The 144,179-nt window shown below is 50.2% G+C and overlaps 1 long non-coding RNA gene and 1 pseudogene across 1 annotated transcript; one reads left to right on the top strand and one right to left on the bottom strand.

Annotated features, from left to right (window-relative positions):
• Positions 1 to 53,838: 53,838 nt before the first annotated feature.
• LOC139227057 (uncharacterized) lies at positions 53,839 to 127,051 on the bottom strand. The gene is made up of 3 exons (XR_011587365.1): positions 126,902 to 127,051; positions 56,640 to 56,694; positions 53,839 to 55,376 (listed from the first exon to the last, which is right to left on the bottom strand). It is a non-coding gene; the product is annotated as an uncharacterized lncRNA (long non-coding RNA).
• On the top strand, positions 119,161 to 119,279 carry LOC139227253 (5S ribosomal RNA; annotated as a pseudogene).
• Positions 127,052 to 144,179: the final 17,128 nt, after the last annotated feature.

Raw genomic sequence — 144,179 nt, 5'->3', positions numbered from 1 at the left:
AACTAATTAGCTATAATTTTGTATAATAGTGTATAATTTTACACTCCTAATATGAAGGAGCCAATTTTCTATTGCCGGCACAGCTAGATGTGTACCAGGCCATTTTGCATCACAGGCATGGGAAGGGGACCTCCTGCGATTTTTTTCCAAGTCCATTCATTTATACAGCAACTCCTTAAAGAAATATTTTCTCTGGGGAACATTTAAATTGCTGCATTCTGAAGGTGACCAGGAGATGGTGAGGCCAAGAGAGGAGGAAAGATGGCTCCCTTTTCAGACAGAGCCGAGGAAGTCACGCTGATGGAAGTCTTGCAAACAAGCATTCTCATTTTTGGCTGCGAGAGACACTCTCCTCGAAGAGGCATCTGTCAGGACTGCATGGAAGGAGATGATGGAATAAGTTAATGAATTATCTGCTGTTAGCAGGTCTTCCTCCCAGGTGAGGAAAAAGTTCAACACCTTGCAGAAGTCTGTCAAGGTAGATGTCTACTGATGTTACTGCTTTACAGTATTCTACTATAGCATGGCAGAAGCAAACACTTTCACATCAAACAGCTTCAAACTCACATGAGATGTATCCTCAACGTTACAACGTTACCCATATTCATGCATGGACACACCATTAATTTTCCCTGAAACCTCTCACTGATAGTGTATCGTGCCATTAATGACTCCATTGTTTTGGGAAGCACAGTTCCCATTTGCATAGCAATGGCACTGCTAAATAAACAGTCAGTACATCGCCAAGCTCTTCAGGAGAGCAAAATAAAAAAGAGGCACAGAAGGAGAGGATGGCAATTGGAAGTGGCACACCTAATCTCGAGTACCTAAGCCACCTGGAGGAATTAGCTGGATATTGTGAGCCTCCGCACCATTGAACCCATGAAAGGGGATACAGACGGCTAACTTGCATCTCCAGGCTAGTACCCATTCTTGCAACTTTTTCTTTGCTCAGTGAATTCATCATACACTTATGTATTCAGTCATTAGACTACATCAAATCATGGCATGTGTTACTTACTGATTTATCTTACAAGGATTATGTATCGAAAATTGCAATATATGCTTATTCCCATTGTGTTTCCATTCGTACACCAATGAAGTAGCAGCTTGTCATGTGGCTGCAAATCTATCTGCTCATATTGCACAGGTTCACTCACTCCACATGCAACAAGCAACAACAGCAAATATAACTTGCATTTATATCGCTCCTTTAATGTAGTAAAATGTCGCAAGGCGGTCCACAGGAGTGTTATCAAACAAAATTTGACACCGAGCCATATGAGATATTAAAACAGGTGACCAAACACTTAGTCAAAGAGGTAGGTTTTAAGAAGCATCTTAAAGGGGAAGAGAGATGGCGAGGCTTAGGGTGGAAATTCTGCCGATGATGGTGCAATTAAAACTGGGGATGTGCAAGAGTTCAGCATTGGAGGAGCGCAGAGATCTCAGTGGTTGTGGGGTTGGAGGAGGTTACAGAGATAGTGAGGGATGAGGCCATGGGGGGATTTGAAAACAAATATGAAAATTTTAAAATTGAGGTCTTGCTAGAACGGGAGCCAATGTAGGTCAACAAGTACAGGGGTGATAGGTGAATAGAGCTTTGTGCGAGTTAGGTTACAGGCAGCAGAGTTTTGGATGAGCTCAGGTTTATGAAGGGTGGAAGATGGGAAGCCGGCCAGAAAGAGCATTGGAATAATCAAGTCTAGTGGTAACAAAGGCATGGTTGAGGTTTTCAGCAGCAGATGAGCTGAGACTGGGGCAGAGATGGGTGATGTTACATGGTGGAAGTAGGCGGCCTTGGAGATGGAGCGGATATGTGGTTGGAAGCTCATCTCAGGTTCAAATAGGATGACTAGCTTGCGAAGGTCTGGTTCAGCTTCAGACAGTGACCAGGGATAGGGATTAAGTTGGTAACTTGGGAATGGATTTTGTCGAGGGGACTGAAGACAATAGCTTTGGTCTTCCTAATATTTAGTTAGAGAAACATTTTGCTCATCCAAGACTGGATGTCGGACAAGCAACATGACAAATCCGAGACAGTGGAAACGTTGAAAGAGGTGGTGGTGAGATAGAGCTGGATGTCATCTGCATCCATGTGGATCCTGACATGGGGCTAGAACCTCCACTTTTTTTGCATGCTTAATGCCCACTTAACACCCATTTTACCGCGAGATGACGTATAACGCCCATATATCACCCATTTTGGCACAAAATGGAAACTGACGGGCATTTGTAGGAAACTTATTGGCAAGCGTTACTTTCCCCATGTGCTTAACAGCGGGAAAAAATATTACTGCCCGCCCACTTTTTTGGGCGGAATCATCAGAATGGGCGAAATCAACGCCCAGAATATCACCCAGCGTTACTTTCCGCACAGAATTAATGCCGAGATTCAATAATACCGCCCGCCCATTTATTTTTGTCGTAAAGAGCACATTTGGTGAAACTAACGCCCAGGAGATCGCCCACCGTCACTTTCACCACCTCGCACACATATCACCCACAATATCGCTGGCCCAAAAAAACACCCAGAAAAAGTGGAACTGTTCTGAACAAACGCCAGCGGTGTGGCTGCCATTTTTAAAATTGAAGGTTGCTTCATTCAAAAGGATGCTTTAACATCGGGGGAGTTTGCATTGCCTCTGGAGTTCTTCTCAGGTGAAGTGAACATCTCATCAGACATATTTTCAGACTCTGGACTATTGGGGGTTTACTCTAGGTGTATTTTAGTGAGGAAATCATTGCTTCTGATCAATCGCTATTATACTTTCAATGCAATGGGGTCAGCCATTTCTCAGCCTGCATCGATTAATACGAACAAATATTTTGTATCAGTCTTTACGCTAGAGGATACTAATAATATTTCAACAGTGGATAGTCAAGGGGCTATGGGGGGAGGAACTTAACACAATCACAAACTCTAAGGAGGTGTACTCAGTAAGATAATGGGACGAAAGGTGAATAAATCCCCTGGACCCGATGGCTTGCATCCTCGGGTCTTTAGAGAAGTAGTGGCAGGGATGGCGGATGCATTGGTTGTAATCTACCAAAATTCCCTGGATTCTGGGGAGGTCCCAGCAGATTGGAAAACTGCAAATGTAAAGCTCTTATTTAAAAAAGGAGGCAGACAAAAAGCAGGAAACTATTGACCAGTTAGCCTAACATCTGTGGTTGGGAAAATGTTAGAGTCCATTATTAAAGAAACAATAGCAGGACATTTGGAAAAGCAAAATTCGGTCAGGCAAAGTCAACATGGATTTATGAAGGGGAAGTCATGTTTGACAAATTTGCTAGAATTCTTTGAGGATGTAACAAACAGGATGGGTAAAGGGGAACCAGTGGATGTGGTGTATTTGGATTTCCAGAAGTCATTTGACAAGGTGCCACATAAAAGGTTACTGCACAAGATAAAAGTTCACGGGGTTGGGGGTAATATATTAGCATGGATAGAGGATTGCCTAACGAAGAGAAAACAGAGAGTCGGGATAAATGGTTCATTCTCTGGTTGGCAATCAGTAACAAGTGGAGTGCCGCAGGGATCAGTGCTGGGACCCCAACTATTTACAATCTATATTAACAACTTGGAGGAAAGGACTGAGTGTAACATAGCCAAGTTTGCCGACGATACAAAGATGGGAGGAAAAGTAATGTGTGAGGCGAACACAAAAAATCTGCAAAAGGACATAGACAGGCTAAGTGAGTGGGAAAAAATTTGGCAGATGGAGTATAATGTTGGCAAGTGTGAGGTCATGCATTTTGGCAGAATAAAATCAAAGAGCAAGTTATTATTTAAATGGAGAAAGATTGCAAAGTACGACAGTATAGTGGGACGTGGGGGTAATTGTGCAGGAAACACAAAAGGTTAGTATGCAGGTACAGCCAGTGATCAGGAAGACCAATGGAATCTTGGCCTTTATTGCAAAGGGGATGGAGTATAAAACTCTTTTTGAGTTTATCTGTGAAACAAAAAACATTAAACCGTGCCACCCGCCCTGGATGACACAGCAGACATTTACAAGGCCCTTTTTTTTTCCTTTTTTGTGGTTTTTTTTTTGTGTTTTTCTTTTTTTTTGGTTTTTTTTTTGGGCGCTAAAATCACATTTTTCCAAGTGCCCCCTCTAAAAGGGGAGGGGGACACTAAAAGCACCGGCAATTAAAACAAAGTAAACTTTAAAACGTAAAATCAAATTAAAATTTGGTTGCACTCCAGTCCCTCCGGTGCCCACCTCTCGCGGAAGGCCACGAGCATACCGGTGGACACCACATGCTCCATCTCCAAGGACACCCTGGACCAGATGTAAGAGCGGAAGAGAGGCAGGCAGTCAGGTTGAACGACCCCCTCGACCGCCCGCTGCCTGGACTGGCTGATGGCTCCCTTGGCCGTGCCCAGGAGCAGTCCTACGAGGAGGCCTTCGGACCTACCCGCTCCCCTCCACACAGGGTGCCCAAAGATCAGGAGACTGAAGTGCAGCCAGAATTTCAGGAGCAGCCCCTTCAAATAATGGAACAGGGGCTGCAACCTTGTGCACTCACTAAAAATATGGAACACGGACTCCTTAAGACCGCAGAAATTGCAGGCGGCCTGGGAGTCCGTGAACCGGCTTAAAAATTTATTGCACAGCACTGCTCCGTGCACCACCCTCCAGGCCAAGTCCCCGATGAATAGTGGGAGGACCCCTGCGTAGAGTGCCCTCCATCGGGGACCCCCGGCTCCTCCAGACGGCAGGATGGTACGCCATGGCGTGTCCGGACGGCAGGCGACGATGGCAAAGTTGAGAGTGTGCAGGAGCAGCCCGTACAGGAAACCCCTCCGCACGGAACTGAAAGGCACGGAGGGGATTTCCCCGAGGCGGCTCAAGTTGTGAGGCGCCGGCCCCCGAGGGAGGTTCCGGGGTTTGGCGCCGATGAGGAATTCCGTCCGGACGGGGGTCAGTTCGGATGGGATCTCCCCACGTGCTTGAGCCTCCTCGATGCACCTAACGGAGTCAGGGCCCAAAGCTGTTTTTAGCAACTCGATGGCTTCGGCCGCGCGGCGGACGTCGGCTGAATTTAGGCGCCGCGCCAGCGTGCCTGGCGCCATCCAGCCCGCTCCTCCGCCATCGAGCAGGTCCCTGACCCTGGTCACCTCACCAGCCACAGCCCTCTCTTCCGACCGCCACATAAAACCTCGGTCGTGGAGGTACGGATTCCCGAGCAGCGGCTCCTGCAGGACAGCCGCCACTCCAGCCGGCGGAGAGCTGCGCTTAGTGGAGACTTTGTTCCAGACCCTGATGAGTTCCTGGTAAAAGACAGGCAGCTCCCGGAGGGCGGTCCTGACACCCCCCAAGTTCACAAACAGGAGCTGCGTGTCGTAATTGAGGTCGCGCTGCTGGCGGAAGAAATACGTCGCCAGAGCACACCACCTAGGAGGGGGCTCGACGTAAAGGTATCTCTGCAGGGTCTGAAGATGGAAAGTCGCGAGCTGGGCGCTGACGCACACCAACGACTGACCGCCCTCCTCAAGCGGGAGACTCAAGACCGCGGCAGAGACCCAGTGCTTCCTGTTGTTCCAGAAGAAGTCCACCAGCTTCTTCTGTATCTTGGCGACAAACGCAGGGGGAGGGGTCAAAGTGACCGGTACCACAACATTGCGGCCACCAGCTGGTTTATGACTAGCGCTCGACCCCTGTAGGACAGCACTCGGAGCAGTCCTGTCCAGCGCCCTAGGCGAGCGGCGACCTTGGCCTCCAGCTCCTGCCAGTTCGCCGGCCAGGCTCCCTCGTCGGGGCTAAAGTAGACTCCCAGATAGAGGAGATGGGTCGTGCTCCAGGCAAAAGGCCTGAGCTCCTCCGGCAGGGAGTCCACCCGCCACTGACCCACCAGGAGTCCGGAACATTTCTCCCAGTTGATTCTGGCGGAGGATGCGGCCGAGTAAATCTCTTGGCACTCACGCATCCTCCGCAGGTCAGCGAGGAGCACGTCATCGGCGTAAGCCGAGAGGACGACCTCCACGCCAAGGGGGGATGGAGTATAAAAGCAGGGAACTCTTGCTACAACTGGTATTGTTGAGGCCACACTTGGAATACTGTGTGCAGTTTTGGTGTGCATATTTACGAAAGGATATACTTGCTTTGAAAGCAGTTCAGAGAAGGTACACAAGTTTAATTCCAGAGATGAGGGGATTGACTTATGAGGAAAGATTGAGTAGATTGGGCCTCTACTCATTGGAATTCGGAAGAATGAGAGGTGATGTTATCAAAACTATAAGATTATGAGGGGGCTTGACAAGGTGGATGCAAAGAGGATGTTTCCACTGATAGGGGAGACTAGAGCTAGAGGGAATACTCTTAGAATAAGAGGCCACCCATTTAAAACTGAGATGAGGAGAAATTTCTTCTCTCAGAGGATTGTAAATCTGTAGAATTCGCTGCCTCAGAGAGCTGTGGAAGCTGGGACACTGAATAAATTTAAGACAGTTTCTTAAATGATAAGGGAATAAGGGGTTATGGAGAGCAGGCAGGGAAATGGACCTGAGTCCATGATCGGATCAGCCATGATCATATTAAATGGCGGAGCAGACTCGAAGGGCCGTATGGCCTACTCCTGCTCCTATTTCTTATGTTCTTATGTTCTTATGAGTGCAGACGGCTCAATGTGTGATGCACATCATTATGTCCCCAATATAAGACGTGCAAGAATGAGGAGAAGGGCCAGACCATACACACCCCGCATGTACAAGGAAAACAGGTCTTACTTCGACGTCCCTGACCACACCTGCCTTCAGAGACTGCGCTTCCACAATGTGGTGATCAATGAAATATGTGAACTCATCAGGCCACATATGCAGCCTGCCATCAGGACAAGGTCACTGCGGCACTGTCTTTCTACGCGTCCGGTTCCTTTCAGGCCTCCGCGGTCGAGATTTACCATCAGTCACACCATGCAACCCATCACTGCATTAGACAGGGCACGGAGGCCCTGTATGCAAGAAGGATGGACTTTATCAGCTTCCCCATGACCACAGAGGCTCAGACTGACAGCGCTGGAGCACTTTACCACATTGCTAAGTTCCCCAGGGTGCAGGGAGCTATACAATGCACTCACATCGCCATCCGGCCACTTTCTCAGGACCGAGACAGTTTTCGTAACACAAAAGGATTTCACTCCCTGAAGGTCCAACTAGTTGTCGACCACAAACAGATCATACTGGCAGTGAATGCCAAATGTCCGGGCACGTACGATGAGCCTCACATCCTGCGTGAGAGCACTGTCTCTGACATGTTTAAGAGTCAGCCACCAGGACAATGCTGGATGCTTGGTGATAACCGATATGGCCTAGCCACCTGGCTGATGACCACCCTGCGTGACATCCACACCGAGGCCGAGAAGCGATACAATCGGAGCCACAGAGACACATGCAATGTGGTCCAGAAAACAATAACCGTGCTTAAGCAGCGCTTCAGATGTCTTGACCACTCAGGAGGGGAGCTACAATACAACCCTGAGCAAGTAGGTAAATTCGTGGCGTATGCTCGATGCTGCACAACCTGGCTATCAGGAGTGGCCAAGAATTGCCAGAAGGCACTGATGCTCCACCTCAGGAGAGAGAGGAAGAAGATGACGAGGGGCTGGATGCTGACCTAGGACTAGACAATCAGGCTGGCCATGCAACCATGCCCACGACCCCCTCCAGACCGCCGGAAAGGGCCCATGGTGGCTACATAGCTGCAAGACTCTTACGTGAGGAACTGATATCTGAACTATATGCCTGAAAGAACGTTGATGTGAGTGACAACACTGACACACTGCTGTGTGTGTGCAGCTGAGACTTCAATGGTGCCCATCACCTTGGTGCTAGTTAAATTTTATGTTAATTGAAGTTAAGTTGTATTCAACCCTTTCATGTTAAGGAATCACCAGTGTGTAATGGTACAACTATCTGAAACAATGCGCTGCAAGGTTATATTCAATAAAAACATTTTTATACCAACATTGGTCTGAAATCATAAATATCATAGGCAATAACACCCAACTCCTGTCCACACCCCACTTTTTCCACCATTGACATCAATCAAATGTTCAACATGTCCAGCAACACAGAATACAAAGGAAAAGCAGGAGGGTGGTCCCCTCCCCCCATACATTACAACAAATTGCATACACCCAGATGGAGATATAACACAGCCATCACCTGCGGACATGCAACTCACTTTCCTTCCCCCCTCCCCTTTTTCTCCCCACCTCTATCCCTTCCCCTCCTCGCTCCAGGGCGCCTGGCCGAGGAGCTCCTCAGGCGGTGCCTCACTGGGGAGGATGAAGGCAGATGCATTATTTGCATGGGTACGGGAGTGGGGAGTGCCAAGGGGGCAACATTCTCTGATGCAAAAGCAGGATCTTGGTCCTTGCTCTCATCTGTCATTCGCAGTGGTGGTGCGGAATCTAGGGGTGGAGTGCCGTGCTCTGGGACCACTGGGAGGCCTGTGCCAGCAGTGTCCCTGGCTATCGCCTCCAGGGCCTCTGCCATCCGCGGAATGTGCTCACTCATGGTGGCTAGCTGTCGGGATATGCCCCCCAATGCTTCAATGAGCTGGTCACCAATGTCTACAGTCCTCCTGGAAAACTGTACCATCCCGCCGTTCTCATGTAGTGCTCGTGGAACAGATCTGCCGCATCCATGAGGCCTCCGCGAGGTCGGCGCCGTCCTGGGGACAAATGGGGTGCCCAGTGACAAGGTGCTTGAGGCCGGTACCTCCAGAGTGGAGGCGGGAATGACCAGAGGACCACTAGATGGCCTTGGGGTGGAATGACTTCTGGAGCGTGGCGATGCAGGTTCCTCGAAGCCCGCGCTCTCATCCGTGGAGAACAGACCCAGCGGGTTGACGGGCGAAAATCGGAGCTCCTCAGCACCAGATGTAGGACAGTCCGCAGAGTCAGGCCCCACACTCCCACCTTCTGGCCTCTATGGTCTTGCCTTGGGTCGCGCTGCTGGCTGAACTGCAAAACACAAATGAAGTTATTAGAGGAGAAGAGGATACTAGGGTCACAAGGTGAGTGCAGCGCTACACACAGCATATGCATGACAAAAGCACCACCGTTCTCAAAATCATCACAATTATCACATTTCATGACCATCAACACATTTGCATTGCAATGATTTTCATTAGGCCAGCATTATTTCTGATTGTTCGGATATGAGTGGGTGTGGCATCTATTGACTTTACATTATGCTATGGTGTAAGCTTTACTCATGTGGCATCACTTCAGGGTCTGTAGATGCGTCCATGGCTGTCCGAGTGTGTGAGCACCCGCTCCTCCATCTCTGTGATGTTACTGGGGCTGGTGGCCCCCACCGGTTCGTCTCTGCATAGACCTCATCGTCGATAGCTTCTTCTATAAAAGGTGACAGGACGACATGGCATGAGATCATTGCATGAAATTATTGCAAGGTACTGTCACAGAGACTGATACAGCGCATAACCAACAGATATAATCATGATTATTATGAAAATAATCATTCTTTACCTAAAGACGTGCACTGTGACCACAGGCTTTGCATAAAACATTCCTGGTAAAAGTGAAAGACCTCACATCTGCTGATAGTCACTCTTGACTGTTACAGATCAAATTATGTAAATACATAAGTGGTCGTTCCATCGTTTGCCGCATCGGTTGCCCTCACGAACCTCGTTAGTCACTGACGAGACCACCTCTGCTATCTCAGTCCATATCCTCTGGTAGGCTTTTGGTGTGGGCTTCCCACGCCCTCCCTGTGTCAAATCACCCCAGCATAACTCAACCACCTGCAGGAGGGAGGCATTTGCCTCATCTGAGAACCTTCTGGCTCTTTTGCACCCTCCAATGTGCTCCTATCCCACCGCACTGCTCTCTCCAGCGTCTGTCTCCACACCGTGCTGTGATGCCTCCTCCTCTCCCTCTATTATAGGCCAAATTCGGGTGAATATGTGGCTGGTAACAGCTAATTTTTCTTTCCTTACTTGCTGTGAAGCTCTAAAGTCTCCCTCCTTCCTCCCAAAGCAGCCACACCACACCCAGACACGCCTTCAGTCCCTCTGAGCTCCATCTCTCTGTGTCTCCTCTTCTGCACATGTCATGATGACCCTCGACAACCTGAATCGCGGGAATTGAGCGTTGCCATGCCGTTGCTAAGGACGGCGACACTTTATGGCAGAAGGTCAGCGATATTTAACGCTACCGCCCATTTCATATCGCACGTCGTAACGCCCATTTTCAAAAATAGAGACTAGGTGCTTTGAGAATGGTCGAGAAGCCGACGATCTGAAAACGCCGGAAATAACGCCCATTTTTGTGCAATATGCACAAAGTGGAAAATCTAGCCCATTGTTTTTTTGGATGATTTCCTTGAGGAGCAGAATGTAGAGCAGAAATAGGAAGGTGCCAAGGATAGAACCTTGGGGGACTGTAGAGTTAACGGAGTGGGAACAGGTAGAGAAGCCATTGCAGGTGTTTCTCTGGCTATGACTGGATATATAAGACTAGAACCGGGCGAGGGCAGTCCCACCCGACTGAACGACAGAGGAGAGGTATTGGAGGAAGATAGTGTGGTCAACTGTATTTAGGGTTAGGGTTATGCAGAAATGTCTAGAAGGATGAAATGGGATAGTTCACCATGGTCACATAGGATGTCATTTGTGACTTTGATAAGTGCAGTTTCAGTGCTGTGGCGGGGCAGTGCCTGATTGGTGGGATTCAAACGTGAAGTTGCTGGTAAGATGGACATGGATTTGGGAGGCGACAATGCATTCAAGGACTTTGGAGAGGAAAAGAAGGTTAGAGATAAGGCAGCAGTTTGCAAGGACAGAGGGATCAATGATGGGATTTTTGAGAAGGGGTGGTGCTGATGGCAGATTTGAAGGGGAAGGATGCAGAACTTAAGGAGAGGGAACCATTACCAATATCAGCTAATATGTGGGTCAGGGAGGGAAGTTGGATGATTAGCAGATTATTGGAAATAGATTTGAAAGACAAGGAGGTGGGTCTTATGGACAAGTTGAGCTTGAAGAGGGCATCAGTGGAGATAGGAGCGAAACGAGAGAAAGATGTGAGTTGAGGGCTAGGGCAAGGGGGAGCTTTAGGCAAAGTTTGGCTTGGTTGGCTCGGGGAAGGGAGTGAAGTAGCAGAAGAAGCTGAGCGGATGGTCTCAATCATAGTGACTAAGAAGTCCATGAACTCCTCGCACTTCTTGATGGAGGTGAGGGTGGATGAGGCAGGCGAGAGGTGTTTCAGAAGACGGTTTTAGTGAAGAAGAAAAGCCGGGGTTATCTTTGCGTTCCAGGATGATCCTGGAATAGTGAGCAGTTTTGGCCGTGGAGAGCAGGACCTGTCAGTGCTTTATGTGGTCCAGCCAGATCTAGCGTTGAATGACTAAACCAGTTGTCCACCATAAATGTTCAAGTCTGCGTATTAAGGACTTAAGGAAGCGGAGATGAGGGGAATGAGCAGTGTTCGAGAGAGTAATGGTTTTAGTGAGGATAACAGCATCAAAAGTGGAGGTGAGAATGTCATAAGGACATTCGGGAGAAAGGACCTAGGCTCAGAAGATCAGGTAGTATAATCAGTATGGGCGGAGATAAGAAACAACAAGGGGCAGAAAACACCAGTAGGAGTACTTTATAGGCCCCCTAACATAGAAACATAGAAAATAGGTGCAGGAGTAGGCCATTCGGCCCTTCTAGCCTGCACCGCCATTCAATGAGTTCATGGCTGAACATGCAACTTCAGTACCCCATTCCTGCTTTCTCACCATACCCCTTGATTCCCCTAGTAGTAAGGACTTCATCTAACTCCTTTTTGAATATATTTAGTGAATTGGCCTCAACAACTTTCTGTGGTAGAGAATTCCACAGGTTCACCACTCTCTGGGTGAAGAAATTCCTCCTCATCTCAGTCCTAAATGGCTTCCCCCTTATCCTTAGACTGTGACCCCTGGTTCTGGACTTCCCCAACATTGGGAACATTCTTCCTGCATCTAACCTGTCTAACCCTGTCAGAATTTTAAACGTTTCTATGAGGTCCCCTCTCATTCTTCTGAACTCCAGTGAATACAAGCCCAGTTGATCCAATCTTTCTTGATAGGTCAGTCCCGCCATCCCGGGAATCAGTCTGGTGAACCTTCGCTGCACTCCCTCAATAGCAAGAATGTCCTTCCTCAGGTTAGGAGACCAAAACTGTACACAATACTCCAGGTGTGGCCTCACCAAGGCCCTGTACAATTGTAGCAACACCTCCCTGCCCCTGTACTCAAATCCCCTCGCTATGAAGGCCAACATGCCATTTGCTTTCTTAACCGCCTGCTGTACCTGCATGCCAACCTTCAATGACTGATGTACCATGATACCCAGGTCTCTTTGCACCTCCCCTTTTCCTAATCTGTCACCATTCAGATAATAGTCTGTCTCTCTGTTTTTACCACCAAAGTGGATAACCTCACATTTATCCACATTATACTTCATCTGCCATGCATTTGCCCACTCACCTAACCTATCCAAGTCGGCTCTGCAGCCTCATAGCGTCCTCCTCGCAGCTCACATTGCCACCCAACTTAGTGTCATCCGCAAATTTGGAGATACTACATTTAATCCCCTCGTCTAAATCATTAATGTACAGTGTAAACAGCTGGGGCCCCAGCACAGAACCTTGCGGTACCCCACTAGTCACTGCCTGCCATTCTGAAAAGTCCCCATTTACTCCTACTCTTTGCTTCCTGTCTGACAACCAGTTCTCAATCCATGTCAGCACACTACCCCCAATCCCATGTGCTTTAACTTTGCACATTAATCTCTTGTGTGGGACCTTGTCGAAAGCCTTCTGAAAGTCCAAATATACCACATCAACTGGTTCTCCCTTGTCCACTCTACTGGAAACATCCTCAAAAAATTCCAGAAGATTTGTCAAGCATGATTTCCCTTTCACAAATCCATGCTGACTTGGACCTATCATATTACCTCTTTCCAAATGCACTGCTATGACATCCTTAATAATTGATTCCATCATTTTACCCACTACCGATGTCAGGCTGACCAGTCTATAATTCCGTTTTCTCTCTCCCTCCTTTTTTAAAAAGTGGGGTTACATTGGCTACCCTCCACTCGATAGGAACTGATCCAGAGTCAATGGAATGTTGGAAAATGACTGTCAATGCATCCGCTATTTCCAAGGCCACCTCCTTAAGTACTCTGGGATGCAGTCCATCAGGCCCTGGGGATTTATCGGCCTTCAATCCCATCAATTTCCCCAACACAATTTCCCGACTAATAAGGATTTCCCTCAGTTCCTCCTCCTTACTAGACCCTCCGACCCCTTTTATATACGGAAGGTTGTTTGTGTCCTCCTCAGTGAATACTGAACCAAAGTACTTGTTCAATTGGTCTGCCATTTCTTTGTTCCCCGTTATGACTTCCCCTGATTCTGACTGCAGGGGACCTACGTTTGTCTTTACTAACCTTTTCCTCTTTACATACCTATCGAAACTTTTGCAATCCGCCTTAATGTTCCCTGCAAGCTTCTTCTCGTACCCCATTTTCCCTGCCCTAATCAAACCCTTTGTCCTCCTCTGCTGAGTTCTAAATTTCTCCCAGTCCCCGGGTTCGCTGCTATTTCTGGCCAATTTGTATGCCATTTCCTTGGCTTCAATGCTATCTCTGATTTCCCTTGATAGCCACGGTTGAGCCACCTTCCCTTTTTTATTTTTACGCCAGACAGGAATGTACAATTGTTGTAGTTCATCCATGCGGTCTCTAAATGTCTGCCACTGCCCATCCACAGTCAACCCCTTCAGTATCATTCGCCAATCTATCCTGGCCAATTCACGCCTCATACCTTCAAAGTTACCCTTCTTTAAGTTCTGGACCATGGTCTCTGAATTAACTGTTTCATTCTCCATCCTAATGCAGAATTCCACCATATTATGGTCACTCTTCCCCAAGAGGCCTCGCACAACGAGATTGCTAATTAATCCTTTCTCATTACACAACACCCAATCTAAGATGGCCTCCCCCCTAGTTGGTTCCTCGACATATTGGTCTAAAAAACCATCCCTTATGCACTCCAGGAAATCCTCCTCCACCGTATTGCTTCCAGTTTGGTTAACCCAATCTATGTGCATATTAAAGTCACCCATTATAACTGCTGCACCTTTATTGCACGCACCCCTAATTTCATGTTTGATGCCCTCCCCAACATCACTACTACTGTTTGGAGGTCTGTACACAACTCCCACTAACGTTTTTTGCCCTTTGGTATTCTGCAGCTCTACCCATATAGATTCCACATCATCCAAGCTAATGTCCTTCCGAACTATTGCCTTAATTTGCTCCTTAACCAGCAATGCTACCCCACCTCCTTTTCCTTTTATTCTATCTTTCCTGAATGTTGAATACCCCTGGATGTTGAGTTCCCAGCCCTGATCATCCTGGAGCCACGTCTCCGTAATCCCAATCACATCATATTTGTTAACATCTATTTGCACAGTTAATTCATCCACCTTATTGCGGATACTCCTTGCATTAAGACACAAAGCCTTCAGGCTTGTTTTTTTAACACCCTTTGTCCTTTTAGAATTTTGCTGTACAGTGGCCCTTTTTGTTCTTTGCCTTGGGTTTCTCTGCCCTCCACTTTTCCTCATCTCCTTTCTGTCTTTTGCTTTTGCCTCCTTTTTGTTTCCCTCTGTCTCCCTGCATTGGTTCCCATCCCCCTGCCATATTAGTTTAAATCCTCCCCAACAGCACTAGCAAACACTCCCCCTAGGACATTGGTTCCGGTCCTGCCCAGGTGCAGACCATCCAGTTTGTACTGGTCCCACCTCCCCCAGAACCGGTTCCAATGCCCCAGGAATTTGAATCGCTCCCTGCTGCACCACTGCTCAAGCAACGTATTCATCTGCGCTATCCTGTGATTCCTACTCTGACTATCACGTGGCACTGGTAGCAATCCCGAGATTACTACTTTTGAAGTCCTACTTTTTAATTTAGCTCCTAGCTCCTTAAATTCGTTTCGTAGGACCTCATCCCTTTTTTTACCTATGTCGTTGGTACCAATGTGCACCATGACAACTGGCTGTTCTCCCTCCCTTTTTAGAATGTCCTGCACCCGCTCCGAGACATCCTTGACCCTTGCACCAGGGAGGCAACATACCATCCTGGAGTCTCGGTTGCGGCCGCAGAAACGCCTATCTATTCCCCTCACCATTGAATCCCCAATCACTATTGCTTTCCCACTCTTTTTCCTGCCCTCCTGTGCAGCAGAGCCAGCCATGGTGCCATATATACTATTAGACAGAGTATTAATCAAGAAATAATAGGAGCTTGTAACAATGGTAACGCAATAATCATAGGGGACTTTAATCTTCATATAGACTGGGCAAATCAAATTGAAAAAGGTAGACTTGAGAACGAGTTAATGGAATGCATTCGAGCTAGTTTCCTAGAACAGTACATCGTGGAACCAACCAGTGAACAGGCTATTTTAGATCTTGTATTGTGTAATGAGACAGGGTTAATTAGTAATCCTATAGCAAAGGATCCTCAGGGGAAGAGTGATAGTATTTCATATTGAGTTTCAGAGTGAAATACCTAAATATGATACTAGAGTCCTAAATTTAAACAAAACAAATTCCATACTATGATGGGCGAGTTGGCTAAGGTAGATTGGGAAATTAGCTTAAAAGGTACGATGATAGATAAGTGGTGGCAAACGTTTAAACAAATATTCCAAAATTCTTACCGAATATACATTCCATTAAGAAGTAAAAACTTCAGGGAAAACTGATCCATCTGTGGCTAACTAAAGAAGTTAAAGATAGTATATTAAAGGAAGAGGCTTATAATGTTGCTTATAATGACCTGATGGCCTACATCCTAGAGTTCTAAAAGAGGTGGCTGCAGAGATAGAGGTTGCATTGGTTGTGAACTTCCAAAATTCCATAGATTCTAGAGTGGTCCGAGCGGCTTGGAAGATAGAAAATAATCCTGCTATTCAAGAAAGGAGGGAGAGAGAAAACAGAGAACTACAGGCCAGTTAACCTAACATCAGTCGTTGGGAAAATGCTGGTATCCATTATTAAAGAAGTGGTAACAGGGCACTTAGAAAATCATAAGATGATTGGCAGAGTCAACATGGTTTATGAAAGGGAAATTGTGTTTGACAAATTTATTAGAGTTTTTTGAGGATGTAACTAGCAGGTTAGATAAAGGGGAACCAGTGGATGTAGTATATTTGGATTTCCAAAAGGCATTCAATAAGGTGCTATATAAAAAGTTGAAAATCAAGATAAGGGCTAATGGGGTTGGGGGTAATATATTAGCAAGGATAGAACATTGGTTAATGGACAGAAAACAGAGAGTAGAGATAAACTGGTCAGTTTCAGGTTGGCGGGTAGAACTAGTGGGGTGCCGCAAGGATCAGTGCTTGGGCCTCAGCTATTTACAATCTATATTAATGAGTTAGATGAAGGGACCGAGTATAAGTTATCCAAGTTTGCTAACGATACAAAGCTAGTTGGGAAAGTAAGCTGTGAAGAGGACACAAAGAGCCTGCAAAGGGATATAAACAGGTTAAGTGAGTGCACAATAAGGTGGCAGATGGAGTATAATGTGGGGGAAAGTGAGGTTATTCACTTTGGTAGCAAGAATAGGAAAACAGAACATTTTTTTAATGGTGAGAAACTATTAAATGTTGGTGTTCAGAGAGATTTAGGTGTCCTCATACAGGAAACACAGAGAGTTGGCATACAGGTACTGCAACCAATTAGGAAGGCAAATGGCATGTTGGCCTTTATTGCAAGGGGGATGGAGTACAAGAGTAAGGAAGTCTTGCTACAATTGTACAGGGCTTTTGTGAGACCACACCTGGAGTACTGTGCACATTTTTAGTCTCCTTATCTGAGGAAGGATAGACTTGCCTTAAAGATGGTGCAATGAAGGTTCACTAGACTGATTCCTGGGATGAGAGGTTGTCCTGTGAGTAGAGATTGACTATATTGGGTCTATACTCTCTGGAATTTAGAAGAATGAAAGATGGTCTCATATTGAAATATATAAGATTTTCAGGGCTTGACAGAGTAGAAGCTGAGAGGTTGGTTCCTCCGGCCGCTGCTCCCGAACTGCCGGATTATTATCTCCATAAGACTTTCCCCACCACCAACGTTAGACTGACGGCTTGTAGTTGCCAGGTTTATTCCTCTCCCCTTCCTTAAACAGGGGTGTGACATTTGCAATCCTCCAGTCCCCTGGCAACACCCCCATATCCAAGGAGGATTGAAAGATAGGGCAGGGGAATGTAAAATGAGGTCAGAAGCTAAAGGTATAAAGGAGAAAAGTAGAAGTGGAGGGCAGAAAAATCAAAGGCAAAAATCAAAAAGGGCCACATTACAACTTAATTCTAAAAGGACAAAGAGTGTTAAAAAACAAGCCTGAAAGCTCTGTGTCTCAATGCGAGGAGCATTCGTAATAAGGTGGATGAATTAACTGCGCAGATAGCTGTCAACGGACATGGCTCCAGGATGACCAAGGCTGGGAACTTAACATCCAAGGGTATTCAATATTCAGGAAAGATAGACTGAAAGGAAAAGGAGGTGGGATAGTGTTGCTGGTTAAAGAGGAGATTACGCAATAGTAAGGAAGGATATTAGTGCGGCTGAGATGGAATCTGTATGGGGAGAGCTGCAGAATGCCAAAGGACAGAAAACGCTAGTGGGAGTTGTGTACAGACCACCAAACAGTCATCGTGAGGTTGGGGATGGCATCAAACAGGAAATTAGGGATGCGTGCAATAAAGGTACAGCAGTTATCATGGGTGACTTTAATCTGCATATAGATTGGGCTAACCAAACTGGCAACAATATGGCCCTTCGTCAGCAGCCCGAAAGGTTACATACAAACCCATGAACAATGACATAAAGGCAAAGAGCACCCAGCCCACCCAATGCGGCAGTTGGTGAGAGGGGAGCGACCTATCAAAAGCCCAGCGGGAGATCGAGAGCCAGCGGCAGTTGGTGAGAGGGGAGCGACCTATCAAAAGCCCAGCGGGAGATCGAGAGCCAGCGGCAGTTGGTGAGAGGGGAGCGACCTGTCAAAAGCCCAGCGGGAGATCGAGAGCCAGCGGCAGTTGGTGAGAGGGGAGCGACCTATCAAAAGCCCAGCGGGAGAGCGAGAGCCAGCGGCAGTTGGTGAGAGGGGAGCGACCTGTCAAAAGCCCAGCGGGAGATCGAGAGCCAGCGTGCCGGTGCAGCTACAGCGGGAGAGAAAGCAAAATAGAAGTAGAAAGTAATCAAAAAGTGACGTCACAGCCAATGGGGTAAGTGATTGGCTGGTGATTGGTGAGTAGCTTTTCTTTTATTTTTTATATCAGTAAGTGAACTGCAACATTGTTATCACCAATTTAAGGGTATCTAAGGTTAAGACATGACAGGAGAGCTCGGTCACGTGATATGCTCCTCCTGTACCATGTGGGAACTCGGGGACACTTCCGGTGTCCCTGGGCGCTACGTGTGTGGGAAGTGTATCCGCCTCGAGCTCTTGACGGTCCGCGTTGCGGAATTGGAGCTGAGAGTGGATTCACTCTGGAGCATCCACGATGCTGAGAATGACGTGAGTATCACGTGTAGTGAGTTGGTCTTACCGCAGGAGAAGGGTCCACAGCCAGATAGGGAATGGAAGACCAGCAGGAAGAGCAGTGCAAGAAAGATAGTGCAGGGGTCCCCTGTGGTCATCCCCCTGCAAAACAGATACACTGCTTTGAGTACTGTTGGGGAGGATGACTCATCAGGGGAGGGCAGCAGCAGCCAAGTTCATGGCACCGTAGGTGGCTCTGCTGCAAAGGAGGGCAGGAAAAAGATTGGGAGCGCGATAGTGATAGGGGATTCGATGGTGAGGGGAATAGATAGGCGTTTCTGCGGACGCAACCGAGACTCCAGGATGGTATGTTGCCTCCTTGGTGCAAGGGTCAAGGATGTCTCGGAGCGGGTGCAGGACATTCTGAAATGGGAGGGAGAACAGCCAGTTGTCGTGGTGCACATTGGTACCAACGACATAGGTAAAAAAAGGGATGAGGTCCTACGAAAAGAATTTAAGGAGCTAGGAGCTAAATTAAAAAGTAGGACCTCAAAAGTAGTAATCTCGGGATTGCTACCAGTGCCACGTGCTAGTCAGAGTAGGAATCGCAGGATAGCGCAGATGAATACATGGCTTGAGCAGTGGTGCAGCAGGGAAGGATTCAAATTCTCGGGGCATTGGAACCGGTTCTGGGGGAGGTGGGACCAGTACAAACCGGACGGTCTGCACCTGGGCAGGACCGGAACCAATGTCCTAGGGGGAGTGTTTGCTAGTGCTGCTGGGGAGGAGTTAAACTAATATTGCAGGGGGATGGGAACCTATACAGGGAGACAGAGGGAGACAAAAATGAGGCAAAAGCAAAAGACAGAAAGGAGATGAGGAAAAGTGGAGAGCAGAGAAACCCAAGGCAAAGAACAAAAAGGGCCACTGTACAGCAAAATTCTAGAAGGACAAAGGGTGTTAAAAAAGCAAGCCTGAAGGCTTTGTGTCTTAATGCAAGGAGTATCCGCAATAAGGTGGATGAATTAATTGTGCAAATAGATGTTAACAAATATGATGTGATTGGGATTACGGAGACGTGGCTCCAGGATGATCAGGGCTGGGAACTCAACATCCAGGGGTATTCAACATTCAGGAAGGATAGAATAAAAGGAAAAGGAGGTGGGGTAGCATTGCTGGTTAAAGAGGAGATTAATGCAATAGTTAGGAAAGACATTAGCTTGGATGATGTGGAATCTATATGGGTAGAGCTGCAGAACACTAAAGGGCAAAAATCGTTAGTGGGAGTTGTGTACAGACCTCCAAACAGTAGTAGTGATGTTGGGGAGGGCATCAAACAGGAAATTAGGAGTGCATGCAATAAAGGTGCAGCAGTTATAATGGGTGACATTAATATGCACATAGATTGGGCTAGCCAAACTGGAAGCAATACGGTGGAGGAGGATTTCCTGGAGTGCATAAGGGTTGGTTTTCTAGACCAATATGTCAAGGAACCAACTAGGGGGGAGGCCATCTTAGACTGGGTGTTGTGTAATGAGAGAGGATTAATTAGCAATCTCATTGTGCGAGGCCTCTTGGGGAAGAGTGACCATAATATGGTGGAATTCTGCATTCGGATGGAGAATGAAACAGTTAATTCAGAGACCATGGTCCAGAACTTAAAGAAGGGTAACTTTGAAGGTATGAGGCATGAATTGGCTAAGATAGATTGGCTAATGATACTTAAGGGGTTGACTGTGGATGGGCAATGGCAGACATTTAGAGACCGCATGGATGAATTACAACAATTGTACATTCCTGTCTGGCGTAAAAATAAAAAAGGGAAGGTGGCTCAACCGTGGCTATCTAGGGAAATCAGGGATAGTATTAAAGGCAAGGAAATGGCATACAAATTTGCCAGAAATAGCAGCGAACCTGGGGACTGGGAGAAATTTAGAACTCAGCAGAGGAGGACAAAGGGTTTGATTAGGGCAGGGAAAATGGAGTACGAGAAGAAGCTTGCAGGGAACATTAAGGCGGATTGCAAAAGTTTCGATAGGTATGTAAAGAGGAAAAGGTTAGTAAAGACAAACGTAGGTCCCCTGCAGTCAGAATCAGGGGAAGTCATAACGGGGAACAAAGAAATGGCAGACCAATTGAACAAGTACTTTGGTTCGGTATTCACTAAGGAGGACACAAACAACCTTCCGGATATAAAAGTGGTCAGAGGGTCTAGTAAGGAGGAGGAACTGAGGGAAATCTTTATTAGTCGGGAAATTGTGTTGGGGAAATTGATGGGATTGAAGGCCGATAAATCCCCAGGGCCTGATGGACTGCATCCCAGAGTACTTAAGGAGGTGGCCTTGGAAATAGCGGATGCATTGACAGTCATTTTCCAACATTCCATTGACTCTGGATCAGTTCCTATCGAGTGGAGGGTAGCCAATGTAACCCCACTTTTTAAAAAAGGAGGGAGAGAGAAAGCAGGGAATTATAGACCGGTCAGCCTGACCTCAGTAGTGGGTAAAATGATGGAATCAATTATTAAGGATGTCATAGCAGCGCATTTGGAAAATGGTGACATGATAGGTCCAAGTCAGCATGGATTTGTGAAAGGGAAATCATGCTTGACAAATCTTCTGGAATTTTTTGAGGATGTTTCCAATAAAGTGGACAAAGGAGTACCAGTTGATGTGGTATATTTGGACTTTCAGAAGGCTTTCGACAAGGTCCCACACAGGAGATTAATATGCAAAGTTAAAGCACATGGGATTGGGGGTAGTGTGCTGACGTGGATTGAGAACTGGTTGTCAGACAGGAAGCAAAGAGTAGGAGTAAATGGGTACTTTTCGGAATGGCAGGCATTGACTAGTGGGGTACCGCAGGGTTCTGTGCTGGGGCCCCAGCTGTTTACATTGTACATTAATGATTTAGACGAGGGGATTAAATGTAGTATCTTCAAATTTGCGGATGACACTAAGTTGGGTGGCAGTGTGAGCTGCGAGGAGGATGCTATGAGGCTGCAGAGTGACTTGGATAGGTTAGGTGAGTGGGCAAATGCGTGGGAGATGAAGTATAATGTGGATAAATGTGAGGTTATCCACTTTGGTGGTAAAAACAGAGAGACAGACTATTATCTGAATGGTGACAGATTAGGAAAAGGGAAGGTGCAACGAGACCTGGGTGTCATGGTACATCAGTCATTGAAGGTTGGCTGATTCCTGGGATGGTGGGACTGACCTATCAAGAAAGACTGGATCAACTGGGCTTGTATTCACTGGAGTTCAGAAGAATGAGAGGGGACCTCATAGAAACGTTTAAAATTCTGATGGGTTTGGACAGGTTGGATGCAGGAAGAATGTTCCCAATGTTGGGGAAGTCCAGAACCAGGGGTCACAGTCTAAGGATAAGGGGTAAGCCATTTAGGACCGAGATAAGGAGAAACTTCTTCACCCAGAGAGTGGTGAACCTGTGGAATTCTCTACCACAGAAAGTAGTTGAGGCCAATTCACTAAATATATTCAAAAGGGAGTTAGATGAAGTCCTTACTACTCGGGGGATCAAGGGGTATGGCGTGAAAGCAGGAAGGAGGTACTGAAGTTTCATGTTCAGCCATGAACTCATTGAATGGCGGTGCAGGCTAGAAGGGCTGAATGGCCTGCTCCTGCACCTATTTTCTATGTTTCTATGTTTCTATCCACCTCACACCACTGCAACACCCCTTATACTAAACACATCTATTCTCCACCACAACTGGAGCCATGTGATCTCCTGGGAGAGGCAAAAAACAGATAAAAATTCAGGCCAATTTAGGGACAATAAATCTGGGAAAATTCCTCTCCGATCCATCCAGGCAATCAAAACTAGTCCAGGAGATCACCCTGACCATATTCTGTTCCCTGCAGTACTGACCATTATATCTGCACCGACCAACAAAAGATTGTCTAGTCTAATCACAATTACCAGCTCTAGGTCCATAACCCTGCAGGTTACGGCACTTTAAGTGCCCATCCAACCATCTCCCAAAAGTGGTGAGGGTTTCTGCATCCACCACTCTTCCAGGCAGCGAGCTCCAGATCCCCACAACCCTCTGCATAAAGAAGCCCCCCCTCAAATCCCTTCTAAACCTTCCACCAACCCACCTTAAAACTATGCCCCCTTGTAATAGCCCCCTCCACCAACGGAAATAGACCCTTACTATCAACTATGTCCAGGCCCCTCAATATTTTGTACACCTCAATGAGGTCTCCTCTGTTCCAATGAGAACAAACCCAGCCTATCCAATCTGTCCTCATAACTAAGATTCTCCATTCCAGGCAGCATCCTAGTAAATCTCCCCTGCACCCTCTCGAGTGCAATCATGTCCTTCCTATAATATGGCGATCAGAACTGCATGCAGTACTCCAGCTGTGGCCTAACCAAAGTATTATACAATTTAAGCATAACCTCCCTGCTCTTATATTCTATGCCTTGGCCAATAAAGGCAAGCATTCCATATGCCTTCTTAACCACCTTATCCACCTGGCCTGCTACTTTCAGGGATCTATGGACAAGCACTCCAAGATCCCTTTGTTCATCTACACTATTAATTAGCCTACCGCTTAATGTGTAGACCCTTTCCTTATTAGCCCTCCCAAAGTGCATCACCGCACACTTCTCTGAATTAAATTCCATTTGCCACTGCTCTGCCCACCTGATCAGTAGATTGACATCCTCCTGCAGCCCATGACTTTCCTCTTCATTATCAACCACACAGCCAATCTTAGTGTTGTCTGCAAACTTCTTAATCATACTTCCTATATTCAAATCTAAATTGTTGATATATACCACAAAAAGCAAGGGACCCAGTCCTAAGCCCTGCGGAACCCCACTGGAAACATTCTTCCAGTCACAAAAACATCCATCAATCATTACCCTTTGCTTCCTACCTCCAAGCCAATTTTGGATCCAACTTGCCATTTTGCCCTGGATCCCATGGGCTTTAATCTTCATTACCAGTCTATCATGCGGGATCTTATCAAAAGCCTTGCTAAAGTCCATACATACGACATTGTACGCACTACCCTCATCGACCCTCTTGGTTACCTCCTCAAAAAATTCAATCAGGCTAGTCAAACACGATCTTCCCTTAGCAAATCTATGCTGACTGTCCCTAATTAATCCATGCCTATCCAAATGCAGATTTATCCTGTCTTTCAGGATTTTTTCCAATAATTTTCCCACCACTGACGTTAGGCTGACAGGCCTGTAATTACTCGGCCTATCCCTTTTTCCCTTCTTAAACAAGGGTACTACATTAGCAGTCCTCCAATCGTCCAGCATCATACCCAGATCCAAAGCGGACTGGAAAATAATGGTCAAGGCCTCTGCTATTTCCTCTTTTACTTCGCTCAACAATCTGGGATGCATTTCATCCGGGCCTGGGGACTTATCTACTTTCAAAGCTGCTAAACCCCTTAATACTTCCTCTCTCACTATATTTATTTCATCCAGAATATCATACTCCTCTTCGAAAGCAATATCTGCATTACCACTTTCCTTTGTGAGGAGTACAATTTTGAAGTTTGCAGATGACACAAAATGTAGTAAATAATGAGGAGGGCAGTAACAGACTTCAAGAGGACATAGTCAGACTGGTGAACTGGGTAGACACATGACAGATGCAATTTAATACGGATAAGTGTAAAGTGATGCACTTTGGGAGGAACAACATGGAGAGACAGTTCCTAAATGGTACTATTTTGTGGTGGATACAAATGCAGATGATTGAAGGTGGCAGAGCAAGTTGATAAGATCGTTCAGAAAGCATGTGGAATACTTGGCTTTGTAAATAGGGGCATTTAATACAAAAACAAGGAAGTCGTGCTAAACTTTTAAACATCACTGGTTAGGCCTCAGCTGGAGTATTGTAGACAATTTTGGTACCACATTTTAGGAAGGATACCAAGGCCTGGAGGCTGTGCAGAGGAGGTTTACCACAATGATACCAGGTTTGAAGGACCTCAGTTATATGGAGATATTGTAGAAGCTGGGATTGTTCTCCTTAGAGCAGAGAAGGTTAAGTGGAGCCCTAATAAAGGTATTCAACTTTATGAGGGGTTTTGATAGGGTATTTAGGGAGAACCTGTTGCCTTTGGTAAGTGGGCTAGTAACCAGAGGTCATAGATTTAAAATAAAAAGAAAAAAGAAAAATTTGCATTTATATTGCGACTTCCACAACCACCAGATGTCTCAAAGCGCTTTACAGCAAATTAAATACTTTTGAAGTGCAGTCACTGTTGTACTGTGGGAAACAAATTGACAAAATAACTAAAATGGAAATGAGGAGAACTTTTCTCACACAGAGGGTTGTTAAGATCTGGAATGCACTGTCTGAAAGGGTGGTGGAAGCAGATTCCATAGGAATTTTCAAAAGGCAATTTGACATTGAAGGGGACTAATTTGCAGGGTTATGGGGGAAAAGCTGGGGTATAGAACTAAACTGGATAGCTCTTTCAAGGAACCAGCACAGGTATGATGGGCTGAATGGCCTCCTTCTGTGCTGTAAAATTCTATGATTCTATGAAAGTTTGGAGGTAGAGTCCAGAAATTCAGGGAGAGGGAGAGCAAAGAAGCTTTAACTCCTTGTCCTGCTGTTTTGAGCTTATTGCAAAGGTACAACTTAACTTTGGGGGCAACATTGACAAAGCCATACCTTGTGCAAGCCTTCTGCATGATGGTGCTGCGATGACGATTGATTCAACGTCATCGCATGAGGAAGCTCAGAGCATGTAGGATGATGGGCAGGAGGCCTTACACACATCAGTTATATTGAGACATGCATTCGTACCTGCACCTGAATGATGCAGACTGTGTGAGAAGCTGCATTTCTGCAAAGAAGTTGTAACTGAGATCTGTGTGTTAATAAAAGCAGACCTGCACCCTAGAAGCATCAGGAGGACTGCTTTGTCAGTTAAAGTGAAGGTTACAGCTGCACTTTCATTCTATGCATCTGGATCATTCCAGGCCACAACTGGGGATGTGTGCACCATTTCTCAACATGCAACACATATCTACATTTGGCAGGAGACTGCTGCACTATATGCCCGGAGGAATGACTACATAAAGTTCCCCATGACCGCCCAGGCAATGCGTGAAAGGGCAGTGGGCTTCTCCAGGATTGCTGGCTTCCCAAATGTACAGGGCTGCATTGATTGTACCCACATCGCCTTGTGAGCATCTTTGGAGGATTCTGAGATGTACAGGAACAGAAAAGGCTTCCACTCCATTAATGTGCAGCTCATGTGTGACGATTTGCATCACATCATTTCAATTAATGCGAGATACCCTGGGAGCACCCATGAGTCGTTCATCCTACGTGAGAGCGCAATATTTGCCATGTTTCAGCAGCAGGCAGAAGGGCAGAGTTGGCTACTGGGAGACAAAGGGTATGGCCTCGCCACCTCATGACGCCCCTTCTCATAATCTGGACGGAAGCTGACCGGGAATACAACATGTCGCACATCGCGACGTGTAGCATAATAGAGAGGATCATTGGCATCTTGAAACAGCGTTTCCGATGCCTGGACCATTCCAGAGGCTACTTGCAATATTCCCCTGAGATTGTCGGTCAGTTCACTGTTGGGTGCTGCATGCTGCATAACTTAGCCATCATGAGGCAACAGCAACTGATAGTAAAAGATCCACCTGAGGTAAGAGTGGCTGATGATTAGGAGGAAAATGCAGATGACGAGATGACGAGGAGGAGGAGGAGGAAGCCATGCAACCACCTGAACTCAGAGCACGACGGCAGAGGAGGGCAGGCCAATTGCTCGAACCTTGCGCCAGTAGCTCATCACTGAACACTCTGCTGCCTGAAGGCTCAGCGGCAACTATTCCAAATTAACCATGCTTACGGTTTGGACCTGTTCCGTAATGTTGTGTTGTGTTAATGGAACAAATAATGGAAATTATTCTTCTTTAATTAAAAAAGTTATGTTAATAATGGAACAAATAATGGAAATGATTCAGTTATAATTCAAAATATAATTTTATTCAAAAGTTTAACATTTGTTTGTTTTTAACTTAACTTTAATTAAAAAAATTATACCAACTTTAAGATCACTTACAAACTCTAACATCACTTAAAAACTTTAAGATCACTTACAAACTTTTAAACTTGTAAATTTACAAAAAACTTTTAATTTGAGAACAGTTACAACAGTAGCAACAATAATAATAACAACAACAATGGCAACAATAACAGGAGCAAAGAAAGCTGCACCCATATCTCCTCCACCTTATAGTAAGACTTGCTGCGCTTGGTCTTGTTGACTCCATCCATGCCCGCATGCGGTGCCGCAGCGTTTCTCGTGTTGGTACCAAGCTTATTCTTTCGAACATCTAGGGTAATGCACATTTCTTGATGGGGGGGGGAGGGGTAGGGTGGGGTTGGGGGGGGCGGGGTGGTGCAGGCGGTAATGTGGAAGGCCCGGCTTGGACCTCTTTAGAGGCTGGTCTGGGGATTGGAGTGGGAGTGGCAGTGACAGTTGATTCTGTCAATGGAAGTGAGGTCTGGGTGTGTTCCTTTATTGCAGCAGCTAACTCCGACATTCCCTCCCTCATATGCCCTGACAGTGTCTCAACTACCTCCAACGTTCCCTCCCTCATGTTCGCTGATGGTGTCTCACCTACCTGCAACATTCCCTCCCTCATGTGCATTGCCATTGTATCAGCTGCCTGCGACACTCACTCCGTCATGTGCTCAGACAGTGTTCCCATTTCTTGTCTGAGTGTTGTTACTTCTCCCAACAGTCCCGATACCTCATCACCCACCCCACTGATGGTGTCCAGGAGTGATCGGATAAGGTCAATGCTCACCGCACTCATTGCCATCATCTGAACAACATCTGTTAGATCCTGCAACTCAGGAGAGTGCTGTTGAGCTCTCCTTCACCTCTGCACCCTGGGTTTGGCTCGCTGCATCCCACTGGGACCCGCAGCCTCGGAAGGTGGGGCCCTGGGTGTGCCTCGCTGCACCCCACTGGGACCCGCAGCCTCAGGCAGTGGGGCCCTGGCTGTGCCTCGCTGCATCCCACTGGAATCCCCAGCCTCGGACTGTGGGAAGCCATGGAATGTCCCAACACTAGAACCACTCAGGATATGGCCTGGCACCTCACCTCCTCCAGAGTGAGTACATCAATGAGGACTTAAGCCATCACCTCCCCCTGCCACTGCCCCTCACCCCCAAGCTCTTGGTCTGGAAGGTGGGATTGGAAGATGTTCTCCTCTTCAGGCTCGTCCGCGTCTCAATCTTCTTCTGCATCGGCTTCTGCCTCGTCAGGGTTGGCTTCACGTTCTGCAAAATCTAACAGACCAGACAAACGGTTAACAGCAGAGGAGGGGGCAGGGTGGCATGAGTAGGCTCACACAGCGCAGGCAGCAGGCTCATTTAAAGGACCACGATGAATGATAGCACGTTGCAGCAACCGAAGCGTAGCTGACAGAGACATCCCCACGAACCGAAGCATGGCTAGCCCACGCAGTACTTAACATTTAGGAAAGTCAGACTGTGGAATTTGCAGGACTTACCCTCATGGAGGGCCCAGCTTGTGCAATGGTGGTTACTTTGCTCCAGGCAGGATCCATCAAAGCAGCGACCCTCTCTTCCAAGTGTGTCAATGGCTGCAGATTTGCCGGGCCTCCTCCTGTTCGAGGTCTTTCCCTTTTGTTGTGTGCCACCTTCCTCTGCAAAGATGAAAATATAATTTTTTAGAGAGGGTGTCGATCTGCTGTGTGGGACACATACAGATGGTCACATTTACAATTGCAATTCCATTGAATAAATGAAAATATTACTTACACTAATTACTTGACCAAGGTCCTGCCATTTCTTTTTGCACTGGCCTCCAGACCTCGGGGTGGTCACCATTGCACAGTAATCTTCTGCAAGTTGGTTCCAGCATTTCTTCATTTCTTTTGGTGAAACTTTTAGTTGACCTCTGCTGGTATCCTGCTCATGCCATCTTGCTTAAATTACAGTAACTAGTGCCTTCACTTCTTCCAGTGAGAAATTCTTGATCCTTGAGCCAAGTTGCGCATTGTATTGCAGCTCCGATTTTTGCAATGAGAATTAAAGTTCTCACACACAACTGATTCTTTAAAAATGGCTGAATGCAGAATGGGAGCTGTACGGGCATGGCCGCCCATAACAGTCACGTCAAAAACTTCCTTTTTTTCCGCGCATGCGCAGAAAGCGGGGCAACACTTTTTCAGTGCAGACATTAGGCTCCGCCCCCCCAAAGCTACAGGGCAGGCTGCGTGGCACCAATTTTAAAAATAGATCAGGGAAATTTGCTCATTTTTTTTTGAGTAGTCGAGGCCAAAAAACATGGGCGGAACTCTTGCAATATGCCAAAAAACAGCATTGGTGAAAATTGAGCCCCATAAATCCGCCCCAAAAGAGCTCTTCAGGAAATTCTAGCTGTGTTTTAAACTTGGTTTTCACTAATTTAAATTGGTGTCCTCTGGTCCCACTTTCCTATCGTACTTTCAAGTAATATTCAGAGTTTTCTTTTTCTATATCATTTAATATTTTATATTGTTTGGTCAGGTCCCTCCTAAACTGTCATCTTTATAAACTGTACAGTTTAAATTTCTCTAATCTTCTCTCAGAAATCATCCTTGGGATCCATCTTGGTTGCTGTTCTCTATCCTATCAATGCATGCACTAGTTTTTTAAGGCATAGTGATCAAAATTCAACACAGGACTGAATGCAATGTGGCCAACTTTGCTGACGATATAAAGATGAGAGGAAAAGCAATGTGTGAGGAGGACACAAAAAATCTGCATAGACAGGCTAAATGAGTGGACAAAAATTTGGAAGATGGAGTATAATGTTGGAAAGTGTGAGGTCATGCACTTTGGCAGAAAAAAATCAAAGAGCAAGTTATTATTTAAATGGATAAAGATTGCAAAGTGCCGCAGTATAGCGGGACTTGCGGGGCGGGGGGGGGGGCGGTACTTGTGCATGAAACACAAAAGGTTAGTATGCAGGTACAGCAAGTGATCAGGAAGGCCAATGGTATCTTGGCCTTTATTGCAAAGGGAATAGAGTGTAAAAGCAGGGAAGTCTTACTGCAACTATATAAGCGATTGGTAAGGCCACATCTGGAATACTGTGTGCAACTTTGGTTTCCATATTTACGAAAGGATATACTTGCTTTGGAGACAGTTGAGAGAAGGTTCACTAGGTTGCTTCTGGGGATGAGGGAGTTGATTTATGAGGAAAGGTTGAGTAGGTTGGGCCTCTACTCATGGGAAATCAGAAAAATGAGAGGTGATCTTATCGAAACGTATAAGATTATGAGGGGGCTTGACAAGCTGGCTGTAGAGAGGATGTTTCCACTGATAAGAGAGACTAGAACTAGAGGGCACGATCTTAGAATGGGGCCGTCCATTTAAAACAGAGATGAGGAGAAATTTCTTCTCTCAGAGGGTTGTAAATCTGTGGAATTCGCTGCCTCAGAGACTGTGGAAGCTGGGACATTGAATAAATTTAAGACAGAAATAGACAGTTTCTTAAATGATAGGGGATAAGGGGTTATGGGGAGCAGGCGGGGAAGTGGAGCTGAGTCCATGATCAGATCAGCCATGATCTTATTGAATGGCGGAGCAGGCTCGATGGGCCTTATGGCCTACTCCTGCTCCTTTTTCTTATATTCTTATGTTAAGCTACTCCAAATGTGTCTGACTAGTGCATTATAAAGCATTAGTATAATCTCTGAAGACTTGTACTCAACAGGTCTGTATAAAAATTCTAGCATTTATTAGTTTTCTTAATTGCTTCACTCCATTATCTGAAAATTGAAATGATGAATCTATTATTATTCCCTGCTCCCCTTCTAAATTTCCATTTGATATTCAGTTCCATTTATTGTGTACTTATGGTGCATATTTGTACAATTAATGGACAATACCTTACATTGCTTAGTGTTAAATTTAACTTGTCATTTATCTGCACAATTGCATAACTGATAAGAATTTTTCTGCAAATTTTTGTTTAATTGTTCTGAAGAATTACTTAAACATTGTGACAATTATGCAAATGTAAGTAACCTGTCAAAAAACAATGCAAATGCTGGAACTGTTTTACATGTTTTATAGTGGTAGGAAAATGAGTCATTTGGAAGAAACCAGCTTCATAGATTATGCACCACAGTTTAAAGAAAACTTTTTAAAGGAACATATAAAACAACTATATGGCCACTATTTAACAAAATGGAATCATTATATTGTCAAATGTCTGAATGGTGTAGTGAAATATATATTCTGTACAGTAAGATTAGTTATTGCAACATATATACGCATGAGGAAACTTAAAAGGACAAAGAAGCTATTTTTAAAAATTTGTTCATGGGATGAGGGCATCACTGGCAAGGCCAGCATTTATTGCTACTCCCACTTGCTCTTGAGAAGGTGGTGGTGAGCCGCCTTCTTGAACCACTGCAGTCCGTGTGGTGAAGGTACTCCCACAGTGCTGCAAGGGAGGGAGTTTCAGAAATTTGACCCAGCGACAATGAAGGAATGTTGATATACTTCCAACTCAGGATGGTGTGTGACTTGGAGGGAACCGTGCAGGTAATGGCGGTCGCGGGTTAGGGAGGTGCTGCCGATGAAGCCTTGGCGAGTTTCTGCAGTGCATCTTGTAGATGGTACACTCTGCAGCCACGGTACACCGGTGGTGGAGGGAGTGAATGTTTAAGGTGGTGGATGGGATGTCAATCAAGCGGGCTGCTTTGTCCTGGATGGCATCAAGTTTCTTGAGAGTTGTTGTAGCTGCACTCATCCAGGCACGTGTAGAGTATTCCATCAAACTCCTGACTTGTGCCTTGTAGATGGTGGGAAGGCTTTGGGGAGTCAGGAGGTGAGACACTCGGCACAGAATACCCAGCCTCTGACTTGCTGTTGTTGCCACAATATTTATGTGGCTGGTCCAGTTAAGTTTCGGGTCAATGGTGACCCCCAGGATGTTGATGGTGGGGGATTTGACGATGGTAATGCCATTGAATGTCAAATAGCATGGTTAGACTCTCGTTTGTTGGAGATAGTCATTTCATGGCACTTGTATAGTGTGAATGTTACTTGCCACTTATCAGCCCAAGCCTGAATGTCATCCAGAACTTGCTGTCTGCGGGCATGGTCTGTTTCATTGTCTGAGGAGCTATGAATCACACTGAACACTGTGCAATCATCAGCAAACATCCCCACTTCGGACCTTATGATAGAAGGAAGGTCATTTTTGAAGCAGCTGAAGATGGTTAGGCCTAGGACACTGCCCTGAGGAACTTCTGCAGTGCTGTCCTGGGGCTGTGATGATTGACCTCCAACCACCACAACCATCTTCATATGTGCAAGTTTTGATTCCAGCCAGTGGAGAATTTTCCCCGATTCCCATTTACTTCAATTTTACTAGGGCTCCTTGATGCCACACTCAGTCAAATTCTGCCTTGATGTCAAAAGCAGTCACCTCGAGAATTCAGCTTTTTTGTTCATGTTTGGACCAAGGCTGTAATGAGGTCTGGAGCCGAGTGGTCCTGGCAGAACCCAAACTGAGCATCGGTGAGCAGGTGACAAAGGATCATCGACCTAAAACGGTAACACTGTTTCTCTCTCCACAGATTCTACCTGACCTGCTATTTTCAAGATTTTCGGTTTTTATATCAGTGATTAGTTTATTGGTGAGCAAGTGCCGCTTGATAGCACTGTCGATGACACCTTCCATCACTTGCTGATGATTGACAGTAGACTGATGGGGCGGTAATTGTCCAAATTGGATTTGTCCTGCTTTTTGTGGCAGGACATACCTGGGCAGTCTTCCACATTGGTGGATAGATGCCACTTTTGTAGCTACACCGGAACAGTTTGGCTAGAGGCACGGCTGATTCGGGAACACAAGCCTTCAGCACGACAGCCAGGATGTTGTCGGGGCCGATTGCCTTTGCTATATCCAGTGCGCTCAGCTGTTTCTTGATGTCACGCAGTGTGAATCAAATTGGCTGAAGATTGGCTTCTGTGAAGGTGGGGACATCAGGAGGCCAATATGGATCATCCACTCAGCACTTCTGGCTGAAAATGTTCATGGAGCCTCTTCCTCCCGTTAGTTGTTTAATGGTTCACCACCATTCACGACTGTCTGTGGCTTGACTACTGAGCTTTGATCTGATCCTTTGATTGTAGGATCACTGAGCCCTGTTTATAGCATGCTGCTTCCGCTTTTTAGCATGCATGTATTCCTGTGTTACAGCTTTCCCAGGTTGGCACCTCATTTTTATGTACACCTGTTTCTGCTTTTGGCATGTTGTTCGACTCTCCTCATTGAACCAGGGTTGGTCCCCTGGCTTGATAGTAAGGGTAGTGAGGGATATGCTGGTCCATGAGGTTACAAATTGTGGTGGAATACAATTCCGCTGCTGCGGATGGCCCACAGCACCTCATGGATGCCCAGTTTTGAACTGCTAGATCTGTTCTGAATCTATCCCATTTAGCACAGTGGTATTGCCACGCAACATGATGGAGATAGGACTTCATCTCCACAATGGCTGTGCGGTGGTCACGGATACCAATGCTGTCATGGACTGATGCATCTGCGACAGGTAGATTCATGAGGATGAGGTTAAGTAGGTTTTTCCCTCGTGTTGGCTCTCTCATCACCTGTTGCAGGCCCAGTTTGGCAGCTATGTCCATCAGGACTCAGCCAGCTCGGTCAGCAGTGTAGCTACACAGCCATTCTTGATGATGGACATTGAAGTCCCCCACCCAGAGTACATTCTGTGCTCTTGCTACTCTCAGGGCTTCTTCCAAGTGATGTTCAACATGGAAGAGTTCTGATTCACCAGCTGAGGAGGGTGGTAGCTGGTAATCAGCAGGAGGTTTCCTTGGCCAAGTTTGATCTGAAGCCATGAGACTTCATGCAGTCCGGAGTCAATGTTGAGGATTCCCAGGGCCACTCCCGCCCAACTGTATACCACTGTGTCGCCACCTCTGGTTGCTCTCGCCTGTCGGTGGGACAGGACATACCCAGGGATGGTGAAGGAGGAGTCTGGGACATTGGTGAAAGGTATGACTCTGTGAGTATGACTATGTAAGTCTGTTGCTTGTCTAGTCCATGGGACAGCTCTCCCAATTGTGTCACAATCCCCAGATGTTGGTGAGGAGGACTTTGCAGGGTCAACAGGGCTGGGTGCGCCATTGTTGTGCCCATGGCCCATGCCGGAGTCGATACCGTGTGGTCCGTCCAGTTTTATTCTTTTTATATGATCCATTCACTGATCCTGTACTCCCAGCAGAAAGCTCTGCCTAAAGGAAGTTGGAAAGATGGCTACAACAGTGCTGTATCAATTCTCCACTGCATGCTTGCTTTGAGCACGGCTCCTCACTGAGAGGGCTGGATTTTACCAACCTTGGCTCGTCCGGGGTGGGTGACATCCTTGGCAGGTCTTGACCCTGCAGCTGTGTTGATATGGGCCTCTGACATGATTTTACCTTGATAGGGCTTGTTAAGCCCACCCTGCAAGTTTCCTGGCCAATTAAAAGTAAGTGGGTCCAATGATGTCATCTGATGATATGTCATCAAACGGTTTCCTTAAGGGGACCATGCCCACATACATATTGACAGTTGTGCTGTCAGTGTTCTACAGCATTGAGGTGCTACAATGCACTGCATAAAGGTGCCTGGCTGCACCCAGGCTCTTCCATGATTCCCTCCAATGGGTGCAAACCACCCCAGGACACCAACGCAGCCTGGGTGCAGATTGTACACAGAGTACAAGCAGGGATGTCATCAAGAGGACTTGGCTGCAGTGGTGCAAACCTTTCAATCATCTTAGTGAATCACGAAACATTACTGCAAAGCCACACTCAACCTCATCCTGCTGTGCCACTCATCACATCCCCATCACTCTGCTTCCCTACCCTACTCCTGCATGTACTTACTCACACCAACTTACCTTGCAACTCCACCTATCCCTCTCTCTCTATCTACATTATTACATCCCCATCTCACTAGCCATCCCTTACACTCACCCTCATCCTTGTCCAATCATACCAACTAACTCGTGAGTTGCAGTGAATGGTGAGACATAACGGTAACCCCCCACCTCCCGCCCCCCAATTCTGATGAATGTGAAAGTAATGGCTTGGGCATTGTAGGGATGCTTTATGGTCTTGTTGTGGGCTGGTGCCAACCTGGTGCATCATGTGGCAGCCAGGGTGTATACCGTCAAGTGAAGTACATGTGACCATGGTGAGGCCATCCCTGGTGACCCGGGCAGCAATGTGGCCAGGTGCTGATGTCCTGTGTCCTGTACAGGTGATTGCGAAGAAGGCTGGTTTTATTGTTGGTGGTGCTGGTGTGTCTGTTGATGCTGGTGTGTCTGCTGATGTTGGTGTTGGGGCTGATCGTGGTGGGAATCTGAGAACCAAGGTGAGATTTGTTCAAGGGCACCGATGCTGCTGGAATAGATGACAGCTGAAGTTAAGATGACAGACGCGATCTTTCAATGGTGAGAGACGTTGCTCCAAGGAGGTGGCACTGGAAAGAGAGTTCACTGCAAACACTTCAAAGCTCCATAAAGCTGAAAAGTGTATTCCAAATCCTGATGGCTCCAGATTCTTTGATTGGAAATTGAACAACTGTGAAATGGTAGCTTTTATGCCACTTCTGCAGCTGTCAACTAGTCAAACCAATCCAGAGTTGTTGCGAACCCAACACACTTACCTGACGTGATACCCAAGGGACGTGAACCTCGTAAAAAATTTGGAAAAATACTTTGGACCTGGTAAAATGCTACTGAACTAGCTTTAAACAGCTTCTTAACAATTACCTGACACGTCGCTTAGTGCAGGGTCTGCAATCCACATAAGGAGCGGACTTCTGCCCCGCTGTCAATCACAGCTATTTTGACAGTGGGCCGGCCTCCAAACTCGTACTCACAGGGGTGGTAAGATTCCATCCAAGAGTCTTGTAGTTTCCTTATCTGATGAAACTGAAATACTCACAGAATAAACTTTCAACTTTTTTGCAGAGATGTGGAGGAGAGTTGCATATAAAAAAATATTAAAAATCTGAATGTATTTATTGCCATCAGGATGACTACCTGTTAAATTGTATCTATCTGAGGTGAATAGGAGCAATGTGGGACCTTTATCCTCCCTCCGATGTGTCACATCACTGACAAACCGCATGGAATATTTGTAAAAGAGTCTGTTATTACAGACTTGCCTGACGTTGAAGGGAAAGCTCTTGAATGTTGCTCAGACTACATGATCCAACTGATCTGCCGAGATGTTTATTTAGAGTAATCTTGTGGTTCCCAGCCCGCAGCACATGATCCTCTGCAACTGTTATGATCAATAGTTAGCTTGCTGTCTCTGTTTCACTCACTACCTACACTGAGGACTTGCTTTTACAAATAGGGTAAGGACCCATATCTCGGAGGTCCCGAAAGGTTTTGAGGGACAAAAATTACATTCTAAAACCTGCACCAATGGCACAGGGAGTGCAGGAGAGAAGACAAGCAGAAGAATTTGAAATTTGGGAATAGAGCAGAAGACGAAGCCTAATTAAAAAGATAATGGCCCAGAATTCTAGTTGTAATGATGCCAAAACTCTCAGTGTTCACTGTCATTACAACTGTGAGTCTGACAGCCACTTCTGGAATACACACATCACAGTTAAAGGCGGAAATCCTGAAGTTGCTGTCACTCATTCCCTGCTCCTCCACAGTTGAACTTTCAGAGCCAGTAATCAATTGAAATCATTGAAGGTGGAATATCACTCTTGAAAATGGCCAAAAGGGTAAGCCTTGTTTAGTGAGGTTTTACTGGGGTTTTAATGATGCCAAAACTCTGAACAATCGTCTGGCATGAAAAACTAATTTTATATTTGTGGAATGTCAAATGTCAATTTTGACAAAAAATTCCATGGTTTATAATTTTGTTTAAAGTTTGTTTATGACATTTCATCTTCTACCTTAATCCCATGTGTATCTCCCAATCTTTATTTCGCTCTCTGTAAAATTAAAAAGTGAAGGAAAATCAGTGTTCTTTACTTCCTGGTTTGCTGTCTGTGAGAATTCTTCAATGTCATTGGCTGCTTAGCCAGCTTGATGACATCACTGTTACTTAACGTTGGCAATCCCCTAGACTGGTGTCCGATTGAAATTAATGCCAGGAGAAGTGAAAGCGACGCCACAGAGATCGCTGGATCTTTGTGGGCAGCTTTTTTTCGAGGACAGCGGCAGGCGGCATTACTTCACCACTGACTGCAAAATTCAGGCCAGATGTTTGTCTTTTGCAGGACGAGCTGTTGTCTTTGCACCCATTGTCAGTGATTACAATCTCCCAGAAACTTCGGAATCAGTGTACAATGGGAAATCTCAAATTACATTCTCTATTTAAGCAGCTGTTTCATATTAAAACTAACTGATACTGTAGGGTCAGTCTCAGTTCAAAAGTTCAGTGGTTACTGTTTTAGAATTGAATCGTACTTCATTATTTAACAATGAAGCTAAAAGCTAATATTACTATATTAAGAAAAATCAATAGCATTATTACATTACGACACCAAGTCAGTCTGATGAATCCTTTCCTTATCACTATACTAATGTGATTGGCAGGACTTATACCTTTGGGGAATTACCTTAGAGACCTGTTAGAGAGATACATTTTTGTTATTATTGTGCTTCATCTCTAATATTCATTAAAACATGTATTTATTATAGCACTTACGTTCCAATATTAATTTTATTTTAACCTTTTAGAATATTTCTATTCACTAACTTTCATCACACAGGTGCACAATTTAATTTATTTCATTACACTGAAAGACCCATAATTCATTCGCAAAATAGTAAATTATTAAACTCTTTCTCCCAAATAAGCCTGGCTAGTTATCACTGTTATTATCATAATCCATGACCTTTAATCTCTTTGTTAAAACAGATACATTTTAAATTGACTTGAATATTACTAAGTAGTGTGTAGAAGGAAAGCAGGATTGGCAGTTTTCATTAGAAACATAGAATCATAGAACTGTTACAGCACAGAAGGAGGCCATTCGGCCCGTTGAGCCCGTGCCAGCTCTCTTCATGAGCACCTCAGCTAGTACCACTCCTCCGCCCTTTCCCCGGAGCCCTGATAATTTTTTTCTTTCAGGTACTTATCCAATTCTCTTTTGAAAGCTGTGATTGAGTGTCTTCACCACCCTTTCAGGCAGTGTATTCCAGATCCTAACCACTTGCTGTGTAAAAATGTTTTTTCTTATCTCATCTTTGGTTCTTTTACCAGTCACTTTAAATCTGTGTCCTCTGGTTCTCAACCCTTCTGCTAATGGGAACAGTTTCTCTCTATCTACTCTGTCTAGACTCCTCATGATTTTGATCACATCTATCAAATCTCTCAATCTTCCCTGCTCTAAGGAGAACAACCCCAGCTTCTCCAGTCTATCCATGTAACTGAAATCCTTCACCACTGGAATCAGTTGATAATTATTTTCTGCATCCTCTCTAAGGTCTTCACATCTTTCCTAAAGTGTAGTGCCCAGAATTGGACACAATACTCCAGTTGAGGCCGAATCCATGATTTATACAGATTCATCATAACTTATATGCTTTTGTACTCTATACCTCAATTTATTAAGCCCAGGATCCCATAAGCTTTTTTAACTGCTTTCTCAATCTGCCCTGCCACCTTTAACGATTTATGCACATATACCTCTAGGTCTCTCTGTTCATGCACCTCATTTAAGATTGTACCCTTTAGTTCATATTTCCTCTCCTCATTCTTTCTACCATAATGTATCATTTGACACTTTCCTGCGTTAAATTTAATCTGCCACCTGTCCGCCCATTCCACCAACCTGTATATGTCCTCTTGAAGTCTATCACTATCCTCCTCATTTCTCACCATGGGTCCGGGGCTGCTACCACGGGAGATAGTGGAGCCACTAACCGGTAGCTTCCCGGTCTTGCCGGTAGCTTCTCGTGCTACTGCCCTGGCGATGACAACGGCATCACCGTATGCAGTGACCCATTTTGTTCCTGGAGCGAAAATTCAGTAGCGCCCCGTGAGTCTGCTGCAGGTGATATCCATACTAGCTTCGCGTGTTGCGAACCAGGCTTCAGTCCACTCGGGGGACAAAAATTAAATGGCAAACTTACCGGTCGCAGCCTTGCATGTTCCATTTCACGGGGTTCATGTCCCGATGTTGGAGCCCAGTACAGGAACGGAGTGGCAATGGCACCCCGCTCCTCAGTGGCATAGTGATGGTCCCTTCTCCCCATTGCAGAGTTCGCAGCATGCCTTCCCTATTAACGGAAGGGGAGAGCCCTGTGCTCCCGCCAGTGCTACGCGGCTCTCCGCGTAACGCTGGAAAATTCCTGCGGTTAGCGCCCCGGTCCCGCACCCCGAGAGGAAGTGGGGCGCACAACATTGCACTCCACTTTCTCTCGGGGGCAGTAAGCCCAATTTAGCTGCCGGGGCAGGACTTCCGCACCTGGTGCAAGAAGTCCCGCTTCGCAGCTGGTACCACGGGATGGGACCGAATTTCAACCCACAATGTTTTAAAAAGTAAAGATAATTAATTTATTAGCATCCCTATTTCTAAGTTTCTTTGCTATAGTACAATTTATATTCAAGCTGGACTAATTTATTGCCAGAGATAGTGGTGAATTATATTTTTAAGAACTCATGTGAGGTGAGGTTAGGGCTTGAGCGATTGATGGCATTATTCATAGAATACTTTTCAGCACTAAAAACTTTCTAATCATTCTATTGTATATAATCAATAGTTTCAGTAATTTTAAAAAATGCAAGGAAATATCTTCTGTTAAATATAGTTAATTTTAATTTTCTTAAGATTACCACTCACTATATAATCATTCATAAGTTTTTGATAGCAATATCATTTTTCTACCCGAGGAATAATTTTTTTAAAATGTGGAAGATTGTTTTTTCTATTTCTGTTACTAAAGCTAAAAGCTGCTCCATACTGTATGGTAGTTGTCCTGCGTTGTTTCATGACTTGTGAAAGTTCTAAAGCTTAAATCTATAAAAATCATCCTTTTGGAAAATTTTTAAGGTTATAATATCCTGCCAATTAAAAATTGAAGAAGCCATAAAAATTTGGGCCCTAAAATTCAATGGTGCTACAGCTGCTTTTTAGGTACAAAATGGGTGTCTAAGCATCCAATATGGCAGGCAGGAAGCATATACATTCATTACTTGCCGGAAGTGTGTTGCCTGCCATATTGGTAAAGACAGAAAAAGAGATGTCCAGAGGCTTTGAAACAGACTGTAGGCACTTTCATATGCAAATAGGGGGCTTACCACCTGTTTGAGGACCCTTTACATAATTAGGCTGCCCTGAATGCTGGGCTGACTGCATCCAAGAAAATGCTGTCTACATGCAGCCGAACTAGTGGCCCTTAAAGGGACCACTAGAGGCACCCACCAAAAAGGTACGTTTAAAAAAAACGTAATTGAATGTGGAGCCATGAGGAACAGTAGTGTCCTTCCCTCTGCAGTGCTGAAAACCGTTGCACACACTTGCTCCATCCTCTCCCGATCACTTTCCTCCATCGTCTGACCATTTCCCTTTCTTGATCATCCTCCTCCCTTCCAATTGCTGAGCCCCTTTCCCAGGACCTACCTGACGATCGCTACTGGTGATTGCTGCCGGAGCTGGGAACAGCTAGCAGGTGGCTGCAGGGGCCCAAGATCCAATATTGGGTGGGTCTCAGGCCTAAGAAATGTATCTCAGCTTCTGCAATATTTTTTCATGCTTTAAAAATATCATTCATATTTCAAAATATATGTGCACAGGCACTGAATCTGAGTACTGATAATATGCAAAGCAATTAAATGAGACTGAAGGTTGAGTTCTTCAGTCAATCAAGTTACCTGAAATTCCTCATTATAATATCAATTCAAGTAGGTTATTACTATTCAATCATACCATCAAAATATTGAAGTTAATGTCTCAATTGATGAAGAATTTGAACACTTTGTGGACTCACCTTATTCTGTTCCAGAAGATATCCTCAATCACAGTAGGATATCCTTAAGTTAATTTGAAGGAATATTCACGAATTGAACCAGTATGAAAGTTATAACGAAACAACATAGGAAAAACTTAATTTTCCTTATGGTCAAATATTTGTAACAGACTAACTCTGTTGTAGTAACTGAGCAACCTCAAAATGCTGAATGATCTTTCTTCATTTCTCTATTCTCATTAGAGCTTTTATATTGCTAAATTAAAGTACTTATCAAACAGCTTCCTCAAATGACTGTAATGAATTTGTGTTTGTCCTGATACCTCTCAGGTTCAGTGGCATCAGTCATTCCCTTCAGTGGTCTGGGCATCTTATTTTGATGGGAATTGACACATTGGCCTAAAAATTTGACTCGGGCAGTATCGGATTGGCCGCCTGTTATATGCAGCACCTGATGTTCAGTACTATTGCAGTCAACAAAACTGAATATCAGGCGCTGTGTGTAATGGGCAGTCAAGCCAATACTGCCACCGCCCGAGACAGATTTCTAGGCCACATTTCCTTGTGGCTACTTGTAAAACAGCATAATTCAGGGTTCTAACAATAGCTTGTGTTCTGGACCAAATACTTGTGTCTTTTTCATATGTATTTCTTTGATCTCTCTGAAGTAAGAACAACAATTGTCATGAATCATTAAACTGCTGTTTTCCATCAAGTAAACGTACAATTGGGAAGGGATTCACTTTTTCCATCAATACAACTTGTTTTCACATAGTAATATAAAAGTAATGAACATGATATGGTACTCACTTCAGTGGGTCATAATGCTTGACTTAAAACTAATTTTCTCCAGCTTCACTTCTTTCTCAAAGCCTTTTGCAGTCTGACTGCTTGTGCATCAGCCTGCTTCCAACCAGACAGCCTATGTCGAGTGTCAGTGTCAGTGATTCTGGCCAGAATTTTAACAACAAAGAGTGAATGGGTTTGGGAGTGGGTCGGAGGTTAAAACCACTGAAATTGACAGTGCATTGGGAAGCCAGCTTCCGCATTTAACTGGAGTGTGTTCGGCTGTGAGCGAGAAAACTCCTCGGGAGAGGCAGGTTAGCTATTTAAAGCAATTAACAGTTAGTTAAGAGGCTATTAAAAGCCTTTTTTACCTGGGGTTTCAAATGTTACTGCATGTGCATGGAATTCCCGGGCTTCCTGATTCTCGTCACTGAAAGCAAGGTGAGAGCAGAGTGACAATTGAGCGGGCTGAACAAATGACAGTCAAAAAATCCCATAAATACTAATTGCTTGCCTAACGGAAAGGCTTTGCTGAGAGTTTGCTTTAAGGAGTTTTCAGGTTGATTTCCACAACTTTGGAGGTCATTCTCAGTACATTGGAAGTCACTTTCAGTACACAGGAGGTTCGGGGTATGGAAATATAATGGTTGTGTTATTGGATCAGTAACCAGAGGCCTGGACTAATGATCCAGAGACATGAATTCAAATCCTACCATGGCAGCTGGGGAATTTAAATTCAGTTATTTAAATAAATCTGGAATAAAACGCTTCTTTCAGTAATGGTGATCATAAAGCTCCGGATTATCACAAAAACCCATCTGGTTCACTTTTGTCCTTTAGGGAAGGAAATCTGCCAACCTTACCCAGTCTGGCCTATATGTGACTCCAGACCCACAGCAATGTGGTTGACCCTTAACTGCTCTCCACGCTTAAAGATGGCTCACCACCAACTTCTGAGGGGCAAATCAGGATGTCCTTGCCAGCAAAGCCCACATCCTATGATCGACTAAAAAAACCTCTCACTACATTAGAGGTCACTCTCACTAAATTAGAAGTCACTCTCACTACATTAGAGGTCACTCTCACTATATTAGAGGTCACTCTCACTACATTAGAGGTCACTCTCACTACATTAGAGGTCACTCTCACTAAATTAGAGGTCACTCTCACTATATTAGAATCACTCTCACTACATTAGAGGTCACTCTCACTACATTAGAGATCACTCTCACTAAATTAGAAGTCACTCTCACTATATTAGAATCACTCTCACTACATTAGAGGTCACTCTCACTACATTAGAGGTCACTCTCACTGCATTAGAGGTCACTCTCACTAAATTAGAGGTCACTCTCACTATATTAGAATCGCTCTCACTACATTAGAGGTCACTCTCACTACATTAGAGATCACTCTCACTAAATTAGAGGTCACTCTCACTAAATTAGAAGTCACTCTCACTACATTAGAGGTCACTCTCACTACATTAGAGGCCACTCTCACTAAATTAGAGGTCACTCTCACTACATTAGAGGTCACTCTCACTACATTAGAAGTCACTCTCACTACATTAGAGGTCACGCTCACTATATTGGAGGATCATGCATCTGATCTCCACTTTACATTTGTCATATATCAGAACAACTTATGTGCCGCTTATGCTGTTTCACCTTGCACCACAGATGAAGACCAAGATGTGCACCAGCAGCAACAACACAAGCAGCAGCAGCCTTCTCCTCAGCAATCTGCTGCTCCACAGGAGAGAAGGAATGAGCACAGGTGTGTAGCTCGCAGGAGGCGACACCCCCAACACAGGTATATATGCAGAGGATCAGCTTCCTGGACATAACTGAAAACCAGTGCCTCAGGAGGCTCAGGCTATCGCGTCGAGTTTTGGCAGACATTTGTAGCTTGCTGGAAGAAGATCTGCTGCCAAGTGGACCTTGTGGACACGTGTTACCAATGGCTGTCAAAGTGACCACAGCCCTCAGCTTCTTCCCCTTAGGCTCCTTCCAGGGATCTGCAGGAGAAATTTTCAGGATTAGGCAGTCAACCGCCCACAAATGCATCACCCAGGTGACCAATGCCATGTTTGCCAGAGCAAATAAGTTCAGGTCCAAATTGTTAGGAGATCTTCATGACCAGCACCTGGGAATGTGCTTGACCAAGAGTTTTGCATGCAGTTACTTATGGTGGCCTGTTTTAGATAAAGATATAGGGGCCGAATTTGGTCCAGGTTGCTCCTGCAGCTGCTGAGGATCTGCTGGTAATGTATGTTTTTAGGCGGATTCCTCCAGAACTGCCCATTTGCCGTCCAGGTTCCGCCCAGCGCGAGATTAGTCACGGACAGATCTACCGGCATGACGTCATGCTGCCCGCCCATGCCGGATGCTGCAAATCGGCCATTTTGGTCAGGGATGCTGGCATTCGATCGACCTGCCGCCTGCCACAAGGATCACTTGCAAAAAGCAAGTGTGAGCTGGCCGTGAGTCGGGCGGCAGGGTGAAGGGCTGTGAGTCCTGCAGCGCTGCACATCGCGGTTATGGTGCAGGTGCTGGACCATCAGGAGTGGGACTGCTGGGAAAAGGTCAGGTGGATGTTGCTTTGCTTTATTGGTGATGGTAATGTTTAACTTGGATGTGATAAAAGTGATTGAAATGTGTTTAGGCTGATGGAAACTTTTTTCTTTGACCTTCCTGAAAAACCTTCATTGAGAAGCCCAATGGCGAAGGCAAAATAATTATGAATAAGTGAAAAGTCACATTTTGTCCATCAAGCTGATTAATTAATTCTGTGACACAGTTCTTCAAGAAGTTCTCAGGGAAGCACTACTGTAAGGGGTTCTCGGGGAGTGTTGTTGTGCCTTGGGTGTCTCTCTCTGGGTTTCTGCCCTCACAGCGTATGTGTGGCCTGTGAGGCACCTGTGAGTGTCAAACACTCCTAACCCCTTCTTCCCCAGACTGTGACACACAGTTGAGCGTTTTCGAGGTGCTCCTAGCTTCCCTTACACTGTTCTGACATAAGACTCACGATCAGGAGATGTAATACAATAGAACTGAGACAAGGTGATTCCAAGAGGAACTTTAGGCTTCCAATTTATTTGACAAGGTGTATCTCAACAAACAGCAATACACCAACAAAACAATCCCCCTAAATCCCATTAAACGGACACAATGAAAATTTTTACACAAGTTTAGCAGTACAATGCCCAACCTCCCACCTTTCCTGGCCTAACTGAGTTGGGAGTTCTGGGGACCAGAGGTTATACTCACTACTGTGCCTTCTGCAGTCTGGTTGGTTTGTTTCTTCTATCTTCGGTGTCTTCGGACACTGGATTTCCTTCAGTGTCGAGAGGCTTGCTGGTTGTTGGATCACGAGAGCAGAACACACACACTGGGTCAGAAACCCCTTTTTATAGCCAGATTATCCAGTCCGCCACTCGTGCTGAAATCGATCCTTCTCATTGGCGGGCTTTGTGATTTTGAAAAATGCAGCAGTTTTATATTATTGCGGGTTTTTTTCCACTGATGTTAACTTACTCAAGGTTTGAGTAGGTGTTGCTTGCGTTGGCCTCCTGTAGCCATTGTGGAGGCCCTTGGGTTGTTTTGGGTTCCCTAGTTTTCTGAAGGTCTGCATAATTTCCCTCCATAGTGTAAACATGGGCAAGACAATCGCCCGATAATGGTGATGAGTCAGTCCCACAGTTTTCGAGCAAGTGCTCTCCCATTGGCTTGAAAGCCCCATGCTTCGGGCTGACTCTGTCCCACCATTGGCCCTCCGGTGTCCTCCCCCGTCCAATCATTGCCCTGCCAAGGTCAAACCATCTCGGTTTCAATTCACATTGCAGCACAGACAGATCCCACAGCTCTTTTCCTTCTGGGTAAAATGAGGGGGTTTTTGTCCTCCCCTACATAATCCCCCATCTGACACAGTCAGACACCACTCGAGTGTGTCAAAGTTCAGGGTGGTGAGAAAACCCTAGGTCTCCCAAATTGTCCAACTTTCCCCAGTTTAACTCTAAACTGATCCCGTCGATATATATCGTAATTCCTTTTAACGCGGTACAAAACACAGAATCCAACAGGTTACAATATACGACAGCAATATAGATTTATGTACTTAAGATTACAGCAGTAATTGTACATTGCGTCTCATTTCAGTCTTAACCGTAAAACAAAGAAACCTGTCCTGCAAACTCCCCAGGGGCCATGTATGAAAACGCAGTCATCCCTGGGAATAACAAAACCGCCGAAGTGTCGCGGTCAAGCTTTCCTTACACACCTTGCGTGTTTAGCAACGGCTCTCCTGTCTGTGGAGTAGCCTGAGGAACTGCTTTCTTTTTCTTTTTCTCCTGAGCTTACAACTTGTAACTAGCAGATATGCTACAATCAGGAGTTGGCCGATAACTAAGGCATGCGATCCCACCCGGATCCACGCAGGTATGTCTGCCCGTATCCCCAAATCCCACCATGCTGGGGGTTTAATCTGGGCAATCTCCCCTGCTAGAATTTCAATTTTTTGCTCCATGGTGTAAAAATGTTTTTGAGACAAATCCACTGCCTGGAGGGCTGTAAGTTTCTCAGGTAGTGGGGCAATGGGATAGCCAAAATGGGCGACATATTGTTGTAGGTGGCTGAGGTTGTTTTGTACCGTGAGGTGAATCGTGGAAGGTTCAGGGATGGGTGTGATTCTGGTGTGTGCCACTTGAACCTCTGCCCTGGGTTTAAAGCAAAAGCTGCTGTACGGTATTGGACACCACCTTCCCGGTCCGTGTTCATACCGTTGGGCATTTGTGGTGACACAATATGTCCCACCGCCTACATATGCTACCTGTGGAGTCATGTGGTTAGGGGCCATTACCTCCATTGTGCAATTGATGGGCTCTGCCCCAGCAGTGCTGAACCCGCATTGTGGCCTTGTAAAAGCATTCAAGTGCTGGGGGCACAGGATTACCTGTGCTCCCCTGCTCCGACAACCCGAGAGGTCTGTACCTGTCACTGTGTGCTCCCACATTGTGACATAATGGAATCGAACATGCACCCCTCCACGAATGACTCCCACATTCTCCACTCCATCATGGGCATCCTGACCACCACACCCATGATGGTATGGTTTGACTTTCCACAGTCCACCGGTACCGGGTAGGCTTCCGACGCTACACAAAGTTGGCAAGGACTCAAAACATTATCATAAGGGTGCAGTGCTGCTAAGTGCTGGTTGCTGATCCAGGAAGGGACCTATCCCTGTCTCAGATCCTCAAGGTTACTCCATCCCTCTCCCAGCAACCAGGCCCCATAGAGCACGCACACCTCATTTTGGGCGGCTTGATCGGAGGTGTTTCTATCCTCCCGAATCAAGGCGTTTACAGCCCTGGCCTGGGCCTCCAATTGAGAGATAATCTCCTTGAAGTGAATTGTCATTGCCACCTCTTCGTGGAGCGCGGATCCCACTACGGTATTCTCGTCCCCCAGGATTTTGCGCAGCTGATTCTTTAACCCATTTATCTGGAGGGCCAGCTGCATGTTATCCAAACTGTTTATGGCGGACGCCCAGGTGTTAAACCCCGTGAAAATGTCATTTAAAGTGCCACGCCTCTGCCTGCCCGGTTCGGCCCTATCCCACTGTTTATACAAGTCTGTCACTTTGACATCCCCGAAGTCCAGTTCATAGAACTTCCGGAACATCTCCTGCAGCAGAGCCTGGTTCAACAGCTCGGTTTCCCGGGGACACCACGTAGGTAGGCGGACTTCTGTCAGATTTAGCACCACTGATGCGACCGCATAGTGTATCCCCTGATAAAGTAGTTTCTCGGTAGGGACCAACACTAAACCATTCCCCGGCCCCCTGGTTGTTGTTGGGTACCCGTGTGGGACGGTGGGCTTGGCCGTGGGTGGGGGTTTTCTTTCCCGAACTACAAGTTCGGTGGCGTTTACTGGTACCCGGGCATTGGGGGTCACACACGCCTCCCAGCTGCGATCCCATACCACCCCATCCCCGACGTCCTGCCACCATCTATAGAAAGCAATGGAGACCCCCTCTGAACACACGCAAGTGGATCCCCACATACACAAATAAATTCCTTGGTCGTACGGCCACCATTTCTCCCAGCACACCGTGACCCCGCCAGATGACCCCATGATGGTTCGGTAGGTATCATTATCCAGACGTTCGCAGTCCGAGTGTCGGTCTCCCACGTCCCTCTTGAGCTTTCTGAGCCACCACCACCGTCCCAGAGGTATGTCCCCTTGGCAAGTTAGGCATACCTTCCTGCCTTCTGTCACTCTCACTCTGGAAGTGGCCACAGTGATCTCCGGGCAGGGGATGGAGGCCCCTCCGTAGGTAAAGTCCTTGTGGTTGGAGTACTTGGTGGAGTTCGATCCCAACCACCCAGGCCATCTCCCCTCGTGGGAGTAGGTGACCCGGCCATCCGCCGCCGGAGTCCCTTCTCCTGTGGTCACTGTCGGCGCTCTGCCCCCGGAGCATCCGAAAACCTGGGAATCCTCGGTGTCCCCTCGGTGCCCGGTGCAGATCCTTAGCGATACCAGCATCACTAACGTTCAGTAGGGAGGTGTTGACATCTGAAAGGCAAGAAGAACATGGCCTTGCCTTGAGAGACCTCTCCAGGCTCGGCCCGCGTAACATGTTCCAAACACAAAAATGCTGTACACAACCGTCACTGCCTTACCTAAACACATATGCTCACAACACAAAGTAACAAAACAGGAAGGGAAAATATATACACCGCCACCCGTCCCCGGATGGCCAGGCTACATCCTGTCACTGTACAGGCGTCGTCGACCACTCGGCTGACCGTACCCTGGGGACCAGGATGCCCTCCGCTGAGGGGCTCGTATAGTCCCCCTTAATGAGTTTTGTGCTGCCCTCCAAAGCCCTGGATAATCGGTGGGAGACCCTTGGTAGCGCAACAGAGCACCCTCCCTGTTGTCTTTCGCCTTCTCGGTCTGGAGCGGGGAGCTAAGTAAACAGGGTACAACGGCGCCCGAGGCTGTGGCACTCTGTTACTCCTCCTTACTGTCGGTGCAGAGTCCCACGTTATGGGCTGCAATGCTATCTCCTCCACCTCTTGGGCTAGCCCCAGCTGATCCACCATGGGAGGTTCAGCTTCCCCTCAGACCTTGCTAATGGTAGAGCCTTTCTCCCTACTTCTGTTAGTGGGCTGGGAACCTCTACCCAGTGGTGGGATAGCCTTACAGGAGCAGTGAACCAGCCCTGGCTGTAGAGCTTCGGGGCCCGCTGCCTCCTCCGGAGCCTCCAACTCCACCAGGGCCTGTTCTTCCCCCAGTGCCTGATTCCCTTTCCTTGCTCGTCCCCTCTGTTTTTTTACCTCTTTTGGGGTCAAACAATTTACACTGATTAATGTGATACCACTTCACCCGGCGAGGCAATCGAACCGCATAGACCATAGGGCTAGCCTTGTCGACGATGCTGTATGGTCCCATATACAGTGGTTCAAATACCCCGACCCGGGCGAAGCTTCTCACCATCACCTGGTCGCCCACCTCCCAATCATGGTGACTGCAGGGTTCCAGCAGCAGCCGATTGGCACGGTGCTGTTTACCCATGTTGTTGGCCGCCTGCCAGTAAATCTGTTGAAGCTGTTCAAACAGATTCCTGACGAAGCGGTCCTGGTTCACCTCTCAAAGCTGCCCTTCGGTGAGAACCGGCGCCAACACATGCACTGGGGTTCTCATGATCTGGCCAGTCATCAGCTCATGGGGTGAGTACCCTGTGCTCTTTGACTGACTGGCCCGGATTCCCATGAGGACCAACGGTAAGACCTCCACCCACTTGTTCGGTGAGTCTCCCGTCTCCTTGCGCAGCCTTTCCTTTAGGGTCCGGTTCAGACGTTCTACGGAACCTGAGGTTGTAGGCGACATGCCATTTGGCTCTTATCCCCAGCACCTTTAGGGTGGCCTGCATCACCTGGCCGGTGAAGTGGCTTCCCCGGTCAGACTCCACGATTTGAGGTAGACCCCACTGAGAGAACACCTCCCTCACCAGGATTTTTGCAGTCCCCACCGCGGTAGCTGTTCGGCAAGGGAAGGCTTCCACCCACTTGGAAAACACATTCACCAGGACGAGGCAGTATTTATAATCTCCCTGGGAGGCCGGTAAGGGTCCGATGTAGTCGCTCTGGATCGACTGCCATGGTCCCTCTACCCGCCTGACGTGTCCCATAGACACCTTCCTTTTCTGAGGGTCTGGGTTGTTTGCAGCACAAACCAGACAGCCTGCACAGAAGTTGCGGACGTCTTCCCGGAGGTCTGGCCACCACCCTGCCTTTTCTACCCGTTGCCAGGTAGATTCCGGCCCAGGGTGTCCCGCACCTGGACCCTCATGGGCCAGCTGAAGGAATTCCCTCCGGTGTTGTGGCGGCACTACCCATGTGTCCCCTTTAAACAACATGCCTTCCCGCACAGCAATATCTGCAGCACTGTATGGGCCCTCCGCCTTTTCCCCCTTTTTGATAGCAGCCAAGGCAGCCTTCAGGACCGGATCCTGCATCTGGACTATTTTAAGATCCGGGGCCGCAGCCGCCCCTACGCTTCCTTGTATCCCTGGCTTGCTTCTTGCTGCTGCTATCCTGCCTGCCTCGTATGGGTCCCATGGGCGACCTGTACGAGTACCTTCCCTTGCCAGCAGGTCTGCCTGCTGGTTACCTTCCCCTGTGGCTCAGTTTTGGAGTGGGCCTTTACCTTATGGATATATACATCCCCGGTTTCTCCCACTGCAGCCACGATCTTTTCTAGCAGGGGTTTGGTCACAAGGGGCTTCCCATCCGCAGAGGTGTACCCCCGGCGTGACCAAATCACCAGATACTCTGTACACGAATTGCAAGTGAACATGCTGTCCGAGCAAATCGTGTATGGGGTAGGGAATTCCTCGGGGTGTGTGACCACATACATCACCGCCGAGAGTTCCGCCTGCTGGGCGCTCAGGGTGCATGGGAGTTTAAGAGCCAAGGCAATCCCTGCCTTGGGATCCCAAACTCCGCAGCCCGTGAGTCTTGTATCCGCGGACACTGAACTGGAGCCATCAACATAGATCTCGCGGCCTGTGGGGTGTATCCCTGCCCAAAATCCAAAGTTAATGTCCCATACCCACTCCACAGAGCATCTATGTGGCTGCCCTGGATAGATTAAATTTGCTGCGAGCCTGGGCTCGCAGAGGCCCTTGACCTTTAAAGTCATTTGGGAGAGGAGGAGGGTCCAGCGAGTGATTCTAGCACTGCTCAATGTCCCGTCCTTAATCCTCCCGTCCAACAGCATCTGCGTCGGGGTATGATGGGCGAGGAGTGTAATGGGGGATATTCCGGTAAAGATCTGAGCTCTCTTTACTGCCCAGTGGGTGGCAAGCAAGTGCCTCTCACAATTGGAGTATCCCTTTTCTACCTCCGTGAGGACCCTGGAGGAGTACACCACTGGTCTCAGCTGACCGTTTCGCCCCTGGAGCAACACTGCACTTAAGCTGTCGCCACTGGCTGCCACCTCCAGGAAGAATTCCTCCCCCCGATCAATTGCCCCTAGAGCTGGTGCTACCTGCAGGTCTCTCTTAAGATGGACAAATGCTGCCTCACAGCCCTCGTCCCATTCCCACTCGACCCCCTTGTGTAGGAGTCTGAGCAGAGGGGCGGCAGTGGCTGCATAGTCCTCGATGAAGTCCCTACAGTAGCCAGTGATTCCCAGGAAAGACCTTAGCCCCGACACATCCCTAAGGACAGGGAGTTCCTCCACTGCCTTTCTTCTAGCCTCATCAATGGCCCTTTCTCCTGCCCTTATCGTCAGGCCCAGGAATTTTACTTCTCCTAGACCTATCTGGGCTTTCTTGGGGTTAACTTTAAAACCCCCTTCCTTCAGTAAGACCAGCAGTTCGGCCAGCAGTGGACCGTGTTCTTCACTGCTGTCTGTGAACAACAACAGGTCGTCCACATACTGGACCAGCTGGTGTGGCTGGCTGAAGCCTTTTAAGCAGTTCGCCATGCATTGGTGAAAGATGCTGGGACTATTATGAAAGCCCTGTGGGAGGCAGCTCCATGTATACTGCTGTTCCCGGAAGGTGAAGGCAAACTTGTACTGGTCTTCCCTCCGTACAGGGATAGACCAGAACCCGTTGGATATGTCCAACACTGTGAACGTAGTTGCGGATGCAGGGATTTCCCCTATCAGATCCGCAACCGCTGCTACTGTGGGGGCACAAGCTGGGATGTTTTTATTGAGCACCCTATAATCCACCGTAGCCCTCCATGAATTGTCCGCTTTCCTAACCGGCCAAAGCGGGGAGTTGACATGGGTGGCTATGGGTCTCAAAACATCCTGCTCGATAAGCGAGCTTAAAGCTGTCTCCAAGTCTGCTTCTGCCTCTCGGGAAAAGCCATACTGCTTTTGCGGGCGGGACATGGGATCCCCATCTATTCTAACCTCCACTCCTGTGACTCTCCCACAATCGTGTTTATGAGTGGCAAATGCTGCAAGATTTGCTTGCACATAGGCCCGGTACTCGGCTGGGGTGTTACCAACCAGAACCTCTAGGTCGTAACCCCCTTTTGGCTTCATTGTACACAGAGTCCCTTTTCCCTGTTTCTTATCAATAACCATGACTTCTCCCTCTGCTCCCGTGCCCACTGTGCCCCATAGACAGTGATTCCTCAAGTCTACTAGGATCTGGCGAGTGATGATGAAATCAGCCCCCAAGATCCCTTTTCCCACCTGCTCCCAGTTCATCAGGACGCACTTCCATTGGATTTGGAGTGCTCCTAAACGAACTGCGAGCGGGACTGAGAAAAACCCAGCCTTCTCATTTCCTGTGAACCCAACTAGTTGATACGGCACCCCATTTGATAAAGGTGAGGTTGTGGGGTCCTCCGAATGGACTATCGTGCTAGAAGCACCAGTGTCTAAAAGGTAAGTACCCAATACACCCTCAACCTCCATCTTGACCCAGGTATTCTAGTGGGCACAGGTATGCAGGCTGGGTCTGGGCTAGTCACGGCCTCTGTACTGGCAGGGTTGCTGGTGCTTCCCTGCCTGTTGCCGTGGCTACCTTCCCAGTCCCCTCCAGCGCTGTTCTCACTGCATCTACTATCTCATCAAGGGATGGTGTGGAGCTCCCTCCACTTCCCCCACTCTGGGCGGCTCCTAAAGAACTTCTCCCCCCATATCTCTTTACTGGGCTCCTGCAATCCCTTTTGAAATACCCAGCTTTCCCGCACCCGTAGCACACTCCCTCCTTATCAATCGAGCGGCCACCCTCCTGGTGCCATTCCCTTTTGGGAATCGAGTTGGGTTTTACTTCATTTACCCGACCTTTGGAGGTTTTCTCCTCCTCCCCTCCTCCATTCCGTTGGACCAGTGCCAGTTGCCTGACCATTGCTTCCTCGGTGAGGTTGGGGTCCCGGGAATCGAACCACAGTTCTGCCCTGGCCTTGAGCCGGGGCAAGCAGTTTGCCACCAGCATCCTCAGCCAGCGGCCAGTCTGTACCGCGGAAAGCTTGGCTGTCTCTTCCTCGTCACACCCATTAATTTCCCCTGCCTGCATCACCTCCATGAAGTGGATAGACGGGTCCCCGCTGCGAGTGAGTTTGGCCAAATGGGCCACCATGGCCCTGAGTGAGTGAACTCCATGGGAAATAATAAAGTCGCTCTCCAGCGCTCCCTGACCTTGGCCACCTCCCTGTGGAGGACCGTACTTGCGCTGCCTGACCGGGGACATCTGCCCTTGTTCAGGATCTTTCTGTGCTGGTCCCTCTACCTCCGGCTGTCCCACCATACCCGGTGCAGCAGACAGTGCCTGGTCGCCTGATCCAGCCCTTAACTGACCCTCGGCGGGAGCCTCACATCCCTGCTGCCGAGCGGGACACATTGGTCCTGCCCCCAGCCCTGGGTATGTTACGACCTGCACGTTCCGCTCCTCCTGGTACCCCGTCGGACAAACCACCGGTGCCTCAGGAGGTGGTCGGGCGTCTCTTGCCTTTGGATTCTCCTCTACCCCGCAATACTCTCCTTTGTCCCCTGTGGACCCTCCAGGTCCTATCAGGGTGACCATCCCCTTTACCTGGGATAGAGCGTGGGTGAGAGTTTTAATCCTCTCCTGGCAGGGACCGTGATCTGCAAATTCACTGCTACTGGTCACTTTATAGGCTGCCTGTAAGTCTTTTAATTTATTCTCTAGTTCCCAAATTTTCTGGGTGTACCGAGAGTTCTGTTCCCGGAGGGACCGCTCACTACCCTTGGCCTCAGTGACCTGACACTGAAGCTAGTCCCGGCTATTTCGGAAGGTCTCCTCTAACTGCCTCTTCCCTTGCTGCTCCTCAGCTAATTCGGCCAGCAGGTTGTCCCCAACCACAGCCTGGATAGCAGAGAGTTCCTCTGATTTCTGAAGACTCTGTTCCAAGTCCTTCACCCGCTGATTGAACTTTCGGACTTGGCGGGTGAAGCAGATAAGCCAGATGGCCTTTTCCACCCTGCAGTTGAGGTCCTTCCCTGCTGTCCACTGGGCAGCAGCATCCACTGGGCACTCTGCCCGTGTGAGGGCTTGCACCCAAGGTTTGGTGAGGTTCACCTTGCCAAAAATGTATGAGGAAATTCTCTCCTCCATTTTAGTTTCCTCTCTTATCAGCTCATCTGTTATATTAACATCTCCTGTTTGCTTATGTCCTGCCGCGGACACCATGTTCTTAAGGGGTTCTCGGGGAGTGTTGTTGTGCCTTGGGTGTCTCTCTCTGGGCTTCTGCCCTCACAGCTTATGCCTGGCTTGTGAGATGCCCTGAGTGCTGCAAGAGCACCCCTGGAGAGACTGTGTCCACAGCTTATGAAGGGGGTTTTGAGACTCGTGCGTCCTCACAGCTTATGCCTAGCCTGTGAGGCACCTGTGAGTGTCAAACACTCCTAACCCCTTCTTCCCCAGACTGTGACACACAGTTGAGCGTTTTCGAGGTGCTCCTAGCTTCCCTTACACTGTTCTGACATAAGACTCACGATCAGGAGATGTGATACAATAGAACTGAGACAAGGTGATTCCAAGAGGAACTTTAGGCTTCCAATTTATTTGACAAGGTGTATCTCAACAAACAGCAATACACCAACAAAACAATCCCCCTAAATCCCACTAAACGGACACAATGAAAATTTTTACACAAGTTTAGCAGTACAATGCCCAACCTCCCACCTTTCCTGGCCTAACTGAGTTGGGAGTTCTGGGGACCAGAGGTTATACTCACTACTGTGCCTTCTGCAGTCTGGTTGGTTTGTTTCTTCTATCTTCGGTGTCTTCGGACACTGGATTTCCTTCAGTGTCGAGAGGCTTGCTGGTTGTTGGATCACAAGAGCAGAACAACACACACACTGGGTCAGAAATCCCTTTTTATAGCCAGATTATCCAGTCCGCCACTCGTGCTGAAATCGATCCTTCCCATTGGCGGGCTTTGTGATTTTGAAAAATGCAGCATTTTTAGATTATTGCGGGTTTTTTCAACTGATGTTAACCTACTCAAGGTTTGAGTAGGTGTTGCTTGCGTTGGCCTCCTGTAGCCATTGTGTAGGTGCTTGGGTTGTTTTGGGTTCCCTAGTTTTCTGAAGGTCTGCATAATTTCCCTCCATAGTGTAAACATGGGGAAGACAATAGCCCGATAATGGCGATGAGTCAGTTCCACAGTTTTCGAGCAAGTGCTCTCCCATTGGCTTGAAAGCCCCATGCTTCTGGCTGACTCTGTCCCACCATTGGCCCTCCGGTGTCCTCCCCCGTCCAATCACTGCTCTGCCAAGGCCAACTGTCTCGGTTTCAATTCACATTGCAGCACAGACAGATCCCACAGCTCTTTTCCTTCTGGGTAAAATGAGGGGGTTTTCGTCCTCGCCAATAGCATCGAACGACGGCCTACGACCGCATTCGCAAGGGCCTCTGGGACCACCAGGTATTTTCGGAATTTTTTGGGGGTCGGAGGCGTTCGCCTGACTGCAACTTTCCCCCCATTCTGTTTGTCTATTCTTCCTACCAAAATGAATAAGATCACATTATACTCCATCTGCCCCCTTACTGTCCCCTCGCTTAACCTGTCTACATCCCCTTGCAGCCTCTTTGGCCTGAACATTATGGAGCATCCCGTTTGGACCGATAATTTTCGCGGGAGCACTAAAGTATCGACGGGCACTGCACAATTGAATCCGACGGGAATTTCCAGTTCAGCGCTCCAAGCATGAAGTGTTGCTCAATCAAACGCTGTCACTCCCCTTAGAGCGCTAATGGGAGCGAGAGGGGCAGAGCACTGTACAATGTTCCATTCGATAAGTTGCCACATGAGAGGTTACTGCACAAGATAAAAGCTCATGGGGTTGGGGTTAATACATTGCCATGGATAGAGGATTGGCTAACTAACAGAAACAGAAAGTTGGGATAAATGGTCATTTTCCAATTGGCAAACAGTAACTAGTGGGATGCCACAGGGATCGGTGCTGGGTCCTCAACTATTTACAATCTATATTAATGACTTGGATGAAGGGACCGAGTGTAATGTAGCCAAGTTTGCTGATGATACAACGATGGGTGGGAAAGCAAATTGTGAGGAGGACACAAAAAATCTGCAAAGGGATATAGACAGGCTAAGTGAGTGGGCAAAAATTTGGCAGATGGAGTATAATGTGGGAAACTGTGAGGTTATCAACTTTGGCAGAAATAATGGAAAGCAAATTATAATTTAAATGGAGAAAAATTGCAAAGTGCTGCAGTACAGAGGGACCTGGGGTTCCTTGTGCATGAACCACAAAAAGTTAGTATGCAGGTACAGCAAGTGATCAGGAAGGCAAATGGAATGTTGGCCTTTATTGCAAGGGGGATAGAGTATAAAAGCAGAGAAGTCCTGCTGCAACTGTACAGGGTATTGGTGAGGCCACACCTGGAGTACTGCATACAGTTTTGGTCTCCGTATTTAAGGAAGGATATACTTGCATTGGAGTCTGTTCCGAGATGGTTTACTCGGTTGATTCCGGTGTTGAGGGGGTTGACTTATGAAGATAGGTTGAGCCTATTCACATTGGAGTTCAGAAGTATGAGAGGTGATCTTATTGAAACATATAAGATAATGAGGGGGTTCGACAAGGTGGATGCAGAGAGGATATTTCCACTCATAGGGGAAACTAAAACTAGGGGACATAGTCTTAGACTAAGTGGCCGCCCATTTAAAACTGAGATGAGGAGGAATTTCTTCTCTCAGAGGGGCTGGAGTCGAGTGTAGGCTCAGACCGGCTCGGTACTAACCTGTGCCTGACTTCGTCATCACTTTCTGTTGCCATTCTTTGTATATCTCATCGGCCTGGAACAGAAAAATAGGGGTGGGTGAGTTAGGGAATGGCGGGACGGGGGAGGTCACACCTGGGGCTGCTGTATCCTTCTCCCCGCCCCGTCTTCCCGCCCCCACTCCCTGCCCCGTCTCCCCACTCCCTGCCCCGTCTTCCCACTCCCCGCCCCCACTCCCTGCCCCGTCTCCCCACTCCCTGCCCCGTCTCCCCACTCCCCGCTCCCACGCCCTGCCCCGTCTCCCTACTCCCTGCCCCCACTCCCTGCCCCATCTCCCCACTCCCTGCCCCATCTCCCCACTCCCTGCCCCGTCTCCCCACTCCCCGCCCCCACTCCCTGCCCCGTCTCCCCACTCCCCGCTCCCACTCCCTGCCCCGTCTCCCCACTCCCCGCCCCCACTCCCTTCCCACTCTCCCCACTCCCCGTCTCCCCACTCCCCACCCCCACTCCCTGCCCCGTCTCCCTACTCCCCGCCACCCCGCCCCCACTCCCTGCCCCCGTCTCTCCACTCCCCCCGCCTCCCCACTCCCCCCTGTCTCCCCAGTCCCCCCGCCTCCCCAGTCCCCCCGCCTCCCCAGTCCCCCCGCCCCACTCCCCCCACTCCCCGTCTCCCCACTCCGCCTCCCCACTCCCCGTCTCCCTGTCCCCCGCCCCCACTCCCCCTGTCCCCACTCCCCCCGCCCCCACTCCACAGTGGTTTAAACTAAGAGCGAGAAACTATAATGTACTTTATTAAATTAAAACTTAACTTGATCGACTAATTAATAAACCTATAAATAATTGTTGAATAAAGATTTTAACCAATTGAATAAATTAAATAAGGCCCGACTAAGACATAGCAGGGCAGGTTGTGTATTGGGACTGCAGTATGTGGAGTTTGAGGACAGTTAGACTGTCCCGAGCAAACACGTCTGCAGGAGATGTCTCCGTCTGGAATCTCTCCGGCTCAGAGTCATTGAGCTAGAGCCAGTTGGAGACACTCCGACACGTAAGGGAGGGGGAGGAATTTCTGGACAGTCTGCTCCAGACCGCGGCCACACCTCTTGGTGAGGTGTAGGATCAGAACAGGGTCGGTGTGAGCAACAGTGTGCAGAGTAAGGGGGACCCAGGTGAGATAGAGAAGGAGGATCGGCAGAAACTGATCCTATCCAACAGGCATAATGTACTCGTTGTTGTGAGGATAAGGATAAAGACTGTCGGAAGGACAGCCAGAATACGGACCATGGCACTTTGGAGAAGGAGGCTGTCCTCAGGGGGAGGAGGAGGAGGGAAGCGTTGTGTGTCAGTTGTAGGGGATTTTATAATTGGGTCTCCAGTTATCTTGGACCCCCTTGCCACTGGATCAAGACCATGCTCAGCTAAGTCCGTGTGGTAGCCAGTGTGCAACAGCCACCCCACATTAAAAGAACTCATGCACAGGCATCTTCCATTCCTCTAACATGAAGTTCGGGACCTGGAACGTCAGGGCCCTCATGGACAACTCCAACAGCGACAGGCCGGAACGCCACACCGCCATTGTTGCCCGGGAACTTAGACGCTTTGATATCGACATCGCTGCACTAAGCGAGACCCGGCGGGCAGGGGAAGGCCAACTCAAGGAACAAGTTGGAGATTACACCTTCTTCTGGAAAGGGAAACCAGAGGAAGAATGTCGCCTCCACGGAGTTGGCTTCGCCATCAAAGACGAGCTGGTCGACCGCCTCAAAAACTCCCCCTGTGGGGTTAACGAACGCCTCATGACTCTTCGACTCACCCTATCCCGGAATCAATGCGCCACAGTCATCAGTGTGAACGCCCCAACACTCGATGCAACAGATGAGGCTAAAGAGGGTTTCTACTCCAACCTCGTTAAATCCCTCTTCCGCGTCCCGGCGGACGATAAACTGATCCTCCTCAGTGACTTCAACGCCAGGGTCAGGAAGGACACAGACCTCTGGGGAGGCGTGATTGGCAGAGACAGGGTAGGGAAAGATAAACTCCAGCGGTACCCTACTCCTGACAAAATGTCTAGAGTATGAACTTGTCATCACCACCACCTTGTCCCGCCAGAGGGACAAATACAAGGCATCGAAGCAACACCCTCGCTCCAAGCACTGGCACCTGCTCGACTACGTTATCGTCCGATCCAGGGATCGCAAGGATGTGCGCATCACCCGCACCATGACAGGAGCTGGTGACTGCTGGACGGACCACCGCCAAATCCGATGCGTCATTAACATCAACATAGCCCCAAAGCGGAGGGGGCAGCAGAAGCAGTGTCGCAAAAAAAATCAATGCCGGGGCACTTAAAGACCCAGCTAAGAGAGCCCTATACAGTCAGCGCCTCACAGCTAACCTGGCGTGCCTTGCTGACCCCGAGACGCAGAATGCCCACCGCACTTGGTCTGCCCTCCATAACCAGTGCCGGCAAAGAGACGCTCGGTCACTCAACCAGGAAACATCAGGATTGGTTTGGTGAGAATGATCAGGAAATCCAAGAACTAATAGATCGCAAGCCCAGGACATTTCTGAGCCTTAAACAGCAAACCAACTCGGGAGCAGCAAAGCAGCATTACAGACGGCTTAAGGCCGAGGTCCAACAAAAAACCCGATACCCAAAGAACAGGTGGTGGATGGAGAAAGCACAGGAGATACAGCAGCTGGCTGACAGCCATGATGTGCGAGGATTCTTCATCGCAGTCAAGGCCACCTACGGTCCAAACACACAAGGCCACATCCCACTGCTGGCCAAGAACGGGGAAACACTCATCAATGACACCGAGGCTGTCAGGGCCGCTGGAAGGAGCACTTCGAAGATCTCCTCAACCGAGACTCTGCCTGACTCGAGTGTTCTCGACTCTATCCCGCAGCATGCTACCTACCACCACCTCAGTAAAACCCCAACACTGCACGAGGTAGAAAAAGCCATAAGACAGCTTAAGAACAACAAGGCTGAGGCACTGAAGTGAGGCAGAGAGGCACTACTGGCGCGAATACATGACCTCATCTCTCTCATCTGGAGGGAGGAGAGCATGCTGAGAGATCTCAGAGATGTAGTGATCATGACCATCTTTAAAAATAGGGACAAGTCTGACTGCGGCAACTACAGAGGAATCTCCCTGTTATCAGCCCCTAGGAAACTCGTCGCTCGAGTCCTCCTCAACCGTCTTCTCCCTGTGGCTGAGGAGCTCCTCCCGGAGTCACAGTGCGGATTTCGTCCCCTACGGGACACAACGGACATGATTCTTGCAGCGCGACAGCTGCAGGAAAAATGCAGGGACCAGCACCAGCCCTTATACATAGCCTTCTTCGATCTTACAAAGGCCTTTGACACTGTCAACCGCGAGGGTCTATGGAGCGTCCTCCTCCGTTTTGGATGCCCCCAAAAGTTCATCACCTTCCTCCGCCTGCTCCATGACGACATGCAGGCCGTGATCCTTACCAACGGATCCATTACAGACCCAATCCACGTCCGGACTGTGGTCAAACAGGGCTGCGTCATCGCCCCAACCCTCTTCTCAATCTTCCTTGCTGCCATGCTCCACCTCACAGTCAACAAGCTCCCTGCTGGAGTGGAACTAAACTACAGAACCAGTGGGAAGCTGTTCAACCTTCGCCGTCTCCAGGCCAGGTCCTAAACCACTCCAACCTCTGTCGTCGAGCTACAGTACGCGGACGATGCCTGCGCCTGCGCACATGCAGAGGCTGAACTCCAGGACATTGTCGACGTATTTACTAAGGTGTATGAAAGCATGGGCCTTTTGCTAAACATCCGTAAGACAAAGGTCCTCCACCAGCCTGTCCTCACCTCACAGCACTGCCCCCCAGTCATCAAGATTCACGGCGCGGCCCTGGACACCGTGGACCATTTCCCATACCTCGGGTGCCTTTTATCAACAAGAGCAGACACTGACGATGAGATTCAACACCGCCTCCAGTGCGCCAGTGCAGCTTTCGGCCACCTGAGGAAAAGAGTGTTCGAAGATCAAAACTGCCACCAAGCTCATGGTCTACAGGGCTGTAGTAATACTCGCCCTCCTGTATGGCTCAGAGACATGGACCATGTACAGTAGACACCTCAAGTCACTGGAGAAATACCACCAACGCTGCCTCCACAAGATCCTATAAATCCCCTGGGAGGACAGACGCACCAACATTAGTGTCCTCGACCAGGCCAACATCCCCAGCATCTTCCTGGATTCCGAGGGACTACCTATGATGATGATGATGATGATGTTGGGAACTCGCGATCAGATTTCAAATCATTGTCATTTGGGAATTTCTGCAATCGGGAGATACCTCGGTCTCCCCCTTCCCCCACCCTCGCTCTCCCCCTTCCCCCATCCTCACTCTCCCCCCGCTCTTCCCCCACCCTCGCTCTCCCCCTTCCCCCATTCTCGGTCTGTGGGGAGAGCGAGGGTGGGGGAAGGGGGAGACCGAGGTATCTCCCGATTGCAGAAATTCCCAAATGACAATGATTTGAAATCTGATCGCGAGTTGATGTTGTATATATGTTGGAAACATTTGATACAGTACCACACAACAGACTGGTTCAGGAAATAGGAGATCTCTTTCATACCCTAGTGCTCTCTCTCTCTCTCTCATGCTCGGGAGGGACTGGAGTGCCGGGACTGGGGGAATCTGTGAAATGGGGATGGGTTCCTCGATCTCCCCTCTCCCCCTGCCCTGTGGCTCACTTCCTCTGTCTCCCCTCACCCCCGCCCCCCCGTCTCCCCTCTCCGGCGGTTTTGAAGCTTAGACAAGGCAATGAAGGATAGGCTTGTAGTTTGTGTTTCGTGCGAGGGCTGGTGCTGAAAATGAAAGTAAAGTGGGGAGGGGACAGGAAAAAAATGCCATCCTTCAGTGCTGTCTGCTTGTGTGAATATATAAACAAGCAAAAAAGAATGAGCGACAGGACTGTGTGCGTTTAAGAGAAGCGAAAGCCTGTTAATAAATGCCTACGGCCACACTAGTCTGAAATCGCCCGATCTTGTCTGATTCTTGGAAGCTAAGCAGAGTCAGGCCTGGATGGGAGATTGCCTGGGAATACCAGGTGCCACAGGCTGATCACAGCCCCACACATTCACACTTGCTGTTAATCAATCCACATCCTTTGTGCTGCTCGCTCTCTCTTTCCTTTCACCTTTCCTGCACATTCTCGAGAGGCTGGAACTGTTCTCCTTAGGGCAGAGAAGGTTAATGGAGACCTAATAGAGGTATTCAAAGTTATGAGGGATTTTGATAGAGCAAGTGGAGAGAACCTGTTTCCTCTGGCAGTGGGATGGTAACTAGTCCGAGGCTTGGTTGGGGGAAGGCATTGGGAGGCTCAGTTGCCCACTGGCGGTCAGGGGGGTCACAGCCATGATGCTCACCACGTGCTGGAGGAGGAGAAGAGGCCAGGTCACCAGTGGGTTGGAGAGCTCCAGTCGTCGCTGAAGGAGGAGGGGAGACCAACTGCCATCGCAGGAGAGGAGCCCCGGTCGCTGTTGAGGAGGAGGTCACCTGTGGGGAAGGAAAGGTCCAACCATCGTCGAGGAGTAGAGGCCCGATCGCTGCTGGAGGGGCGATGGCCCACCGCTGGACGGGTGAAGGCCCACCGCTGGAGGGGTGATGGCCCGATTGCCGCTGGAGGAGTGATGGTCCACTGCTGGAGGGGTGATGGCCCACCGCTGGACGGGTGAAGGCCCACCGCTGGAGGGGTGAAGGCCCACTGCTGGAGGGGCGATGGCCCACCGCTGGAGGGGTGATGGCCCACCGCTGGAGGGGTAAATGGACCACCGCTGGAGGGGCGATGGCCCGATTGCCTGGTCGGAGGCTCGCCGGGTGTTATCGTGGATCAAGGACCCCGGTCATCATTGCTGATGGGTGGTGTGGTGGGAAGCCTGAGGTAGGCCCGATCTTGTGGGATTCGCAGGGTTGGGTTTAGAGTAATGGTTTAAGTGTTTAAGACCCCCCTATTAGGGTCTATTAGGTCTCGGGGAGGTTTAGACAGTGGGAGGGGGGAGGCAGGGGGTGGAAAGCTGCCAGATTGTAGAAGATGGTCGTTTTTCAGCAGGGGGCTGCCAAGGGAGCTGCCACCCTGGCGACCATCAAGGGCGCTACTCAGTGCCGAACCTGCAGCCAACATCTCGCCGTAGGCAACTAGGCCCAAACTGCAGTGCCTGGTCTCCAGTTATCTTGGACCCCCTTGCCACTGGATCAAGACCTTGCTCAGCTAAGCCCGTGTGGTTGCCGGTATGCAGCGGCCATCCCACGTTAAAAGAACTCACACACAGGCATCTTCCACTCCCCTAACATGAAGTTTGGGACCTGGAACGTCAGGGCCCTCATGGACAACTCCAACAGCGACAGACCGGAACGCCACACCACCATAGTTGCCCGGGAACTTAGACGCTTTGATATTGACATCGCTGCACTAAGCGAGACCCGGCAGGCAGGGGAAGGCCAGCTCAAGGAACAAGGTGGAGGTTACACCTCCTCCTGGAAAGGGAAGCCAGAGGAAGAACGTCGCCTCCATGGAGTCAGCTTCGCCATCAAAAACGAGCTGGTCGACCGCCTCAAAAACTCCCCCTGTGGGGTTAACGAACGCCTCATGACTCTTCAACTCACCCTATCCCGCAATCAATGCGTCACAGTCATCAGTGTGAACGCCCCAACACTCGATGCAACAGAGGAGGCTAAAGAGGGTTTCTACTCCAACCTCGAAAAATCCCTGTCCCGCGTCCAACAAAAACCCGGCTCCTAAAGAACAGGTGGTGGATGGAGAAAGCACAGGAGATACAGCAGCTGGCCAACTGCCATGATGTGCGAGGATTCTTCATCGCAATCATGGCCACCTACGGTCTAAACACACAAGGCCACACCCCACTGCTGGCCAAGAACGGGGAAACACTCATCAAGGACACCGAGGCTGTTGGGGCCCGCTGGAAGGAGCAATTCGAAGATCTCCTCAACCGAGACTCTGCCTTTGACTCGAGTGTTCTCAACTCCACCCCGCAGCATGCTACCTGCCACCACCTCAGTAAAACCCCAACACTGCACGAGGTAGAAAAAGCCATAAGACAGCTTAAGAACAACAAGGCTGAGGCACTGAAGTGAGGCGGAGAGGCACTACTGGCGCGAATACATGACCTCATCTCTCTCATCTGGAGGGAGGAGTGCATGCCGAGAAATCTCAGAGATGTAGTGATCGTGACCATCTTTAAAAATAGGGACAAGTCCGACTGCAGCAACTACAGAGGAATCTCCCTGTTATCAGCCACTAGGAAACTCGTCGCTCGAGTCCTCCTCAACCATCTTCTCCCTGTGGCTGAGGAGCTCTCCCGGAGTCACAGTGCGGATTCCGTCCCCTACGGGACACAACGGACATGATTCTTGCAGTGCGACAGCTGCAGGAAAAATGCAGGGACCAGCACCAGATACATGGCCTTCTTCGATCTTACAAAGGCCTTTGACACTGTCAACCGCGAGGGTCTATGGAGCGTCCTCCTCTGTTTTGGATGCCCCCAAAAGTTCATCACCATCCTCCGCCTGCTCCACGACGACATGCAGGTCGTGATCCTTACCAACGGATCCATTACAGACCCAATCCACGTCCGGACTGTGGTCAAACAGGGCTGCGTCATCGCCCCAACCCTCTTCTCAATCTTCCTCGCTGCCATGCTCCACCTCACAGTCAACAAGCTCCCCGCTGGAGTGGAAGTAAACTACAGAACCAGTGGGAAGCTGTTCAACCTTCGCCATCTCCAGGCCAGGTCCAAGACCACCTCAACCTCTGTCGTCGAGCTACAGTACGCGGACGATGCCTGCGCCTGCGCACATGCAGAGGCTGAACTCCAGGACATAGTCAACGTATTTACTGAGGTGTACAAAAGCATGGGCCTTTTGCTAAGCATCCATAAGACAAAGGTCCTCCACCAGCCTGTCCTCACCTCACAGCACTGCCCCCCAGTCATCAAGATCCACGGCGCGGCCCTGGACAACGTGGACCATTTCCCATACCTTCAGTGCTGTCTGCTTGTGTGAATATATAAACGAGCAAAAAAGAATGAGCAATTGGACTGTGTGCATTTAAGTGAAGCAAAAGCCAGTTAATAACTGCCTACGGCCACACTAGTCTGAAAACGCCTGATCTGAGAAGCTAAGCAGAGTTAGGTCTGGTTAGTACTTGGATGGGAGATTGCCTGGTAATAGCAGATGCAGGAGGCTTTTGCTGCTCACAGTCCCACACACTCACACTGCCGTTAATCAATCCACATCCTTTGTGCTGCTCACTCACGCTCTCTTTCATTCCTTTCCTGCACATTCTCTCGAGGCATTGGGTGGCTCAGTTGCCCATTGGGGTTCAGAGTGGGAGGTCAGGGGGGTCACAGCCATGATGCTCACCACGTGCTGGAGGAGGAGAAGAGGCCAGGTCACCAGTGGGTTGGAGAGCTCCAGTCATCGCTGAAGGAGGAGGGGAGACCAACTGCCGTCGTAGGAGAGGAGCCCCGGTCGCTGTTGAGGAGGAGGTCACCTGTGGGGAAGGAAAGGTCCAACCATCGTCGAGGAGTAGAGGCCCGATCGCTGCTGGACGGGTGAAGGCCCACCGCTGGAGAGGTGATGGACCACCGCTGGAGGGGTAATGGACCACCGCTGGAGGAGTGAATGGCCCACCGCTGGAGGAGTGAATGGCCCACCGCTGGAGGGGCGATGGCCCACCGCTGGAGAGGTGATGAACCACCGCTGGAGGGGTAATGGACCACCGCTGGAGGGGTAATGGCCCACCGCTGGAGGGGCGATGGCCCACCACTGGAGGGGTGATGGCTCGCCATTGGAGGGGTGATGGACCACCGCTGTTTGGGTGATGGCCCACCACTGGAGGGGTGATGGCTCGCCGTTGGAGGGGCGATGGCCCACCGTTGGAGGAGTGATGGCCCACCGTTGTTGGGGTGAAGGCCCGATCGCCGTTGGAGGGGTGATGGCCCACCGCTGGAGGGGTGAAGGCCCACCGCTGGAGGGGTGATGGCCCGATCGCCGCTGGAGGGGTGATGGCCCACCGCTGGAGGGATGATGGACCACCGCTGGAGAAGTGAATGGCCTGGTCGGAGGCTCACCTGCTCGCCGGGCGTCGTCGTGGCTCAAGGACCCCGGTCGTCGTCGCTGATGGGTGGTGTGGTGGGAAGCCTGAGGTAGGCCCGATCTTGTGGGATTCGCAGGGTTGAGTTTAGAGTAATGGTTTAAGTGTTTAAGATCCCCCTTTTAGGGTCTATTAGGTCTAGGGGAAGTTTAGACAGTGGGAGGTGGGACGCTGGGGATGGAAAGCTGCCAGATTGTAGAAGATGGTAGTTGTTCAGCAGGGGGCTCCCAAGGGAGCTGCCACCCTGGCGACCATCAAGGGCACTACTCAGTGCCGAACCTGCGGCCAACATCTCACCGTAGGCAACGAGACCCAAACTGCAGTGCCTGATCTCCAGTTATCTTGGATCCCCTTGCCACTGGACCAAGACCTTGCTCAGCTAAGCCCGTGTGGTAGCCGGTGTGCAACGGTTACCCCACATTAAAAGAATTCACACACAGACATCTTCCACTCCTCTAACATGAAGTTCGGGACCTGGAACGTCAGGGCCCTCATGGACAACCCCAACAGCGACAGGCCGGAACGTCGCACCGCCATAGTTGCCCAGGAACTTAGACGCTTTGATATCGACATCGCTGCACTAAATGAGACCCGGCGGGCAGGGGAAGGCCAGCTCAAGGAACAAGGAACTCAGCAGAGGAGGACAAAGGGTTTGATTAGGGCAGGGAAAATGGAGTATGAGAAGAAGCTTGCAGGGAACATTAAGACGGATTGCAAAAGTTTCTATAGATATGTAAAGAGAAAAAGGTTAGTAAAGACAAACGTAGGTCCCCTGCAGTCAGAATCAGGGGAAGTCATAACGGGGAACAAAGAAATGGCGGACCAATTGAACAAGTACTTTGGTTCGGTATTCACGAAGGAGGACACGAACAACCTTCCGGTTATAAAAGGGGTCGGGGGGTCTAGTAAGGAGGAGGAACTGAGGGAAATCCTTATTAGCCGGGAAATTGTGTTGGGGAAATTGATGGGATTGAAGGCCGATAAATCCCCAGGGCCTGATGGACTGCATCCCAGAGTACTTAAGGAGGTGGCCTTGGAAATAGTGGATGCGTTGACAGTCATTTTCCAACATTCCATTGACTCTGGATCAGTTCCTATGGAGTGGAGGGTAGCCAATGTAACCCCACTTTTTAAAAAAGGAGGGAGAGAGAAAACAGGGAATTATAGACCGGTCAGCCTGACATCGGTAGTGGGTAAAATGATGGAATCAATTATTAAGGATGTCATAGCAGTGCATTTGGAAAGAGGTGACATGATAGGTCCAAGTCAGCATGGATTTGTGAAAGGGAAATCATGCTTGACAAATCTTCTGGAATTTTTTGAGGATGTTTCCAGTAGAGTGGATAAGGGAGAACCAGTTGATGTGGTATATTTGGACTTTCAGAAGGCGTTCGACAAGGTCCCACACAAGAGATTGATGTGCAAAGTTAGAGCACATGGGATTGGGGGTAGTGTACTGACATGGATTGAGAACTGGTTGTCAGACAGGAAGCAAAGAGTAGGAGTAAATGGGTACTTTTCAGAATGGCAGGCAGTGACTAGTGGGGTACCGCAAGGTTCTGTGCTGGGGCCCCAGCTGTTTACACTGTACATTAATGATTTAGATGAGGGGATTAAATGTAGTATCTCCAAATTTGCGGATGACACTAAGTTGGGTGGCAGTGTGAGCTGCGAGGAGGATGCTGTGAGGCTGCAGAGCGACTTGGATAGGTTAGGTGAGTGGGCAAATGCATGGCAGATGAAGTATAATGTGGATAAATGTGAGGTTATCCACTTTGGTGGTAAAAACAGAGAGACAGACTATTATCTGAATGGTGACAGATTAGGAAAAGGGGAGGTGCAAAGAGACCTGGGTGTCATGGTACATCAGTCATTGAAGGTTGGCATGCAGGTGCAGCAGGCGGTTAAGAAAGCAAATGGCATGTTGGCCTTCATAGCAAGGGGATTTGAGTACAGGGGCAGGGAGGTGTTGCTACAGTTGTACAGGGCATTGGTGAGGCCACACCTGGAGTATTGTGTACAGTTTTGGTCTCCTAACCTGAGGAAGGACATTCTTGCTATTGAGGGAGTGCAGCGAAGGTTCACCAGACTGATTCCCGGGATGGCGGGACTGACCTATCAAGAAAGACTGGATCAACTGGGCTTGTATTCACTGGAGTTCAGAAGAATGAGAGGGGACCTCATAGAAACATATAAAATTCTGACGGGGTTAGACAGGTTAGATGCAGGAAGAATGTTCCCAATGTTGGGGAAGTCCAGAACCAGGGGTCACAGTCTAAGGATAAGGGGTAAGCCATTTAGGACCGAGATGCGGAGGAACTTCTTCACCCAGAGAGTGGTGAACCTGTGGAATTCTCTACCACAGAAAGTTGTTGAGGCCAATTCACTAAATATATTCAAAAAGGAGTTAGATGAGGTCCTTACTGCTAGGGGGATCAAGGGGTATGGCGAGAAAGCAGGAATGGGGTACTGAAGTTGAATGTTCAGCCATGAACTCATTGAATGGCGGTGCAGGCTAGAAGGGCCGAATGGCCTACTCCTGCACCTATTTTCTATGTTTCTATGTTTCTAAGGTGGAGGTTACACCTTCTTCTGGAAAGGGAAACCAAAAGAAGAACATTGCCTCCACGGAGTTGGCTTCGCCATCAAAAATGAGCTGGTCGACCGTCTCAAAAACTCCCCCTGTGGGGTTAACGAACTCCTCATGACTCTTCGACTCACCCGATCCTGGAATCAATGCGTCACAGTCATCAGTGTGAACGCCCCAACACTCGATGCAACAGATGAGGCCAAAGAGGATTTTTATTCCAATCTCGAAAAATCCCTGTCCCGCGTCCCGGCGCACGACAAACTGATCCTCCTCGGTGACTTCAACGCCAGGGTCAGCAAGGACACAGCTCTTTAGGGAGGCGTGATTGGGGTCGGGAAAGCCAACTCCAGCGGTACCTTACTCCTGACAAAATGTCTAGAGCATGAACTTGTCATCACCAACACCTTGTTCCGCCAGAGGGACAAATACAAGGCATCGAAGCAACACCCTCGCTCCAAGCACTGGCACCTGCTCGACTACGTCATCGTCCGATCCAGGGATTGCAAGGATGTGTGCATCACCCGCACCATGACAGGAGCTGGTGACTGCTGGACGGACCACCGCCTAATCCGATGCGTCATTGACATTAACATAGCCCCAAAACGGAGGGGGCAGCAGAAGCAGTGCCGCAAAAAAGTCAATGCCGGGGCACTTAAAGACCCAGCTAAGAGAGCCCTATACAGTCAGCACCTCACAGCTAACCTGGCGTGCCTTGCTGACCCCGAGACGCAGAATGCCCACCGCACTTGGTCTGCCCTCCAGGCCTCCATAACCAGTGCCTGCAAAGAGACGCTCAGTCACTCAACCAGGAAACATCAGGATTGGTTTGGTGAGAATGATCAGGAAATCCAAGAGCTAATAGATCGCAAGCGCAGGGCATTTCTGAGCCTAAACAGCAACCCAACTCGGGAGCAGCAAAGCAGCACTATAGACGGCTTAATCCGAGGTCAAACAAAAAACCCAGGACCTAAAGAACAGGTGTTGGATGGAGAAAGCACAGGAGATACAGCAGCTGGCCAACAGCCATGATGTGCGAGGATTCTTCATCGTAGTTAAGGCCACCTACGGTCCATACACACAAGGCCACACCCCAGTGCTGGCCAAGAACGGGGAAACACTCATCAAGGACACCGAGGCTGTCGGGGCCCGCTGGAAGGAGCACTTTGAAGATCTCCTCAACCGAGATTCTGCCTTTGACTCGAGTGTTCTCGACTCCATCCTGCAGCATGCTACCTGCCACCACCTCAGTAAAACCCCAACATTGCACGAGGTAGAAAAAGCCATAAGACAGCTTAAGAACAATAAGGCTGAGGCACTGAAGTAAGGCGGAGAGGCACCACTGGCGCGAATACATGACCTCATCTCCCTCATCTGGAGGAGGGAGAGCATGCCGAGAGATCTCAGAGATGTAGTGATCGTGACCATCTTTTAAAAAGGGGACAAGTCTGACTGCGGCATCTACAGAGGAATCTCCCTGTTATCAGCCCCTAGGAAACTCGTCGCTCGAGTCCTCCTCAACCGTCTTCTCCCTGTGGCTGAGGAGCTCCTCCCGGAGTCACAGTACGGATTTGGTCCCCTACTGGCCACAACGGACATGATTTTTGCAGCGCGACAGCTGCAGGAAAATTGCAGGGACCAGCGCCAGCCCTTATACATGGCCTTCTTCGACCTTCCAAAGAGCTTTGACACTGTCAACCGCGAGGGTCTATGGAGCGTCCTCCTCCATTTTGGATGCTCCCAAAAGTTCGTCACCATCCTCCGCCTGCTCCATGACGACATACAGGCCGTGATCCTCACCAACGGATACATCACAGATCCAATCCAGGTCTGGACTGGGGTCAAACAGGGCTGTATCATCGCCCCAACCCTCTTCTCAATCTTCCTTGCTGCCATGCTCCACCTCACAGTCAACAAGCTGCCCGCTGGAGTGGAACTAAACTACAGAACCAGTGGGAAGCTGTTCAACCTTCGCCGTCTCCAGGCCAGGTCCAAGACCAGCTCAGCCTCTGTCGTTGAGCTACAGTACGCGGACGATGCCTGCGCCTGCGCACATGCAGAGACTGAACTCCAGGACATAGTCGATGTATTTACTGAGGTGTACGAAAGCATGGGCCATAGGAGATCTCTCTCACACCCTAGTGCTTTCTGTCTCTCTCTCTCTTTCTCTCTCTCTCTCTCATGCTCGGGAGGGATTGGATGCTGGGAATCGTGGAAACTGTGAAATGGGGGTGGGTTCCTCGGTCTCCCCTCTCCCCCTGCCCTCTGGCTCACTTCCTCCGTCTACCCTTACTCCCCTCCCCCGTCTCAACTCTCCACCCCCGCCCCTCCATCAGGCTCACCTCTTCGTCCCATCCCCCACTCCCGTCTCGTCTCCTCTCTTCCCCTTCCTCCCCATTTCCCCTCTTCCCCCCGCCCCACCCCGCCCCCCGATACTGGGGGGAGCTCTCCCCGGTGTCCCAGCCAATATTTATTACTCGACCAAGAGCACAAATAGAATATCTGGTCTTTATTCACTCTCTCTCTCTTTCTGTCTCTCTCTCTCTCTTTCTCTTTCCTCTCTTTCTTTATCATTCTCTGATTGTCTGTATTTTGTGGCATCAGGGAGCAGTGTTTTTCACAAGTGAGTGGTTTTGCGGGTGCGGCAGGGAGTGATTAGGGGCGAAGGTTGCGGTGTGAGATAGTGGGTGCAATGTCCTTAACTCAATGGCACAAAACCCACACGAGGCACGTTCTATGGACAAGATCACTCTATGACCTGAACCTTTATTCACAGGACCCTGCATGAGACCTCCATTTATATACCTGGATGACCAGGTAAGGAGTGTCTCCCACAAGTTCACCCCCTGTGGTCAAGGTGTGCATTGCTTCATTATTTACAGTATTGCAGTGGTGTTACATAGAGGTTACATACATGACATCACCTCCCCCCAAAGTCTTATTGGGATCATAGGTTATGTCTTTCAGGTGGTCTACGCTCCCTCGTGGAGCGCTGCGGTTGGGGCTCTGGTTTTTGAGCCTTGGCGTGAGTGTCTGTCACCTGTGGTGATTCAGGTCTGTCCGGGTTGATCGCCGGGACTGTGCATGCTGCTGAAAGTTCTTGTTGCTTGTTCACTGGCGGTGGTGTGAGCACTATCTCATGATCTTCCTCAGGTTCCTCAGTGTCCATGCTGAACCTTTTTTTGACTTGGTCCAGATGCTTACGGCATATCTGCCCATTGTTACGTCTGACCACGATGACCCTATTCCCCTCTTTACCAATTATAGTACCCTCAAGCCACTTGGGCCCCAAAGCATGATTAAGAACAAATACAGGGTCATCGATTTCTATACATCTCCCCTTTGAGTTACGGTCATGGCACTCATTTTGGGACTGGCACTTGCCCTCAACAATGTCTGACAGGACAGGACTGGATGAATGAGGGACAGCCGAGTTTTTATTGTACGTTTCATGAGTAGTTCCGTGGGCGGGACTCCCGTGAGCGAATGCGGTCGGGACCTATAGGCCAGCAGGAGGCACGATAGTCGGCATTGAAGGGAGGGTCCTTGAATCCGGAGCATGCCCTGTTTTATGATTTGGACCGCACGTTCCGCCTGGCCATTGGAAGCCGGCTTGAACGGTGCTGTCCTGACATGTTTGATGCCATTACCCGACATGAACTCCCAGAATTCATAGCTAGTGAAACACGGGCCGTTGTTGCTAACAAGGATGTCCGGCAAGCCGTGGGTCGCAAAGACCGCACACAGACTCTCCACAGTGGTGGATGTCGTGCAGGAATTGAATATGATGCACTCGATCCATTTCGAGTATGCATCAACAACAATGAGGAACATTTTTCCCATGAACAGGCCCGCGTAGTCTGCATGAATACGTGACCATGTCCTGGGGGGCCAGGGCCACGGGCTGAGTGGGGCCTCCCTGGGGGCATTGCCCAGTTGAGAACACGTCGTGCACCTGCGAACTCAGTGTTCCAGGTCTGAGTCAATTCATGGCCACCATACATGTGACCAGGCATCGTGCTCGCTGTGGAGTTCCCTGATGAATGTTTCCCTTCCCTTCTGGGGCATGACTACCCGGCTGCCCCATAATAGGCAGTCGGCTTGGATGGAGAGCTCATCCATCCGCCTGTGAAACAGTCTGACCTCCTCGAGGCATGCTCTGTGTGCGGGCGCCCAATCCCCAGTCAGGACACATTTCTTAATCAAGGATAGGAGGGGATCTCTGTTGGTCCAGATTTTGATCTGGTGGGCTGTGATGGGGGAGCCTGCGCTGTCAAAGGCATCGACAGCCATGACCATCTCCGCACTTTGCTCCGCTGCCCCCTCAGTGCTGGCCAGTGGAAGCCTGCTGAGCGCGTTAGCGCAATTTTCGGTGCCTGCCCGGGGCCGTATGGTGTAGTCATACGCAGCCAGCATTGGCATTGACAGCTTTGCTGTCTGACAGCAGGGATGTTAACAGCTTGTGGTCCGTTTCTAACTCGAACCTTCTGCCAAAAAGGTACTGATGCATCTTTTTCAACCCGTAGACACATGCGAGTGTTTCCTTTCCAACCATCCCATATCCCCGTTCTGCTTGGGAGAGCGACCTGGAGCCATAAGCCACAGGTTGGAGTTGGCCCTCATCATTACTCTGCTGCAACACGCACCCAACCCCATAGGATGATGCATCACATGTCAAAACCAATTTCCTACAGGGGTTGTACAGGGTCAACAGCTTATTAGAACAAAGCAGGTTCTGCGCCCGATTGAAAGCCTGCTCCTGACAGTCCCCGCAAAACCAATCGCAAACCTTATGCAGGCGCACGTGGAGCAGCTCCAACAATGTGCTTAAGTTCGGCAGAAAGTTCCCGAAATAGTTCAAGAGTCCCAGAAATGAACGCAACTCCGATGTGTTGCCGGGCCTGGGCGCATGACGAATCGCCTCCGTTTTGGATTCGGTATGCCGCATCCCATCTGCGACAACCCTCCTGCCCAAAAACTCGACCTCTGGGGCCAAAAACACACACTTGGACTTCTTTAGTCACAGGTCTACCCGGTCCAGTCGGCGTAGCACCTCTTCCAGGTTGTGGAGGTGTTCCTCGGTGTTTCGACCCGTGATAAGGATTTTGTCCTGAAATACGATTGTTCCAGGGATGGATTTGAGCAGGCTTTCCATGTTCCTTTGAAAGATAGTGGCTGCTGATCGAATGCCAAACGGACACCTGTTGTAGATAAATAGCCCCTTGTGCATGGTGATGGTGGCCAGTAGCTTGAATTCTTCGGCCAGTTCCTGGGTCATGTAGGCTGAAGTGAGGTCCAACTTGGTGAACAGCTTGCCAACTGCCAGCCTGGCAAAATGATCCTCCACTCTCGGAAGCGGGTATTGGTCTTGTAGTGACACTCGGTTGATGGTGGCATTGTAGTCGCCACAGATCCTGACCGAGCCATCCGTTTTTAGGACAGGGACGATGGGGCTTGCCCAGTCGCTGAATTCAATGGGCGAAATTATGCCCTCTGTTAGCAACCTGTCCAACTCACTCTCAATTTTCTCCCGCATCACATACGGCACAGCTCTGGCTTTGTGGTGCACTGGTCTGGCGTCCGAGGTGATGCGTATCACTACTTTGGTACCTTTCAAATTCCCGACACTAAGTTGAAATAGTGACTCAAATTTCTGTAGGACCTGTGAGCATGAACTTCGCTCCACAGATGAAATGGCGTGCACATTCCCCCTTTTCCAGTTCATCTCGGCTAGTCAGCTCCTCCCCAAAATCGCGGGACCATTTCCCGGGACAATCCAGAGTGGCAGCCGGTTCTCTGATCCATTATGTGTGACCACCAACATTGCACTGCCTAGCACTGGGATGAACTCTTTGGTGTACGTCAGTAATTGCGTGTGAATGCGTTCTAGTTTGGGTCTGCTAGCTCAGAGTGGCCATAGTTTCTCGAATTGTTGGACACTCTTAAGTGACTGGCTGGCCCCTGTATCCAGTTCCATGTGTGCCGGGATGTTGTTTAATAGAACTTTCATCATCATAGGTGGAGTTTTGGTATCTGAGCTGTGGATGTTTGCCACATGAACCTGCTGAACTTCAGCATCCATTGCTTTGTCCCAAGCATCAACCTGCCTTGCAGATCCCTCTTCTGGTTCATCTGCCTCATAAATTAGCCTCGCTGTGGGCTTCCTGCACATTCTGGCTAAATGTCCACTGAGGTTACAATTTCTACAGCTAAATTGTTGAAACCTACAGGTTTTTGCAGCATGTCTGCCCCCGCACCTCCAGCATGAGCTGAGATTGTTGTGAACAAAAGGGCTGTTACCAGGCATTCCTCTCTGATTGTCTCTTTGATTACTCTTGTGCACCCTGTTAATGGCCCCATCCCAGGACGCATTGTCCACCGTGATGACGTAAATGTCCGTTCAACCTGCCATTGTCTCTGTTGCTGCCTGGGTGGTGTCGAATTGCCCTTGCCTGCCTGCGGGGTTCTGAGTCACGTTTAGAATGTTCACTCCCTGATCCATCAACACGTTGGAAGCAGAGTTGCGCGCGTGTATAATCTTGGTTTCCTCCTCGCCCGCCATGAAGGTCTGAGCCATCAATGCCGCTGCTTCCAAGGTCAAGTCCTTGGTCTCAATGAGCTTTCTGAAAATCCCGGCATGACCAATGCCCTCAATAAAGAAATCCCTTAACATCTCCCCCCTGCAGGCGTCTGTGAACTTACAGAGGCTGGCCAAGCGCCGAAGGTCCGCAACGAAGTCCGGTATGCTCTGTCCTTCCCAACGTCGGTGTGTATAGAATCGGTGTCGGGCCATGTGTATACTGCTCGCCGGTTTGAAGTGCTCACCGATGAGTTTGCTGAGCTCTTCAAAGGTTTTGTCTGCCGGCTTCTCGGGTGCGAGCAGGTCTTTCATCAGCGCGTACGTCTTCGGTCCACAGCTGGTCAGTAGATGCGCCCTTCGCATGTCAGCCGCTGCATCTCCCAGCCAGTCCTTCATGACAAAGCTCTGCTGGAGCCTCTCAACGAAATCGCCCCAGTCCTCACCAACACAGTACCGGTCCTCTGTGCTACCGGTGGCCATTCTTGTGAATCGTTGATTCCCGTTTCTCGTTGCCAAATGTAATGTCCTTATGCACTACTATAAATTCACACAAGGCACATTCTGCAGATAAGGTCACTCTGTGACCTGAACCTTTATTCACAGGACCAGAAGTGATGACCCTGCGTGGGACCTCCATTTATATATCTGGATGACCAGGTGAGGAGTGTTTCCCACAAGTTCATCCCCTGTGGTCAAGGTGTGCATTTCTTAGGTGTATACAGTATGCAGTGTTGTTACATGAAGGTTAAAGTTATATGAAGGTTACATACATGACAAGATTGGTTCGGGAAATACGAGATCTCTCTCACACCCTAGTGCTCTCTCTCTCTCATGCTCGGGAGGGACTGGATGCTGGGAATCGGGGAATGTGTGAAATGTGGGTGGGTTCCTCGGTCTCCCCTCTCCCCCTGCCCCGTGGCTCACTTCCTCTGTCTCCCCTCAACCCCCCACCTCCGTCTCCCCTCTCCACCCCCGCCCCTCCATCGGGCTCACCTCTTCTCCCCACCTTCCATCCCTTTGTCCTTGTCTCCTCTCTTCCCCTTCCTCCCCATTTCCCCTCTTCCCCCGCCCCACCCCGTCCCCAGATACTGGGGGGAGCTCTCCCTGGTGTCCCAGCCAATATTTATTACTCGACCAAGAGCACAAATAGGATATTGGTCTTTATCACATTGCTGTTTGTTCACTCTCTCTCTCTTTCTGTCTCTCTCTCTCTTTCTCGTTCTTCCTCTCTTTCTTTATCGTTTTCCGATTGTCTGTATTTTGTGGCATCAGGGAGCAGTGTTTTTCACAAGTGAGTGGTTTTGCAGGTGCAGGGCGGCAGGGAGTGATTAGGGGCGAAGGTTGCGGTGTGAGATAGTGGGTGTAATGTTCTTACTCAATGGCACAAAACCCACACGAGGCACATTCTATGGACAAGGTCACTCTGTGACCTGAACCTTTATTCACAGGACCAAGAAGTGATGACGCTGTGTGGGACCTCCCTTTATACACCTGGATGACCAGGTAAGGAGTGTCTCCCACAAGTTCACCCCCTGTGGTCAAGGTGTGCATTGCTTAAGTAAATACAGTATTGTAGTGATGTTACATAGAGGTTACATACATGACATCACCTCCCCCCGCAAAGTCTTATTGGGATCATAGGTTAAGTCTTTCAGGTGGTCTATGCTCCCTCGTGGAGTGCCGCAGTTGGGGCTCTGGTTTTTGAGCCTTGGCGTGAGTGTCTGTCACCTGTGGTGATTCCGGCCTGTCTGGGCTGACCGCCGGGACAGTGCATGCTGCTGAATGTTCTTGTTGCTCGTTCACTGACGGTGGTGTGAGCACCATCTCATGATCTTCCTCAGGTTCCTCAGTGTCCATGCTGAGCCTTTTTTTTTACTTGGTCCAGATGCTTATGGCATATCTGCCCATTGTTAAGTTTAACCACGATGACTCTGTTCCCCTCTTTGTCTATGACAGTACCCTCAAGCCATTTGGGCCCCACAGCGTGATTGAGGACAAATGCGGGGTCATTTATTTCTATACATCTCCCACTTGAATTTCGGTCATGGTACTCATTTTGGGACTGGCGCTTACCCTCAACTATGTCGGTCAGGACTGGGTGAATGAGGGAGAACCGAGTTTTGAGTGTTCGTTTCATAAGTAGCTCAGCGGGCGGGACCCGCGTGAGCGAGTGCGGTCGGGACCTATAGGCCAGCATGAGGCGCGATAGGCGGCTTTGAAGGAATGGTCCTTCAATCCTGAGCATGCCTTGTTTAATGATTTGGATCACATGTTCCGCCTGGCCATTGGAGGCCGGCTTGAACGGTGCTATCCTGACATGGTTGATACCATTGCCCGACATGAACTCCCAGAATTCGTAGCTCGTGAAACATGGGCCATTATTGCTAACAAGGATGTCCGGCAAGTGGTGGATGTCGTGCACAAATTCAAAATGATGCATTCTATCCATTTTGAGTATGCATCTACCACAATGAGAAACATTTTTCCATGAACGGACCCGCGTAGTCTACATGAATACATGACCATGGCCTGGTGGGCCAGGGCCACGGGCTGAGTGGGGCCTCCCTGGGGGCATTACCCAGCTGGGCACACATCCTGCACCTGCAAATACAGTATTCAAGGTCTGAATCAACTCCCGGCCACCAAACATGTGACCAGTCAATGGCCTTCATCAGCACGATGCCTGGATGCTCGCTGTGGAGTTCCCTGATGAATGCCTCCCTGCCCCTCTGGGGCATGAGTACCCGGCTGCCCCATAGTAGGCAGTCAGCTTGGATGGAGAGCTCATGCATCCTCCTGTGAAATGGTCTGACCTCCTCAGGGCATGCTCCGTGTGCGGGCGCCCAATCCCCTGTCAGGATACATTTCTTAATCAGAGATAGGAGGGGATCTCTGTTTGTCCAGATCTTGATCTGGCGGGCTGTGATGGGGGAGCCTGCGCTGTCAAAAGCATCAACGGCCATGACCATCTCAGCGCTTTGTTCCGCTGCCCCCTCGGTGGTGGCCAGTGGAAGCCTGCTGAGCACGTCAGCGCGATTTTCGGTGCCAGGCCAGTGCCGGATGGAGTAGTCATAAGCAGCCAGCGTGAGAGCCCATCGCTGTATGCAAGCTGACGCGTTGGCATTGACAGCCTTGCTGTCTGACAACAGGGATGTCAACAGCTTGTGGTCCGTTTCTAATTTGAACCTCCTGCCAAAAAGGTACTGATACATTTTTCTTTACACCATAGACTCATGCGAGTGCCTCCTTCTCAACCATCCCATATCCCGGTTCTGCTTGAGAGCGCGACCTGGAAGCATAAGTCACAGTTTGGAGTTGGCCCTCAGCATTACTCTGCTGCAACACGCACCCAACCCCATAGGACGATGCATCACATGTCAGAACCAATTTCTTATAGGGTCGTACAGGGTCAATAACTTAGTTGAACAAAGTAGGTTCCGTGCCCGATTGAATGCCCGTTATTGACAGTCCCCCGCAAACCAATCACGACCCTTATGCAGGAGCACGTGAAGCGGCTCCAACAACGTGCTTAAGTTCGGCAGAAAGTTCCCGAAATAGTTCAAGAGTCCCAGAAACGAACGCAACTCCGATGCGTTGCCGGGCCTGGGCGCTCGTCGAATCGCCTGTTTTGGATTCGGTGGGCCGAATCCCATCTGCAGCAACCCTCCTGCCCAGGAACTCAACCTCAGGAGCCAAAAACACACATTTAGACTTCTTGAGTCGCAGGCCTACCCGGTCCAATCGGCGTAGCACCTCCTCCAGGTTGTGGAGGTGTTCCTCGGTATCACGACCCGTGATGAGGATGTCGTCCTGAAATATGATTGTTCCAGGAAAGGATTTGAGCAGGCTTTCCATGTTATTTTGAAAAATCGCGGCTGCTGATCGAATGCCAAATGGGCACTTGTTGTAAATGAATAGTCCCTTGTGCGTAGTGATGGTGATCAGTAGTTTAGATTCGTCGGCCAGTTCTTGGGTCATGTAGGTTGAAGTGAGATCCAACTTGGTGAACAGCTTGCCGCCTGCCAGCGTGGCGAAAAGATCATCCGCTCTCGGGAGCGTGTATTGGTCTTGTAGGGACACCCGATTGATAGTGGCCTTGTAGTCGCCACAGATCCTGACAGAATCATCCGCTTTTAGGACAGGAACGATGGGGCTCGCCCAGTCGCTGAATTCAACGGGCGAGATGATGCCCTCTCTCAGCAAACGGTCCAATTCGCTCTCAATTTTCTCCCGCATCACATACGGCACCGCTCTGGCTTTGTGGTGCACTGATCTGGCGTCTGGGGTGATGCGTATCACTACTTTGGTACCTTTGAGCGTTCTGACGCCAGGTTGGAATAGTGACTCAAATTGTTGTAGGACTTGTGAGCACGAACTTCGCTCCACAGTTGACATTGCGTGCACATCCCCCCATTTCCAGTTCATCTCAACTAACCAGCTCCTCCCCAACAGTGCAGGACCATTGCCTGGGACAATCCAGAACGGCAGCCGGTTCACTAATCCACCGTGTGCGACCACCAACATTGCACTGCCAAGTGCTGGAATAATTGCTTTGGTATACGTCCGTAGTTGTGTCTCAATGCGTTCCAGTTTGGGTCAACTGGCTTTGCGAGGCCATAGCTTTTTGAATTGTTGAATGCTCATGAAGCTAAGCAGAGTCAGGTCTGGTTAGTACTTTGATGGGAGATTGCCTGGGAATAGCAGGTGCAGTAGGCTTTTGCTGCCGCCACAGGCTGCTCACAGCCCCACACACTCACACTGCCGTTAATCAATCCACATCCTTTGTGCTGCTCGCTCCCACACTCACTCTCTCTCTCTCTCTCTTTCCTCTGACCATTTCTTTGCTGCACATTCTCCTGCTGATACACAAACACAAGGGCGTCGACACACGGGGAAAAGCAGACGAGATTAAGATAGCAAAGACGCACACGCTGCAGGAGGGGCCCCAGGACACAGCAGCAGAGAGGAGAGACAAAGTGCAGAGAAAACTAGGAGGGACAAACAGCAACAGAACAGAGAATAATGGAGAAAGAGCAGCAGTTAGATGGAGGGAAAAAACATCATCAACTTGCATGGTGCTGCAATGCCCGTGTGTTACTGCGACCAGTGTTACAAATACTTTGATGAGTTGCAGGCACAATTTGCCACATGGGGCTATGATATAGTGGCTGCAACGGAGACCTGGCTTAAACATGGGCAGCAATGGGAATTAAACATTCCTGGATACAATGAGGAGACCTGATTGAAGTGTATAACATTATGGGGTCATAGATAGAATGGATAGGAAGGACCTATTTCCCTTAGCAGAGGGGTCAACAACCGGGGGCATAGATTTAAAGTAATTTGTAGGAGGTTTAGAGGGGATTGGAGAAGAAATGTTTTCATGCAGAGGCTGGTGGTGGTCTGGAACTCACTGCCTGAAAGGGTGGTAGAGGCAGAAACCATCGCCACATTTAAGAAGTACTTGGATGTGCACCTGAAGTGCCGTAACCTACAGGTCTACGGACCTAGAGCTGGAAAATGGGATTAGGCTGGATCGCTCTTGGTCGGCCAGTGCAGACACGATGGGCCGAATGGCCTCCTTCTGTGCTGTAAATTTCTCTGATTCTCTGAACACCAACATTTAATAGTTTCACACCATTTAAAAAATATTCTGTTTTTCTATTCTTCTTACCAAAGTGAATAAGTTCACATTTCTCCACATTATACTCCATCTGGCACCTTATTGCCCACTCATGTAAACTGTCTATATCCCTTTGCAGGCTCACTGTGACCTCCTCAACGTCCCTGTGTCTTTCATCCTCCAACAAACCCATCAACCTCACTTTCAATACTTCCATTGGGCTTGCATCGGCAGATAGCAATGGCCTGGCCACTGTCACTTGCATAAGAACATAAGAAATAGGAGCAGGAGTAGGCCATCCGGCCCCTCGAGCCTGCTCCGCCATTTAATGCGATCATGGCTGATCTGATCATGGACTCAGCTCCACTTCCCTGCCCACTCTCCATAACCCTTTATTCCCTTATCGCTCAAAAATCTGTCTATCACTGTCTGAAGTTTATTCAATGACTCAGTCTCTACAGCTCTCTGAGGCAACGAATTCCACAGATTTACAACCCTCTGAGAGATGAAATTCCTCCTCATCTCAGTTTTAAATGGGCAGCCCCTTATTCGAAGATTATGCCCTCTAGTTCTCGTCTCCCCTATCAGTGGAAACATCCTCTCTGCATCCACCTTGTCAAGACCCCTGATAATCTTATGTGTTTTGATAAGATCACCTCTCATTCTTCTGAATTCCAATGAGTAGAGGCCCAACCTACTCAACCTTTCCTCATCAGTCAACGCACTCATCCCTGAAATCAACCAAGTGAACCTTCTCTGAACTGCCTCCGTTGAGATGGGGAGGCGGCGAGGAAAGCTATGGGAGTAGTGGAGGAGTACTGTAGAACTTCTTGAGCCAGAGTGAGTTATAGTAAGTCCAAATGCCTGGTTGTGGGAAGGGATAGGCGGGGGAGGAGTGGTTGGGGGAAAGCTCCTTTAAAATGGTGGAAGTTCTGGAGGGTGAAAGCCCGATTGCCGCTGGAGATGTGATGGCCCACAGCTGGAGGGGTGATGGCCCACCGCTGGAAGGGTGATGGCCCACTGCTGGAAGGGTGAAGGCCCGATCGCCGCTGGAGGGGTGAAGGCCCACCGCTGGATGGGTGAAGGACGGGTCGCCTGGTCGGAGGCTCACCTGCTCACTGGGCATCGTCGTGGATCAAGGACCCTGGTCATCATTGCTGATGGGTGGTGTGGTGGGAAGCCTAAGGTAGGCCCGATCTTGTGGGATTCACGGGTTGGGTTTAAAGTAGTGGTTTAAGTGTTTAAGACCCCCCTATTAGGGTCTATCAGGTCTCGGGGAAGTTTAGACAGTGGGAGGGGGGAGGCTGGGGGTGGAAAGTTGCTGGATTGTAGAACATGGCAGTTGTTCAGCAGGGGGCTCCCAAGGGAGCTGCCACCCCGACGGCCATCAAGGGCGCTACTCAGCGCCGAGCCTGCGGCCAACATCTCGCCGTAGGCAACTAGGCCCAAACTGCAGTGCCTGGTTTCCAGTTGTCCGGGACCCCCTTGCCACTGGACCAAGACCTTGCTCAGCTAAGCCCGTGTGGTAGCCCACCCCACATTAAAAGAACTCACGCACAGACATCTTCCACTCCTCTAACATGAAGTTCGGGACCTGGAACGACAGGGCCCTCATGGACAACTTGAATAGCGACAGGCAGGAAGGCCACACCGCCAGAGTTGCCCGGGAACTTAGACGCTGTGATATCGACATCGCTGCACTAAGCGAGACCCGGTGGGCAGGGGAAGGCCAGCTCAAGGAACAAGTTGGAGGTTACACCTTCTTCTGGAAAGGGAAACCAGAGGAAGAATGCCGCCTCCACGGAGTCGGCTTTGCCATCAAAAACGAGCTGGTCGACCATCTCAGAGACTCCCACTGTGGGGTTAAAGAATGCCTCATGACTCTTTGACTCAACCTATCCCGGAATCACTGCGTCCGCCCCAACACTTGATGCAACAGATGAGGCCAAAGAGGGTTTTTATTTCAACCTCGAAAAATCCCTGTCCCGCGTCCCCGTGGACGACAAACTGATATCCCCTCGGTGACTTCAACGCCAGGGTCGGCAAGGACACAGCCCTCTGGGGAGGCGTGATTGGCAGAGACAGGGTAGGGAAAGCCAACTCCAGTGGTACCCTACTCCTGACAAAATGTCTAGAGCATGAACTTGTCATCACCAACACCTTGTTCCACCAGAGGGACAAATACAAGGCATCGTGTCAACACCCTCGCTCCAAGCACTGGCACCTGCTCGATTCCGTCATCGTCCGATCCAGGGATCGCAAGGATGTGCGCATCACCCGCGCCATGACAGGAGCTGGTGACGGCTGGACGGACCACCGCCTAATCCGATGCGTCATCAACATTAACATAGCCCCAAAGTGGAGGGGGCAGCAGAAGCAGTGCCGCAAAAAAATCAATGCTGGGGCACTTAAAGACTCAGCTTAGAGACCCCTATACAGTCAGCGCCTCACAGCTAACCTGGCGTGCCTTGCTGACCCCGAGACACAGAATGCCCACAGCGCTTGGTCTGCCCTCCAGGCCTCCATAACCAGTGCCTGCAAAGAGATGCTCGGTCACTCAACCAGGAAACATCAGGATTGGTTTGATGAGAATGATCAGGAGATCTAAGAGCTAATAGATCTCAAGTGCAGGGCATTTCTGAGCCTTAAACAACAACCCAATTCGGGAGCAGCAAAGCAGCATTACAGACGGCTCAAGTCTGAGGTCCAACAAAAAACCCGGGACCCAAAGAACAGGTGGTGGATGGAGAAAGCACAGGAGATGCAGCAGCTGGCCAACAGCCATTATGTGCGAGGATTCTTTATCGCAGTCAAGGCCCCCTACGGTCTAAACACACAAGGCCACACCCCACTGCTGGTCAAGAACGGGGAAACACTCATCAAGGACACCGAGGCTGTCTGGGCCCGCTGGAAGGAGCACTTCGAAGATCTCCTCAATCGAGACACTGCCTTTGACTTGAGTGTTCTCGACTCCATCCCACAGCATGCCACCCGCCACCACCTCAGTGAGACCCCAACACTGCACGAGGTAGAAAAAGCCATAAGACAGCTTAAGAACAACAAGGCTGAGGCACTGAAATATGGCAGAGAGCCACTACTGGCGCGAATACATGACCTCAGCACTCTCATCTGGAGGGAGGAGAGCATGCCGGGAGATCTCAGAGATGCAGTGATCGTGACCATCTTTAAAAAAGGGGACAAATTGACTGCGGCAACTACAGAGGAATCTCCCTGTTATCAGCCCCTAGGAAACTCGTCGCTCGAGTCTTCCTCAACCGTCTTCTCCCTGTGGCTGAGGAGCTCCTCCTGGAACCACAGTGCGGATTCCGTCCCCTACTGGACACAACGGACATGATTTTTGCAGCGCGACAGTTGCAGGAAAAATGCAGGGACCAGCGCCAGCCCTGAAACATGGCCTTCTCCGACCTTACAAAGGCCTTTGACACTGTCAACTGCGAGGTTCTATGGAACGTCCTCCTCCGTTTCGGATGCTCCCAAATGTTTGTAACCATCCTCCGCCTGTTCCACGACGACATACAGGCCGTGACCCTTACCAATGGATCCATTACAGACCCAATTCACGTCTGGACCGGGGTCAAACAGGGCTGCGTCATCGCCCCAACCCTCTTCTCAATCTTACTCGCTGCCATGCTCCACCTCACAGTCAACAGGCTCCCCGCTGGAGTGGAACTAAACTACAGAACCAGTGGGAAGCTGTTCAACCTTCGCCGTCTCCAGGCCAGGTCCTAAACCACTCCAACCTCTGTCGTCGAGCTACAGTACGCGGACGATGCCTGCGTCTGTGCACACACAGAGGCTGAACTCCAGGACATAGTCAACGTATTTACTGAGGTGTACGAAAGCATGGGCCTTTTGCTAGACATCTGTAAGACAAAGGTCCTCCACCAGCCTGTCCTCGCCGCGCCGCACAGCACTGCCCCCCAGTCATCAAGATCCATGGCGCGGCCCTGGACACCGTGGACCATTTCCCATACCTCGGGAGCCTTTTATGAACAAGAGCAGACACTGACGACGAGATTCAACACCATCTCCAGTGCGCCAGTGCAGCCTTTGGCTGCCTGAGGAGAAGAGTGTTCGAAAACCAGGCCCTAAAAACTGCCACCAAGCTCATGGTCTACAGGGCTGTAGTAATACTCGCCCTCCTGTATGGCTCAGAGACATGGACCATGTACAGTAGACACCTCAAGCCGCTGGAGAAATACCACCAACGATACCTCCGCAAGATCCTACAAATCCCCTGGGAGGACAGACACACCAACATTAGCGTCCTCGACCAGGCCAACATCCCCAGAATCGAAGCACTGACCACACTCGACCAGCTCTGCTGGGCAGGCCACACAGTCCACATGCCAGGCACGAGACTCCGAAAGCAAGCGCTCTACTCGGAACTCCTTCACAGCAAACGAGCCAAAGGTGGGCAGAGGAAACGTTACAGCGAAACCCTCAGAGCCTCCCTGATAAAGTGCAACATCCCCACTGACACCCAGGAGACCCTGGCCAAAGACCGCCCAAATTGGAGGAAGTGCACCTTGAGTCTTATCGCCGAGAGCATGCAGAAAACAAGCGCAGACAACGGAAAGAGCGTGCGGCAAATCTGTCCCACCCACCCTTTCCCTCAACCACTGTCTGTCCCACCTGTGACAGGGACTGTGGCTCTCGTATTGGACTGTTCTGCCACCTAAGTACTCATTTTTAAGAGTGGAAGCAAGTCTTCCTCGATTCCGAGGGACTGCCTATGATGATGATGATGATGACGATGATGTTGTTGGTAACTCGCGATCATAGATTTCAAATCATTGTAATTTGGGAGTCTCTGCAATCGGGAGATACCTCGGTCTCCTCCTTCCCCCACCCTCAGTCTCCCCCCACTTCCCCATCCTCGCTCTCCCCCTTTCCCCCACCCTCACTCTCCCCCCCCACTTTCCCCACCCTCGCTCTCACCCTTTCCCCACCCTCGCTCTCCCCCTTTCCCCCACCCTCACTCTCCCCCCCGCTTTCCCCACCCTCGCTCTCACCCTTTCCCCACCCTCACTCTCCCCCCCGCTTTCCCCACCCTCGCTCTCACCCTTTCCCCACCCTCACTCTCCCCCCCACTTTCCCCACCCTCGCTCTCACCCTTTCCCCACTCTCGGTCTGGGGGCGTCCAGTAGATGTTGTATATATGTTGGAAACATTTGATAAAGTTCCACGCAACAGACTGGTTTAGGAAATAGGAGATCTCTCTCACACCCTTGTCATGTTTGTAACTACAATGTAACACCACTGTATTACTGTATGCACACAACTGAGATGCATACTTGACCACAGGGGGTGAACTTGTGGGAGACAGTCCTTACCTGATCACTCAGGTATCTAAAGGGAGGTTCCACGCAGGGTCAACACTTCTGGAGTACTGAATAAAGAGTTCAGGTCACGTAGTGGCCTTGTCCCTGGAATGTGCCTCGTGTGGTTTCATGCAGTAGAGTAAGGACATTACATTGGCGACGAGAAATGGGAATTCACGACCCACGAGAATGGCCACCGGCAGCACAGATGAACGGTACTGTGTTGGGGAAGACTGGGACGATTTTGTTGAGAGGCTTCAGCAGAGTTTTGTCACGAAAGACTGGCTGGGGAATGCAGCGGCCGACAAGCGTCGGGCTCATCTCTTGACCAGCTGTGGGCCAAAGACTTATGTGCTCATGAAGGACTTAGTGGCACCCAAGAAGCTGTTGGACAAAACCTTTGAGGAGCTTAGCAAGCTGATTGGGGAGCACCTCAAGCCGGCGAGCAGCATACACATGGCTCGACACAGATTTTACTTCCACCGACGTCAGGAAGGGCAGAGCATACCGGACTTTGTAGCGGACCTCCGGCGTTTGGCTAGCCTCTGTAAGTTCACAGATGCCTGCAGGGGGGAAATGCTAAGGGACTTCTTTATTGAGGGTATTGGTCATGCGGGAATTTTTCGCAAGTTAATTGAAACCAAGAACTTGACCTTGGAAGCGGCGGTGTTGTTGGCTCAGACTTTCATAGCGAAGGAGGAAGAGACGAAAATGATTTACGCACGCAATTCTGTCTCCAACGCGGCAATGGATCAGGGAGTCAACGTCCTCAATGCTACTCAGAGCCTCGCGGGCAGGCAGGGGCAGCCCGACGTTCATCAGGCAGCAATAGACCCCAGAGTAGGACCTCAATACAGACAATGGCAGGCTGAACGGACGTTCACGCCATCACAGTGGACAATGCGGCCCGACATGGGGACATTAATACCCGCTAATAGGGTACTTAAGAGCGGTCAAAGGGGCAGTCAGCGTGGAATCACTGGCCATAGCCCTTTTGTGCCAACAATGGAAACTTTAACTCATGCTGGAGATGTGGGGGAAAACACTCAGCCAGATCTTGCAGATTCCAACAGTTCGTCTGCAGAAACTCCAACCTCAGTGGCCATTTAGCCCGTATGTGCAGAAAGCCTGTAACCAGACTGATATTTGAGGCAGATGGACCAGAAGAGGCTTCTGTGAGGCAGGATGACTTTTGGGGCAAATCGATGGACGCCGAGGTTCAGCGGGTCCATGCGGCGAATATTCATAGTTCATCCACCAAAACGTTACCAATGATGATGAGGGTTCTGTTGAATGGCATCCCGGTACACATGGAGCTGGACACGGGGGCCAGCCAGTCACTCATGGGCGTTCAGCAATTCGAGAAACTATGGCCACGCAAAGCCAGCAGACCCAAATTAGAACGCATCGAGACGCAATTACGGACTTACACTAAAGAAATCATTCCAGTGCTAGGCAGTGCAATGGTGACTGTCACACACGATGGCTTGGTGAACTGGCTGCCACTCTGGATTGTCCCGGGCAATGGTCCCGCACTGTTGGGGAGGAGCTGGTTAGCCGAGATGAACTGGAAATGGGGGGATGTTCACGCAATGTCATCCGTGGAGCGAAGTTCGTGCTCACAAGTCCTATAACAATTCGAGACACTGTTCCAACCTGGTGTCGGGACCTTCAAAGGCACTAAAGTAGTGATACACATCAACCCGGATGCCAGGCCAGTGCACCACAAAGCCAGAGCGGTGCCGTATGTGATGCGGGAGAAAATTGAGAGCAAATTGGACCGGCTGTTGAGAGGGCATCATCTCGCCTGTTGAATTCAGCAAAATGGGCGAGCCCTATTGTCCCCGTTCTGAAAGTGGATGGTTCTGTCAGGATCTGTGGCGACTACAAGGCCACCATCAATCGGGTGTCCCTACAAGACCAATACCCGCTCCCAAGAGTGGAGGACCTATTCGCCACGCTGGCAGGCGGCAAACTGTTCACCAAGTTGGACCTCACTTCAGCCTATATGACCCAGGAATTGGCCGACGAATCCAAACTGCTGACCACCATCATTATGCACAAGGGACTGTTCGTTTACAACAGGTGCCCGTTTGGCATTCGATCAGCAGCAGCGATTTTTCAATGCAACAAGAAAAGACTGCTCAAATCCATTCCTGAAACGATTGTATTCCAGGACATCCCCATCACGGGTCGAGACACCGAGGAACACCTCCACAACCTGGAGGAGGTGCTACGCCGACTGGACCAGGTAGGCCTGTGACTCAAGAAATCTAAATGCATGTTTTTAGCTCCCGAGGTTGAGTTTCTGGGCAGGAGGGTTGTTGCAGATGGAATTCGGCCCACCGAATCCAAAACAGAGGTGATTCGATGAGCACCCAGGCCCTGCAACACATCGGCGCTCCATTCATTCCTGGGACTCTTGAACTATTTCGGGAACTTTCTGCCGAACTTGAGCATGTTGTTGGAGCCACTACATGTGCTCCTGCGTAAGGGGTGCGATTGGTTTTGGGGGGGACTGTCAGGAACATGCTTTCGATCGGGCGCGAAACCTACTAACCCTGTAAAAGTTTAGTTCTGACATGTGATGCATCGTCCTATGGGGTTGAGTGCGTGTTACAGCAGGGTAATGCTGAGGGTCAGCTACAACCTGTGGCTTATGCCTCAAGGTCGCTCTCTCAAGCAGAATGGGGTTATGGGATGATTGAGAAGGAAGCGCTTGCATGTGTCTATGATGTGAAAAAAATGCATCAGTACCTCTTTGGTCGAAAGTTTGAATTGGAAACGGACCATAAGCCACTCACATCCCTGTTGTCAGACAGCAAACCTGTCAATGCCAACGCATCAGCTCGCATACAGTGATGGGCTCACACTGGCTGCCTATGACTACTCCATCCGGCACCGGCCCGGCACTGAAAACTGCGCTAACGCGCTCAGCAGACTTCCACTAGCCACCACTGAGGGGGCAGCGGAGCAAAGCGCTGAGATGGTCATGGCTGTCGATGCCTTCGACAATGCAGGCTCCCCCATCACGGCCCGCCAGATCAAAATCTGGACAAACAGGGATCCCCTCCTATCCCTGATTAAGAAATGTGTCCTGACTGGGGATTGGGCGCCCGCATACGGAGCATGCCCTGAGGTCAGACCATTCCACAAGCGGATGGATGAGCTTTCCATCCAAGCCAACTGCCTACTATGGGGCAGCCGGGTAGTTATGCCCTAGAAGGGCAGGGAGGCAATCATCAGGGAACTCCACAGCGAGCACCCAGGCATTGTGATGATGAAGGCCATTGCCCGGTCACACGTTTGGTGGCCCGGAATTGACTCAGACCTGGAACACTGTGTTCGCAGGTGCACGACATGTGCCCAGCTAGGTAATGCCCCAGGAGGCACCGCTCAGCCCGTGGCCCTGGCCCACCAAGCCATGGTCATGCATTCATGTTGACTACTCGGGCCCGTTCATGGGAAAAATGTTCCTTATTGTTGTAGATGCATACTCGAAATGGATCGAGTGCATCATCGTGAATTCATGTACGTCATCCACCACCGTAGAAAGCCTACGTGTGATCTTCGTAACCCATGGCTTGCCAGACATCCTGGTTAGTGACAATGGCCCGTGTTTCACGAGTTATGAATTCCGGGAGTTTATGTCAGGCAATGGCATCAACCATGTCAGGACTGCGACGTTCAAGCCGGCCTCCAATGGCCAGGCAGAACGTACGGTCCAAATCAGTGAGTTATTGGGGGTGAGTGTGTGAGGGAATGGTGTAAGAAAGGTAGTTTTGAAGCTTAGACAAGGCAATGAAGGATAGGCTTGTAGTTTGTGTTTTGTGCGAGGGCGGGTGCTGAAAATGAAAGTAAATTGGGGAGGGGGGGCAGGAAAAAAATGCCATCCTTCAGTGCTGTCTGCTTCTGTGAATATATAAACGAGCAAAAAAGAATGAGTGACAGGACTATGTGCGTTTAAGTGAAGAGAAAGCCAAACAGCAAATGTATATGGCCGCACTAGTCTGAAAACGCTCGATCTGGTCTGATGCTTGGAAACTAAGCAGAGTCAGGCCTGGTTAATACTTGGATGGGAGACCGCCTGGGAATACCAGGTGCAGTAGGCTTTTGCTGCTCACAGCCCCACACACTCACACTGCTGTTAATCAATCCACATCCTTTGTGCTGCTCACTCCCGCTCGCTATCTCTTTCTTTTGCTGCACATTTTGCACGCTATCTCTTTCCTTTGCTGCACATTCTCTAGAGATTGGAACTGTTCTCCTTAGGGCAGAGAAGGTTAATGGAGACCTAATAGAGGTATTCAAAGTTATGAGGGATTTTGATAGAGCAAGTGGAGAGAACCTGTTTCCTCTGGCAGTGGGTTGGTAACTAGTCCGAGGCTTGGTTGGGGGAAGGCATTGGGGGGCTCAGTTGCCCATTGGGGTTCAGAGTGGGAGGTCAGGGGGGTCACAGCCATGATGCTCACCACGTGCTGGAGGAGGAGAAGAGGCCAGGTCACCAGTGGGTTGGAGAGCTCCAGTCGTCGCTGAAGGAGGAGGGGAGACCAACTGCCATCGCAGGAGAGGAGCCCCGGTCGCTGTTGAGGAGGAGGTCACCTGTGGGGAAGGAAAGGTCCAACCATCGTCGAGGAGTAGAGGCCCGATCGCTGCTGGACGGGTGAAGGCCCACCGCTGGAGGGGTGATGGCCCACTGCTGGAGGGGTGATGGCCCACCGCTGGAGGAGTGAATGGCCCACCGCTGGAGGGGTGATGGCCCACCGCTGGAGGAGTGAATGGCCCACCGCTGGAGGAGTGAATGGCCCACCGCTGGAGGGGTGAATGGCCTACCGCTGGAGGAGTGATGGCCCACCGCTGGAGGGGTGATGGCCCACCGCTGGAGGAGTGAATGGCCCACCGCTGGAGGGGTGATGGACCACCGCTGGAGGGGTGAATGGCCCACCGCTGGAGGGGCGATGGCCCACCGCTGGAGGGGTGATGGACCACCGCTGGAGGGGTGATGGACCACCGCTGGAAGGGCGATGGCCCACCGCTGGAGGGGTGATGGACCACCGCTGGAGGAGTGAATGGCCCACCGCTGGAGGGGTGATGGACCACCGCTTGAGGAGTGAATGGCCCACCGCTGGAGGGGTGATGGACCACCGCTGGAGGGGTGATGGCCCACCGCTGGAGGAGTGAATGGCCTGGTCAGAGGCTCACCTGCTCGCCGGGCGTCGTCGTGGATCAAGGACCCCAGTCGTGGTAGTCACTGACGGGTGGTGTGATGGGAAGCCTGAGGTAGGCCCAATCTTGTGGGATTCGCAGGATTGAGTTTAGAGTAATGGTTTAAGTGTTTAAGACCCCCCTATTAGGGTCTATTAGGTCGAGGGGAAGTTTAGACAGTGGGAGGGGGGAGGCTGGGGGTGGAAAGCTGCCAGATTGTAGAAGATGCCACCCTGGCGACCATCAAGGGCGCTACTCAGCGCCGAACCTGCAGCCAACATCTCACCATAGGCAACAAGACCCAAACTGCAGTGCCTGGTCTCCAGTCGTCTGGGACCCCTTTACCACTGGATCGGGACCTTGCTCAGCTAAGCCCGTGTGGTAGCCGGTGTGCAATGATCACCCCACGTTAAAAGAACTCACGCACAGGCATCTTCCACTCCCCTAACATGAAGTTCAGGACCTAGAACGTCAGGGCCCTCATGAACAACTCCAACAGCGACAGGCAGGAAGGCCGCATCGCCAGAGTTGCCCAGGAACTTAGACGCTTTGATATCGACATCGCTGCACTAAGCGAGACCCGGCGGGCAGGGGAAGGCCAGCTCAAGGAACAAGTTGGAGGTTACACCTTCTTCTGGAAAGGGAAACCAGAGGAAGAACGCCGCCTCCAGGGAGTCGGCTTCGCCATCAAAAACAAGCTGGTCGACCGCCTCAAAAACTCCCCCTGTGGGGTTAACGAACTCCTCATGACTCTTCGACTCACCCTATCCCGGAATCAATGCGCCACAGTCATCAGTGTGAACACCCCAACACTCGATGCAACAAATGAGGCTAAAGAGGGTTTCTACTCCAACCTCGAAAAATCCCTGTCCCGCGTCCCGGCGGACAACAAACTGATCCTCCTCGGCGACTTTAACGCCAGGGTCGGCAAGGACACAGCTCTCTGGGGAGGCGTGATTGGCAGAGAGGGGGTAGGGAAAGCCAAAACCAGCGGTACCTTATTCCTGACAAAATGTCTCGAGCATGAACTTGTCATCACCAACACCTTGTTCCGTCAGAGGGACAAATACAAGGCATCGTGGCAACATCCTCGCTCCAAGCACTGGCACCTGCTCGACTACGTCATCGTCCGAGCCAGGGATCGCAAGGATGTGCGCATCACCCGCACCATGACAGGAGCTGGTGACTGCTGGACGGACCACCGCCTAATCCGATGCGTCATTGACATTAACATAGCCCCAAAGCAGAGGGGACAGCAGAAGCAGTGCCGCAAAAAAATCAATGCCGGGGCACCTAAAGACCCAGCTAAGAGAGCCCTATACAGTCAGCGTCTCACAGCTAACCTGGCGTGCCTTGCTGACCCCGAGACACAGAATGCCCACAGCACTTGGTCTGCCCTCCAGGCCTCCATAACCAGTGCCTGCAAAGAGATGCTCGGTCACTCAACCAGGAAACATCAGGATTGGTTTGGTGAGAATGATCAGGAGATCCAAGAGGTAATAGATCACAAGCGCAGGGCATTTCTGAGCCTTAAACAGCAACCCAACTCGGGAGCAGCAAAGCAGCATTACAGACGGCTTAAGGCCGAGGTCCAACAAAAAACCCGGGACCTAAAGAACAGGTGGTGGATGGAGAAAGCACAGGAGATACAGCAGCTGGCCAACAACCATGATGTGCGAGGATTCTTCATCGCAGTCAAGGCCACCAAGGTCCAAACACACAAGGCCACACCCCAGTGCTGGCCAAGAACGAGGAAACACTCATCAAGGACACCGAGGCAGTCGGGGCCCACTGGAAGGAGCACTTCGAAGATCTCCTCAACCGAGACACTGCCTTTGACTCGAGTGTTCTCGACTCCATCCCGCAGCATGCTACCCGCCACCACCTCAGTAAAACCCCAACACTGCACGAGGTAGAAAAAGCCATAAGACAGCTTAAGAACAACAAGGCTGAGGCACTGAAGTAAGACGGAGAGGCACTACTGGCGCGAATTCATGACCTCATCTCTCTCATCTGGTTGGGGGAGAGCATGCCGAGAGATCTCAGAGATGTAGAGATCGTGACCATCTTTAAAAAAGGGGACAAGTCTGACTCCGGCAACCACAGAGGAATCTCCCTGTTATCAGCCCCTAGGAAACTCGTCGTTCGAGTCCTCCTCAACCGTCTTCTCCCTGTGGCTGAGGAGCTCCTCCCGGAGTCACAGTGCGGATTTCGTCCCCTACTGGACACAATGGACATGATTCTTGCAGCGCGACAGTTGCAGGAAAAATGCAGGGACCAGCACCAGCCCTTATACATGGCCTTCTTCGACCTTACAAAGGCCTTTGACACTGTCAACTGCGAGGGTCTATGAAGCGTTCTCTCCATTTTGGATGCTCCCAAAAGTTCATCACCATCCTTCGCCTGCTCCACGATGGCGTACAGGCCGTGATCCTCACCAATGCATCCATTACAGACCCAATCCACGTCCGGACCAGGTTCAAACAGGGCTGCATCATCGCCCCAACCCTCTTCTCAATCTTCCTTGCTGCCATGCTCCACCTCACAGTCAACAAGCTCCCCGTTGGAGTGGAACTAAACTACAGAACCAGTGGGAAGCTGTTCAACCTTCGCCCTCTCCAGGCCAGGTCCAAGACCACTCCAACCTCTGTCGTCGAGCTACAGTACGCGGACGATGCCTGCGCCTGCGCACATGCAGAGGCTGAACTCCAGGACATAGTCGACGTAAATACTGAGGTGTACAAAAGCATGGGCCTTATGCTAAACATCCGTAAGACAAAGGTCCTCCACCAGCCTGTCCTCGCCTCACAGCACTGCCCCCCAGTCATCAAGATCCACGGCACGGCCCTGGACAAGGTGGACCATTTCCCATACCTCGGGAGCCTTTTATCAACAAGAGCAGACACTGACGACGAGATTCAACACTGCCTCCAGTGCGCCAGTGTAGCTTTCGGCCACCTGAAGAAAAGAGTGTTCGAAGACCAGGCCCTCAAAACTGCCACCAAGCTCATGGTCTACAGGGCTGTAGTAATACTCGCCCTCCTGTATGGCTCAGAGACGTGGACCTCAATTCGCTGGAAAAATACCACCAACGATACCTCCGCAAGATCCTACAAATCCTCTGGGAGGACAGACGCACCAACATTAGCGTCCTCGACCAGGCCAACATCCCCAGCATTGAAGCACTGACCACACACGATCAGCTCTGCTGGGCAGGCCACACAGTCCACATGCCAGACACAAGACTCCGAAAGCAAGCGCTCTACTCGGAACTCCTTCACGGCAAGCGAGCCAAAGGTGGGCAGAGGAAACGTTACAAGGACACCCTCAAAGCCTCCCTGATAAAGCGCAACGTCCCCACTGACACCCGGGAGTCACTGGCCAAAGACCGCCCTAAGTGGAGGAAGTGCATCCGGGAGGGCGCTGAGCACCTCGAGTATCATCGCCGAGAGCATGCACAAATCAAGCGCAGACAGTGGAAAGAACGTGCAGCAAACCTGTCCCACGCTCCCTTTTCCTCAACGACTATCTGTCCCACCTGTGACAGGGACTGTGGCTCTCGTATTGGACTGGTCAACCACCTAAGTACTCATTTTTAAGAGTGGAAGCAAGTCTTCCTCGATTCCGAGGGACTACCTAGGATGATGATGATGATGATGATGATGTTGGGAACTCGCGATCATAGATTTCAAATCATTGTCATTTGGGAGTCTCTGCAATCGGGAGATACCTCGGTCTCCCCCTTCCCCACCCTCAGTCTCCCCCCTTTCACCACCCTCATTCTCCTCCTTCCCCATCCTCAGTCTCCGCCCCCCCCTTACCCCACTCTCGCTCTCCCCCTTTCCCCACTCTCGGTCTGGGGGCGTCCAGTAGATGTTGTATATATGTTGGAAACATTTGATAAAGTACCACACAACAGACTGGTTCAGGAAATAGGAGCTCTCTCTCACACCCTAGTGCTCTCTCTCTCTCTCTCATGCTCGGGAGGGACTGGAGTGCCGGGAATCGGGGAATCTGTGAAATGCGCTGGGTTCCTCGATCTCCCCTCTCCCCCTGCCCTCTGGCTCACTTCCTCCATCTCCCCTCACCCCCCACCCCCGTCTCCCCTCTCCACCTGTTTTGAAGGTTAGACAAGGCAATGAAGGATAGGCTTGTAGTTTGTGTTTTGTGCGAGGCCAGGCACTGAAAATGAAAGTAAAGTGGGGAGGGAGGGGGGGACAGGAAAAAAATGCCATCCTTCAGCGCTGTCTGCTTCTGTGAATATATAAACGAGCAAAAAAGAATGAGCGACAGGGCTGTGTGCGTTTAAGTGAAGAGAAAGCCAGTCAGCAAGTGCCTATAGCCACACTACTCTGAAAATGCCTGTTCTCGTCTGATTTTGGAAACTGGTTAGTACTTGGATGGGAGACCGCCTGGGAATACCAGGTGCAGTAGGCTTTTGCTGCCGCCACAGGCTGCTCACAGCCCCACACACTCACACTGCTGTTAATCAATCTACGGACTTCATGCTGCTCGCTCCCGCACTCACTCTCTCTCTCTCTTTCCTCTGACCGTTTCTTTGCTGCACATTCTCCTGCTGATACACAAATGCAAGGGGGTCGACACACGGGGAAAAGCAGACGAGATTAAGACCGCAAAGAAACACACACTGCAGGAGGGGCCCAAGGACACAGCAGCAGAGAGGAAAGACAAGGTGCAGAGAAAACTAGGAGGGACAAACAGCAACAGAACAGAGAATAATGGAGAAAGAGCAGCAATTAGATGGAGGGAAAAAGCATAATCAACTAGCATGGTGCTGCAATGCCCGTGTGTTACTGCGACCAGTGTTACAATTACTTTGATGAGTTGCAGGCGCAAGTTGCCAAATGGGGCTATGATATAGTGGCTGTAATGGAGATCTGGCTTAAACATGGGCAGCAATGGGAATTAAACATTCCTGGATACAATGGGGAGACCTGATTGAGGTGTACAACATTATGAGGGTCGTAGATAGAGTGGATAGGAAGGACCTATTTCCCTTCGCAGAAGGGTCAATAACCGGGGGCATAGATTTAAAGTAATTTGTAGGAGGTTTAGAGGGGATTGGAGAAGAAATGTTTTCACGCAGAGGCTGGTGGGGGTCTGGAACTCACTGCCTGAAAGGGTGGTAGAGGCAGAAACCATCGCCACATTTAAGAAGTACTTGGATGTGCACCTGAAGTGCCGTAACTTACAGGGCGGGCTACGGACCTAGAGCTGGAAAATGGGATTCGGCTGGATCGCTCTTGGTCGGCCAGTGCAGACACGATGGGCCGAATGGCCCCCTTCTGTGCTGTAAATTTCTCTGATTCTCTGAACACCAACATTTAATAGTTTCACACCATTTAAAAAATATTCTGTTTTTCTATTCTTCTTACCAAAGTGAATAAGTTCACATTTCTCCACATTATACTCCATCTGGCACCTTATTGCCCACTCATGTAAACTGTCTATATCCCTTTGCAGGCTCACTGTGACCTCCTCAACATCCCTGTGTCTTTCATCCTCCAACAAACCCATCAACCTCACTTTCAATACTTCCATTGGATTTGCATCGGCAGATAGCAATGGCCTGGCCACTGTCACTTGCATCAGTTCCACAATAATGTCACTTTGCTTGCAAGGCTTTCTGGCATAATAAACCCATCTGAATCCTGGTACATTGCACCAATTCATAATTCCATCCGAGTGGCAGATTTTCATTTGTTTGTCTGATATAAAATATGGGAGCAGATTATTTTCTATATTTTGAACCTGATTGCGCACATACCGGCCGTATACACTGATAGTGATTGCCTTTGATCTCAGTTGTTGCTTATAGTCCTTGTTGTTCTGAATGATTACCGTATTAACTCGATCGGTAACCTGCCCTAACCCTACCGCCAGTTCTTTTTTTGAAACCAGAGACTCTCCTTCTGAGAATGTCAAAGAGAGAGTATGACAAAAGGTTAGCGGGTAACATAAACGAGAGCTCAAAAATCTTTGCTTCTGTCTTCAAAAGATAATGTCGCAACGCAGGAAAGGGGTGGAGTAGAGATATTGGATAGGATGCAAATAGACAGAAAGGAGGTGCTAAACAGTTTGGCCTCTCTCAAAGCTGAGAAGTCAGTCGGTCCAGATGGGATGTAACCTAGATTACTGAGGGAAGCTAGGGTGGAGATAGCAGAAGCTCCGACCACAATCTTTCAATCCTCCTTGGCTATTGGAGTGGTGCCAGAGGACTGGAAGATTGCAAATGTTACACCCCTGTTCAAAACAGGGAAGAGGAATAAACCACCTAACTACAGGCCAATCAGTCTCATGTCAGTGGTGGGAAACTACAAGGACAACATTAATTCTCACGTGGAGAAGCATGGGCTAATAAAGGACAGCCAGCATGGATTTGTTAAAGGAAAATGTTGTGACTAACCTGATTTGAGTTCTTTGCTGAAGTAACAGGGTGGGTTGATGAAGGTTCTGCAGTAGATGTTGTATATATGGACTTTCAAAAGGCATTTGATAAAGTGCCACACAACAGACTGATTCAGAAAATAGAAGCACCTGGTATTAAAGGGATGATGATAACCTGGGGATGTGATTGGCTGAGGGATCAGAGGCAGAGAGTGGCGGTGAATGGGTGTGTTTCTGACTGGAGACATTGGGTCTGCTGGGGTCGGTATTAGGACCATTGCTTTCCTGGTTATATGTGAATGACCTGGACGTGGCGATACAGGGGTAGAGTTTCCGCTTTGGGCACAATCGACAATCCGGAGCAAATTGCACTCAAAATGGCGCAAGTTTTCTGGACGGAACTGTTTGATGAAGTTTCTGCTTGAACTCATTTGCATATCTCCGAACATGAATCTTCACAGACCAGCGCAAGCGGACAGCGTTTCACATCATAATTGTTCATATCTTTTGCTGTGTTTGCTAGTGCTGTTGGGGAGGAGTTAAACTAATATGGTAGGGGGATGGGAACCAATGCAGGGAGACAGAGGGAAACAAAAAGGAGACAAAAGCAAAAGACAGAAAGGAGATGAATAAAAGTGGAGGGCAGAGAAATCCAAGGCAAAAAAACAAAAAGGGCCACTGAATGTAAAGGGGCTGCAGGAGGGGTCAAAACTAAAAATCATGGTTTAAAAACTAGTATTAAAAAACCCTACCTAAACGCACACAGCATTCGAAATAAAGTAAATGAGTTGACGGCACAAATCATTACAAATGGGTATGATTTGGTGGCCATTACAGAAACGTGGTTGCAGGGTGGCCAAGACTGGGAATTAAACATACAGGGGTATCTGACGATTCGGAAAGATAGACAAGAAGGGAAAGGAGGTGGGGTAGCTCTGTTAATAAATGATGATATCAGGGCAGTTGTGAGAGACGATATTGGCTCTAATGAACAAAATGTTGAATCATTGTGGGTGGAGATTACAGATAGTAAGGGGAAAAAGTCACTGGTGGGCGTAGTTTATAGGCCCCCAAATAATAACTTCATGGTGGGGTGGGCAATAATCAAGGGAATAATGGAGGCATGTGAAAAATGAACGGCAGTAATCATGGGGGATTTTAACCTACATATCGATTGGTGAAATCAAATCGCCTGGAGGAGGAATTCATAGAATGCATACGGGATTGTTTCTTAAACAGTATGTTACAGAACCTACAAGGGAGCAAGCTATCTTAGGTCTGGTCCTGTGTAATGAGACAGGAATAATAAACGATCTCCTAGTAAAAGGTGATCACAGTGTGGTTGAATTTGTAATACAGATTGAGGGTGAGGAAGTAGTGTCTCAAATGAGCGTACTATGCTTAAACAAAGGGGACTACAGTGGGATGAGGGCAGAGTTGGCTAAAGTAGACTGGAAACACAGACTAAACGGTGGCACAACTGAGGAACAGTGGAGGACTTTTAAGGAGCTCTTTCATAGTGCTCAACAAAAATATATTCCAATGAAAAAGAAGGGCGGTAAGAGAAGGGATAACCAGCCGTGGATAACCAAGGAAATAAAGGAGAGTATCAAATTAAAAACCAATGCGTATAAGGTGGCCAAGGTTAGTGGGAAAATAGAAGATTGGGAAAATTTTAAACGACAGCAAAGAATGACTAAGAAAGCAATAAAGAAAGGAAAGATAGATTACAAAGGTAAACTTGCGCAAAACATAAAAACATAAAAACAGATAGTAAAAGCTTTTACAGATATATAAAACGGAAAAGAGTGACTAAAGTAAATGTTGGTCCCTTAGAAGATGAGAAGGGGGATTTAATAATGGGAAATGTGGAAATGGCTGAGACCTTAAACAATTATTTTGCTTCGGTCTTCACAATGGAAGACACAGAAACCATGCCAAAAATTGCTGGTCACAGGAATGTGGGAAGGGAGGACCTGGAGACAATCACTATCACTAGGGGGGTAGTGCTGGACAGGCTAATGGGGCTCAAGGTAGACAAGTCCCCTGGTCGTGATGAAATGCATCCCAGGGTATTAAAAGAGATGGCGGAAGTTATAGCAGATGCATTCATTATAATCTACCAAAATTCTCTGGACTCTGGGGAGGTACCAGCGGATTCGAAAGCAGCTAATGTAACGCCTCTGTTTAAAAAAGGGGGCAGACAAAAGGCAGGTAACTATAGGCCGGTTAGTTTAACATCTGTAGTGGGGAAAATGCTTGAAACTATCATTCAGGAAGAAATAGCGGGACATCTAGATAGGAATAGTGCAATCAAGCAGACGCAGAATGGATTCATGAAGGGGAAATCATGTTTAACTAATTTACTGGAATTCTTTGAGGATATAACGAGCATAGTGGATAGAGATGTACCGATGAAGGTGTATTTAGATTTTCAAAATGCATTCGATAAGGTCTCACACAAAAGGTTACTGCAGAAGATAAAGGTACGTGGGGTCAGTGGAAATGTATTAGCATGGATAGAGAATTGGCTGGCTAACAGAAAGCAGAGAGTCGGGATAAATGGGTCCTTTTCGGGTTGGAAATCGGTGGTTAGTGGTGTGCCACAGGGATCGGTGCTGGGACCACAACTGTTTACAATATACATAGATGACCTGGAAGAGGGGATAGAGTGTAGTGTAACAAAATTTGCAGATGACACAAAGATTAGTTGGAAAGAGGGCTGTATAGAGGACACAGAGAGGCTGCAAAGAGATTTAGATAGGTTAAGCGAACGGGCTAAGGTTTGGCAGATGGAATACAATGTCGAAAAGTGTGAGGTCATCCACCTTGGGAAAAAAAACAGTAAAAGGGAATATGATTTGAATGGGGAGAAATTACAACATGCTGCGGTGCAGAGGGACCAGGGGGTCCTTGTGCATGAATCGCAAAAAGTTAGTTTGCAGGTGCAGCAGGTAATCAGGAAGGTGAATGGAATGTTGGCCTTCATTGCGAGAGGGATGGAGTACAAAAGCAGGGAGGTCCTTCTGCAACTGTATAGGGTATTGGTGAGGCCGCACCTGGAGTACTGCATGCAGTTTTGGTCACCTTACTTAAGGAAGGATATACTAGCTTTGGAGGGGGTACAGAGACGATTCACTAGGCTGATTCCGGAGATGAGGGGGTTACCTTATGATGATAGATTGAGTAGACAACGTCTTTACTCGTTGGAGTGAGCCTTCTGTGACTCATTTAAGGCTCTGTTTGATTGTTTGTACTGCCCGCTCTGCCTGCCCATTGGAGGCTGGTTTAAACGGGGCTGAGGTGACATGTTTGATCCCATTGCAGGTCATGAATTCTTTAAATTCAGCACTGGTGAAACGCGGCATTGCCATACACAGGACTCTAAGTCAGAGTCGATACCGGGCCACCATACGTGGGATCTGGCTATCGCTTTCATCATTACTATACCCAGTTGTGTGCTGTGGAGATCTGAAATGAACGTCTCCCTGCCCTTTTTTGGTAGCACTACGTGGTTACCCCACAACAGGCAGTCTGCCTGAATGGACAGCTTGTCCTTTTGCCGCTGGAACGGCTTGATTAACTCTTGCATTTCAACGATGATGCTGGCCCAGCTCCCATGCAGTACACAGTTTTTTACTAGGGACAGCAGAGGATCTTGGCTGGTCCCAGTCCTAATCTGGCGGGCCGTGACAGGTGATTTATCATTTTCAAACGCTTCCATGACCATCAACAAGTCTGTGGGCTGCGCCACCATCAACAAGTTTGCAGGCTGCGCCATTTCCACCCCCATGGTGGCCAATGGTAGCCGACTGAGAGCATCCGCACAGTTCTCGGTGCCTGGCCTGTGGCGGATGGTATAGTTATACGCTGATAGCGCGAGTGCCCACCTTTGTATGCGGGCTGAGGCATTAGTATTTATCCCCTTGTTGTCAGTGAGCAGGGATATGAGGGGCTTGTGATCGGTTTCCAGCTCAAATTTGAGGCCAAACAGGTACTGATGTATTTTCTTTACCTCGAATACACACGCTAAAGCCTCTTTCTCAATCATGCTGTTGGCCCTCTCGGCCTTAGACAAGCTCCTGGAAGCATAGGCAACAGGTTGCAACTTTCACGCAATGTTAGCTTGTTGTAATACACACCCGACTCCGTACAACGACGCATCACAGGCTAGCACGAGTCTTTTACACGGGTTATACAATACAAGCAACTTGTTGAAGCATAAAATGCTTCTGGCTTTCTCAAAAGCAATTATTTGGTTTTTTTCCCATACCCAGTTCTCACCTTTACGCAATAACACATGGAGGGGCTCTAAGAGGGTGCTTAACCCCCGTAGGAAGTTACCAAAATAGTTGAGGAGTCCCAGGAACGACTGCAGCTCTGTGACATTCTGTGGCCTGAGTGCGTTCCTGATAGCCTCTGTCTTGGCGTCTGTGGACCAATGCCGTCTGCCGCGATCTTTCTCCCCAAAAACTCCACTTCTGTTGCCATGAAAACGCATTTCAACCTCTTCAGCCGCAGCCCTCCGCAATCCAGTCGCTGGAGGACTTCCTCCAGGTTTTGTAGGTGCACAACGGTGTCCCGTCCCCTGACCAATATGTCGTCCTGAAAAACCACCGTACATGGTACCGACTTGAGTAGGCTCTCCATGTTTCTCTAGAAGATCGCTACAGCCGACCGAATTCCAAACGGGCATCTGTTATAGATGAACAGTCCCTTGTGCGTGTTGATGCAGGTGAGGTCCTTCGAAGACTCCTCCAGCTCCTGCGTCATGTAGGCCGAAGTCAGGTCGAGCTTGGTGAACGTCTTGCCTCCTGCCAGCGTCGCAAATAGGTCGTCTGCCTTAGGTAGTGGGTATTGGTCCTGTAGCGAGAAACGATTAATAGTTACTTTATAATTGCCGCAAATCTTGACCGTGCCATCACTTTTGAGTACTGGAACAATCGGGCTGGCCCACTCGCTGAATTCCACTGGGGAGATGATGCCCTCGCATTGCAGCCTGTCCAGCTCGATTTCCACTCTCTCCCTCATCATGTGAGGTACCGCTCACGCCTTGTAGTGAATGGGTCATGCCTCTGGGACCAAGTGGATCTGCACCTTCACCCCGGAAAGGTTTCCAATGCCTGGCTTAAAAAGGGAAGGAAATTTGTAAAGAACCTGGGTACATGAGGCCTCATCGACATGTGATAGCGCTCAGGTGTCATTCCAGTTCCAACAGACTTTGCCCAGCCAGCTCCTTCCAAGCAGTGTGGGGCCAACGTCCGGGACAATCCAGAGTGGCAGTTCATGCACTGTGCACTCGTAGGTGACCTTGACCATGGCGCTGCCCAGGACAATGATGAGCTCTTTGGTGTACGTTCTTAGTTTCGTGTGTATGGAGCTCAGGGCTGGTCTGAGTGCCTTGTTGCACCACAGTCTCTCAAACATCTTTTTACTCACGATGGATTGGCTAGCGCCAGTTTCCAGTTCCATGGCTACGGGTAAGCCATTCAATTTTACATTTAGCATTATAGGTGGACATTTCGTCGAAAATGTGTGCACCCCGTGTACTTCAGCATCTGCCTCCTCTCTCTGAGGCTGAAAATTGCTTTGATCCACCATGGACCGATCTTCCTCTGCCACGTGGTGGTTAGCAGGTTTTTCAGAGCTTGCAGCTTGTCTGCAAGCTCGTTGGAGATGCCCCATTGTTCCACAGCTCTTGCAAACATACCCTTTGAAGCAGCATGAATAGGCTGAATGGAAGCCTCCACAATGCCAACAAGGTGTGAATTGCCTTGCATTCATCCTTTGTTGCGGACTCTGAGTCATCTGGGTCACCTGAGACCTGCTGGCAGTTGCAGACTCGTGGTTTCTGCCCTGTACATTTCTGCTCGCAAACACAGTTCCAGTTAATTTATGAACATTGCTAGCACTTGTGTGCTGAGAGATTTGTTTGGTGTTATCACTGGTGGACATAAACGCCTGTGCTTTCTTATTGAGGGTCGGTGTCTCTACAGTCAAAAGTTTTCGTAGGGTGGTCTCGTGGCGAATGCCCAGTACTAAAAAGTCTCTGAGCATCTGCTCCAGGTAGCCATCAAACTCACATTGTCCTGCAAGTCGCCTTAGCTCGGCGACGTAGCTCGCCACTCCCTGACCTTCAGATCGCTGGCACGTGTAGAACCGATACCTCACCATCAGCACACTCTCCCTAAGGTTAAGATGCTCCTGAATCAGTGTACACAGCTCCTCATATGACTTATCTGTGGGTTTCACCGGAGCCAGAAGATTCTTCATGAGGTTGTAGGTCGGTGCGCCGCAGACCGTGAGGAGGATCGCCCTCCTTTTTTCAGCGTTTCCTTCTGGTACTGGTCTAGCCGTTCAACATAGGCTTCCCAGTCCTCACCCGCCAAGAACTTCTCCAGAATGCCCAGTTCGCTGCATCTTTGCGTTGGATTCGTATACTCGTCGCCAGCTGTTATATTCCTAACACAGATGAGACTGCACACAGGGAGGTTAAAGTAAGAGTGACCTCAGTCTTTATTAAGACACTCCAGAGTGAGGAACAGGCCTTAGGGGCCGGCTTATATACAGTGCCGGCTTATATACAGTGCTCCCAAGGGATGCTGGGATCCCTTGGGACTTCAGGGGATGCGCTCCCTGGTGGCGGAACATGGGAGTGCATGCTTTACAGATACACAACAGAAGTGGGCAGACACATGGCAGATGCAATTTAATGCAGGTAAGTGTGACGTGATGCTATTTGGGAGAAACAACATGGAGAGGCAGTACAATGTAAATGGTAACATTTTGAGGGAGGTGCAAGAGCAGAGTAACCTCGCACTGCATTCATGCATTTGGGAATCTCTGCAATCGGGAGATACCTCGGTCACCCCTCCTTCCCCACCTTCACTCTCCCCCCTTCCTCAGCCTTGCTCTTCCCCTTTCCCCCACCCTCACTCTCCCCCCTTCTCCCACCCTCACTCTCCCCCCTTCCCCCACCCTCACTCTGCCCTTCCCCCACCCTCGCTCTCCCCCTTCCCCCACCCTCGCTCTCCCCCATTTCCCCCACCCTCGCTCTCCCCCATTTCCCCCACCCTATCTCTCCCCCATTTCCCCCACCCTCGCTCTCCCCCCTTTCCCCCACCCTCACTCTCCCCCCTTCCCCACCCTCGCTCTCCCCTTCCCCCACCCTCAGTCTTCCCCCCTTCCCCCACCCTCAGTCTTCCCCCCTTCCCCTGTCATGTATTCAACTATCATTGTAACCCATGTATAAGCTGACCTAAGTTGTACACCTTGAGAACATTGACCACAAGGGGGTGAACTTGTGGGAGACACTCCTAACCTGGACTTTCAGGTGTAAGAGAAATTTGGCATTAGGGGTACCAGCGGGACAAGGGTTAAAGTGCTGGTTCCTGCACTGGCCCATAAGGAGGTAAAGGCCTTTCTTCTCATGCCTTGTATCTCTTCTCACGCCTTGTACATTCCAGCACCAAGGCTCCAGAAGGTACTGTTATGGGTTGGGATACCAGATAATATTCCAACATGGAATGTCAATAGGAGAGAACCTAAACAGACCGCTGATAAGGCGGTGAGAAGAGACCTGAGATAGACTTCATGGCAGCAAAGGAAATGTATAACAAATTCCAACCTAATGATACCATTCTGGGAACGGTCTAAAACGGTCACGAGATCATGGCCTGTCATTCCGGAGTAGCACTGATAAGGTAGTCCAATTAGAGAAGTAGCACTGATAAGGTAGTCCAATTAGAAATCTAGGGAGGTCTTGTCCGGGAACAGTGGGGTTTTTGAAATGTATAAGAGTTGTATGATTGTGTTGTTCGGGGAGCATCCCCACTCACAGGCGGCTGTGATGAGGGTTGTTCCCGGACGTTCGTAATAAAGATCGTTATACTTTGCCATCCGTCTCTGTCTGCTAACTTCGAGAATTGCTACGTGGGCTGGGGCAAGCGTCGACCCTCTATATCAGTGGGCCCGCTCGTGGGAAAAGAAGCCTTCCCATTTTCTCCCAACATTTGGCGCTGTGAGCAGGGTACGGACTTCCTGAACGGAACAATGACCCAGCTGTTGGGGTGAGTATGTTTTAATTTACCACCTTCAGGTTAGAGCTGTGGCATTGTAAACCACAAGGGAAGGACATCCGTACAAAATAACCATCTGTAGTGAGTCCCGGAGGGACGGAGATGGAGGACAAGGACGATCTAGGGGTAAAAGGGGGTCAAAAGATGCATCCTAAAATGCGCGCGTGGAGCTAGCATGGCAGTGCGAGGGTACGATGCAAGGGAAGACATAGAGAGAGGTCTATTGACCCGAAGCGGTACGAGCGCACGGTGCAGGGACGAGAGAGATTGAATAGAGACAACGTCCCTGAGCAGTGACGGGATATATTGACTCAAAGCGTGCAGTGGTACGAGTGTATGGCGCCGAGGGAAGACATATAAATAGCGTCCTGCATACCTGACACGAATTTAAGGGAGTACCCAAGACCCTCATAGCCCTAAGAAGATGGGTAACTCGGCAAGTAAAGGAACAAATGGAGCTGGTGAGGGAATGGGGACATTAAACAAGGGAAAAGGGGAGAGGGTAACCAGGGACCCGAAGAATCTCTATTAGAATTACTAAGTAACAAATATGCAACCTTAATGGAAGGAATGAAACGGACAGGGTGGCAGCCCACGGATGCCCCTGATAGGCAGAAAAAATGGTGGGATAGTCAGACCAAAAACAAGGTAGAATGGCCCAGGCAATTATCCTCACCTGCTACCGGGAACTAGTAATGGAAATAGATACCCATGTTGAGCTGATTCAGAGATTAAACACGAAAATAGCAACCTTAGAAAGGGGCGTAAAGGAGAACGGTAAACCCTTACAGTGTGCATCAGCAATACCCAACCCAAAGGCAGCCCCGATAACCGCTCCACTGTATCCCTCCCTGGAGGAAATAACAGTAGGAGAGCCTCCAGATGGTGGAACGCAGAGGGAGCCCCCGGCATATAATGAATACATACAGGCAGCTCCCGTACGCACGACTACCACCCCTGCACACGGACAGCAACCCGCTCACGTCACGATACAAGAAGTTCCCCTCACCCCGCATGAGAGACAGACACTATTAAAGGATCTACCCACACCCAAACCCAATAGCAGAAATACAGAGTTCTGGCAAAAGGTTGAGGAAATGTTCGATGCGCATAATTTAACCTTAGGTGACATACACAGTTTGGTAAAGGCCAAAACCGGTAGTGTAAATTGGCAGAGGGCTACCCTAAACGTGCAAAATGGTGGCTGGATGACGATAGGGAACCGGACCAAGCCACAGCGGTTACTAGACCTAAAACACGGGATGGATGGATGTTGGGGACCAATAAGAACTAACTGGAGCAGAATATTATAGATAACCCAGAAGCCAAACGAAACTGCAGGAGTATGGGGAGCGGAAATGGTTCGAGTACAAGGACCACTCCGGTGCGAATGACCGCGAGAAAGATGACGAGGCATTCCTAGAAATGTTTAAGGATGGGCTGGAGGAGGCGCATCAAAAAATAATTAAACTAGGATTCAAGATAGGGGATGACTATGATGAGATCTTAGAGTGGGCACAGAATGTAGAGGAGCTAAAGGCCGAGCAGAAGGAAAAAGTGTCAAAGATGGTGGCAGCAGCACTAGCAACAGAAGGAAAGGAAGGGGATGGGGACCTCCGCGCCGCCCCCTTGACGTGTTACACGTGCCACCAGGGTGGACACATTAGCAAAGAATGCCCACGAAAGGAGGCCGGAAAGGGGACGTATAGATCCAGGTGCCATAATTGCAATAAACCCGGATACATAGCAAGAAACTGCCGAGCACCGAAAGGGGTGGGGGGGGGGGGGGAGGCAGGAAAGGGTCCCCAGCAACCTGGGAAACAAACTTCCCAAACTGGGATGCCCATTACCCACGAGGAACTGGTGGAGATCTTCCAGCAAAAAGTATTGCCCCCACCGGAGCCACCCTCTAATGAAGAGCTCCTTAACCTGCTCAAACTGGCTAGTGGTGGCCGCGAGGGGTTACCGGCCCCCGAAGGAAGGTTGGAACGGCCAACGCTAGATTCCCGTATGTTTATTAGTGCGGTGTTAGGGGGCCGGCAGTGCAACATGCTAGTAGACACGGGAGCGTCGGTATCCATAACCAACCTCGACCTCCCCCTTACCCAGACCACGGTCAATATTCAGGAGATGGGGGGGGATTTAAAAAAGCAACATTGAGTGAAGTAGTACCTCTAGAGATACAAGGCATAATGATACCCACCCAATTCTGGTGCTGCCCTAACCCAGAAGGCACAAACTAGGGATAGACACTTTGAGGGAAGTAGGGGCACTTATAGACCCACCGTGTAATCGCATTATATGGGGAGGGAAACATCAAACCGAACAGAAGTTCGATTGCCTGGGACATCCGCAGCAGCGAGTGGCAAGGATAGTCCCAATACAGCCCGAATGGGAAACGAAGGGAGTGTGGGGTAGTGTCTGCCGACGATACCCGACGCTGTGGGCACGGCACAAACAAGATTGTGGGCTGGCCCGGATGAACCCGGTCAATATTCCCGGGCCAGAGCATAAGGCCCATAAACAATACCCCTTAAAACCCGAGGCTGATGCAGCAGTCCACCAAATAGTCCAAGAGTTAGAAGTGCAAGGGGTGGTGAAGCCAGTAACAGCCACCACTAACTCACCGGTGTGGCCTGTGAAGAAACCCGACGGGACTTATAGGTTCACCGTTGATTATACCGCCCTGAATAAAGTCACCCCAAGGGAATACCCGATTGTGGCGAGCCCTTCTACTGTGTTCAACGGCCTGAACCCAGAACATAAAATCTTCACGGTACTTGACATAGCAAATGGGTTCTGGGCCATACCTTTAGAGGAGGAGTCACAGAAGAAGTTTGCCTTCACTATAAAGGGGAGACAATATACGTGGACAAGAGTGCCCCAGGGGTTTCACAATAGCCCGGGAGTATTTCACCAGGCATTGTCAGGGATCTTGGAACCCCTGGATGTAGGGGGAGAAAGCACTGTGCTACAGTACGTGGACGATATTCCTATCGCCTCAGGTACTGAGGCACAACACCTGGTGGCCCTAACTACAGTACTAGGGGCCTTACAGCGCTCGGAGTTGAAGGCTAACCCTAGGAAAGCCCAGGTCGGAAGAAGGGTGGTTACATATTTGGGATACATAGTATCCCAAGGGAACAGACAGATGCCCGCTGATAGGAAGGAGGCTATTAGAACTATGCCTAGACCAGGGACAGTGAGAGGGGTCCAACAGATATTGGGGCTATTTAATTATTGCCGGAACTTTATCCCAGAACATGCAGAAATGGCCCGGCCGATACAGGATCTAGTGAAAGGAGGTAAACCCTCCCAGGAGCCTGTAGACTGGGGCCGCTCCCAGGAGGCGGCATTCACACAGCTTAAACACGCCCTTATGAGCGCACCCGCCTTGGGGTTGCCGGATCAGAATAGGCCCTTTCACCTGTATATGTACAATAGTGAAACCTACTACAATGCAGTGGTAACCCAGGAACACGGGGATAGACAAAGACCTGTCGCATACTACTCCACGAAACAAGGAGCGGTAGCCGCAGGGCTATCTCAATGTGTCGCAGCCCTTGATTGTGCGGCATGGGCCGCGAGGGCTAGCGAGCCTATCATAATGACCGGGCAAATTATCCTGCATACACCGCATACCCTTGTGGAGCTGCTTAACACTGGGAGGCTAAGGACGCTATCTGATGCACGACGTGCCAATTGGGAAGCAATGCTTTTGCCCCCAAATGGCGCCTTGACTATCATAAAGGATAGCGGGAATAATCCCACAGGCTGGATAGTCACCGAAGGCAAGGAGCACCAGTGTGACCCCACGGGAAGCGAGGAAGAAGGGAGCCAGATTAGGGAAACCCCACTCGAAAGGGCAGATATGGATCTTTATGTAGATGGATCCTGTCGATAAGTAAATGGAACCCCCCGGACAGGGTGGGCAGTCGTGGACAGCAATGGGCAAGACAGGGGCAAGGGTACCCTGGAAGGAAATCTATCAGCTCAGGTAGCGGAATTGGTATCCCTTACCAAGGCATTGAAACTAGCAGCAGGGAAGAGGGTCAACATATACACTGACAGCCGGTATGCCTTCGGAGTGGGGCACGATTACATGACGGCTTGGAAGAGGCGGGGATACGTGACTTCGGGAGGGGGATCCATTAGGCATGAAGAGATAGTCAAGAGATTGGTAGAAGCCACCCCGAACCGAACTACCGGACTGACCCCCTTTGAGCTAATGACAGGCAGAGCTATGAGATTGCCAGAAGTATTAGTATCTGGGAGTGAGGACGTGGGACCCCATAAGGACAAGATACGGAGGTTCGTCATGGAGCTATGTAAACAGCTGCATGGATTACGAGCGCAATCTAGGGACCAACAAGCCATTAAGGATTTAGAAAGGGATACGAAGGAACAAAGGGTTCAGGTACCCACCATAGGGAGCCAGGTCATGGTGAGGTTGAATCCCGAAAGACCCGGATTCTCACCAAAATGGACCGGGCCCCACCAAGTGATCATGATCAGCGACACATGCGCTTGCATAGATATGGGGGGTATTGGTAGATGGAAGCACTGGACCCAGTTGAAACGATTTGGATCTTAACCGACCGGTGAACACCGTAAACGTTGTGTTTTACAGGATCCTATTCCTCCTTGGAGCCGGGACATCCTCCGACGAAGGAAGCTACAGACCCCAAGGCCTATACTGTAAAACATCTGAAACCATTAACTGTGATTCGAGAGCCTTAGTGGCGGTAGCCGGCACAACAGTAGATTTAAATTGTAGCATCGGACTAACGGGCATAACTCAACTCAACACTGATGTCAATCGACATTGGGGGTGGACCAATAACCAGGGCATAACAACAGTAGTAAACGAGACCGCAGTGTGCTTTGTGCTAGAGAAGAAACGGGGAAGTTGTACTCACAAGGAGGGGGCACAAATAAGGTGCACGCCTGTCTTTGCCCAATTCTCAGGGAGACCTCAAACAGGGGATATCAGTTGGAGAACATGCCCGGCCTCCCTGTGTGGGTACAGATCAGTGGTGTTGGGACATTCGAGTCCGAAATAGATCCACCACCGTTGCCCCAACAACCACTCTGGGAACTACAACTCTTTATAGTACCACCACACATCCTCCTCCCACATGCCCGTCCATAAAGACGGGAGTCACAGGGGGATTAGTAATAAAGGAATCTAAGAAGAAGATACATTTTGGGGTGCGGCAACGGCTACTTACGGTGGTCCTAAGCCTCACAGATATCATCCTTCCTAGCTTCTGTGGGAATGAGACTATAAGTCTGTACCAGAATCTGACTCAGAGAATCCTTGAAGGCCCGGAATCCACAACCATGAGATTCAATATCAGAAAGGGGATAGAACGAGGTCGAACAAAAAGAGATATACTGGAAATGCTGGGCACGAGTTACGCTGTGGGCTTTGCAACAGTGAATACCATAGACCTGTATGCGATAGACGATAGGGTCAATACCTTGACGCAAATCTTGAGGGGTTTACTGGGGTGGGACATGGATAACCAACCCTACAAGCGCAGTTGGGAGATGGCGCGGAAGGGGAACTGTTACAGGTGGCCCATACATTGCAGAAACATGCCAAGACAATAAATTTGATCCACGCAATGGGGAACGACATAAGTAAACGATTATAAGCTGAAATAGTTTGCTCCGGGTATGGGGCCTGGATATTAAGTGAAGTACAACATAATTTGGAGCAACTCCAGAATGGAGACATACCAGTTTGGATTCCGAACAGCATACTTAACAATTGGATTCTAGATAAAAAAGTCAACACATGCGAGGTACGAAGGAATAGTCACGCATGGGTGCCAAAATTCAGATGTATTACTGGGCGGGTGAATATGATCGGATTTGTGTTGTCCATACCACAGTATGATGTAACAAAGGGAGACCCCTTATACCAGATCGATAATATTGGTGAAGTGAGAAACCAAACTCAGTTACGTTACCATCACCCTGTCAGATGGGCGATTAAAGTTAACAATAGTACCAGAGGTATTGCCATAACCGACTGCTATAAAAATAACCAAGTGGTTTTATGTCGAGGTACGCCACGAATGACGAATGATGATTGTGGATTCCACCAGATAAATGGATGTATGCTGAGTATCACTCCTCTTGAACACAATCTTAAGACCATCGCTGCCCCACAAGGGAACGGAGAGTGGTGCGTGAGCACGGAGGCAGCCAACTTAACCATTAAGACCAGGGGAGGAGTCACCCCCTGTGTCCTCATTAGTCCTAACTTCTGCTTCAGACCTAAAGGAGAAATAGACATAGACGGATATCATATACATCCCGAGACAACGGAAATCATCCACGGAACAATCACGGATACCCTCCGAGAAGGATACGAAGAGGCAGTATGGGAACCGCAAGGCAAACAGATACCGGAACTAAATGAGGAACAATTACGTCTGGTGCAAGGAATCCAAAATCAAAGACGACAGTATGTCCGGCTGATGGAAGAAATAGACAACTTACAGAGAGACACTAATGCAATGCTGGCTGATCAGCCCTGGTACTCAAGGCTGTGGGACTTTGGACTTAATATTCAAATTCACCCATGGATAAAAATAATATCACACGTACTTGTAGTAATACAGGGCCTGGTTCTGTTGGTCATGATTGGGTTAACATGTGCACGAATAAAACAGGCCAAACGACACGTCAGGACACGCACTATGATTAAGGCCATAAGGGATGAAAATTTAAGCAGTCCTACTGGAAGGACTTACCTTATATAACTCTGTGGGAAGGTTTCAGGAGGTCCCGAAGCTTGGGAGATGGCCACCCAGGTGAAAGAACCTATCTGGAACTCGCCTACAGGGAGATAGTTATCGGGAAATATGGCCAGCTTGGCGTATAGCCAAGGGCCAAAAGGGGGGAATTGTAAGAGAAATTTGGTATTAGGGGTACCAGCGGGACAAGGGTTAAAGTGCTGGTTCCTGCACTGGCCCATAAGGAGGTAAAGGCCTTTCTTCTCACGCCTTGTCTCTCTTCTCACGCCTTGTACATTCCAGCACCAAGGCTCCAGAAGGTACTGTTATGGGTTGGGATACCAGATAATATTCCAACATGGAATGTCAATAGGAGAGAACCTAAACAGACCGCTGATAAGGCGGTGAGAAGAGACCAGAGATAGACTTCATGGCACCAAAGGAAATGTACAACAAATTCCAACCTAATGATACCATTCTGGGAACGGTCACGAGATCATGACCTGTTAATCCGGAGTAGCACTGATAAGGTAGTCCAATTAGAAATCTAGGGAGGATTTGTCCGGGAACAGTGGGGTTTTGAAATGTATAAGAGTTGTATGATTGTGCTGTTCGTGGAGCATCCCCACTCACAGGCGGCTGTGATGAGGGTTGTTCCCGGACGTTCGTAATAAAGATCATTATACTTTGCCATCCGTCTCTGTCTGCTAACTTCGAGAATTGCTACGTGGGCTGGGGTGAGCGTCGACCCTCTATAATAGTGGGCCCGCTCGTGGGAAAAGAAGCCTTCCCGTTTTCCCCCAACACAGGTATAAAAGGGGAAGCTCCACCCACCTTCATCACTTGAGGTCTTGGTAATAAAGGTAACTGGTCACAGAGCGACCTTCTCTCAAGTATGGGCCTCGAGTGCATTTATACTGTATAGTAAGGACATATCATTGGCGACGAGAAATTGGGATTTAAACCACGCGAGCATGGCCACTAGCAGCACAGAAGAGAGATACTGTGTTGGTGATGATTGGGACGACTTTATTGAGAGACTACAGCAAAGTTTTGTCACTAATGGTTGGGACAGGATTCAGCCGACAAACACAGGGCTCATCTCCTGACGGTTTGTGGATCCAGAACATACTCCCTGATGAAGGACCTTCTAGCGCCAGAGAAGCCGGTGGACAAGACATTCGAAGAGCTCAGTAAGTTGATCAGGGAACACCTTAAACCGGCGAGCTGCATGCACATGGCGAGACACCGGTTTTGCATGCACCGGCGGTGAGAAGGGCAAAGCGTTCCAGATTCCATGGCAGATCTCCGCGACTGGTGAGCCGATGTAAGTTCCCAGATGCATGCAGAGCGGAGATGCTGCGAGACTTTTTTATTGAGGGCATCGGGCATGCTGGGGTTTTCAGGAAACTGATTGTGACCAAAGAATTGACCTTGGAAGCGGCGGCTCTGATAGCCCAGACATTTATCTCAGGGGAGGAAAAGACCAGAATGATGTATGACAAAAATCTTGGCTCAAATGTGGCAAACGACCGGGGAGTCAACATTGTTAACACGACACACAGTTCTCTAGGCAGACAAGGGCAATCGGACATGCCCGAGCATATAGTCGAACCCAAAGGGGGAATTCAACAGAGACAATAGCTAGCTGAACGGCGATTCATGCCATCGCAATGGACAATGCGGCCAGTAATGGGGCCATCAACACCTGTTAATGGTGCACTTAAAGACAGTTACAGAGATAGTCAGAGACGATCGACTGGTAATGGACCTTTTGTTTCCAACAATGGGGCCTCCAGCTCATGCTGGAGGTGTGGAGGCAAACACACAGCCAGAGCTTGCAGGTATCAGCAATATACCTGCAGAAACTGCAACGTCAGCGGTCACTTGGCGCGTATATGCAGGAAGCCTGCAGCCAGGTTGATGTACGAGGAGGACGGGCCCGATGTAAGCACTACTCCAGTCCACACTTCATTCCATTCCATTCCCCATTCCACCCCATATTCCATTCGATTCCATATACCATTTTCCATTCCATATTCCTTTCCGTATTGCATTCCATTCCATATTAAATTCCATTCCCCATTCCACTCCATTTGCCACTGCATTCCATTACATATTCCATTCCATTCCATGGGCTAGAATCTGCATATTTGTGCTTATCGCCCAAAAATGGGCGTTATTTCTGGTGTGGGCGGTAAAAAAGGGTTTTCAGATCGCCGGCTTCTAGCCCATTCTCAAAACACCTAGTTTACATTTTTGAAAATGGGTACTACCGCGAGCAATATCAAATGGGCGGTCGAGTTAAATTTTTTTGACCTTCTGCCATAAAGTGTTGATGTCCTTAGCAACGGCATGGCAACGTTCGATTCCCATGATTCTGGAGGTCAAGGGTCATCCTGACATGCGCAGAAGAGACAGAGAGGGAGCTCAGAGGGATTGAAGACGTGTCTGGGTGTGGTGTCGCTGCTTTGGGAGGAACGGGGGAGACTTTAGAGCTTCACAGCAAGTAGGCAAACATAAATTAGCTGTTACCAGCCACATATTTGACCGAATTTGTCCTATAAGGGAGGGAGAGGAGAAGGCAACACAGCACGCTGGGGAGACTGATGCTGGAGAGAGCATTGAGGTGGAAGAGGAGCACATTGGAAGCCGCAAAAGAGCCAGGAGGTTCTCGGACGAGGTAAATGCCTCCCTCCTGCAGGAGGTCGAGTTATGCTGGGGTGATTTGACACAGGGAGGGCGTGGGAAGCCCACACCAAAAGCCTACCAGAGAATATGGACCGTGATAGCAGAGGTGGTCTCGTTGGCGACTAATGAAGTGCGTGAGGGCAACCAATGCCGCAAACGATGGAACGACGTTGTGGGATATGCAAGAGTAAGTATTACATTGATTTACAATTACTTATATAGTTATATCATTTGATTTGTAAAAGTCATGAGTGACTATCAGCAGATGTGAGGTCTTGCACTTTTACCCAGAATGTTTTACACAAAGCCTGTGGTCACAGTGTACGTCTTTATGTAAAGAATGATAATTATCATAATAATCATGATTACATCTGTCGGTTATGTGTTCGATCAGTCTCTGTGACAGTAACTAGCAATGATATCACGCAATGATCTCATGCCATGTCGTCCAGAAGAAGCTAGCGACAAAGAGGTCCATGCAGAGGCAAACAGGTGGGGGGCACTAGTCCCCAGTGGCATCACAGAGGTGGAGGAGCGAGTGCTAGCACTCGTGGGGAAGCACACCCAGACAGCCACGGACGCATCTGCAGACCCGGAAGTGATGTCACGTGAGTAAAGCTTACACCATTGCGTGATGTAAAGTCAATAAATGCCACACCAACTTATATCTGAACAATCATATATGATAGATGATTTCTAAAAGTGTCATAGAAATAATGCTGGCCTAATGAAAATCATTGCAATGCAAAATATGTTGATGGTCATAAAATGTGATGTCTGCGATGATTTTGATAGCGGTGGTGCTTTTGTCATGCATATACTGTGTGTAGCGCTGGACTCACCTTGTCACCCTAGCACCCCCTTCTCCTCTAATAACGTCATTTGTGTTTTGCAACTCAGCCAGCAGCGCGGCCCCAGGCAAGGCCACAGAGGCCAGTTGCATTCCATTCCATACTCCATTCCATACTCCATTCCATATTTCATTCCATTCCATATTGCATTCGGTATTCCATTCCATACTCCATTCCATATTTCATTCCATTCCATATTGCATTCGGTATTCCATTCCATATTCCATTCCATACTCCATTCCATAGTCATTCCATTCCATATTTGATTCCATATTCCATTCCATTCCAGCCCCATTCCATTTCATTTCATTGAGGTGTAGAAAATATTGAGGGGCCTGGACATAGTGGATAGTAAGGGCCTATTTCCTTTGGTGGAGGTGTCTATTATGAGGGGGCATAGTTTTAAGGTGGTTGGTAGAAGGTTTAGAGGGGATTTGAGGCGGGGGGGGGGCATCTTTACGCAGAGGGTTGTGGGGATCTGGAACTCGCTGCCTGGAAGAGTGGTGGATGCAGAAACCCTCACCACTTTTAAGAGATGGTTGGATGGGCAGTTAAAGTACCGTAACTGCAGGGTTACGGACCTGGAGCTGGTAATTGGGATTAGACTGGATAACCTTTTGTTGGCCGGTGCAGATATAATGGTAAGTACTGCAGGGAATTGAATAAAGCCAAGGTGATCTTCTGGACTAGTGAATAGTCAAGGGGCTATAGGGGGGGGAGGAACTTAACACAATCACAATCACTAAGGAGGTTGTACTCAGTAAGATAATGGGACTAAAGGCGGATAAATCCCCTGGACCTGATGGCTTACATGCTAGGGTCTTAAGAGAAGTAGCGGCAGGGATAGTGGATACATTGGTTGTAATTTACCAAAATTCCCTGGATTCTAGGGAGGTCCCAGCAGACTCTGCCCTCACAACTTCATAGTTTCCGTAATTTAAGCTTATTACGCTGGTTTGAGATCCAACTTTCTCACCCTCCATGTGAATTTGAAATTCAACCATGCTATGATCACTCATTCCAAGGGGATCCTTTATTAGGAGATTGTTTATTAATCCTGTCTTATTACACAAGACCAGATCCAATATAGCCTGGTTAGTTCCGTTACATACTGCCCTTATGCACTCTATGAATTCTTCCTCAAGGCTATCCTGACCAATTTGATTTGTCCAATCAATATGGAGGTTAAAATCACCCATGATTATTGCTGTTCCCTTTTTACAAGCCCCCACTATTTCCTGGTGTATACTGCAATCAACAGAGTTGCTACTGTTAGGGGGCCTATGGACTATGCTCACCAGTGACTTTTTCCCCTTATTATTCCTTATCTCCACCCAAACTGTTACTACATCCTGATCCTTTGAGCCAATATTGTTTCTCACTATTGCAGTGATCCTTTATCGATAGAGCTACCCCACCTCCTTTTCCCTTTCTGTTTGTCCTTCCGGATTGTCAAATACCCCTGAATATTTAATTCCGAGTCCTGGTCACCTTGCAACCACGTCTCTGTAATGTTTATCAGGTCATACCCATTTGCATCTATTTGTGCCATCAATTCATTTATTTTGTTACGAACGCAATGAGCATTTAGACAAAGTGCCTTTAAATTTGTTTTTTTTCCCTACTTGTTTCCTCTCTCCTTCAAACTCATTTTCTTTATTTTTGCTTTCTAATTCCAGCTTTACTCCTTTCCCTTCTGAATCTATTTTCAGGTTCCCATCCCCCTGCCCAGCTAGTTTAAACCCTCCCCAACAGCACTAGCAACCCCGCCCCCCCGCAAGGATACTGGTCCCGGCTCTGTTGAGGTGCAACCCGTCCGGCTTGAACAGGTCCCACCTCCCCCAGAAGCAGTCCCAATGCTTCAGGAAACTAAAGCCCTCCCTCCTGCAGCATCTCTCCAGCCACGTATTCATCTGTGTATATCCTCACTAGCTCGTGGCACTAGGAATAATCTGGAGATTACTACCTTTGAGGTCCTGCTTTTTAATATCTCTCCGAGCTCCCTAAACTCTACCTGCAGGACCTCATCTCTCTTCCTACATATGTCATTGGTCCCGATATGGACCACAACCTCTGGCTGTTCATCTTCTCCCCCCAGAATGCCCTGCAGCCACTCAGTGACATCCTTGACCCTGGCACCAGGGAGGCAACATACTATCCTGGAGTCACGTCTGTGGCCGCAGAAACGCTTGTCTGCTCCCCTGACTGTTGAATCCCCTACCACTATAGCTCTTCCATTCTTCTTCCTCCCCCCCACCCCCCGAGTACCCATGGTGCCGTGATTTGGTTCTGGCTGCACTCCCCAGAGCCACCCTCACCCTCACTGGTACTCAGAACAGAGTACCCATTGGAGAGCGAGGTGGACTCTGGGGACTCCTGCACTACCTGCCTAATCCTCCTCTTCTGGCTGGCAGTCACCCAATCCCTATCTGCCTGCTGTGAGCTGTTAAGATGTGAGGTGACCACCTCTAGAAACATGCTATCCACGTAGCTCTCAATCTCACGGATGCGCAAAGCATCCAGGATTTCCCACATGCCTCAGGATGTGCAATCCACGGGACTGAGCTACCCTGCCATCCCTCGAGTTACACTCGAACTATCAAGTAGAACTCAACTCTAAACCTTAGCCAAACACACCCAGCCGCGACTTAGCAAATAGCTGATTTAATTAATTAGTTGTCCTTAGATAATAAAGATCACTTATCTATTTAATTGCAGTTCCTAACTTACACCAATGCCCAAGATTTTTAAAGAAAAAAAAAATACTCACCAATGCACCAGCCAATCACTTACCTGCTTGGCTGTGATGTCACACTTCGATTTTGAATCTTTTCCTTTTTGTCCCTTACCGTTATCACTGCTGTAGATAGCTCCTCCCTCCGACTGCCACCCTTTGTAGTCTCAGGTCTCGCCATGTTCGCTCTTCCCCAACTGCCATTCCATTCTCCAGGCCACTCCACTCCATTCCATTTTTTTGATGCTTTCATTGGCTGTAAAGCGCTTTGAGACATCCGGTGTTGGTGAAAGGCGCTATATAAATGCAAGTTTTACTTTCTTAAGACATGGCAACGAAAGGTCGGCTTGTAGTTTGTTTTTGTGTGAGGCAGAGCGCTGAAAGAGTCGGAAAGTAGACTGGGGGTGGGGTGGCAGAGAAAGTAAAGAAATCCCATCCTCCAGTGCTGTCTGTTTGTGGGAATGTAAAACCAACTAAACAGAATGAGCCACAGAACTGTGTGCCTTTAAGTGAAGAGAAAACCAACCAGCAAATACCTACGGCTGCACTAGTCTGAAAATGCCTGATCTTGTCTGATCTCAGAAACTAAGCAGAGTCAGGCCTGGTTAGTACTTGGCTGGGAGGCCGCCTGGGAATACCAGGTACAGTAGGCATTTATTCTTTCTGCTTCTCTCTCCCTTTAGTGGGGAAAGGTTCAGTGCGGCACTGATACAGGCTCCGGTGGACAAAGGATTTCGCCGCCAGGTGATGTGCAGCTTTTGACAAACCTGAAGCCGGCACCAAGATAGTCACCTATGTGCGATTCATTCACTAAATGCAGCCCCGTGGACAGCCAAACCTGGAAAAGCTGTTGGTCCAGACTGTTTACCCACAATTTAAAAGCACTGGGACTCAAAGCGAAGAGATGGTTAACGTCCTTCTTCTTCGAGGTTCTGACAACTGGTAAAATTCCTCAACTAAAATAATTGCCTTCCTGAAGCAGGGGAAGAATGCTTCCCCTGCCTCCAGCTACCACCCGATCTCCTTACTTTTTACTTGTTATAAAGTTTTGGAGAGGCTAATACTCCACAGTCTAGCCCCCATCATCGAGCCAACCATCCCTAAGGAGCAAGCGGGCTTCCGGAGCGGCTGTAACTGCTGTGACCAAGTGGTAGCATTATCAACACACATCGAAGCTTGCTTCCAGGGGCAGCTCACGACTGCTATGGCTTTCATGGACCTGTCAGCTATGTATGACACAGAATGGAAGCATGGACTGCTTTTCAAATTCTCCACCATTTTACCCTGCAGAACGATCCATCTTCTCAGCTTCATGCTTAGCAACTGACGCCTCCGTGTGTACTCTGGCACCCAGAAGCGCAGATACAGGACATCGGGACTCGGTGGCTTTAATCCGAAATGTGATAGAACTCATGGAATAGAGGGGGAGCGAGGCTTATGTGTTAAAGATAGATCCACATTTTTTGTTTTCATTGATGGTTCTTAAAGCATTTGGTTTTGAGATTTGTTTTAATTGTAGATAAGGATTTTTTATTCAAACATATTTCGCTGTGTTACATGTAATGGTGTTTTATCCAAGTATTTTCCAATACAGAGATCAGTGAGACAGGGTTGTCCCCGGTCCCCATCGCTGTATACATTGATAGCAGAACCAAAGTAAAAGTGGAGGGCAGAGAAACCCAAGGCAAAAATCAAAAAGGGCCACATTACAGCAAAATTGTAAAGGGGAAAGTATGTTAAAAAGACAAGCCTGAAGGCTCTGTGCCTCAATGCGAGGAGTATTCATAAAAAGGTGGACGAATTAACTGCGCAGGCAGCTATTAATGAATATGATATACTTGGGATTACGGAGACATGGCTCCAGGGTGACCAAGGCTGGGAACTCAACATCCAGGGGTATTCAATATTCAGGAAGGATAGACAGAAAGGAAAAGAAGGTGGGGTAGCGTTACTGGCTAAAGAGGAAATTAATGCAATTGTAAGGAAGGACATTAGCTTGGATGATGTGAAATCTGTATGGGTAGAGCTGCGGAATACCAAAGGGTAGAAAACGCTAGTGGGAGTTGTGTACAGACCACCAAACAGTAGTAGTGAGGTTGGGGACAGCGTCAAACAAGAAATTAGGGGTGCAAGCAATAAGGGTACAGCAGTTATCATGGGCGACTTTAATCTACATATTGATTGGGCTAACCAAACTGGTAGCAATACGGTGGAGGATTTCCTGGAGTGTATTAGGGATGGTTTTCTAGTCCAATATGTCGAGGAACCAACTAGAGGGCTGGCCATCTTCGACGGGGTGATGTGTAATGGGAAATACTAATTAGCAATTTTGTTATGCAAGGCCCCTTGGGGAAGAGTGACCATAATATGGTAGAATTCTTTATTGAGATGGAGAGTGACACTGTTAACTCAGAGACTAGGGTCCTGAACTTAAGGAAAGGTAACTTCGATGGTATGAGATGTGAATTGGCTTGAATAGACTGCTGAATGATTCTTAAAGGGTTGATGGTGGATAGGCAATGGCAAACATTTAAAGATCACATGGATGAACTTCAACAATTATACATCCCGGTCTGGACTAAAAATAAAACGGGGAAGGTGGCTCACCCGTGGCTAACGAGGGAAATTAAGGATAGCGTTAAATCCAAGGAAGAGGCATACAAATTGTCCAGAAAAAACAGCAAACCTGAGGATTGGGAGAAATTTAGAATTCAGCAGAGGAGGACAAAGGGTTTAATTAGGAGGGGAGAAATAGAGTATGAGAGGAAGCTTGCTGGGTATATAAAAACTGACTGCAAAAGCTTCTATAGATATGTGAAGAGAAAAAGATTAGTCAAGACAAACGTAGGTCCCTTGCAGTCAGAATCAGGCGAATTTATAATGGGGAACAAAGAAATGGCAGACCAATTGAACAAATACTTTGTTTCTGTCTTCACGAAGGAAGACACAAATAACCTTCCGGAAATACGAGGGGACTGAGGGTCTAGTGAGAAGGAGGAACTGAAGGAAATCCTTATTAGTCAGGAAATTGTGTTTGGGAAATTGATGGGATTGAAGGGCGATAAATCCCCAGGGCCTGATAGTCTGCATCCCAGAGTACTTAAGGAAGTGGCCCGAGAAATAGTGGATGCATTGGTGATCATTTTCCAGCAGTCTATCGGCTCTGGATCAGTTCCTATGGACTGGAGGGCAGCTAATGTAACACCACTTTGTAAAAAAGGAGGGAGAGAGAAAACGGGAAATTATAGACCGGTTAGCCTGACACCAGTCGTGGGGAAAATGTTGGAATCAATTATTAAAGATGAAATAGCAGCACATTTGGAAAGCAGTGACAGGATCGGTCCAAGTCAGCATGGATTTATGAAGGGGAAATCATGCTCAACAAATCTTCTACAATTTTTTGAAGATGTAACAAGTAGAGTGGACAAGGGAGAACCAGTGGATGTGGTATATTTGGACTTTCAAAAGGTTTTTGACAAGGTCCCACACAAGAGATTGGTGTGCAAAATTAAAGTACATGGCATTGGGGGTAATGTATTGACGTGGATAGAGAACTGGTTGGCAGACAGGAAGCAGAGAGTTGGGATAAACGGGTCTTTTTCAGAATGGCAGGCAGTGACGAGTGGTGTGCCACAGGACTCAGTGCTGGGACCCCAGCTCTTTAAAATATACATCAATGATTTAGATGAAGGAATTGAGTGTAATGTCTCCAAGTTTGCAGATGACACTAAACTGGGTGGCGGTGTGAGCTGTAAGGAGGATGCTAAGAGGCTGCAGGGTGACTTGGACAGGTTAGGTGAGTGGGCAAATGCATGGCAGATGCAGTATAATGTGGATAAATGTGAGGTTATCCACTTTGGGGGCAAAAACACAAAGGCAGAATATTATCTGAATGGTGGCAGATTAGGAAAAGGGAAGGTGCAACGAGACCTGGGTGTCATGGTACATCAGTCATTGAAAGTTGGCATGCAGGTACAGCAGGCGGTGAAGAAGGCAAATGGTATGTTAGCCTTCATAGCTCGGGGATTTGAATATAGGAGCAGGGAGGTCTTACTGCAGTTGTACAGGGCCTTGGTGAGGCCTCACCTGGACTATTATGGTCAGTTTTGGTCTCCTAATCTGAGGAAGGACGTTCTTGCTATTGAGGGAGTGCAGCGAAGGTTCACCAGACTGATTCCCGGGATGGCAGGACTGACATATGAGGAGAGATTGGATCGGCTGGGCCTGTATTCACTGGATTTAGAAGGATGAGAGGGGATCGCATAGAAACATATAAAATTCTGACGGGACTGGATAGGTTAGATGCAGGAAGAATGTTCCCGATGTTGGGGAAGTCCAGAACCAGGGGACACAGTCTAAGGGTAAGGGATAAGCCATTTAGGACTGAGATGGGGAGAAACTTCTTCACTCAGAGAGTTGTTAACCTGTGGAATTCTCTACTGCAGAGAGTTGTTGATGCCAGTTCGTTGGATATATTCAAGAGGGATTTAGATATGGCCCTTGCGCCTAAAGGGATCAAGGGATATGGAGAGAAAGCAGGAAAGGGGTACTGAGGTGATGATCAGCCATGATCATATTGAATGGTGGTGCAGGCTCGAAGGGCTGAATGGCCTACTCCTGCATCTATTTTCTATCTTTATATGTTACATGATGCGGAAAGAACAAGGCGTAGTCAGGATTGCGGTTCCCAGTTCCGGGCGGGTGTCGTTGATACACCAATATACAGATGACACAACCTTAACGTTGAGATGGGGGGTCAGTGAGGAAAGCTATGGAAGTAGTGGAGGAGTATTGTAAGGCTTCGGGAGCCAGAGTGAATTATAGTAAGTCCCAATGGCTGGTTGTGGGAAGGGATGAGCGGAGGGGGTGGGGGGGGGGGCGCGGGCGGGGGGCTGGGGAGAGTGGGGGAGCGGTTGGAGGAAATAAGGTGCTGGAAGTTCTGGGGGTGCATATGGGGTGCAAGGACAGGGAGGAAGTGGATTGATAAATTGGAGATCAAAGGTTATGAAAATTAAAAAGAGTTTGGGAAGGTGGGAAAGGTGTTTGAAAGTGCAAGTAAGAGCGACAGTGGGTCAGCTCTCCTGCTATCCAAACTATGGTCCATATTGATGGTGGAAGGTATTCCTGAGTGGGCAGATAAGTCCATCCGAGAGGCTTGTGTGGGGTTTTTATGGGAAAGGAACCCAGTACTAGTTGCTACAATACTATCATTGGACGGAGAATCAGGGAAGACTCAATTTCCCAGATATCAATTTGAAGAAAAAATCCTTAGAATTAGGATTTGGAAAGGAATGTGGGTGAATGTTAAGGGGCTGAAATTGCTCCTTTCCTTAAACACCGGAAATTGGCGGCCACGCTGCGGAGTGCAATGGCCACTGATTTTTCATGTAATGGCCGTCATTATCAAAATTCCGGCACTGCGGTAGTGACCTGCTCCACCCTCCCCCCCCATCCCCCACCGCTCCCCTGCTGCCGATCCGTCCTAAGTGCGTCATCAGAGTGCGCACCGCCGATGTTCCCCCCCCCACAAACGACGAAATTCTGCCGAAAAAATCTTCCTCCCGCTGGGTGGTGCCAAAAGCTGCTTTTTCCAGGCGATGCAGTGAGACTGCGGCCTTCTGACATGGTGGTGTGGCTCCCGTTATAGGGGAGGGTGCATTGCTGCTGCCACCATGTTTTTCTGTCGGCCGACTGCCAGGTCGGGCCGACAATTATACCCCCGGGTTTGGCCGGGCCACCAACAGGCAGCCTGTCTCCCCCTCTTGGGTGCCAGGCCGCTGGCACGGCCGAAACCCTCCCTGGAGGCCCAGTGGATGACATCATGACATCATCAGCGCTGATGACTGACAGCGGCGGTCACTCCGCACCCCAACTTGCGTCCCTCCGGTGTGCTCACCGCCGCATATCCGCCCCCGTTATGACCAACTCCCGGTCCGCCGAGGAAAAAAGCCAAAGAGTGGAATTTCGTTCAAGAGGCCACCTCATCCACCGCGGCGGTGAGAACAATAGAAACGGGGGGTGGGGGGGTGCCCCATTTCCAGCAGGGGGGCATTTCCGGCCCCTGGGTGTCCAGAGTGAATTGGCTCATAAGTGGATTGTTACCGAGACTGTCCTGTGTAAGATTGCGCGAGTGGAGGTGGCAATTTACCCAGTGTGTGGGACACGGGATGGGACTCTGACCCATTTACTGGTGTTATGTCCGCTGTTAAATGATTATAAGCACTATGTTCGACGGATGTGTGAGGTTTTGTTGCTGGGTGGGGACCGAAGAGCGGGAATGGGACTCCCATGGGATTCAATTCTGAGATGGGGATTGCAGGAGAGTCTGCCCGAGTCTAGCGGAGCGGCGATTAATTTAATGTTCAGCTTGGCTCGATTCATGATTGTGGAAAGAAGGAGCGCTCTGTTTTATAACGGGAGGAGAATAAACCTAAAAGGGTATTTTAAATACATGCTAAAGGATCATTATATGGCTCTGTGGTTGTTTTATTCAGAAAAGAATTTAATGACAGTATTTTATGATGTGTTTTTGAAGTACAATAGATTAATATATGTCCCGGGAGACCAATGGAAGTTTGGGTTTTGATGTTACTGTGTTGGAGGAGTGTCTGTGGAGAGTGGAGGAATGGCTGTGTATGAGCCAATGGACGATCACCATGTGGGCCCCATTAATACTCGGATGGGAGGCCTGGGAATAGCAAGTGGGCGGCCATTGTCGTCAGCGCACCTGCTCCTTGTTCTGCACGTTGTCGCTGCAGTCATTGGGCAGTCTCCTCGCTGATCGCTCCTGCGCCTTCTCTCTCTGTCTTTCTCCCCTCTGGCTACTCTCACCGTCTCATTCATTCATCTCTCTCGCTCAACTGTCACTCTATCTCGTCACTCTCTCCCTTGCTCCCTCACCTCTCTGTCCACTATCTCTCTCCCTCACTCTCATCACTCACTCTTACACCCTCTCTCTCCTGGCTCGCTCTCTCTCCCCAAAGTCCTCACTCAGTACCTCGGTCCTGGCCTCTGCCTCTCCAGGAACATTTCCGATTTTGGCCCGAATCAGTTGCACCATTTTCTCGTATGTTTATAAACGATTTTTGGGTTCCATTGTATCCAGGAATGTTTAATTCCCATTGCTGCCCATGTTTAAGCTAGGTCTCCATTACAGCCACTATATCATAACCCCATGTGGCAACTTGCGCCTGCAACTCGTCAAAGTATTTGTAACACTGGTCCCAATAACACACGGGCATTGCAGCACCATTCTAGTTGGCTTTGCTTTTTCCCTCCATCTAACTGCTGCTCTTTCTACATTATTCTCTGTTCTGTTGCTGTTTGTCCCTCCTAGTTTTCTCTGCACCTTGTCTCTCCTCTCTGCTCCTGTGTCCTGGGGCCCCTCCAGCAGTGTGTGTTTCTTTGCTATCTTAATCTCTGCTTTTCCCCGTCTGTTTGTGCAGCAGCAGAAGAATGTGCAGCAAAGAAACGGTCAGAGGAAAGAGAGAGAGAGAGAGAGCGAGCGGGAGTGAGCAGCACAAAGGATGTGGATTGATTAACAGCAGTGTGTGTGTGGGGCTGTGAGCAGCCTGTGGCGGCAGCAAAAGCCTACTGCACCTAGTATTCCCAGGCAATCTCCCATCAAAGTAATAACCAGCTACCGAGACCCAACAATATCAGGCGTTTTCAGACTAGTGTGGCCACAGACATTTACTGACTGGCTTTCTCTTTACTTAAACACACACAGTCCTGTCCCTCATTTTTGTTTGCTGCCTTACACATTCACAGAAATATACGACACTGAGGGATGGGATTTCTTTTCATTCCCTGGCACCCACCCCCCAGTTTACTTTCCGACACTTTCAGCGCTCTGCCTCGCACAAAAAACAAACTTCAAGCCGACCTTTCATTACCTTGTCTGAAGAAAGTAAAACTTGCATTTATATAGCGCCTTTCACCACCACTGGGTGTCTCAAAGCACTTTACAGGCAATGAAAGCAACAAAAGTCCGAGTTACAGGGAGGGAAGGGAGAGGAAGGAAGGATGGATTTTACTTCCTCCATCCGACCCTGTGGCATTGCCCTCACACTCGGCCCTTACATGATCCCGATTGCTTTTTCCTCCCGGACCAAGTCCCTCACTACCGCTCCCCGCAACCAACTGGGAACCACCTGATATAACACATCTTTCAGGTATAAAACACCAGCTTTTATAAAAACTGGATGAAATAATCCCTCTCCTTCATTGTTTGCCCACCTGTTTAAAAATAAAGGCACTTCTATAAATTGCTCACCTTTTAAACATTGGGCCCAAGTCTCTACAACCCCCTTATAAACCCTAGCACGAGGTTTCAAAGCTTGTGTTCCATATAAAATATCCTCTGCCCTCCCGTTGCACTTGTTGACAATGTTCCCAAAAACTTGTATTTGACGACTGAAGAAATCTCTTCCCTCCGAGAGCCGAGTGGGAGTGGGCCCGGCGGGAGGGTAAAGGAGCAACGCCAGAGCGGGGACCAATCAAAGTGTCACATCACAGGGAGCAGCTCAGTGATTGGCTGCTTGTTGGTTGTTAACCCTGGCCATTGGTGTAACTTGAGAGCCGCGATTTAAAAAGTAAACATAGGCAAGTGATATTTCTAAACTTAGCCTCATTAAAAAAATAAAATATTTAATGTTTAATTTAAACAAAACTTTTTAAAGTTATTTCTGCTAAGTATGTCATAGCCTATAAAATAGAGGGGAAGAGCTGATTGGTCAGTAGCTGCTGTGTGTGTTTTGCTAAGTTTTAAGGTTAATTTAAGAACATAAGAACATAAGAAATGGGAGCAGGCATAGGCCATTTGGCCCGTCGAGCCTGCTCCGCCATTCAATAAGATAATTTATTTCTGCTGGGTATTTCCGAGTCTATTAACTCGAGGCATGTCAGGGCAGCTCAGTCCCGTGGAGTGCACATCCTGTGCCATGTGGGAAGTTCCGGACGACCCTGGACGACCACGTGTGCAGGAAGTGTCTCCAGCTGCAGCAACTTGACAGAAAGAGGGATGAGGTCCTACAGGCAGAGTTTAGAGAGCTAGGAGAGAGATTAAAAAGCAGGACCTCAAAGGTAGTAATCTCCGGATTACTCCAAGTGCAACGAGTTAGTGAGTACAGAAATAGGAGGATAGAGCAGATGAATACGTGGCTGGAAAGATGGTGCAGGAGGGAGGGCTTTAGATTTCTGAGGCATTGGAACCATTTCTGGGGGAGGTGGGACCTGTACAAGCCGGACGGGTTGCACCTCAACAGAGCCGGGACCAGTATCCTCATGCGGGGGGGGGAGGGGGAGATTTGCTAGTGCTGGTGGGGAGGGGGATGGGAATCGGACAATAGATTCCGTGGGGAGAGAAACAAAGCTGGAATTGGGCAGCAGAAAAGTAGAAAGTGAATTTGGAAGACAGAGGAAACAAGGGCTGGAAAATATACAACTAGGGAGTTTGGCACCGCTAAATGGTATATACTTCAATGTCAGGAGTATAGAGAATAAGGCAGATGAGCTGAGAAAGATAGACACTTGGGAGTACGATATAATAGGTATTACTGAGACATGGCTGAAAGAAGGGCAGGTAATCCAGCTCAACATTCCTGGTTACAGGGTTTTCAGATGGGGATAGAGAGGGGAGTAAAAAAGGAGGGGGGCCCATATTAATTAAAGAAACAATTATAGCTGTGAGAAGGGATGATATGTTCGAGGGATCATCAAACGAGGCCATATGGGTTGAATTGAAGACAAAAAAGGGACGATCACACTACTGGGAGTGTACTATAGATCCCCAAACAGTCAGAGGGAGATAGAAGAACAAATATGTGGGCAAATTGCTGCAAAGTGCAAAATCTATAGAGCTGTAATAGTGGGGGATTTCAACTACCCTAATATTAACTGGGAAAAAAGTCACGTGAATGCGACAGAGGATGCAGAATTCCTAAAATGCATTCAAGAGAACTTCTTTAGCCAGTATGTAACTAGCCCAACAAAGGAGGGGGCGATTCTGGACTGGGTTTTGGGAAATGAAGAGGGGCAGGTGGTAGGGGTATCAGTGGGAGTGCCAGTGATCATAATTCAGTCAGATTTAGGGTAGTTATGGAGAAGGACAAAGGTGGACCAGGAGAAAAGTTTTCAATTGGGGTAAAGCCAATTTTGCTGAGCTGAGATGGGATTTGGCCAAAGTGGACTGGAAACGGCTACTTGATGGTAAATCAGTGTCAGAGCACTGGGAGGCATTCAAGGAGGAGATCCTGAGGGTACAGAGCAAGTATATTCCCTTAACAAAAGGGTGGGGCTAACAAATCTCGTGCCTGCTGGATGTCAGGGTAAGGTAGAGAATAAAACGGAAGCTTACGACACATATCGAGAACTCAATACTGCAGAAACTCTAGAGGAGTATGAGAAATGCAGGGGTGCAATTAAAAAGATATCAGGAAAGCTGAGAGAGAGCATGAGCAAGTAAAATCAGGGAAAACCCAAAGATGTTTTATAAATATATTAAGAGCAAGAGTATAACTAGAGAAAGAGTGGGGCCTATAGAGACCATAAAGGAAATCTGTGTGTGGAGGCTGAAGACGTGGGTATGATTTTTAATGAATATTTTGCATCTGTTTTCACAAATGAGAGGGCCAATGCAGACTTTGCAATGAGGGAGGAGGAAAGTGAAATATTAGACGAGATAAACATAATGAGAGAGGAAGCATTAAGGGGCGTATCAGCTTTGAAAGTGGATAAGTCACCAGGCCCGGATGAAATGTATCCCAGGCTGTTAAGAGAAGCAAAAGAGGAAATAGCAGAGGCTCTGACCATCATTTTCCAGTCCTCTCTGGCTATAGGCATGGTATCAGAGGACTGGAGGACTGCTAATGTTGTACCTTTGTTTAAAAAGGGAGAAAGGGATAGACCAAGTAAATACAGGCCAGTCAGCCTAACCTCATTGGTGGGAAAATTATTGGAGAAAATCCTGAGGGACAGGATAAATCTACATTTGGAAAGACATGGATTAATCAAGGATAGTCAGCATGGATTTGTTCAGGGAAGGTCGTGTCTGATCAACTTGATTGAATTTTTCGAAGAGGTAACCAGGAGGGTCGATGAGGGCAGTGCGTACAATGTAGTGTATATGGATTTTAGCAAAGCTTTTGATAAGGTTCCACATGGCAGACTGGTCACGAAAGTAAAAGCCCATGGGATCCAGGGCAAAGTGGCAAGGTGGATACAAAATTGGCTCAAAAGCAAGAAGCGGAGGGTAATGGTTGATGGGCACTTTTGTGACTGGAAGGCTGTATCCAGTGGGGTTCCGCAGGTCCCAGTACTGGGTCCCTTGCTTTTTGTGGTATACATAAATGATCTAGACTTGAATGTAGGGGGTTTGATTAAGAAGTTTGCAGATGATACTAAAATCGGCAGTGTGGTGGATAATGAAGAAGAAAGCTATAGACTGCAGGAAGGTATCAATCAACTGGTCAGGTGGGCAGAACAGTGGCAAATGGAATTTAATCCGGAGAAATGTGAAGTCAAGAATTGGGGAGGGCTAACAAGGAAAGGGAATACACATTAAATGGTAGGATACTGAGACGTGTAGCATAACAAATGGACCTTGGAATGCAGGTCCACAGAACTCTTTTGGGAGGAAACGAAAACATTAAATCGTGGCCCCCCGATCTGGGGGACGCACCAAACATTTACAAGGCTTTTTTTTTTGTTGTTTTTTTTTTGGGCACTAAAATCATATTTTTTTCTCCAAGTGCCCCCTATAAAAGGGGAGGGGGACACTAAAAACACCGGCAATTAAAACAAATTAAACTTTAAAACATAAAATCAAATTAAAATTTGGTTGCCGGGCGTGATGATGCACTCCAGTCCCTCCGGTGCCCACCTCTCGCGGAAGGCCGCGAGCGTACCGGTGGACACCGCGTGCTCCATCTCCAAGGACACCCTGGCGCGGATGTACACACGGAAGAGAGGCAGGCAGTCAGGTTGAACGACCCCCTCGACCGCCCGCTGCCTGGACCGGCTGATGGCACCCTTGGCCGTGCCCAGGAGCAGTCCTACGAGGAGGCCCTCGGACCTACCCGCTCCCCTCCGCATAGGGTGCCCAAAGATCAAGAGTGTGGGACTGAAGTGCAGCCAGAATTTCAGGAGCAGCCCCTTTAAATAATAAAACGGGCTGCAACCTTGTGCATTCGATAAAAACATGGAACACGGACTCTTCCAGACCGCAGAAATTGCAGGCGGCCTGGGAGCCCGTGAACCGGTTTAAAAATTTATTGCACGGCACTGCTCCGTGCACCACGCTCCAGGCCAAGTCCCCGATAAATACTGGGAGGACTCCCGCGTAGAGTGCCTTCCATCGGGGATCCCCGCCTCCTCCGGACGGCAAGATGGTACGCCATGGCGTGTCCGGACGGCAGGCGAGGATGGCAAAATTGAGGGTGTGCAGGAGCAGCCCGTACAGGAAACCCCTCCGCGCGGAACTGAAAGGCACGGAGGGGATTTCCCCGAGGCGGCTCAAGTTGTGAGGCGCCGGCTCCCGAGGGAGGTTTCTGGGTTTGGCGCCGATGAGGAATTCCGTCCAGACGGGGGTCAGTTCAGACGGGATCTCCCCACGTGCTTGAGCCTCCTCGATGCACCTAACGGAGTCAGGGCCCAGAGCTGTTTTTAGCGACTCGATGGCATCGGCCGCGCGGCGGACGTCGGCCGTATTTAGGCGCCGCGCCAGCCTGTCTGGCGCCATCCAGCCCACTCCTCCGCCATCGAGCAGGTCCCTGACCCTGGTCACCTCACCAGCCACAGCCCTCTCGTCCAACTGCCACCTAAAACCTCGGTCGTGGAGGTACGGATTCCCGAGCAGCGGCTCGTGCAGGACAGCCGCCACTCCAGCCGGTGGAGAGCTGCGCTTGATGGAGACTTTGTTCCAGACCCTGGTGAGTTCCTTGTAAAAGACATGCAGCTCCTGGACGGCGGTCCTGACGCCCCCCACACTCACAAACAGGAGCTGCGTGTCGTAGTTGAGGCCATGCTGCTGGTGGAAGAAATACGTCGCCAGAGCACGCCACCTAGGAGGGGGCTCGACGTAAAGGTATCTCTGCAGGGTCTGAAGACGGAAAGTCACTAGCTGGGCGCTGACGCACACCATAGACTGACCGCCCTCCCCAAGCGGGAGCCTCAAGACCGCGGCAGAGACCCAGTGCTTCCTGTTGTTCCAGAAGAAGTCCACCAGCTTCTTCTGTATCTTGGTGACAAACTCAGGGGGAGGGGTCAAAGTGACCAGCCAGTACCACAGCATGGTGGCCACCAGCTGGTTTATGACTAGCGCTCGACCCCTGTAGGACAGCACTTGGAGCAGTCCTGTCCAGCGCCCTAGGCGAGCGGCGACCTTGGCCTCCCGCTCTTGCTAGTTCGCCGGCCAGGCTTCCCCGTCGGGGCTAAGGTAGACTCCCAGATAGAGGAGATGGGTCGTGCTCCAGGCAAAAGGCCTGAGCTCCTCCGGCAGGGAGTACACCCACCACTGACCCACCAGGAGTCCGGAACATTTCTCCCAGTTGATCCTGGCGGAGGATGCGGCCGAGTAAATCTCCTGGCACTCACGCATCCTCTGCAGGTCAGCGGGATCCTCTACCGCGAGGAGCACGTCATCGGCGTAAGCCGAGAGGGTGACCTCCACGCCCGGCCCTTGCAGAGCCAGTCCCGTCAACCTCGTCCGCAGGAGGCGCAGGAAAGGCTCCACGCAGATGGCATATAACTGGCCGGACATGGGGCATCCCTGGCGCACCCCTCTCCCAAAGCGAAGGGGCGCCGTCAAGGACCCGTTAACCTTAATCAGACACTCCGCGGCGGCGTACAAAAGTCGGATCCGGGCGACGAAATGCGTCCCGAACCCGAAAGCGTGCAGAGTCCCGAACAGGTTGTCGTGATCCACCTTGTCGAACGCCTTCTCTTGGTCGAGAGATAGGAAGGCGACCGACAGACCAGCCTGCTGGGAATGATGGATGAGGTCCCGGACCAGATGGATGTTATCGTGGATTGTCCGGCCCGGGACCGTGTAGGACTGGTCGAGGTGGATCATGTGGTCCAGCACGGCGCCAAGGCGAGCAGACATCGCCCTGGCGAAGATTTTGTAGTCCGTGCTGAGGAGGGAGACCGGGCGGCAGTTTTTAAGGAGGCGAAGATCACCCTTCTTCGGCAGCAGGACGATGACTGCCCTGCGCCAAGAGAGGGGCATCTCCCCGGTCGCCAGACTTTCCCCCAGGACCCGCGCATAGTCGCCCCCCAGGACGTCCCAGAACGCCCTGTGGAACTCCACGGTCAGCCCGTCCAGCCCTGGGGCTTTTCCCCTCGAGAGCCGGTCAAGGGCGCCGGTCAGCTCCGCCAGGCTTAGCGGAGCTTCCAGATTTTCGGCGCCCTCCGGGCTGACCTTCGGCAAGTCCTCCCACAAAACTCTACGCGCTTCCTCGCTGGACGGCTCCGGAGAGAACAGAGCCACGTAATATTCACGGGCCCTGTTGTTGACGCCCTCCGGATCTGAGACGAGAGAGCCGTCGTCGGCCAGCAGCGTCAAGAGCTGCTTACGGACACTCTGTCTTTTTTCCAGCGAGTAGAAGGGGGAGCCACGGTCCAGATCCCGCAGGAACCGGATCTGTGACCTTACGAACGCGCCTCGGGACCCGACGAGCTGCGGGTCCTTCAGCGCGGCCTTCTTCGCTTCGTACACCGTCCGTAGGGCCGGGTCCTCGACGACTTGACCGAGACGGGCCTCCAGGTCGAGCACCTCTTTTTCTAGGCGCCCGACCCTGGCCGCCCGCCTCTTGGTCGACCCCCTCGCGTACTCTTGACAGAAGACGCGGACGTGAGCTTTGCCCACGTCCCACCATAGCCTCAAGGAGGGGAAGCCCCCCTGCTTCCTTCTCCAGTCGGCCCAGAAACGACGGAACGAATCCTGGAACCGCACGTCCTCCAGCAGCTGGTTGTTAAAATGCCAGTACGCGGACCCCGCCCTCGCGCGGAGCGAAGCGAGCTCCGCCCACACCAGGTGGTGGTCCGAACACGGCACCGGCCGCATGGAGGCCGCCGGGACGCAGGAAACGTACGCCCGAGACACGTAAAGGCGGTCGATTCTGGACCATCCTACTCCAGGCCTCACCCAAGTAAAGGCGCTGGAGTCGGGGTGGAGATTTCGCCAGATGTCTACCAAGTCGAAGGATCCGACCAGGTCCCTCAACTTCTCCATCGCCGTCATGCTCTGTGGGGCACCGGAGCCGTCCCTCGCCTCGAGGGTGCAGTTAAAATCCCCCCCGAGGACAATGCAGTCGCCGACGTTGACGGAGCCAAGAAGAGCGGACACTTCTTCGAAGAAGCACGCTTGCTGCGGGCCGGGCTGAGGGGCGTACACGTTCACGAGATGGAGCGGCACGTCCCCCAGGCGAACCGTGATGTGCAGCAAGCGGCCTGGCACGGGCTCCTCGATCTCCGGCTGAAAATGCGGGGCCAGCAAGATGGCCACCCCACAAGAAGTGGCGGTGAGGTGGCTCATGCGGACCTCTCCTTGCCATTCCAGGAGCCACGTGGCTTCGTCTCCCGGAACGGTGTGGGTTTCTTGCAGGAAGCACACCGCATATTTCCCCTCCCGCAGGAGCGAAATTTGTTAAATCTACGGCGTGCCTCTCTGCCGCCGTTGATGTTGAGGCTGGCTATGGTTATCTTCATGGCAAAAGCATAGTGCAACCTCTACCTAACCTATTGTGGGGGGGGAGTGGAGTCGTTTGTTGACCTCCACTCCTTCAGCAGCCCAGCGAGGAACCTTTTGAGCCGGCGCAGCTCAAGGCCTTGCGCCTTTGATACGGGCCCGCCCGCGGCCATGGTTTTAGCGGCGGCGTGGACGGACGCGACGAGCAGCCCCGGCTCGGACCATTTTTCCCGGGCCAGATGGGCTCGGTTGCGGCGACCCTGGCTCTGGGCCAAAAAGTCCCGGAGTTCCTTTACAGGAATGAGGGGGGACTCAGTGGCGGGCACGAGGAGATCCACCGCCTCACTGGCGATGGACTCAAAATCTTCTCCCGAGTCCCCCACCGAGTCCCCAACCCCCTCCGGGAGGTCGCCGCCAGCAACCGGCCTGTCGACCGCACGAGGTACGACAAACGGCCCGGCAGCTCCATCCGACCCTGGCTCTGCCCCGATCCCACCCCCAGGATCGTCGGCAGAGGAGTCCCCACTGGGCTCTTTTAAAAGTGGTGCTGGGTCAGGAAGCGACAGCGGAAGGGGTTCCTCCTCCGCCCCAGGAACCGGGGAACACGGTGAGACCTGGCCAAAGTAATTCTCCAGGTCCTCCAAGTATCCCAGCTCCAAAGTAGGGGGCGAGGGTTGTTGTTATTCACCCTCCCCGCCGCCACCCCCCGGCCCAGCGTATACAGAAATGTTAAAATTGTTCACATTTTCTGTTTCTTCCGGGCCGAGCGACTCCCGGGGGAAGCTGGTTAATAGCTGGGCGGGTTCAGGTTAGGCATTTTCGGCCCCGCCCGCCTCAGTCCCCGGGACGCTCGACCCGGCGGCACCGCATTCCTCCGCTGGACCCGCACCCCCCACGACAGGCAGATCTTCCACGCCATCCCCGGGAGGCAGAGGCTGGGGAGCCTCGACTGCCTCACCCTCCCCGGGGACAGATTCCTCCTGCCTACGGCGCATTTTGGGGGCGCTGGTGGGGGACGCGGGACACGCAGCGGGCACCGACTCCTCCACGGAGGGATGTTGTTCTCTCTCCGCCTCATTGGAGCGGCGCCTCCTTTTGTTCCTGGAGGGGCGCGGAGGCAGGGAGACCTCCATGTCTTACAAGGCTCCCGCTCCACTCCCCCCTTTTTCTTATCTTGCCCACGCCCGAACCCCTCTGCGGTATTGGTCAAGGGCTCGGGCATGGGCTCAAGGCACCCCGCGCTCGCTGGTGACGGGGTTGGGCTGAGCGCGGTAAACAAATTGTCTGGCGCACTGAGGGGACCCGCCTCGAGATATTTCGCCTTCTTCCGCGCCTTCTTTCCGATCGGACGCTCTCCCTCCCCCCCCGCCGAAGGCCGTGAAAACAAAGGCCCCCGACGATGCCCGCGCACCCACAACTCCTGGCACGCGGACGCTACTGGGGGAGGGGTGGCGGCGGCGCCAGCCTTGGCCGCCTTCGGTGGTTTGGCGGCCTTTGAGGCGGGGCAGTTTTTATGAACATGCCCCACCTCCCTACATGCATGGCACCGCACGCCGTCCAACGTCCAGAAGACGCGGTAGGCAGTCCCCTCGTGCACCACAGTAAAATTGCCCTCTGTCGTCTCCTCCCGCGCCTGCCGGACAAAAAGCTGGCGGCGGAAGGAGAACACATGGCGCAGGCTGTTCTCCCTGAGGCCGAGCGGTATGGGGTTGATCCTTGACCTTACCTCCCCCAGTTGGTGTAGGTGAGGGAGGAGGAGCTCAGCGGGAACAAAGGGCGGGACATTTGAAAGGATGACCCTCTGCGCAGTGGCCTCGAGAGGGTCCACCGGCAGGAACGTCCCGCCCACCGTGAGCCCCTTTTCAAGGGCCAGGGACACCGACCCCAGGAAGAATACAGCCTTCCCAGACATCTTGGAGGCTGCGACAATGGCCGAGGGGCCGACTACCCTGGCCATCGCCCGCACACACTCCTCAATGCTCATTGTGGGGTGAGTGTAGCTCTTGACCCCGTGTTTTTTGGTTATAAGTCTGAATGGTGGCAGGGCAGCAGGAGGCGCAGGAGGCACCGTTGATGTGGACGCCGCCTGCGCATATGTCCTTGCTGGCCCTGCCACCGGCGTGGATGGGATCGCCATCACGGGGTCCCTTTAAAGGCTACACCCATCCCAAAGTCACAGGCCTTAATGGTCTTTAATTGGCCTCTTTGGTTTTTTGAGCCGAGGGAGCTCTTAATGGGGCACACCTCTCCCCTAGTTAACGAATGGGGAGGGGCCTTGCTCCCTCTGCTCAGTTGAGAGAGAAAGTGATGGGGGGTGGGAAAGAGGGAAGCTGCGAGGGCAGGTCTCCCCTCACAGTGATGGGTGGGTGTTTCTTTGGGGTGCACTCCCCAGATGGCAAAAAACACAGTCTTTGTAGAATGGTCTTCGGGTGGGGGGAGATGTCTTCACCTGGGGTAGCTGGAGCCACCCAGGCACACACTCCCAACGATGTTTAATAGGGTAATTAGTGCTACATCAGCCAGGTAGCTCCAGCTATCCCAGGCTAGGCAATGGGGGAGGGGTGCTTCAGTGGTGTGTGGGGCCTAGCTGTAAGCAAGACCCCCACACACACTTCCACACACACACACCCGCCGCGATGTTCCGGCCCTCGAAAGGTCTTCTTTCCTCCCCCCACCAATACAACAAAGTCTTTCGGGGAATGCACCAAAACACACCCACCTGTCGAAGATTGTCGAAATGGCTCTCCCTCCTTCCACACTGGATGATGTTTTCTCAGGTTGTTGTTCTTTTCCCCCTCTCTCCAACTCTCTGTAGTAGTAATAAGTTGATACATTTTTTTGCTCTCCTCCTCTCCCTCTGGACGTTGAATTGTAGTAAGTCAGCCCCTTCCTCCTCTTCCTGGACTGGTCTCAGGGTTCACTCTAGGCCTTCCAGGCAAGAGCAACAGCAGGGAGTTCCTTCACTCACCACAGTACAGCTCCAACTGAATAGGCCACGCCTCCAAAGCCCTACCATTGGTCCACAGAACTCTTTTGGGAGGAAACGAAAACATTAAATCATGGCCCCCCGATCTGGGGGACGCACCAAACATTTACAAGGCTCTTTTTTTTTGTTTTTGTTTGGTATTTTCTTTTTGTGTTTTTTTTTAATTTTGGGCACTAAAATCATATTTTTTCTCCAAGTGCCCCCTATAAAAGGGGACGGGGACACTAAAAAAAACCGGCAATTAAAACAAATTAAACTTTAAAACATAAAATCAAATTAAAATTTGGTTGCCGGGCGTGATGATGCACTCCAGTCCCTCCGGTGCCCACCTCTCGCGGAAGGCCGCGAGCGTACCGGTGGACACCGCGTGCTCCATCTCCAAGGACACCCTGGCAGGGATGTACGCGCGGAAGAGAGGCAGGCTGTCAGGCTGAACGGCCCCCTCGACCGCCCGCTGCCTGCACCGGCTGATGGCACCCTTGGCCGTGCCCAGCAGCAGTCCTACGAGGAGGCCCTCGGACCTACCCGCTCCCCTCCGCACAGGGTGCCCAAAGATCAGGAGTGTGGGACTGAAGTGCAGCCAGAATTTCAGGAGCAGCCCCTTTAAATAATAAAACAGGGGCTGCAACCTCGCACATTCAGTAAAAATGTGGAACACGGATTCCTCCAGACCGCAGAAATTGCAGGCGGCCTGGGAGCCCATGAACTGGCTTAAAAATTTATTGCACGGCACTGCTCCATGCACCACCCTCCAGGCCAAGTCCCCGATAAATACTGGGAGGACTTCCGCGTAGAGTGCCCTCCATCGGGGAACCCCGCCTCCTCCGGACGGCAAGATGGTACGCCATGGCTTGTCCGGACGGCAGGCGAGGATGGCAAAATTAAGGGTGTGCAGGAGCAGCCCGTACAGGAAACCCCTCCGCGCGGAACTGAAAGGCACGGAGGGGATTTCTCCGAGGCGGCTCAAGTTGTGAGGCGCCGGCTCCCGAGGGAGGTTTCGGGGTTTGGCGCTGATGAGGAATTCCGTCCGGACGGGGGTCAGTTCGGATGGGATCTCCCCACGTGCTTGAGCCTCCTCGATGCACCTAACGGAGTCAGGGCCCAGAGCTGTTTTTAGCGACTCGATGGCATCGGCTGCGCGGCGGACGACGGCCGTAATTAGGTGCCGCGCCAGCGTGTCTGGCGCCATCCAGCCCGCTCCTCCGCCATCGAGCAGGTCCCTGACCCTAGTCACCTCACCAGCCACAGCCCTCTCGTCCGACTGCCACCTAAAACCTCGGTTGTGGAGGTACGGATTCCCGAGCAGCAGCTCGTGCAGGACAGCCGCCACTCCAGCCGGTGGAGAGCTGTGCTTGATGGAGACTTTGTTCCAGACCCTGGTGAATTCCTTGTAAAAGACAGGCAGCTCATGGAAGGCGATCCTGACGCCCCCCATGCTCACAAACAGGAGCTGCGTGTCGTAGTTGAGGCCGTGCTGCTGGCGGAAGAAATACGTCGCCAGAGCACGCCACCTAGTAGGGGGCTCGACGTAAAGGTATCTCTGCAGGGTCTGAAGACGGAAAGTCGCGAGCTGGGTGCTGACGCACACCAACGATTGACCGCCCTCCCCAAGCGGGAGCCTCAAGACCGCGGCAGAGACCCAGTGCTTCCTGTTTTTCCAGAAGAAGTCCACCAGCTTCTTCTGTATCTTGGTGACAAACGCAGGGGGAGGGGTCAAAGTGACCAGCCGGTACCACAGCATGGCGGCCACCAGCTGGTTTATGACTAGCGCTCGACCCCTGTAGGACAGCACTCGGAGCAGTCCTGTCCAGCGCCCTAGGCGAGCGGCGACCTTGGCCTGCAGCTCTTGCCAGTTCGCCGGCCAGGCTTCCTCGTCGGGGCTAAGGTAGACTCCCAGATAGAGGAGATGGGTCGTGCTCCAGGCAAAAGGCCTGAGCTCCTCCGGCAGGGAGTCCACCCGCCACTAACCCACCAGGAGTCCGGAACATTTCTCCCAGTTGATCCTGGCGGAGGATGCGGCCGAGTAAACCTCCTGGCACTCACGCATCCTCCGCAGGTAAGCTGAGAGGATGACCTCCACGCCCGGCCCTTGCAGAGCCAGTCCCGTCAACCTCGTCCGCAGGAGGCGCAGGAAAGACTCCACGCAGATGGCATATAACTGGCTGGACCTGGGGCATTCCTGGCGCACTCCTCTCCCAAAGCGAAGGGGCGCCGTCAAGGACCCGTTAACTTCAATCAGACACTCCGCGGCGGCGTACAAAAGTCGGATCCGGGCGACGAAATGCGTCCCGAACCCGAAAGCCGTGATAGTCGTGATCCACCCTGTCGAAAGCCTTCTCTTGGTCGAGAGATAGGAAGGCGACCGACAGACCAGCCTCCTGGGAATGATGGATGAGGTCCCGGACCAGATGGATGTTATCGTGGATTGTCCGGCCCGGGACCGTGTAGGACTGGTCGGGGTGGATCATGTGGTCCAGCAGACATCGCCCTGGCGAAGATTTTGTAGTCCGTGCTGAGGAGGGAGACCGGGCGCCGGTTTTTAAGGAGGCGGAGATCACCCTTCTTAGGCAGCAGGACGATGACTGCCCTGCGCCAAGAGAGGGGCATCTCCCCGGTCGCCAGACTTTCCCCCAGGACCCGCGCATAGTCACCCCCCAGGACGTCCCAGAACGCCCTGTGGAACTCCACGGTCAGCCCGTCCAGCCCCGGGGATTTTCCCCTCGAGAGCCGGTCGAGGGCGCCGGTCAGCTCCGCCAGGCTTAGTGGAGCTTCCAGATTTTCGGCGCCCTCTGGGCTGACCTTCGGCAGGCCCTCCCACAAAACTCTACGCGCTTCCTCGCTGGACGGGTCCGAAGAGAACAGAGTCCCGTAATATTCACGGGCCCTGTTGTTGACGCCCTCCGGATCCGAGATGAGAGAGCCGTCGTCGGCCAGCAGCGTCAAGAGCTGCTTACGGACACTCTGTCTTTTTTCCAGCGAGTAGAAGAAGGGGGAGCCGCGGTCCAGATCCCGCAGGAACCGGATCCGCGACCTCACGAACGCGCCTCGGGACCCGACGAGCTGCAGGTCCTTCAGCGCGGCCTTCTTCGCTTCGTACACCATCCGCAGGGCCGGGTCCTCGACGACTTGACCGAGACGGGACTCCAGGTCGAGCACCTCTTTTTCTAGGCGCCCGACCCTGGCCGCCCGCCTCTTGGTCGACCCCCTCGCGTACTCTTGACAGAAGACGCAGACGTGAGCCTTGCCCACGTCCCACCATAGCCTCAAGGAGGGGAAGCCCTCCTGCTTCCTTCTCCAGTCGGCCCAGAAATGACGGAACGAGTCCTGGAACCGCTCGTCCTCCAGCAGCTGGTTGTTAAAATGCCAGTACGCGGACCACGTCCTCACGCGGAGCGAAGTGAGCTCCGCCCACACCGGGTGGTGGTCCGAACACAGCACCGGCCGCATGGAGGCCGCCGGGACGCAGGAAACGTACGCCCGAGACACGTAAAGGCGGTCGATTCTGGTCCATCCTACTCCAGGCCTCACCCAAGTAAAGGCGCTGGAGTCGGGGTGGAGATTTCGCCAGACGTCCACCAAGTCGAAGGACCCGACCAGGTCCCTCAACTTCTCCATCGCCGTCATGCTCCCCCCCGAGGACAATGCAGTCGCCGACGTCGACGGAGCCAAGAAGAGCGGACACTTCTTCGAAGAAGCGCGTTTGCTGCGGGCCGGGCTGAGGGGCGTACACGTTCATGAGATGGAGCGGCACGTCCCCCAGGTGAACCGTGATGTGCAGCAAGCGGCCTGGCACGGGCTACTCGACCCCCAAGATCTCCGGCTGAAAATGCGGGGCCAGCAAGATGGCCACCCCACAAGAAGTGGCGGTGAGGTGGCTCATGCGGACCTCTCCTTGCCATTCCAGGAGCCACGTGGCTTCGTCTCCCGGAACGGTGTGGGTTTTTTGCAGGAGGAACACCGCATATTTCCCCTCCCGCAGGAGCGAAACTTTGTTAAATCTACGGCGTGCCTCTTTGCTGCCGTTGATGTTGAGGCTGGCTATGGTTATCTTCATGACAAAAGCATAGTGCAACCTCTACCTAACCTATTGTGGGGGGGGAAGTGGAGTCGTTTGTTGACCTCCACTCCTTCAGCAGCCCAGCGAGGAACCTTTTGAGCCGGCGCAGCTCAAGGCCTTGCGCCTTTGATAAGGGCCCGCCCGCGGCCATGGTTTTAGCGGCGACGCGGACGGACGCGATGAGCAGCCCCGGCTCGGAACATTTTTCCCGGGCCAGATGGGCTCGGTTGTGGCGACCCTGGCTCTGGGCCAAAAAGTCCCGGAGTTCCTTTACAGGAATGAGGGGGGACTCAGCGGCGGGCACGAGGAGATCCACCGCCTCACTGGCGATGGACTCAAAATCTTCTCCCGAGTCCCCCACCGAGTCCCCAACCCCCTCCGGGAGGTCGCCGCCAGCAACCGGCCCGTCGACCGCACGAGGTATGACAAACGGCCCGGCTGCTCCATCCGACCCTGGCTCTGCCCCGATCCCACCCCCAGGATCGTCGGCAGAGAAGTCCCCACTGGGCTCTTTTAAAAGTGGTGCTGGGTCAGGAAGTGACAGCAGAAGGGGTTCCTCCTCCGCCCCAGGAACCGGGGAACACGGAGAGACCTGGCCAAAGTAATTCTCCAGGTCCTCCAAGTACCCCAGCTCCAAAGTAGGGGGCGAGGGTTGTTGTTCTTCCCCCTCCCCGCCGCCACCCCCCGGCCCAGCGTATACAGAATTGTTAAAATTGTTTTCATTTTCTGTTTCTTCCGGGTCGAGCGACTCCCGGGGGAAGTTGGTTAATAGCTGGGCGGGCTCGGGTTCGGCCTTTTCGGCCCCGCTCGCCTCAGTCCCCGGGACGCTCGACCCGGCAGCAACGCATTCCTCCGCTGGCCCCACGCCCCCCACGACAGGCAGATCTTCCACGCCATCCCCGGGAGGCAGAGGCTGGGCAGCCTCGACTGCACCACCCTCCCCGGGGACAGACTCCTCACGCCTACGGCGCAGTTTGGGGGCGCTGGTGGAGGACGTGGGACATGCGGCGGGCACCGACTCCCCCACGGAGGGATGTTGTTCCCCCTCCGCCTCATTGGAGCGGTGCCTCCTTTTGTTCCTGGGGGGGCGCGGAGGCAGGGAGACCTCAATGTCTGCCGAGGCCTCCCGCTCCACTCCCCCCTTTTTCTTATCTTGCCCGCGCCCGAACCCCTCTGCGGTATTGGTCAAGGGCTCGGGCACGGACTCAGGGCATCCCGCGCTCGCCGATGACAGGGTTGGGCTAAGCGCGGTAAACAAATTGTCTGGCGCACTGAGGGGACCCGCCTCGAGATGTTTCGCCTTCTTCCGCGCCTTCTTTCTGATCAGACGCTCTCCCTCCACCCCCGCCGGAGGCCGTGAAAACAAAGGCCCCCGACGATGCCCGCGCACCCACAGCTCCCGGCACGCGGACGCTACTGAGGGAGGGGTGGCGGCGGCGCCAGCCTTGGCCGCCTTCGGTGGTTTGGCGGCCTTGGAGGCCGGGCAGTTTTTACGAACATGCCCCACCTCCCTACAGGCATGGCACCGCACGCCGTCCGATGTCCAGAAGACGCGGTAGGCAGTCCCCTCGTGCACCACATTAAATGATCCCTCCGTCGTCTCCTACCGCGCCAGCCGGACAAAGAGCTGGCGGCGGAAGGAGAACACATGGCGCAGGCTGTTCTCCCTGAGGCCGAGCGGTATGGGGTTGATCCCCGACCTTACCTCCCCCAGTTGGTGTCGGTGAGGGAGGAGGAGCTCAGCGGGAACAAAGGGCGGGACGTTAGAAAGGATGACCCTCTGCGCGGTGGCCTCGAGAGGGTCCACCGGCAGGAACGTCCCGCCCACCGTGAGCCCCTTTTCAAGGGCCAGGGACACCGCCCGCTCCGACCCCAGGAAGAATACAGCCTTCCCAGACATCTTGGAGGCTGCGACAATGGCCGAGGGGCCGTCGACCCCAGCCATCGCCTGCACGCACTCCTCGATGCTCATTGTGGGGTGAGTGTAGCTCTTGACCCCGTGTTGTTTTGTTACAAGTCTGAACGGTGGCAGGGCAGCAGGAGGCGCAGGAGGCGCCGTGGATGTGGAGGCCGCCTGCGTGTATGTCTTTGCTGACCCCGCCACTGGCGTGGATGGGGTCGCCATCACAGGGTCCCTTTAAGGGCTACACCCACCCCAAAGTCACAGGCCTTAATGGTCTTTAATTGGCCTCGTTTAAGTGTCTGAGCAGAGGATCTCTCAATGAGGCACACCTCTCCCCTAGTTGACAGTTGGGGAGGGGCCTTGCTCCCTCTGCTCAGTTGTCTTAATTGTTTTTTATCCAAATTAGGAGGAAAGGGCTCTCAGAGAGCAAGGGGAGAGACAGAGAGAGAGAGAGAAAGAGTTGGGGGGTTGGGAAAGAGGGAAGCTGCGAGGGCAGGTCTCCCCTCACAGCGATGGGTGGGTGTTTCTTGGGGTGCACTCCCTAGATGGCAATAAAACAATCTTTGTAGATGGTCTTCGGGTGGGGGGAGAAGATGTCTTCACCTGGGGCAGCTGGAGCCACCCAGGCACACACTCCCAACGATGTTAGATAGGGTAATTAATGATTCTTCAGCCAGGTAGCTCCAGCTATCCCAGGCTCGGCAATGGGGGAGGGGTGCTTCAGTGGTGTGTGGGGCCTAGCTGTAAGCAAGACCTCCACACACACTTCCACACACACACACCCCCCGCGATGTTCTGGCCCTCGAGTTATCTTCTTGCCTCCCCCCACCAATAAAACAAAATCTTTCGGGGAATGCACCAAAATACACCCACCTGTTGAAGATTGTAGAAATGGCTCTCACTCCTTCCACACTGGATG

The sequence above is a fragment of the Pristiophorus japonicus genome, chromosome 16, assembly GCF_044704955.1.
Source record: "Pristiophorus japonicus isolate sPriJap1 chromosome 16, sPriJap1.hap1, whole genome shotgun sequence".
Lineage (NCBI taxonomy): Eukaryota > Metazoa > Chordata > Chondrichthyes > Pristiophoridae > Pristiophorus > Pristiophorus japonicus.
The sequence above is the reverse complement of the archived record's forward strand: the minus strand, read 5'-3'. Positions and strand labels throughout refer to the sequence as shown.